At 45.4% G+C, this 142,550-nt stretch overlaps 4 protein-coding genes across 4 annotated transcripts; 2 read left to right on the forward strand and 2 right to left on the reverse strand.

The window, feature by feature from the left end:
* Positions 1 to 3,534: 3,534 nt before the first annotated feature.
* Positions 3,535 to 56,611, forward strand: CDKL2 (cyclin dependent kinase like 2). Its single transcript, XM_090031925.1, has 14 exons — positions 3,535 to 3,806; positions 5,421 to 5,617; positions 29,911 to 30,105; positions 30,988 to 31,166; positions 33,885 to 33,997; positions 34,882 to 35,021; positions 37,102 to 37,190; positions 45,072 to 45,201; positions 50,030 to 50,322; positions 51,097 to 51,190; positions 51,933 to 52,050; positions 52,262 to 52,368; positions 53,138 to 53,233; positions 54,821 to 56,611. The coding sequence occupies exons 2-13, from the start codon at positions 5,450 to 5,452 to the stop codon at positions 53,195 to 53,197; spliced, it is 1,686 nt and encodes a 561-aa protein (XP_089888051.1). The 5' UTR covers positions 3,535 to 3,806; positions 5,421 to 5,449; the 3' UTR covers positions 53,198 to 53,233; positions 54,821 to 56,611.
* A 564-nt stretch (positions 56,612 to 57,175) lies between these two features.
* LOC149870967 (uncharacterized) lies at positions 57,176 to 62,275 on the reverse strand. Its single transcript, XM_090034787.1, has 3 exons — positions 61,787 to 62,275; positions 60,563 to 60,682; positions 57,176 to 58,742 (listed from the first exon to the last, which is right to left on the reverse strand). The coding sequence occupies exons 1-3, from the start codon at positions 61,857 to 61,859 to the stop codon at positions 58,249 to 58,251; spliced, it is 687 nt and encodes a 228-aa protein (XP_089890913.1). The 5' UTR covers positions 61,860 to 62,275; the 3' UTR covers positions 57,176 to 58,248.
* Positions 62,276 to 72,988: 10,713 nt separating this feature from the next.
* Positions 72,989 to 79,684, reverse strand: THAP6 (THAP domain containing 6). Its single transcript, XM_090031927.1, has 4 exons — positions 79,493 to 79,684; positions 76,109 to 76,301; positions 75,267 to 75,392; positions 72,989 to 74,254 (listed from the first exon to the last, which is right to left on the reverse strand). The coding sequence occupies exons 1-4, from the start codon at positions 79,570 to 79,572 to the stop codon at positions 73,991 to 73,993; spliced, it is 663 nt and encodes a 220-aa protein (XP_089888053.1). The 5' UTR covers positions 79,573 to 79,684; the 3' UTR covers positions 72,989 to 73,990.
* A 37-nt stretch (positions 79,685 to 79,721) lies between these two features.
* Positions 79,722 to 93,080, forward strand: RCHY1 (ring finger and CHY zinc finger domain containing 1). Its single transcript, XM_090031926.1, has 9 exons — positions 79,722 to 79,878; positions 80,090 to 80,209; positions 83,963 to 84,078; positions 85,678 to 85,756; positions 86,568 to 86,612; positions 86,786 to 86,844; positions 88,263 to 88,289; positions 88,784 to 88,904; positions 91,296 to 93,080. The coding sequence occupies exons 1-9, from the start codon at positions 79,810 to 79,812 to the stop codon at positions 91,422 to 91,424; spliced, it is 765 nt and encodes a 254-aa protein (XP_089888052.1). The 5' UTR covers positions 79,722 to 79,809; the 3' UTR covers positions 91,425 to 93,080.
* The last annotated feature ends 49,470 nt before the right edge of the window (positions 93,081 to 142,550 follow it).

Consider the following 142,550-nt stretch of genomic DNA (forward strand, 5'->3'; position numbering starts at 1 on the left):
AGGTACATCCAGAGTGATCCTATTCATTAGCCTCTCTAGCATAAGCTACCTTTGCTTTAGAGCAGGGCTGTCCAATATTCATTAGCCCCTCTAGCATAAGCTACCTTTGGTTTAGAGCAGGGCTGTCCAACTGGTGGCCCACAAGGGATTAACACACAACCCCTATGCTCCCACCTGGCTGTCACTTCCCTCCCCCCTAGTCACTGTGGCTGGTTTGTAGGCTCCCTCTTCCTCCCTGCCTTCTACTTGTTGCTCCTGTCCCGTGAGGTGGGGCAGGACAACACAGCACAGTAGTATGGGGGAAGTCCATAACTGGGGTGCTCTAAATAGGAGCTGGGGTGCCTGCTTGGCATAATGCAGGGGGTGATGGTGCTAAAATATGTAGCTGTGGCCTGTGCTGGTGTAGATTGTGTGGTTCCCTCTAGTGTGGCTCCTGGCGGCTTAGCCTGTGTTTAGAGATACCAGAGGAAACCTCTCTGAATGTTCTGTTTAATGACTATTGTCCACAAATTTGTCAAGTCCCTTTTTGAACCTGGCTGCACTGTCTGCCTCTTACAACCTCCTGTAGTAACAAGTTCTGTAAGTTAAGTATGCACCGAGTAAAACTACTTGTCAGCTTTAAACCTGGCTCCTGCTAATTTCAGTGGCTCCCCCTCTAGTTCTAGGGTTGTCTCCTGGTATGATAACTGTTCCATACCCCTGATCATTTTGGTTACCTTTCTCTGATGGGTCTATACCTTGTGTAGAAACATTAGAGTGGAAACACTTTTTCAAGTGGTTATACTGTAGCCACAAACAGCAATGGAGGAGTAAGGTACACGTATAGACATAAGGAATAGAGCAATAAAAGCAGGAAGTGTGAGTGTTGGTTAATGTTTTGCTGTCTCAACAAGGTTGTAGTGTAAAGCCTTGGGTATGTGATAAATATGATCTATACTCAGTGGCAAGAATCTAATTTGTCCTGGCTTGCTGCACTCTAGCTAACTTATAGCAGCTGAAAATAAACTGAAAATTTGTCTTTTTGACAGATTTCAAGATGAAAATACCAAGAGTTACCTTGGCTGTTCTGGAGAATATAAACCACGAAGTTCCAGCTTATTCTGTGGTACTACTCTGTTTTGGAGGGTTCCTGCAGCAGCTCTCTGCAGTTTGGGAGTGCAAGAGTTGATGCTCTTGGCATTGGCCTTGAGGTTTTGGGGTTTTTTTGGTAGCCCTGAGGCAACTAAACACTTCTTACAATGGGTTTCAGATGCATCTCCCATTTCTCCTCCCTTGTGAGCAGTACAATGTTTTTCTATATGTAGTTATACATGTAAAGTTCTTGCATGGTTGCCCTAATACTTAGCTGCCCTGCCCCATTGGTCCAACAATGATGGAAAAGTACTTTAGCTGGTTTGGAAATTACAGTTGTTTAAAAGTGTCCCATTCCCAGTGGGATACTAATTTATAGCTCTGAATTACAGTTTCCAGCTGTCTTTCCCGTGAGCACCAGGAGGATATTGCTGCATCAGTTCCTTGCTGTTGAGGTTTCATTTCACAGTCTTATGACTAGATTTTTTGCAACACAAATTTGCAGCTGGGGATTAATTCTTTCAGATAAACATTGATTGCACTGATAAAATTGGGCTTGCTCCTCACAGGTGTGCTTGGGTTCCAACTTAAACACCTTTGAATAGATGGTGTTTCTTTAATCCTTTAAAAAAATCCAGTATACCTAGCTTCCCTCTCTCTAGTTGTGGGTGGTTTAGATACCTGTTATAGAAGTAAGCCCTATAGTCTCCATTTTGAAGGGAAGGAGCTGTGGGATATGCAGAGGTAGAAATTGGGGTGAAGGTTTAGCTCACCAGTGTCAAACATGACCTCCAGTCTGAATCTACCTACAGGACTGTCCCAGCTGGCCTACTCGTAGTCTGGAGGCTACCAAAAGCTGGTTGGCATGTCCTGTCATAAAATTCAAGGCCCCTGGACCTTGATGGACATGACTGCTAGCAGCAGCATCATGGACCTGTGCTGCCACCTGAATGTGGAGCTGTACTGCTGCATATCCCTGAACATATTTTGCTTTACAAACACAGTTCTCTGCTGCTACATGCCCCCAGACCCATGCTGTTGGTGAATGCCAGTCCTCACTGCCGCACACCCCTGGGTGTGCTGCTGTGTGAACATAGCTCTGCACTGCTGCCTGTCTGTCCCCAGATGCATGCTGTCATGCACCACTGGATATGTACTGTTGCATGATTGTGGCTCTGTGCTGCTGCCCACCCTTAGACCTAGCACCATTTGTTGCACTCACCATGGATCCAGCTTGGGAGGAGCCTCTACAGTCCAGATCTGGACCAGACCTCCATTGCAAGTCTAACATCCCTGGTTTCAACTACTGGAGTAAAAAACTGAAGAAGAAACACAGTTTGGGCAGGGTTTTCATATTTCATGTCCTGTTTTCTCTGGGTTCTAAATGTGTGGTGCCACTTCTGGTTGCCACCAAGAAAAGCCTGTGGTAATGGTTCGGTCTGATGCCTGCTTGAAGAGCTTGCCCTGAACCCAACCAAAAGCAAGGGATGCCACCAGTCTCCTGCAAGTGCTGGCTCTGACTTTCACATAAAGTTAATAAGCGGAGTAATTGGCAGAGGAGCAAACACTGTCTCTAATACCATACAGCCTGTGTCTGCATTTTGGCCTGAGCTCTAAACAATGTCAGAAAAAAACTACATCAAGCTCTAAGCATCCATCTTCAGTCTCTTGCAGCTGCAACTGAGCTTTGCATGTGCCCATGCCTCTTTCAGAAGTGCAGTCTTCCTTGCTTGCTTTCTGCTGCCCCAGGGCCTTGTCCGTGCAAAGGGTACAAGTGCCTAGTGTCCGCGGCCCCTGCTACATGTTACGCAGGGGCATGCAATTGTTTTGGGTGGAGGGCTGCTTACTGAGTTTTGGCAAGCCAATGAGGGCTGCCTGACAGGCTGCTGGGGGCAGATAAATATTAATTTTCTAAAATTTTTAGGCCAGATAAATGGCCTGGTGGCCTCATTGGGCCTGCAGGCCACATTTGGCCCACCCCTATGTTACACACAAGGTGCAATCACCTCATGTGCCACACAGTGCATTGACACCAGCCCCAAGTGCAGAGCCAATAGCACACAACTGGTTAATGGCACAATACCAGTACATAACAAATATTGGGGATCCTGGTTTTCTCCAATTTAAAAAAAATCCCCCATTTTTGGTTTAAAAAAAACAAACCCTAAACCCACATTTTTCCATGATTAAAATGAAATACCACTCTATCTCTATATTAGTAGTGTTTCATTTAAATCGTGGGAAAACGTGGGTTGGGGACTACTTTGTTTAAACCGAAAATGGGGTTGTTGTTTTTTTTTTAAATCACGGAAAACCAGGCTCGTGATCAAAATGAGGATGGGGGTATGAAGCACTGCCACCCGGGCACTACGGGCGGTTGGGAACGGCTGAGGGCGCAGCAGCAGGCAGCCAGCTGCTGATTCCCGGTGGGGCGGGGCCGAGTGCAGCTAGGAGCGGCGCGCATGCGCGGCGGGGCCCGCTCGACCTGCGCCGCCGTCCCCCTCCGGGACGCCGGGCTCTGGCGGGCGCAGGGCCTGGGGAGCCGCTGGCGGGCCCGAGTGTGGAGGCGGGCGCGCGGCAGGAGGAGGGGCCCGGTGGGGCGGGGCCGCTGGCGTCCGGGAGGCGGGTGCCCCGGGCAGCGCCACGCGCCGCCGCCTGTTGCCGCGGTGACCGCTGGCGCCCTGTGGGGGGCGGGGCCGCCGCCGCAGCCGCCGAGCGAGGCCGGGCTCCGCCAGGTGAGTGCGCGGCCGCAGGGCTGGCTCCGCTCCGCCGCCCTGGGGCCGCGCTCTTCCCGCCGCGGCGGGGAGCGCGGGCCGCCCTGGGAAGCTGCGGGGCCAGCTGCTGCTCGCCTGCTACAGGCACCTTCTGGGCTCTGCTGCTTGCTCCCGCCCCCCTTTTCTGCGGCATGTCTCGTGGGCCGTTTGACTCTAATAGGGGGCATCGCGTAGGGGCTGCAGCCAAGCCTGGAGTGCACCAATGCGCCTGCCGGGACCAAAGGTGGAAGGTCTTGCCCCTCCGCTCAGGGTCAGATCATTGGCCATACCTGGGGGCAGGAGGGAATCTTTCCCTATGGTCAGGGTAGGAGACCTAGGGGGGGTCTTGCTTTCCTCTGAAGCAGGGGGCATGGCCTCCAACCAGGGCCTATTGAGGTCTATATATATATATAAATACTGACAGCATTTCATGGAAGTGGGAGCCACTTGCTGCAGTTCCCCTTCTTCATCTGTGGCAGGTCTGGGTGTTAGGTCTGTGTTGTGTCAGGCTTGTGTAGAGTTGAGATGATGGTTTGTATGGGGTAGTTTGGATAAGGATCATCCTTCCCCCACAGGGGGTTGAATCAGGTGATGACCTCAGGAGGCCTTTTCCAGCCCTACTTCTTTATGATTCCCCTACATCTCTATGATGGTGTTTAAAAAAAAAAAAAAAAGGAAAAGGAGTGAACACAAAGCAAATCCATTCATCAGAGTAACTTACTAGAATTCAGCAATTCCAAGAAAAAAAATAGCAGTAAAAATGTACTGCTTAAGTTACCCTGGGGTAGGAGCTGTAGGTTATCTGGGGGTAGCCTTTTGCTGTTCTCAGATAAACTCCCAATATACTGTACTAGCATCATTGGGGTAGCAACCCTGGGGTAACTGGTGTTCCTGATGTAAACAAGCTGTAAGCAGGGAAAAAAAACAAAAATGGGAGTAGGATACCCTCCTGAAAATATCCTGGGTACATCAAAGAGAGAAAACTCTAGTGGGCAGAACGGTGCCAGTTTAAAAGCCAAACAAAAAAGAGCGAATTATCACATGAAGATTGAACTGTGTTTCCTCCTCCCTACTGTTCTTATGCAGTAGGGGTGACTGAAATGGATAGTAAGTTTAGGAAGAAAAAATTATTTTCCAATGGAGGATAACTAATGCAAAGCAGTGCTTTTTAATGGGTTTTTGTACGTGCTGTTGCAATAATTTATTCACTGTTTTAGCTAAGATCATAACTGCTTTTTGCCATAAAAATATACAGCACAAGTTTTTATTTAAATATAATATTTTGCTAAGTTTTCCTGCTGCCTTTTTAACTTCAGTTAGGACTTCTTGCCTTGTCCTACAGACACCCTTTGGTTAAAAATGTACTGAGCCATCCAGCAACAAGCAAACCTTTAGTATGCCTCATTGTCTTTTATTTACAAATTTTGTGAAAACTCCTGGGAGGCCACAGAACCCTGCTGGAGAAGGTTCTAGTTAAGCATGTATGAGGGAGAAAATGGCTAATCACTACAGTAGCAAAGAATTTATTAGAAATATGGGTTTAGCAAAGGAAAATCCCTGTCCTCATGCCTACTAATCCCGGTTTCTGGCTTTCAGCATAAAGATATTTCTGTTTCTGAGTTAAAATGGAAAAGTATGAGACCCTCGGGCTTGTTGGAGAAGGAAGCTATGGGATGGTGATGAAGTGTAGAAACAAAGACAGCGGAAGAATTGTCGCCATCAAAAAATTTCTGGAGAGTGAGGATGATAAGATGGTTAAAAAAATTGCCATGCGAGAAATCAAGCTACTCAAGGTAAGCTGTGTTGTAGCATAGCATGCAGCAGCAACATCACGAGTGTTGCAGTAACTTATAGCATGTGTCCTTCTGTGTAGGACTCCAATATTAGCTGAGGCTGTTCAATATTTGAGCAATTACATTAGAAAAAAAATTGGATCTAACTACTTTGTCTGCATGTATAGAAATGATCCAGATGAATATGGATATGGTTGACTGCTGTTTTCTTCCTTTCTTTCTTTGAAATACTTTGGAAGATTTGGTTTGTAATTTGCTCAGCTCATGTGGGAGTTGCTTTTCTGTTTGGTTGGGTGCTGGTCTTAATTGGGTGCTGGTCACCTGGCTGGCACTGAGTTTGTTAGAAATGTTTGTGTGCCCCACTATTCATGAGGGAAGAGAGAAAGGAAATGAGACGCAAATGAAGCCGCGCCCTTGATTTCCCCGGGACTGCAATTAGGAGCGATTTGTTGATAGAACCATTCCCCTCTTGTACCAGATGGAAGTATATTGGTACTGTTAATTCACTGAGAAGGGGACAGAACATGGGAAGGAAAAGCATCAAAGTAAGAGCTGATAATAGCAGCAAGTTTTCCAGTGTCTGGTACTATGGGCAAACGCACCTGAATTTGCCTATACAGTTGGAGTGTTGCTCCACCTAGTGTAGTATTCTCTCTCCAGCTATGGCCAACTCCTGGGGAATAATTTATCCAAAAGAAGTAGTTTTTTCTGTCCAGAAGCAAGAAATTTAAATAGTAACAAGAGAGATATAGGTTAGATATTAGGAATAATTTTCACATTTAGAGAGCAGTTAAGATCAGGAAGAGTCCGCCTAGAGAGGTTTTGGAAATCCTTCATTAGGAGTTTTCAATTCAGGTTAGACAGACACTTGTATGGGATGCTTTTGCCAGGGATGATCATTCCCTGAGCAGGGGGTTCACTGAGATGATCTCCTGAGGTCCCTTCCAGCCCTGTTTTTCGTCGTTTCATGATTTTTATCCCAAGCCCCCTCCCAGCATAAGGCATGCTGAGAATGTCCAGTTTCCAAAAGGTTCATGTTTCTTACTGGTGGTGTGGATTAAAAGTAAAGAAGTGTTTCCTAATTAAGTAGGAATGGCAACAAGTACAGAACATAGAGCATGGGTATAACGTACTAGCACAAGTCTGCCCAGTGCAGAATACAGGCAGTCGGTGGTCTCTACTAGCTGGACTTCATCAGATGTCTTCAAGGACAGAGCTAGGCGAAGAATTCTGCTATGCACAGAGCATTTTCATGGGGAATATGGAGGGAGTGGGGGAGAAACCTAGTATTTGGTGCTTCACCCACATACGTTAGAATAAGGAGCCATTTACACTGGATTGTGGAACAGAGTGGGGCTTATCTCAGTTCTGTACCATTTTCAATCTGCCATGCATCAGTGTCACCAATTAAGCCTTAGGTTCAACACTCCTATGAACTGAATAGATTCAGCTCATACCTATGCCAGGATTGTTATTTTAGCCTTGTCTGTTGTCTCTGACTAAATCTGCAGACATTTTAGTCTTCATGAAATGAAGTCAGCTACCATGTGGAGGAAGACAAGCTGTGTGGAGTAGAGGAAGAACGGGTTAAGGATTACTTAGAGGAGTTCAAATCAGGGCTGGATGGTATACATGTTAGAGTTCTGAAAGAATTAGCTGAGGTAATTTAAGCTATCCTTGTTGTGAAATCATGGAGGTGAGATGAAGTCCCAGTCAATTAGTGCCCAGCTTCAGGAAAAGGAAGGAGGGGGATCTGGGAAATTACAGACCAGTCTGAGCTTTATAGCTGGAAAAGTTGTAGAGCAGGTCCTTAAGGAATCTATTTCAAAGCATCTACAGGAGAACAAGTTCAGCAGGAACATCCAGCAGGGATTCACCAGGAGCAAGAGATGCCTGAACAGCTGTTTCCTTGTTTGAGGTGACAGGCTCTGTGGATGGAGGAAGAAGGGGAAGCAGTAGACATGATCTGCCTTGATACACTTATTCATAAGCTAATGAAATACAGACTAAGTGAAAGTACTATAAGGTGGATGGATATACAACTAGTTGGATTGCAGCCCTCAGTGTGTAGTTGGGAAGAGCTATCAAGTGGGGTTCTTCAGGAGTTTACCCTGGGCCTGATATTGTTTAGCATCTTCATTAATTATTTGGACCATGGGATTAAGTGCATGCTTACAAATTTGCAGATGACACCAAGTTGGATGCAGGTGCAGATGCTTTGAAGGATAGGGCTAGGGCCCAGAATGACCTGGATAGACTGGAAAAATGGTCCATAATCAACCAAAGGAAATGCAACAACGACTAATGGAATAATTGCATGCATAAATACAGACTAGGGAATGATTGATTAGGCTGCTGTACTGTAGAGAGAAACATGGGAATTACAATGGATCATAAACTGAATATGAATTAACCATGTGTTAACCTGTTGCAAAAAAGGGCCAAAAATGCAGTGGTTTGTATTAACAGGAGTGCCTCTTGTAAACCAGGGGAAGCAATTCTGCTGTATTTGATACTGGTGAGGCCTTACTTGGAGTACTGTGTTCCATTATGGACCCCACATTTCAAGCAGGGTGTGGACAGATTGGAGAGAGTCTAGCAGAGAGCAACAAATATTGAGAGACCTGGGAAACATGATTTGTAAGGAAAGGCTGAAAGAACTAGGATTATTTTAATTTAGGAAAGAAGATTGGGAAGGAATTTAATGGCAGTCTTCAAATACCTGGAAGGAGATTATAGAACAGGGGTGGGCAGAATATGGCCTACGGTGCCCTGCAACAACTGTGCCCTGCCCAGCCATTCTGCCCACAAGGGTGGGAGCGAGGCACCTACACCCACGTCAACATATCCTGTTATGTCTTGCTCCCACCTTTGTGGGCAGAAGGGCTGGCCCGGCTAGTATGGGGCAGGGCTGCTGCTGCAGGTTTCCCCGGCCTTCCCTTCCTTCCGGGCAGCAGGTAGGAAAACGGGGGTGGGGATGCAGCTGGGCAGGAGTGCAGAGTGTGCAGTTGAGACTGGCTGTAGTGGAGCCCCTGCCCAGGGGGGCAGGGGCAGCATGAAGCTAGGCTGGGCGGGGGGAGGGATACGGGGACTCCTCCCATTCTCTCTCCCATTGTGCGCAGCCCTGGTAGGCATCAGGGTGCGCTCTGCTTGGTGCTGGTGCCTGGCTCGGGTCAAGGCTGCAAGGACCACAGCCCCCATCAAGCTGTTTGTTTCCCCAGTGCTGCCTGCACTCACTGGGCACAGGAGGGAAGCCTTAGGCACTGGAGCGGGTTGGGGCAGGGAAAGCAGTGGCTCCAGTACCTGGGGCTTCTCTTCTGTGCCCCATGAGTGCAGGGAGTACCAGGGAAATAAAGTACTCGGTGGGATCTGCGCTCCTCACTGCAACATGCAGCCCTGGCCAGAGCCAGGCACCAGTGCTCCCACCTGCTGCTGTCATGGAGGGCACGCACGCACACGCGCACATGCACGTACGCAGACTTCTGGTGGCAAAGGTCAGGGGTTAGGGGTGGGACTTCTGATCCCAATATGGTAACCAGGGGGAAGGGTACCTGTTAAGGGGCAAGGCTACTCCTGCAGCCCTCAACAGCTCACCAAACCTTGTTAAGCAGCCCTCCACCCAAAATAATTGCCCACCCCTGATATAGAGAGAAAGGAGACATATTTTTCTGTGTGACTACAGGGTGCAGAATGAAAGCAGTGGTCTTAAACTGCATCAGAGTAATTTTAGGCTCAAGATTAGGAGGAACTTTCTAACTATGAGGGTAGTTAAAGCATTGGCACAGGCTACCTAGACAAGCTTTGGGATCACCATCCTTAGAAGTCTTTAACAGCAGGTTAGACAGACACTTCAGTCAGGGACGATCCTGCCTTGAGCAGGGGGTTGGACTGAACGATCTGTGAAGTTCCGTCCAGACATACTTTTCTATGACCTATCACTAAACGTTCATTTCATATCTTGGTCTTCACAGCCATAAGAAAAGGAGCACTTTAAACAAAGGAGTATTTTAAATGTAAACGGAGGCATTCAGTATTTAGCCAAGAAAGCAAATTCTGACTCCTCCAGTTGTTCTAAGCTAAACCTGCTTTTATCTGGTCTGTTGCAGTCATACTTTGTACTATCACATCCCAGTACACTCCAGCTTGCAGGTATATTAGAAATTTATTTTTGTCTCTGCATGAAAGGGAACTTGGCAAACAGAATGTTTTCCTATTAAGATACCACAGTTAAGTGATTTTAGCTTCTTTCCATGTGGATAAAAGTCAGGAGACTTAATCCTCTTAAGGTTCTTAGGCTGTACATTCCACATGGTTGGATTCCAGTTTCTTTTATAGTCAAGGAATTTTCTGCAAGCTTTAGTTCTAATTAAAAAATATCAAAATCTTCAGTTTGTATGGCTGCAAAACTTTTCTCACCCCAGCTATGTATAAACCTGTGCTTAAATCTGCAAATAGTCTGAGGCAATAGCTGCAAGATGGGTGCAGACTGCAGTTCTGTATTGAAGAATGTTCAGTCTGAAATGTAACAACAGCAAGTTAAATACAAATATTGACTACTTTGCTGTTGACAGTTTTGACATCGGTGGTCCTCATGCGTGCTTGCTGTATCAGGTTTGGAGCTAAAGCCCCAAAATCTGACACCTCCTGGTGGTCAGCTGTACCTACTAGGTCCTCTGGCCTGTTGGTTACCTTCCATCTTTGATCCTCCTGCCTGCCAGATCTTTCATGTTAAGTTGTTGTTATAATTTTGGAGACTCCCCTCAGCCACTAGAGTGGCACCTTAAGTGTCCTCTCTGCCCTTTTCATCATAAGGCTGCTAGTCTAGCTTGATCCACACTTTGATTTGTGGAACCCTGCTAGCAGCTGCCTGCCAGTCTCCCAGGTTTGCTGTACTCTTGCTGTCCAGGACCTGTTTAGACTCAACTGAACTTTGGCCCTCTTAGCCTGTAACTGAGTCCCAATTGCTATTCTTAAGCCATCCCCACAGTTTTAGGGTCTTGACAAGCTCATGTAACCACACTCTGTCTCAGGGCTTCTTGCTCATTATCAGCATCTGTCTCGGGGCTTTTGCCCCAGTTAGATCCTTCAGGCTTCCTGTTTTGAAGCCATCTTTCTGGGCCTACTTGTCTGCCTTCTGCTCACTTTCGGCAGGCTGCTTCCCAAGCTCTGAACTGCCTCATCCACAGGTCCACTCTGCTGTGCACCCAGCTCTGGCATGACGCTTCGCCCCGGCCATGCTTGTCCACTCTGCACGCTGGATGTGCTTGCCTACACTGCCTGTCCCGGACAGGCCATCCTATCCAAAGTGCCCTCTAGAGCAGTGCAGGTTCAACTTGGGCTCAGTCGTGTTGTTTGCTCTATCCCAGACACAGTACTTAACGTACTAATCCTAGGCACGCCTAGTGTCTTCACAGGGGTGGTATCTTCTGCAAAATAATTAATAGCAACCTCTCAAGGCTCTCTTTAGGAGTTTCTCAGGGCTACTGTCTCAGTTATCATAACCAACACAGTGCCCTTTGCTGGGTGCCTTTAGAGCAGGAGTGGAAAATTATTTCAGCTGGAGAGCTGCTTAATGAGTTTTGGTGAGCTGGGGGCCAAAATAATAGCCCGTCCCTTGACAGGTGCTCTGCCCCCTAGTTGCCATTTTGGGACCAGAAGTCTTGCCCCACGACCCCTGACCTTTGCCATTGGAAGCCATCCTCTTGCTCCCAGGAGTATTTCTTTGGGGGCGGGGGGGCAGTGCCATCTTAGAACCAGGAAAAAAAACCCAAATCTTATACTAAAAGTCAAACATCTACTATAGTATATTTTAAAATTATTTCAAAAAATATTTTGACCTCATTTGTGTGTGTTTGTTTAGTGTATATAGAGGTGATCTCACAATAGCTCAAAAATAAAGTCTTACTCTTGCATATTGTGCGTGGGGGGGTATGCGGTGTGGTTAAGGGGTTGGGGGTGTGTGTGGGGCTTGTGAGGAGGTGTGGCTCTGTGTTGGGGTATGCGTATATGTTGGGGGTTGGAAGGCCTGGGCAGAGTATGGGTGAGGGTATTTGGGGCTTGTGGGGTGTGAGGGAGGGTAGGGGCCTCCCCTTTTGTTTCCCTATGAACCTATAATGGGTTTTATCCCAGGCAAGGAGACCACAGTTGTCCTAAACTAAAAGCAAGTTTATTGAACCCTAACAGATACAATTCTAAGTAAAATTGAAGTAGCAGTAGAAGTTTAAAAATTTGAGGTTTGTAGCTAGTTAAAGCAGATGCTTGCCACTCTGAGATGTTGAGAATGCAACTTCACTGGTTGATCAGGCTGTGAAGTCTTGTCCGGGGGACTTCTGGCTCCCATGCCTGATGTCGAGACAGGATCTTGGATTGGTGACGGGATTTCTTCAGGCTTTCATCAGGAATGTTCCAAGGAGGGGTTCCAACTCTTGTTCTTATATACCTTATCATTACTGTGTTCTCATTAATACATTAGCATAAGCTCTTCCCTATAATGCATATTAATGAGCCTATTTCCACTTGCCATATATAATTATCTGTCACTGGAATTTTTCAGTAGCTAAAAGCAAGTTTATTTTTAGGTAGGGGTTAGTTTTGCTTTTAATAATTTCCCTTTTCTTCCCAACCAAATTTCATATTTTGGTTGGCCTAATTCCTATTTTGACTTTGGTCATCTGACCAGGGTACTCCCAGACTTCTTCTTTTCCTTTGCCAGGGACAGGTCATGGCTGGGGTGACCTTTCTGTCAAATTTCTGCTGGGTTGCAGCTAAGAATAAACGTGCAGCGAACACAGACATCAGTTACTTGCCAAGCACCAGTACTATCAAGCTGGGTGCAGAGGCCTCTGAGTCCCAGCACCCCATACCCAACCTGCCATGGTGCACAGCCCCCGCTGCCTATGGCAGGGGGCAGGCTCTTGGGGTGCTTGTGGCACATGCAGGCACAACCACCTGGCGGCGCATGGCTTCAGCCAGTACCAGGAGCTGCACATGGCAGCAAGGAGCAGAGCCAGGCCAACTTTCCTCTATCACATGGGTCTCAGGTGCAGCTCATGGGACTTGTGTACCACCAGGGGAAAGCCCTGGGCAATGGAGATGGCTGCTTGCCTTCCCCGCTCCCTGCTTTTGATGGCAGGGAAGGCAGCCTGTTCCATAGTGTGGGGCTTTCCCCCCAGTGGCACATGAGTCCTGCAGTCTGCACACGAGCCCTGCATAACAGAAGCAGGCAGGCCTGGCTCCACTCCTTGCTGCCATGTGCAGCTCCCAGAACTGGCTGGAGCTGTGTCCCACCAGGCAACTGAGCATGCACAGGTCATGAATACCCTGAGGGCCCACTACCTGCAGCTGCCAGCAGCAAGGACTGTGTGCTGTGGGGGGGGCATGGGAAGGGGGTTCCCACATACCCCCACCCGCCTTCACACCCCCACACCTGTGAGAGAGTGCTTATGCTAAGCAAGGCCTAGCATTAAAAAAAAAAAAAATGCACTAAAACTCCCAGAATGCTTCAAGGAGGTTGAGGAGTCAGCGATTGACATTCTGGTAATCACTTTCTGACCCTTAGATGAAAATACTGAACTTCTGACCTTTAAACAAATGATAAAAATAGCAGACATGCCGCTTACATTGTTAAGAATAGGAAACTGCATGGCTAAACCGCAATGACGAAAAAACAACCACATATTATGTCAGTTTTGACATTTTAACCCTGCAAAACCCAGCAAAACATATAGATGAATAATGTATTTAGGTTATAGAAAATTAGCATAAGAAATATAAAGGTCATTAAGAATTAACATAAGAAGCATAATGATTATAATACAAAGCGTATCACCTGATAATATAATATAGATAAGTTAACTAAATAACCAATAGAAGTAAGAATTAGAAATGCATATGTATAAGTGTTATCATATATAACTAATAGTAAAGTTATGTTAGATGCCTCACTTCCATGGGGACAGTTTTGTATCTTTTGCCTAAAAAAAGATAAGGGACTCCTTTTAAATGAGCTGTTGACCAGTTCTGAGACTACCGAATCAGGCAGCCACACCTAGCCTCCGGGTTAGAGAGCCAGGGCTTGATTTGGGAACCTCGTGAACCAACAGACCTCCTTTAGTTTATGACTTTGTGAAACAATAAAAGTTTTAAATTGAACAGGTCTGAGCCTGTGCTTAATTCAGTCCTGTATAATTCAGCATCGAGCTCCCACAACACCCTGTCCACCTGAGCTCTGCACTGTCACCGCCCCACTGAGCACAGACCCTGGGCCCCACACTCCTGCCCAGCTGCAGCTTTCCTACCTGCTGCCCAGAGCAAGCACTGCAGCAGGGACAGAAGGAATAGCCACTGGAGTCCAGGGAAGCCGAACAGGTCCCCCAGTGGCTGGGGCCCTCCCGCACACAAGGATGGGAGTGAAGTGCACAGGCTAGGCGGGATACAATTAATTGGTGGGTGCTCGTGGGCTGGATGGAATTGCCCCTGGGCTGTACTTTGCCTGCCCCTGCTTTAGTGGCCTCTGTGCTTTCCTTCTAGCCATTCCCATGCCTCATGGCTTATATAAACAAAACCAACACTCAGCTGAACTAACTACACCTCTCTGGATACCTTTCCCCCAGGAAAATCCCCCTCCTCCATTAGTTAGTTCCCACCAGCTCCTCAGGGCACCTTGCTACCTGTAGTTCTTTAAGACTGCAGCCTGTTGCCACAGAAGCTTTACCTCCTCTGTACCAGACTGCCTTCCTTAGCCGAGGAGCCAGGTTTATGTGGCTCCAAGCTCCACCCCCTTCCTGTCACATGATCTCCAGTTCTGGTAACTGGGCATAGGAGTCTCTCATTAGCTGAATGGGCAGCTGTTTTGCTGCAGTATACAGCTTGCATCAACTCCGCAGTTTTCAGTTCCCCTCAACTGCCTACTCCTCCCAGCTTGCAGAGCTCAGCTGCCTGCAACTGTTTGCAGCTGTATAATGCTGCCTTCTCTTTCCCATGTTGGTTATGTGCAGTGACAAGAGGTGGGGCCTGCAGTCTTGATGCTGCTGGCTACTGATACAGATTCCTTGGGGAGAGACCATTTGTGCTCCCAATTCCCCAGACAGCAAAACACTTTTCCCCATTGCCTACTCCACCTTTCTCGTAACAGCTGAAGAGGGATAGTGCAGGTTCCCAGGGCCCAATCCTAGCATGTAGGGGCCAGGCAGAGTCAGTGCAGGGCCTCAAGGCCTGATCCAGACTGACAGAAGCAGGACAGGGCCCCCACTGCCCTTACTCCGCCAGGATTTGGGCTTCAGGGACCCCATACCCCCTCCACCTGACCTGCACTTACTGAAATTGGGCCCAGCAACACCCCCCATCCAGCCAGGATCAGGCTCTGGGGGCCATGTGTTGTGCCCCACAATCTAGTGTACAGGGCTACAGCCCATGGGGTTCCCCATAGCCTGGATGATGCAGCAGTGGGGACTGGATTGGGCCTGTGGGCCTGGTGGTTAATTATCCCTGCAGTAACTCATGGCACTTGAGCCTAACTGGATTTGTGGAGCCTTTCAACATTGTCCACATGTCATTTTCTGTGTGACAGTAAGGCATGTGCAGTTCAGGTCACTACTGGGTTTGCATTGCATGCAGGCTTTGTGGTGGACTAGATATATTTATATAGATAGGTTATAATACAGATTAAAATAAATTTAAAATATAGATTTAAAATGTACAGATTAAAAAACTTAAAAATCACCTTACACTATGCTTACATTTTTATACACACAAATTTGCATTAGATTTTAAATTTAAGCATAGTGTGAGATGATTTTTCTATTTATAATTTGATATAATTATAGTTCTGTAGGTACAACCCCTTATGTAGACACACTTGTACCAACATAAAGGGGCCTTACACCACTATGGCTCATTTCCCTTCCTAATTAGAGATAAAGTACTCAGGAATAAGCATGTTCGTTCTAGGAGAACATCAGGCACACTCAACAGGGAGAGATTGTATCAGTTTGCCTGTGATAATTAAAGCAGTGCAGCTTACACAGATAAAGCTTTAAATGCATATATTTTTATGCAGGGTTGACCAGAGGATGAATATGAGCCATCACTGTGATGAAGTTGCCAACCGAGCAAATAGAACTCTGGCATGCATCAGCTCATGTGTTGCCAATAGATTGGAGGCAGGCAATTATTTCGGGCAGAGGGCTGCTTACCAAGTTCTGGCAAGCTGCTGAGGGCTGCATGGATAGCCCCACCCCTTGACAGGTGCCCCACACTCTGGTCGCCATCTTGGAACTCAAAGTCCTGCCTTCTAATCCCTGACCTTTGCAACCGGAAGTCCCTCCCCTTGCCCCCACAAGTACTCCTTTCAGCAAGGGTTTTTGCCATCTTGGAGCCAGAAAAATACCAAATTATATTCTAAAAAGCAAACAACTAAAACATTCATTAGTTTGTTTTCAAAAAATATTTTTGCCCTAGTTTACATGTGGTTGTGTAGGGTACAGAGGTGACTGCACAATATCTTAAAATGGAGTCTTACACTTGTATATTGCCAGGAGTAGGTATAGGCTTGTGGGAGGCTGTACGTATGGGGGGTGAGGGAGCATGTGGTTGTGTGTGGGTATGTGTGTTGTGGCTGTGTATGGGGTGTGTGACAGGGGTGTGGGTGACTGCATGTATGGAAGTGAGGGGGGGTGTGGGTACATGTGTATGGTGGAGTGTGTGTGTGTGTGTGTGGGACTCGCCCTACCATCACACACACACTGCCCCTGCCTGCATGCGCACACACACACCCTCCTGTACTGGTGGTGTCCTGTGCTCCCCGGTTCGGTCCATGTAGCCAGGAGTCAAGTGGTACTGGAGCAGGGCAGGAGCAGGGAAATAGCTGGGGGTGGGCAAGGCTGGGCTCCTGCTGCTGGCTCTCCCTGGGTCCTGCTGCCCCTGGCTCCTGTTGTCTTTGACAGGCAGCCAAGAGCAGATAAATATTTTCTAAATTATTAAGGGTCCCATGTGCCAGATAGAATGGCCGGTTGGGTTGGATGCAGCCCGCAGGCTGTATTTTGCAGGCTGCCCCTGCAGTAGAGCCAGAGAGATGCTACTCCCCCTCTACTCGGCATTGGTAAGACCATAGCTGGAGTGCCGTGTCCAGTTCTGGGCACTGCAGTTCAAGAAGGATGTGGATAAACTCAAAAGAGTACAGAAAAGAGCCACCCTTATGGGGCCTATCCTCTAGGCCCTTTATCATAAGGAGAGACTTTGGGATCTAGGTTTGTTTAGTCTGAGTAAAAAAAGGAAGAGGAGTGACTTGATGGCCACCTGCAAGTATGTCAGGGTTAAACACCAGGATCTAGGGGAGCAACCCTTCATAAAGGCACCCCCTGGGAGGATGAGGTCCAATGGGCACAAGTTAGTCGAGGAAAAGTTTAGAGTAGATGTAAGGAAAAACTTCTTCTCTGTCCAAGTAACTAGAATCTGGAACACATTCCCAGCAGAGTGGTGCAGTCACCATCCCTGGTGGTGTTTAAGAGGAGGCTGGACAGGTTCCTCATTAAGCTTATTTGAGCCCAGTTACCTCTGCATGGTAGGGGACTGGACTTGATATTACAGGTCCCTTCCAGTCCTTCTAGTCTATGATTCTATGATTTTCATTTAGCACTGTGGATTTTTCTTCATTTAATGTACAGATTATAAATAGGTTTTTCAAATTATCATATTTTAGAGAGCAAATCTGATATTTTCAGAATCTGCTAATAAAATAACAAGGACTTGCAAATCTTTTGCACTTTTGACTGACCTTTTCCTAATCTCTTTTTCTGTGTCCTTTTCCCTTTGACGTGTTACTTTTTAACCTGAACATACCAGGTAAGTCATAGTTTAATGAAAGCTGTTTAATTGTTAACCAGATTTTAGGGAATAATGCTGGAGTTTGAACTTTTTATTTGTCTTTTAACTTATCTATTTTGTCTATTTTAAGTTATCTATTTAATTTGTTTATTTGTCTAATTTGTCTATTTTAAATGCTTCATAGCATTTATTATTCATCACAAATACTTATATTACAGTAATGCGCAATGGTATTGTTCTGGGCACTTTAGTAACAGAGACCCCTTTAAAGGGCTGCATTTAATAACAAAGATGGGGAATCGGGTGGAATATACCTACACATCTGGTGGACATTTGACCCAGCTTTTTAAAATATGTGAATTGCAGGGTAAAAAGGGGAGAAGGAAAAGAAAGGGAAGAGGAGAGGAATCGCATGATTTTTTGTAGGAAAGGAAAAGATGAGTGCCTGTTTTGGGCTGCAGAGAGGATTGAGGGTAAAGTCCCTTTGCTGTGTTTGTAGCTGCCTCTGACATGTTCCTACTTTAAGTGTCTGCTGAAAGCAAGGACTACAGAGTGATAGTCTCTGCCAAGGACTTTTGCAGGGAAGCAGGTGGGGTTGGACAGGTCAGTAGCAAATGAGCTTGAGGAGTGCTGAACTTGGCAAAAACAAGCACATTAACTATTTGCGGGTGATGCCATGGGTCGAACATAATGTCTCCACCATCATCTGGATGACATTAAACGTGATTGTTTCCACCTATACTGACACAAAGCTTGTGTTCAACATCCTGCAAGTTCTTGTGATTCCTCAAGGACATCTTCTAACATGTCTGATATTTCTAGTAAGCCTAGCACATTTCTCATTTCCAATATAGGCAGAACTCTTGAGGGTCATCTGGTTAGCTTCTGCAATGGAAGGGTTCCTTGTCACAGATGGGTCATGAGGGAACCAAGTTACTTAAGTACATGCTTTGCTTTATGAACTGTGATCATCACCGTGCATAAACATAAGTTTGCATGCACCGGTACAGTCAGGCATAACATCTGCAATGTTTTGAAGTGTAACGCGCTTGGAAATGAGTCCAAGCAACCAGGGGGCCAGCGAACAGGAAGACGCAAACAAGACAGTTTGCAAACAGTTCACTAGTCAGTTTGCAGGTTATTTTGCCACCCCTGTCTTTGAAGGGGAGCCTGAAAGGTAAGATTTTTTTTTTTTATATGAAATTAGAACTGGCTAACTATGTAGTTTTATTTTAGCAGCTAAAACTCAGCAGCTAGACCAAGACTTAAGCACCTTGTTTAACTAGAGTCCAGAATGAGGGAAAGTTTGCTTGGAAATTCTCTCTTATATTATTTCACTGCTGCTCAAGTTGCAGCAAGGAAGATTTAAGTGGGATATTAGGAAAAACTTTCTCACTAGGAGGGTGGTGAAGTGCTGGAACAGGTTACTGTGGCGGAATGCCGGGCTAGCGGTTCCGGCACCGCTTAGGGGAGCCGCGGGCTTTGCAGAGCTGTGCGAGCGCGCGGCTTGTGGGGCGGGATTGGAGGTAGCTTTATAGCCGCCCTCGAGGTTCGCCGAGTTGGCACAAGTAGATGACTTAGAGTAAGTTGTTAGTTTTCTTATTCTATAGGATGTCCGTTGGTTCACGAGGTTCCAGAGCCAGCCCTTGCGTTCCAACAGTGGAGCTAGTCCAAAGCTAGGTGCGGCTGCCGGCTCTTTAAGTCCCAGAACTGGTCAACGGCTCATTGATATGGGTTGTTAGTAGAAGTTATTACAGAGTAGATATAGAGTAAAACAAAAAGATTTTATTCACTCACCTGGCCTCACCCTCTTATGAATAAGAGGGGAGGCTGGTTGGAACGAAGCTGCAGTAAATACAAGTATAGCGAGCGTAGATATGCTGTCTAAGCCACGATGAGAGGCAGTCGAGGAGTGGAGTCTCCGATGTTTCTTCAGTTACAGCATGCTGGATACAAAGGGGGTCTGTTGGTTCACGGGGTTCCAGAGCCAGCCCTTGCATTCCAACAGTGGAGCTAGTCCAAAGCTAGGTGCAGCTGCCGGCTCCGTAGTCCCAGAACTGGTCAACAGCTCATGAATGGGATATACAGTACAAAACTGTAACACGGTGAATCGTTGTCAGTTGTCGGATTTTCAAGGCCTTTGTCTTCTCTGGGGTACGCCCAGACGGAGAGGCTGAGAACTGGTCTATAGGGTGATCGGGCCTATAGAGTTTTCCGGTCGTCGTCTCTGCTGTTTTCTGTTTCTTTGCCTCTTTATAGATGTTGGTTGGACTGCCTCTGTGACACTAACTATGATATAAGCTGAGCATACAGGGATAGGATAGTTTCTTTTACATAGTAATTGCTAGGCAGACTTTTTACATAAGTTTCATTTCTGCAAAAATAACACTTCTAGATAAGAAATAAAATCTACAAAATGCTCATGTTAATGCCAACAGAAAAATACAAAGCGCTCATTTAGCTTACTAGTTAAGACTTCAAGGTTACATAAATGTGAGAGTGCCACGCGGCAGTTATACAGAAGAAAAAAAAATAAAACAGTTACAGTTACCTAGGGGATGGTGGAATCTCCATCCTTGGATGTTTTTAAGGCCAGGCTTTTGACTGATCTCTGGCTGAAATGATCTAGATGGTCATGCTTTGAGCAGGAGGTTGGACTAGATCTCCTGAGGTCCCTTCCAAACCTAATTTTCTATGATTCTGTTTGTAACAAATGTAGGGTTTCAGCCACTGGACATGCATTTAGACCCTGGCTGGTGTCTCCCTAGGTGCAGGCAGTTGTGTGCTCTTCAGTCATGGGTTGCTGCAGCCCTCAATATCATTCAGTGGCTTTGACCCCCAACCCAGAAGGAGCAAGGGGAGAATGGACCTAAGGTCAACGGGTGCCCTCTTCCTGCTTTGCCCCTCCTCTCCCTCAGCACCTCTATGGCTGGCTCTGGGACATGGGTGACCCAGTCTCTGCTGGTGGAACAGGAGAGTTAAGGGGATTGGGGGCTGGAGAGTTGGCTTGCTAGTTCCAGTAACAAGGAGGGCAATGGTGGGGGTTGCAAAGCTCTTGTGGCAGCATTGGAGGTAGACTGCTGTAATGATTTTAGAGAGTCCAGAGGCCAGTGACATACTGAAAAGGGGGTTGGACAGCAAGCCAGATAAGGAAAGGCTGAGAGAGCTTAGTACCAAGAAAAGGAAATTAAGGGGTTGGGGGGGGCATATGATGGCAGCTTCTCAACACTGGAAAGGCTATCATAAGGAAGAGGGAGAATATCAGTTCTCCCTTGGTGCACAAAGCTGGACACACAGCAATGTTTTTATATTCCAGCAAAGCAGATTAAGATTAGGCCTTCAAACAAAGTACCTTACTGTTAGAACTGTCAGATAATCAGGGTATTCCCTTGCTTATACTGTTGTTCATTTCTGAGGAAAGGAGACCGATTTCCCCATCCTTGAGATTTGCAACCTAAACCAGTTATCAAAACAGACAATATTAAAAAACAAACAAACCCTAGTATTGTGACTAGGAGTAGTAGCCACCTCTTTAAGGAAGTCTACCATGCGTTTCCTGGGGTGTGCACATTGTGTTGTATTAAACTTATCACCATTAATCTGAAGATATACTTATCACCTTTAAATTGGAGACAGACCAGGCACATACTTGATGCATAACCTTCTTGGCATTTCCTTATGTGGTCATTTCCATCAAGGGACACTTCTTGTTGAGTGTGGTGGTCGTACATGGACAAAACCTATCTGCTTAGTCGGTTGCAGTCTGAAGCTCCTATATAAAAAGATCCACACTCCAGGCTTCTTACCCAAGCAGATGGCTATGGACCAGGGTGGTATGTGCCTGGTGCTGAGAGCTCAACAGCCATGAAGACCTCTTACAGAACTGGCAGGCAATGGAGGCAATACGTGTAGAAGTAGGAGCTGACAAAGTTGGGAACAAGGAGTAGGTTGCAAGGGTTGAAAAAGAATATAGGGCAAAAGCAAAGACATAGCTGGACAAAAAAACAGATAAGGTACTCTTGGAGGAGCAGCAGGGGGTGCTTGGTCTCCTGGTTTTGGAGCAGAAGCAGTGTGGACACAGGGATATCTGAGTCTTGCAGAAGCAGAAATGACAGTGGCTCTCTTGAGATGTCTTCTCTCCTGTGCAGTCATCACTTCTCTGCTTTCTGCAACTGTTGCAGTCGAGATGGAAGAATCCTTCTACACAAGTCCTCATTAATGATCTCCCGTGATGCAAGGAACCTACTACCATTTGAAAAAAAGCGTAATATTTTACTTGGTGCTTTATGTTAAATAAAGAATTGAACTGGCATTACCAGTTGTCACTGGCTCTTTGCATTTCACCTGTTTTCTTTTATTGGTTTGGATAGGATAGTGTTGCTGCCTTACCCTGACACTTAAAGGTTGGACCAGATTGGAGCCACAGAAGTTCTTCCCTCCGTAACAAGGAGGAAAAGGAAGCTTGCCACTCCCCTTCGGAAATGCACAGCTCTTTGTTGTGTTTATCCCTGTATTTTCTTAGATGCCACATTGTGCCATGACAAGGTCCCTAATTATGCATTAGCTTAGAAGTTGGCCAAGTATCTCTTGGCCTGTCTGAGGGAGCTGCTTTGTCCAGGTATGGTAATACCTCAGGAAAAGGGCTTTGTGATGATAGTACACAAGAGATTCTGTCTGGTTTGACTCAAGTGAAGTTGCAAGTGTCTGGACTGATGGACCTCACGTTAGCTGGAGTAATGCCGAATGACAGGCCCTTGTGAGGTAATAGCCTGGGCTGACTTCACAACAGAAGAATCTGTGAGGTGGCTTCTTCAGGTGTAATGGATATTTGGCCATTTCTAATGTGGAAGAAGAAAATTAAATCACAGTGGGGGCTCAGGAGGGCTTAGCTTGCTGGATTGATTTCAAGGCAGAAGCCTTTGGGCATACTTCCCTAGCCCTGAACTCTAGTAGACTGACAGCAGTTCTTAGGTCTCTGTGAAGTCCACAATTCAGCATGCAGATTGTATTTTAAGACTCATTGCATGCTCAGCCTGTGTGCTGAAGTGATGAAAGGATCCATGTCAGAATGGCAGGAGGCTTCAAGTGGGGCTTCCACAGGCATCTGTCCAATGCTCTTAGGCATTTAAAATGACCAGGATACTGGAATGGAGAGCTTCCTGATCACATGTGCAGGTCACATGAACCCAAGGATGACTGCAAGCACTTTGGAAACCTACTTCTCTTCCAGAAAATCTTAATAGGTTGGAGAGCTAGGCCAAAGACCAGCATAAAGTCCAACGCAGACAAAAGTGAGCAGAAATAACCAAATTCACTGCTTATTTCTAAGCAGGAATAATCAAATGCAGTTACAGAAGGGAAGATAATTAGCTTGGCAGTAGCACTGCTGAGAGGTCTGGCAGGGTTGTGAGTGGGGACGGTTGCATGGATCCCAGACTTGGAACAAGCCAGTGATGCGGTGCAGTCACCCAAAAGCAAATATAATGTTGGTATGCTTCATTGGGCATGTTAGGTATAAAACACAGCAGATCATACCACCCTTGGTGCTGGGGCTTTCTAGTCTCCCAGTTCCCCGAAATGTCTCATTTCTCCATCTCACCAGAGCAGAGAGGTACAAAGGGTTTTGTGGCTGAAGAGCCACAATCCTTGCTTTGATCCATGAAAAAGGACATGGGGATGTTAGAAAGGGTCCAGAGGCCAGCAAAAAAGATAAAGGGCTTGGAAACCAAGGCATCTGAAGAGAGATTGATGTAAATAGATATGTTCAGCACTTAAGAGGGAGCATAATAGCAAATTTCAGATACTTGAAGGGGTGCCATAAAGAAAACATCTTTTTGAACTAATGGCTTGCCATTGCAACAAAGCAAGCTTAGATTGGATATTAGGAAAAACTTCTTAACAATTAGAACAATGAGACTGTGGAATAGACTGCCCAGGAAAGCTGTGGGATCTCCATCACTGGAATCATTCAAGAAGATGGTGGATAAGCATTTGTCAGGGATGATCTAGCAGTTCTACAATGATTTGTTTCTACAATGCAATGTTTCCTATGTTTCTGGGCTTTGCTGCTTTCAGCCACATGGGGCTGGAAAGCAAATCCTGCCTCTGCCTTCCCCCTCTTGCTCCTACATATTGAGGGGAGAGGGAGGTGGGACTCGCCTTCCTCAGAAGTTCTGGGGGTTGGCAGCAGCCAAGACTAGGGATTTTGACTAAGTTGGGCAAATGGTTCTGCTGGGAGTTAAACACAGAGCTAGAAGGTTTTGCACCTCTGCCCAGAGTCAGATCAGTTCACCATATTTGTGGTCAAGAAAGAATTTTACTCTATGGGTCAGATTGGTATGGACTGTAGAGGTTTTTTGCTTTCCCCTGTGCTGGGGTCCATGGCCCTTCTTAATTCTTTCTAGCATCTTTCATAGAATGATAGAAAATTAGGGTTGGAAGGAACCTCAGGAGGCCATCTAGTTCAACCCAGTGCTAAAAGCAGGAGCATCCACAACTAAATCATCCTAGCCAAGGCTTTCTCTCCCCAGGTCTTAAAAACCTCCAAGGATGGAGATTCCTTACGTTCTCTGGGTAACGTGTTCCAGTGCTTTACTACCCTCCCCATGAGAGAATTTTTCCTAATGTCCATCCTAAACTTCCCTCGCTGCAACTTGAGATCATTGCTCTTTGTTCTTTCTTTTGCCACCGCTGAGAATAGTCTAGAGTATTTCCCATGCTTCTGGGCTTTGCTGGTTGCCCTCCTCCTCTTCCCTCTCCCCCCCGCCTTTCTGCTATAGGAAGAACCTTCACCATACCTACACAATAGGTGGTGGTCTATTGGCTGATACCACATCTGAAAGGGACCTGGGGCTGACAATTGACCAGAGGATGAGGATGAGCTAACAGTGCAATGAAGTCACCAACAGGGCAAACAGAACTCTGGCATATGTCAACCAGTGTATTGCCAATAGATACAGAGGTGCTCCTCTCCCTCTACTCGGTGTTGTTAAGACCACAGCTGGAGTACTGTGTCTAGTTCTGGGCACCACACTTCAAGAAGGATGTGGATAAGCTCAAAAAGGTACAGAAAGGGGTCACCCGCATGATCAAAGGCCTGGGGATAAGCCCTGTGAAGAGAGATACTGGGAACTGGGTTTGTTCAGCCTGCGTAAGGAAAGACTGAGAGGTGACCTAATAGCTGCCTACAGATATATCAGGGGTGAACACCAAGATCATGGGGAGAAATTTCAGAAAGGCACCCCTAGGGAGCTTTTGTCAGATGGACAAAAGCTAGTTGGGGAAAAATTTAGGCTGGACATAAGGAAAAACTTTTTTTCTGTAAGGGTATCTAGAATCTGGAACACTCCCAGCAGAGGTGGCACAGTCACCATTCCTGGAGGTGTGTTCGAGAAAAGGCTGGACAGGGACCTTGTTGAGCTAGTTTGAGCCCATGGCAGGGGACCAGACTCAATCTTACAGGTCCCTTCCAGTCCTTCTATTCTATGGTTCTATATATGTCAAGGTGTTGTTTAACCCTTCCCAAAGGCATTGGGTATTGGCCACAGCCAAGGCTGGGGCTTTTGAGTGGGGTATGTCAGTGCTTCTGCTGGGACCCAAGATGGACATTCCTAGCCAGAGGGTCTTGCCCCTCTGCTCAGGATCAGACCAGTGGCCATATTGGGTCAGGAAGGAATTTTCCCCCCTTGGTTAGATAAATTGATAAGGACTCAGGAGTGCCTTCCTCTGCAGCAGGGGGCCTGGCTGTCTACCTGGGATCTCTTGAGCATATATTGTTAAAATTTTACAGAAGCAGGACATTAGCTGTCATTGTTCCTCTGCTTTACCTCAGGCAGGTTTGGGTGCTAGGTCTGTGTTGTGTCAGGGTTGATGGCAGGGTTATGTAGAGTTGAAATTATGGTTTGTACAGGATGGTTTGGATAGGGTTGATCCTGCCTTAGGCAGGGGTTGGACTAGATGACCTCTGGAGGTCCCTTCCAGCCCTGCTTCTCTATGACTGTGACAAATATAGGATGATATACCTGGGGGAAAATAACCTCAATCACATGGTACAGAATGTTGGGTTCTGACTTAACTGTTACAACTCAGGAAAGAAACCTTGGAGTCACTGTAGACAGTTGTCAAAAATATCAGTTCAGTGTCCAGCAGTGACCAAAAATCCAGTAAAATGTTGGGCATCGTTAACAAGGGAATTGAAAACAAAACGGAGAGCATCATCATGCTACTATACAAATCTATGGTGCACCCTCATCTTGAATGTTGTGGGGTCCCCACATCTGAAAAAGGATGTAGTCAAATTAGAAAAGGTACAGAAAAGGGCAACCAAAGTGATCAGGGATCTGGAGCAGTTGCCATACCAGGTGAGACTAAAATAACTACCAGTCTTCAGTTTGGAAAAGAAAGGGCTGTTGTAGGGTAGGGGGTGAGAGATATTATAATGGTCTGTAAAATTATGAAAGGTGTGGACCAAGTCAACAGAGAACTGTTGTTCACCAAGTCCCAAAAAGCTAGAATGAGGAGGCACCCGTTGAAATTAGTAGGTAACAGGCTTAAACCTAATGAGACCTTTTTTTTATGCAATGCATAGTTAATTTGTGGAACTCATTGCCACAGGAGGCAGGTAACATAGCCAGGTTCAAAAAGGGACTGGATAAATTTATGAATGATAGACCTATTAATGGTTATTGAACAGAATGGTTGGAAATGTTTCCTCTGGGATCTCTAACCCAAAAATGGTGGATGCCAGTGAGGATATTGAATAAGGGATAGATCGCTAGAGATATCTGGTTCAGTGCTGTCTTTCCACAGAATCCCTTTCTGCCACAGAGACAGAATACTGGGCTTGGTGGATCATAGACCATTGTTTCAGTATGGCACTTATGTTCTTATGTACTTGTCTGGCTTTGTGACTGTGTGTCAGAGTTGACTGTTTAGTTTTACTAATAAGTTAGACAACAGCTTTCAACAGGATGGCTTCGATAGGGGTGAACCAGCCTGTGATGAAGGATGAGGTTGAACAAGATGACTTATAAAGATTCCTTTCAGCCCTACTTTTCAATGATTCCATCAGAGGCTGGGGTACTGGCATCACCCTAGGTGCTGGGAGCCCCAGGACTCCAGGCACTGCTGTTTTTGGTACTCTGGGATGCAGGGTAGCGGCACCGGCCAGTGTACTGGGACCCAGCACACCTCTCTCTCTCCCTATGTGCCCTATGGGGGAAGGGAAGGGAGAGCAGAGCACTGTGGATAGAGATGTAAAATTTCCAGAAACTTTGAAGCCATGGGGAAAAAAAAACATTTTTCCTGTTTTTTTCAGAGACAAACAGAAGTTTTGGGGAAAAATTGAAATATATGCAATATGTATTTTCTTAGCACCTTTAGAGATCTAAATTCACTTTGCTACTGTAAGAACATAAAATGTATTATATATAACTTGGCTTGTTCATAAAATTATCATGTTTGGTATATTTATTAAATTTAAAAGTATAGTTTATTCAGATAAATTACAAATTTACTAATTGAATTTACTTTTAAAATTTTTTAATTTTTGTTACAAATGGAGCTGGTGTGGGGGGTTTGGGCTGTGGGTGGGGGGCAAGAGGTACAAGCAAGGCAGGGGAGCTGTTGTGGGGAGTGTGAAGGGCACCAACAGGGTTGGGGGGAAGTAAGGGGCACCAGCAGGGCGGGGGGGGCTTTGGAGGGGAGTGAGGGGCCCTAGCAAGGTTGGGGGGGGCTTTGGGGGAAAGGAGGGGCCCCAGTGGGGGGGGCTATGTTGGGCCTTTTATTTTAATCACAGGTTTTGGGGGGTTATCAGAGAATTTGAAATTTTTTATCAGAGAATGTGCAGTTTTTTTATCGGAGAAAACCAGGATCCCTGCTAATTAGTCTTATTTTCTGAGCTATCACTATCAACAGTTTCTGATCCTTCATTTTTATCTTTTTCACGGACTTCTGAAAACTGAAGGTATGCCAGGATTGAGACAAGCTTCTCTACTCTTTCACATGTTAGTTTATTTCTTGATTTGGTGTGAGTATTTCCAAACCTAGACCAGTTTCTTTTGCATGCTATAGAAGGCAAAGGAATTTGAAGCAGGTGAGAAGCACAGAGTCAGAGGCTGTATTGTTCAAAGGCCATGTCACCATGTTGCAGGAGGGATATGCTTGGCAGAGTCCCAGATTGCATTCCTGGACCAAATATCTGAAGGTGTTCTGTATTCTGCAACATTTGAAAGTACCTTTCCAACATCAAGTCCTAAGTGTGTTGCTTGTTTTGTAATCCAGTCAAATGCAGTAGCAGTTAGCATCACTAACATTTCTGCTTTTGAATGTTGGATCCAAGAGATTTGCAGCAGCATGTATTGATTGGCAACAAAATTCTTCTCATCTGTTTAATAAAGTCTTTCACTTTTCTTTCTTCTGTACTTGTAAGCAGAGATGCACTTAAATTCTCAAAAACAGTTGGTTTTATCTGGGCCATTTGGTAAGGAATGTCTAACAGAAGTGCATAGTCTGATTCAGATGCAGTGATTGCTGAAGAAATTGGGTTTAGAATCTTCTGGGAGTTCTGCAGCTGAACCCAGAAGACATCCTCATCAAGTACAGTTTCCTTACACTTTTGGGTACTTTCAGATCCTCAGTTATTACTGTTTCTTGAAGAGTTTCTTTGTTTTTTAGTAAATTCTCAAATGAGATCACCACTCCAGCCCATCTAGTTTTACTACAGTTTGAGTATCACTATTTGATTCTTTGCATTTTTTTCTTGCTGCTTGTCAAAGACTGCAGCTACAATATGAGTAGCTTTTACATGTTTTATAACTTCTTTTGCTCTTCTGTAGATCTTTTGCAAAGTGTCCAACTTCATGATGTCATTAAGAAGCAAGTTTAGCCCATGGGATACATATCCACATATTACTGCAATAGGATGTGCATCCATTATGATCTCCCATGCTGCTTTCATGTTGCTTGCATTGTCAGTCAGCAAAGCAAATACTTTACTACTCGCAATCTTCTGTAGGACTTTACATATTTTACTACTGATATACTCTGCAGTATGCCTGTTCTCTCTTGTTTCAATGGTTCTGTAAAAAACTGGTTGAAGTGGTGTTATCACAAAGTTTATGATTCCTTCTCCCCACACATTTGCCCATCCATAAGTACTGAAAAACACAGTGCTTCGTTGATTTTTTCCTTGCACAGATTGCGTTACGTGTTCATATTCTGACTCTAAAAGAGGCTTGCCCAAAGAATGTCTGCTGGGCAAATGGTATGATGGTCTTAGTAATGTAAAAGCTTCCTGCCAGTATGCAATGAATGGATGCTGCTGCCAGTGTCCACTCCCAGTCTTTTGAGGCCTAGTCAGGAGGACAGGAGCAGATTCATCAACCCCTAGATCAAAAGTCAACAATAGAGGAAGTCCACCAGCAAAGAAGGCACTGAATCCTCCTTTCTCTTGTGAAAATGGCAGTGCCCCCTGGGGGCAGAAATGCATCTTGCTCTTGCATTTGAGAGTTGTACTGTACTGCTTGTCCTCGGTGTACAGGAATTGTAATGATCTGATACTGTAGATCGTTTTACATAAGTCTTCCTATTACATAGTTATTTTAAACATTTTTGGGGATTAAAGGGCAGCAATATATGAACACCTAGTCTTAAACATTTTATTCATCATTCAAAAGAAAATATTTCATAAGAGGGTTTTTTTTTTTACTTTTTCCAAAAGTTTTCGATTTTTCCAATTTTGGGGGTAAAAACAAGAAAACATTTTTTTCCCCACGGGCTATTTTCCCCGAATTTTTCTTTTCTTTTCTTTTTTTTCCTGGGTGCATCTCTAACTGTGATTCTGGAGGGATCCCTTGTTCCTGTGCAGGTATAACAGGAAGTGAGGCACTTCAAAAGAGCATAAGTCATTTTAAGAGCATTTTGGATGTTTTTGGAATCCTTCAGATGGCAGGTACATCAGTACAGCTGTCCCTTTTAAGTATTTCAAAGGCATTTGAAAATGTTCAAATGTTATGTTTGTCCACAGCCTAAGTCTCTGCAGCACTAGGGGTTATGTTAATGTCAGTGCCTTTGAGTATTCTTAAGCATGGCACATGACCTGTAGAGATTTCAGTCCCTTTTCTGTGAACTCTTTGGCAAAGAGGGGAGATGGAGTTTGGGAAAACAATACAGAGATGACCACTTTAAGCTAAATAAGGATATATATTCACAGGGGTTTTTTTGTTTAGTCTTCCCTGACTGCAGTAAAATGTATTCTGTGCTCTTGCTCTGTTTTGACTTAACGGAAATAAGATTGTTTTATTTGGGAAACCCAACGATCCAATTTTAAACGTGAGTGTGGGAGGGCCATGTTAACCAAAGAATGCCTGGGAGACCACCTACTTTGCAGTTTAGTTTTCAGGCTCTGTGTCTCTATTATACTGTTAAATGTTGAAGTAGCCTCACAGAATGTTTTTGTTGTTTGATAACAGCAACTAAGGCATGAGAACCTGGTGAACCTGCTGGAAGTGTGTAAAAAGAAAAAGCGGTGGTATTTGGTATTTGAATTTGTGGATCACACAATCCTGGATGACCTTGAGCTGTTTCCCAATGGGCTTGATTACAGCAGAGTTCGGAAATACTTATTTCAGATTATAAAAGGAATAGGATTTTGTCACAGTCACAATGTAAGTATGCCAGAGGTTCTCTCGCTCTTCTGCTTACTCCTCCATTTTGTGCTCACATTCTCTCTCTAAATATAACATGAGTAGTTGGATTTTAGCTGCTAAGATGCGTATTTTAAGTAGAGCCTTAGCTAGAAAGAAATGTAATTAGGGCACAAACATAACAGCATGGTCTTAGCAGCATAGAGCAGCTCATGTGGCAATTAAAAATTCCCCCCCCTCCATGAGGGGTGGCTGGTTAATCTAGCCTGTTTCAACCATGGGTGGTGCTTTATTAGTAGAAGTCTTGAAATTGACTAGGTCCTCTCATTTCTAAGGCAGCTTTTAGAGAGAAAGGCTCTGAGTTACCGGTGTAACAAGCCTTAAGAAGATGTGAAGATCAGCTCTGACTAACAAGGTAAGGAGCATTAATTAAGTGTGAAGACTCAGAGCAGGTGGATCCCACACAAATTAGTAGGCATGCCTGAATCAATATTGCCTTCATATTGAAACTTAATGAGATTTAGTAAACAGCTGTTACCATTTCCACTATATAAATGTCTCAGCCCTCTACTTTCAACTTCTTTCCCCTAAATGTGTGGAAAGGGTCAGATGTTCAAAAACAGAGAGGTAACTTGTGGTAATGAAATTTTTGTGGTGGGTAAGTGCTTGTTTAAAATCTACAGTTGGGTGCACATATACTTTTCTAATGAAAATATACAATTTAGAATTCACACACGTTCATGCTTTGTGCAGTGCTTCTGGGGACACAGAATGTGCAAATCTCTATCCTCCCATACATGCCAAAGAGCTGGATTTTTTTCAGTGAGTCAGTCAGTAGAACATAAATCACCATATGATGCAGAAATATAACATTTGTCCTCCTGTTTTTTGCTTTCTTTTCAGATCATACACAGAGACATTAAACCAGAAAATATATTGGTTTCCCAGTCAGGAGTTGTAAAACTCTGTGATTTTGGCTTTGCTCGCACACTGGCAGCTCCTGGAGAAGCTTACACAGACTATGTGGCTACGCGGTGGTACAGAGCTCCAGAACTGTTAGTTGGAGATCTCAAGTATGGCAAGTAAGAAAGTGCAGAGAAGAGTTTGTAGATGTTTCCCTGTACTTGTGTCACGGGTGGGGCCTAGGAGCAGCCGTGAGCTCACTAGCACCCCCTGCCATGTCAGTCAGGCAATCCAGCACCCTCTACTCGCCCGCCATATCTTTGATGTTTATAAGGTTCAATATGGGAGGCTGCCTCTTAATCGCCCTGGACACCGCGTTAATACTATTCCAGGTTCCAAGTGGGGTGCCTCCATGCACCCCTGCCTTATGGGCAATGCGTGCCTCCTACCTCCCCTTCAGCACGCCCCAAGCCTCGCAGCTCTTCCTGGACGTTATCTGGTCCTTAACCTTCTGCGCCCTACCTGGTGCCCCTGGGCTTGGCCCGCAACCAGCGCCCTTCTCTGGCGCCCCTGGGCTTGGCCCACAATCTGAATTAGTTATTTGTATCCATTGGGCTCAGGTGGCCTGAGCCTTACCTGGCCCCTTCTGAGTCCTGTCAATTATGATCGTCAAATTAGGCTCAGGCGACCTAAGCCTTACCTGGCCCCTCTAGGCCAACTGGGTCTCGTCGATCACATGAGTCCAGTTAGGCTCAGGCGGCCGGAGCCTTACCTGGCCCCTCTGGTTCCTTGGGCTTCTTTTTGCTGCGGAAGCCCTCTGGAATACCCTTTAGACCGCACCCGTCTTGGGGTGTCTGACAATAATACATGCCGCCCCCCTTGGGGTGGCTTTATACTGTACGTGCCCCGCCTAGGACCTCTTGCCCCTCTCTGGGCTTCCTCGCCCCCTCGGGCTGGGGCCTGTGCCGCGCTTCCTCGCCCCCTCGGGCTGGGGCCTCAACCCCCACACGCCAAGCGCCTCTCCGGCGCTTGCCCGCCGTGCCCACTGTGGCACTTAACGCTGTGCCGCCTTGACACCGCTCTCTGTGCCCTTGCTGGGCACCGGGAACCCCCACGCAGCTGGGGAGATCCTGTGAGGCCTCCTCAGGCCCCTACAGCCTCACCGGGTCCTCCGGTTTTAACCATAACTAAATCAGGAGCCAAACGGCTATAACCCAAACACAAGAAGCTTCCTGGCTTGTAACCCAAAGTCCGCACTCACTTGGCTCTTAGTCATGGCCCCTTCTAGGGTTCGTTCTCTCTCCCTCTCCCTATGGAGCCAGTCAGGCTGCAACCATCCCCTCAGCCTGCTCAGCTCTCCCACAGAGCTCCTGCTTCTGCGGCCGCCAGAAGGGAACTGCTCCCTGGGCTCCGGCCTGGGCTGCTCATAAAGGCCCGGCCCTGCCCCCTTCCGGTCACATGGCCCGCCCGGTTGCCGCAGCAACCGGCACCTGAGCTGCCCCTGGAGATTGGCAGCTCCACTGCTTAGGAACAGGGCACCTCAGTGCTCCTGTGACAACCTGTCAGACAAATAATAGAATCATAGAGAAATAGAGAGATGACCTCTTGAGATTCAGCCAGTCCAATCCCCTGCTCAAGGCAGGATCGTTCCTTGTCCAAACAATCTCATTCAAGTGTTTGTCTAACTTGCTGTTGAAAACTTCCAAGGAAAATGATTCCATAATCTCTCTAGGTAATCTATTCCAATGCTTAATCACCCAGTGAGACAGTGGTTTCCAATATCCAACCTAAATTTCCCTTGTTGCAGTTTGAAACTAACTTGTTCTGTTTCTGGTGAGAGTATATTACTGTCCTCTTTGTAACCACTCTCCAGGTATTTGAAAGCCGTTATCATATCCCCCTTCCATCTTCTGTTCTTCAGACTACATAATCCCAGTTCTTCCAAACTCTTCTTGTAAATCATATTTCTTAGACCACCAACATATGGCCTAGATCCAGACTCTGCAGCCACTGGATCTGGCTCACAGAGCAGGAAGGCTTTATTGCTGCCTATGCCTCTTCTGGTGCTGGGCAATGAGGAACTGCATTGGGACTGGATAGCTGGAAGCTGAGCCTGTATTGCCACCATTTCTCTCCCACCCCCTGCCTGCAGTGCAGGTACAGCTTTCTGCCAGTGGAGAACTAAGCCAGGGCTACACCCACACTGGATTGTTTTTCTAGTTCATCAAGGTCATTCTGAATCCTAATCCTACCTTTATATTATGTTATTTGCAAATTTGCACTGTGCACTCCATCCCATCCTGCATATCATAAGGGGCAGACATCAGTGGGACAGACTCCTGAGGAAGCACGGTTGATATGTTTTCCCACTTAGATTACTCTTTGAGCACTCTTTTAGCATTGTTAGTCAGATATATCACATCCACAGTGAAGCCTTTTCACCATAATTAGAATGACAGTTTCAACATGCCTACCAGGATAAACAGCTACCCTAAGTAGGGCTTCCATAGCCTGTTCATTAGCATCTGATGAAATAGTCTGTTGCCTACAAAAACTTATGTATTTCTGAACAAGATAATCTCTAAGGCACCAACCATCCTGCCCTTTCTTTTGCCTGATAAGGGTAGAAATAGACTTATGTTATCTTACATTAACGTAATTGGCATCTTTCATGAACCTAAGGTTAAGATCAAGTAAATGGTCACTTTTCAGTGCTTGCTTAAAAATATTTGATATCAGACCTGAAAATGACCATCTGCAAAACCACTGCCTTGTCTTGTTCACTGATGCTTTCTGCTGGCATCCTGCACTGGCCTTTAGTTCAAGCAGAATGACAAAGGTACACCAAGATGATTGTACTGGATTTGACAGTTCCACTCACAGCATTTTTCTTTCAGGGCTGTTGATGTGTGGGCCATTGGCTGTCTGGTAACAGAAATGCTTACAGGAGAGCCTCTGTTCCCTGGTGACTCGGATATCGACCAGCTGTATCATATTATGAAGTGCCTGGGTAAGGGTGCATGCCATTTTGCTGTATTTAGCTGACAGGTTTAAATGGTAGTTTTGGACAGCAAGTAAAGCCTGGTGCTTGGAAGAGCATAGGCAAACAGCAGGAACTTCCCATGGCTTCAGTCTGAGTGAAGCATTGATTCCCACCCAGCACACCCATTTTGGCTGCAGCAAGAAGGCTCATTCTGCCAAGATAAGGTGTAGCACAGAAAGGAAAAGGAGAGGCTACCTCATGCAGGGACCTTGCATATTGCATGCACTGAACAGTCAGGGTCGAGTGTGACATGGCTGCAGCCCCTGTGAAAGGGCTTCTAGCAGTGCTGGGACAACACTGTCTGTTCTCTCCACTGAGTGAGAATCATCATCTCTGCACTACTGGCTGTCCTTTATAAGTCCAGAGCTGAACTCCTGGGATTAAATGCAGTTGCTAGAGCTGAAAGGAGCTGGGGGCTCAGTTAAGTCTTACTGGAGTGTTGCAACAGATGTATTTTCAGATCCCTAGTTCCTTTGCAGTCTTCAGAAACAGGTTACTTGTAGACATAAATTGTATCAATGTATTTATAAAGTTGTATCCTCAAAGGGTCTGGTTAAGAGTCTTGGACCCTTAGGTTACTCTGGGCCAAAAGGAGGATTACCTCTTCTGTGCCAAAGCTCTTTGGTTAAGGGTTTCCCTCCCAGAGCAGACTTCTCAGTTCACCTTGACTACCTAGTAGACTTCAAATACAGAATATCTGACTTAATCACTCTGCTGAGCTTGGCAAGTACAAAACAATGGCACCATTCACAGGTTCTGGTACTTTGACAGCTGACATTAAATGCAGGTTAGTTCTGAGCTTTCTGGGTGTGTGTTTCTTGTCTCAGCCTCAATATATCTCATGATTCTAGGTAATTTAACCCTAAGGCATCAAGAGCTGTTCTATAAAAATCCACTGTTTGCTGGAGTGAGGCTGCCTGAAGTCAAGGAGGTTGAACCTCTCGCAAGACGTTATCCCAAGCTCTCCACTGCCATTTTAGATTTAGCAAAGGTAACTGATTATTTTGAAAATGCATTGTTTGCCTTTTAGTTTTCCTCTTTTTTACCTGTCTTTGCACTCAGAGGTATGTGATTCAGAGTTTGAGAGACAGGGCTCAGTAGTAGAAGGAAGGAAGCTGTCACTGGCTTTTTTGTAAGCACCAAGTCAAAGTAACAAGCAGCTGCTTTCTCACCATGTGAAGGCCTTTTGACAGCTGCCATCAAAACTGACACTGGGAATCAAACTGGGTAGCTCCTGAGCAAAAAGTGGGTATCAATACATGAAGCAGAAGTTTTCACAAGGCCTTCAGAGCAGGGTGTGTATCACATACTGACCCATGGATTCCAGATGCAACATTGTGTCTAAAAGTACATAGAATACATATATGCAGACAATGATCTTTGGGGAAATCTGATATCTTTTATTAGATCAATTAAAATAGTTGGAAAAACCCTTCTTTGCAAGCTTTTAGGTACAAATACTCTTCAGGCAGGCGGAGCATTCCTCTGCCTGGAATGTTTGTACCCAAAAGCTTGCAAAGAAGGATTTTCCAGCTATTTTAGTTGGTCTAATAAAAGATATCAGATATACCCAAAGAACCTTGTTTGCCTATGTCCTTAGACCAACACAGCTACAACCAACACCTCAGAATACACACATTCTCTATTACACGATAATGCCTTTCGCCTTTAGGTGTTGTGTGACAGTGCAGGTTTTTCTCCCTAGACCTAGCTATGTTCAGGATGCATACTCAGCAGGCCATATATGTACCTCTCTAACTCCAAGAGTCCCTATAGAAAAAAGAAGCAAGAAGCAACTAGGCCTGTCCATTGGAGGTGGGTGAGAGTAGATGAGAGACAACCCCTCATTTTCATCTTTAAACGGTTTGTTTCTCTTACAAGAACACCTAGAAAAATCTTCCTTTTTGTTTGTGCCTATTTAGACTTCTAGTTTTGGGGAACTATACAGTGAACATTGCTGATTCTTTTCCTGTAGAGCATAATCTTTTGTTGGTCAAATAGTGCAGCACATTTGGTTTTGAAACTTGTTCTAAAATGTTTAGCATTGTATATAATGTAAAGATTTCACCAAAAAGCTCAAATGAAAGCTAGTGTTACAATTTGGGATAAAGGTAATTGATGTCTGTCAGTACATTCTCATGGACAAAGGGTGAAGTGTCTGGGAAAAATTGTTAATTGCTTCCAGTCTCCTTTTTGGGTCATATCCCTGAACCATAGTTTCATAGTTAGGGTCGGAAGGGACCTGAAACGACCCCAGCAAGGTGATTGTCTAGCCTCCTCTTAAAGACCCCCAAGGTATGAGCCAGCACCACTTCTCTTGGAAGTTGGTTTCAGTTCCTAGCCACCCTAACAGTGAAGTAGTGCCCCCTGATGTCTAATCTGAATCTACCCTCTGCGAGCTTGTGACCATTATTTCCAGTCACTCCTGGCAGTGCTCGGGGGAACAGGGACTCCCCCAGTGCCTGGTGGTCCCCTCTGACTAGCTTGTAACAGGCCACTAGATTTCCCGTCCCCCCCAGCCTTCTCTTGTGGAGGCTGAACAGGTTCGGGTCCCATAGCCTCTCCTCATAGGGCCTGCCCTGCTGCCCCCTGATCATGTGAGTGGCCCTCCTCTGGACCCTCCCCATGTTGTCCACATCCCTCTTGAAGTATGCCCAGAACTAGATGCAGTACTCCAGCTGCGGCCTGACCAGTGCTGCATAGAGGGGGAGGATCACCTCCTTGGACCTGCTTGAGATGCATCTGTGGATGCGTGACAAGGTGCAGTTGGCCTTCTTGACTGCATCCCCATACTGCCGGTCTATGTTCATCTTGGCATCAGTGATATCTGCAAGATCCTTTTCTGCCTCTGCACTGACGAGAAGGGAGTTCCCCAGCCTGTAGGTATGCTACTGGTTCTTCCTCCCTCTAAAAGCATGTTCTAGAAGTGGGTCCTCCTTTAATTTTTGGCCTTTTGTTTTCCCTTATTTTTTTCCCCCCTTAATCGCTCTTTTTAATAACTTTGTTTAGACATTCAAAGATCTTTCCTTTTAGCTTTTATTGTATATTAACTTATTAAAATGGTCTTTTAGAAATGTTTGCAGATTGATCCAGACAAACGACCATCCTGTGCTGAGCTGCTGCAGTGTGATTTTTTTAACAAAGATGGATTTGCTGAGAGGTAAATTGTTTGTGTGTTTCTTGCTCAAAATAGCCATACATGAGAACGAAATAATGCAGTGGTGTGTTATGTTTATGACACATCCTAGTCCTGAGTGAAGGCAAGGGTGCATTTTGAGAGATACTCCCAGGGTGTTCTCACATGTTCAGGGTGCCTTTCTGCATCAAGCCCCTCTCTGCTGTCTGCTACTTGACTGCTAAGAATGGACTTAGATGATCCAGAAGTTACCTCCCTGAGCTAGGATGCCTCAGCTTTACATGCTTCACCCAGGTTTTACCAGCTCTTAACAGAGGGGATTTTGCCAGGTAAAAGTCACGCCCATGTCAGGCCATGCACTCAAAAAAGATGAATCCATCTTCTGCAGATGAGGCCTGACTGTATGGTCAGAGGCTCTGAAATCACACCTACCATAACAATAAATAAGTTATAAAAGAAAAAATGTATTTATTATTAAAATAAAAGCAAACATAAGAGATCAGTCACCATATACTGAGATCCAGAAATATAAGAACAAATAAACAAAAGGAAATAATCAGAACAATAACCTGTTCTTGCCCCACCTCAAATCCAAGAATGCAATTTCTACTCAGTGTATATATATAATATATATTTTATAATACAATCCCATATAATATTATAGCAGGAGGCCCCACCTTCCCATTTAGTCAAAATTAGTTAATTTTATATGTATATAAAAAATACCCCAGTTCATATACACATAAGGAAGATAAGGCTGAACACAGCTTGTTGAGACCATGCATGCCATATCAGGAAAACATACCCAAGAAACCCCCATGAATACTGCAAATTATAGTGGAATACATGACGTGGAGATCCCATGCTGAGTTTGCAAGGCTGGCAGTAGGGGCAAAAAACCCTCTTACCTATAAACTAGATATGTTTGATATCATCTTTACTGAAAAAAATTCACATAATGCATGCTCCAATGTAATCTTTACTGAGTCACTTTTCAGACTCGCATTACTCTTTCAAAAGAAAACTCAGCCTTCGTTAGGTTTAGCATTAGAAACTCAGGAAAAATTATGTACTGTATTTACAGTGTACAAGGTAAAGTTTTTTTTTTTCCCCTCAAAATTAGCACTGGAAAAAAAAGCCCCTTGTCTTAACATTCACATACATGGAAATCTTATTAAATACACTGTCTATGATGTATGCGCTCAATAGCTGAAACCAGTTATGAAAGTTGATTAAATGCAGCCAACACTCAGCATGACTAAAACACATGGCCCATATTTGGCAAACAGGGTGATATTTTTTTTTTGTTTACAAATTTATTTAAAACAGACCTATCACCCTATACTACAAAGGGTAGACCTATCACACTTATCCTTGTTTTACCAATACTTTATTGCACGGAAAGAACTACATATCAAAAACATACAGCTACATATATTAAACCCTTAAACAACACAGATCAACTTCCCACAGAAACCAAGCCATTACAGAAATCTTCCTACAGAACCTACCTAATGAAAAAATTGTTACCTCAGTAACCACCTGAAACTCTCCGCCCTCCCATCAGTCCTCTCTGTTGGTTTAGTGAAACAAGCATCTCTAGTCTTTTTTTTCCTCCACTTCTCCACCTCTTCCTCTCCAATCTCTTCCTTGTCCCAATAAATGCAGTATTTCAGTTCTTGCAGTTCCAGCTTCTGGTACTCTGTCATTGAAAGCCAATCCCTTAAAGATCCAGAGGTGTCTTACTTTCCGTAAACTAGTTTAAGCACATGCTAATAAAATCCTTATTAAAGTTTTCTCCAGTCCCTTTTGCCATGAGTCTGTAGGGTACCATCTCCCACTAATAACAGGTTTATTTTGGTGATACTCAGAAAGCAGCAGACCCTTTCCTATACCTGCTTTGCATATGTATATTCCCAAAACACATATGCAACTGTTTCTTCTTCCCTGCACCTCTCCCTTGGGCACCTTGATTAGTTCATCAGGTCCCATCTGTGTTGCACTTCTCTCACCGGTAAGATAGCACGGATGGTTGTACAAAGTAAGTCAACATGTTTGCCTTTTTGTTGCTTACCTGCCACCTCTCCCCATAACTTCACATAAGGACAAGGAAAGAAGGTTCCAACTGGTGCCATCCTGTCTCCCTGCTTTCATCAATTTCTTATGATCCTTCAGGACCTCCAGCCCTACCTTCCCTATTGTATACTACTGCACAAATCCTTCCATCCTGATGTAGCGAATTGGTGGTTGCCACAGCCATGAACTCTTCAAAGAGGCCTGATATACTCCCCATTTCCTCAAAATGACAGCTGTGGGAAATCAGGCGACATGCTTTGCTTTCCCTACTTCCCTCCATTGCTGCCTTGCATATTGCACGTACATATTTTGCAGATGAACAATTTGCAAGTCTGGGGGCTCCTATTCCCCCATCTCTCTTGCTTTGTACAGTTCAGATCTAGCCAACCTTACTCTTTTGGCATTCCAGAAGAACACACATATTTCTCTCTGTACTTTTGCTGTCTGGTACTGTGTCGGTGGGAGTACAATTCCTGTGTGTAGAATAATCAACAGTGGCACAGCTTTGAATGCTGCCACTTTTCCAGCAAAGGGCAGCGTCCTTCTGGACCGTAACCTAAGTATTAGCTGTAGCCTTGCCATCACCTTTTCCTGTGCTGTCCCTTCAGATCTCTACTCCCATTATGGAGCTTTTAAATATATTTAGTTTAGCCCCTGTTGCTTCTCTAAACTCTGATGTATGCTTTAGCACCCTTTCCATTAAGAGTCTCTACTACATTTATCTCATGCAGGTATAATACACATTTTACCTTTCCTTCTGATATTTTTACTCTGCTTATGACCTTGTTTTTTCTTATTTTTTGTGCTAACAGTTCCATGCCTTACACAAATAGTAGTGGTGACAGGGACCTCCCAGCCATTTCTTGCCTCCTGGTCTCCACTCCAGGCTGGAGCCCAGAGGTATTAGTAGCAGGAAACTCCAGCTCTTCCTCTGATTCTCCTCCCTTATTACCAGGTTTCTTCTTCCTGGGTCTTCCTCTTAACCCCATCTCTACTTCTGTGGTCTGTAGGGTGTTGTCTTTCTTCCCCACCCCACATCCATGTCTGAGCAGTTTGCTGTTCCCTCCTTCCCTTCCACTCCATCTCCTGTTTCCTCATGCACTGCCTGTCACAGAAATTTCACCCCCTTATTCTCTGTTTACCTTCCTCCAGGGTTTCTTCCATCATTTCCACCTCAGTGTCCATTCCCTCGTCTCTTCTGCTCTCTTCCTCCAGATTCTGCTGTTCCTTAGGGGTCTGACTGTACTTGCAAAGTGTCCTTCTCCCTTACAAATAGTGCATTTTAGGAACTCCTGGCCCTCTGCTGCTCTATGCCCCATCCTTTCACAGCAGTAGCACATTGTGAGGGGACAGTGTGCAGACAAGTGTCCCACCCATCTGCATTTGCTGTACCATACTGGTTGCCCATGGCACATTTTAAAACCCCGGTGTGCCCATTCATTTGGTTTTAACATTACTCATGCCCTCCAAAACCCCATCCAGGGGTTTCCCTTAATTTCTCTACTAATGTGATCTTTTGGACATAGTTTTCCATCTGTCTTTCTGTATCTTCTGCCTCAAATAAATCCATGTATATTTGAACTATAATCACTCTCTTGATTTTTCCCACCTCCCTGCTGTGTATATTGTCCTTCTTAATTCCTCCATCCCAAGTTTCTCTGTATATTTCTTCCAAAAGTTCTCATACCCTTCTCCATCCCAAGTCAGTTCCCAAGTTTTTCAGTTTGAGAAAGCAGGCTGGTGAGATGCTCCACCTTCACTTTGAAAATCACCAACAGTACTTTTCCAAGGAAATCGTATCTGTTCATCATCAATCCCATCTGCCTCCCTTCACCAGTTAAAGTTGTCTTTATCCACAGCCTCTGCTTCTCTCTAGCTTATCTCAGGGTCTTTTCCACATTTTCCTCCTGTGCCACTTCCAGTGGGCCATCCTGCCATTATTCTCGTGCCATCCTCTGCATCTCACCTGATGTGCCATCTCCTGCTGCTCCAGCTCTGTCTCCTGGTCTTCTCTGCTCCCATCTTCACTTTACTATTGCTCCTGCTGTCACCTTCTGTCTTCCTTTCTTCTCCCCCCTTGTCCACTCTCCATCTGCCTCCAGACCTTCATTTCTGTTCTTCAGCTCGCTTTCCACCTCATGCTTACTTGCCACTACTGCCATTGTTTGGAGCTTTGGGTCTCCCTTCTCCATTACTTACCCACCAATGCTCTGTTAATCCCTTTCTCTGCTTTTAAGGCATAGATCAGGCACAGCTGAACTGCACCATTCTTTTCTATTTCCAGTGATTTCTTTTTCTTCACCAGCCTTAAATGTATGGTAAACATCGCTAAATGGCACCCTCAGCAGCTCACCCAGAATTCTTCTGTCGCTCTGTATCTCAACCTGTCACATATTAATGTGGCCCTGCCATCTATGGAGGGAAACCAGACCAGGTTTTTCTGTGCTTCATCTGCAAATACGTTTCTGGAGCATCCCAGGGGTCATGGCAAGAACACCCAGTTCCAGTCATGAGTGGGGGCAAATTAGCACATGGATCCTTTGTGGGGATCTGGAGTACATACACACATACTGAGCAATGGTAAAGCTGTGGGATCACCCTGCTTAAAATGCTGTTGACTCTGCTAGGGCCCAGCCCAATTAATTGCATAGTAAATCATAAGCCCTTTGGATTGATATCATGAATAGTTTGTACTGTGTATAAAGCAGGTGCTAAAGTGCTGCTTAAAAATGTGTTTATGGACTATCCGTGCTAAAACTTGCAGTAGTTTCAAAAAATGTAACATGCATTGATTCTGGATGAGCGATGTCTATGTGTGCAATATGCAAATTACTACAGCTGTGTTTAATTTCAAGGTCAGTGTTTTCAAATATGATCTTCACTTTCATGTGCTTAGGGAGAGCAGTGTCTAACAGTAAGGAGGGTAGAAAGGAGCTGTAGGAGGAAGATGTAGTAAGGAGGCAGAGGGCAAGGGGGCTGCCTGAACCTCCAGATTTATTTTCCCTGCCGTAGCAGTGGGAAGGAAACGGATTCAAGGCAAACTTCCAGTAATTAGATTCTATACCTTGAAAGTTATAACATCTATAAATTTTCCATATATAAGCTCTAATTATAGGAGCTGTTATCTTATAACCAGAGTCATCTTATATTCAAGTAAATATGATAATTGCCCATTAAATATAAAGTTGCTGCCATAAGAAACGCACATCAAATGTATTGGAAATAGGTGGATGAGGTCTTTGGTCAGCTACGTTTAATTTTCTAACAGCATCAGTGAAAGAATTCCAGAGGAGTAAATAATAAAACAGACTTATAACTAATGTTGTTGAATTGCTGCAAAATAGTATAAGCATGGCAAGTTAGAGTTTGAGTGAACTAGTTTACTTAAACCCTGGGAAAACATTCAGAGCTCCTTCCCACAGTCTAAATCAATAGAATGCTTCATTTGGCTTTGACTCAGGCCAGTACAGTATATGCTTATTACACTAAGTTATTGTTTTAGTTGTCTTGTAACAAACTAAGGCAAATCCCCAATTAAGTTATCTGGGTAGCTGGTCACAATTAAACTTGTATGTCGTCTTGCATTTTTTTGCAGACTGGTTTTAAAATGGGGAGCATTGAGGACTCCTAAATTATTATGTAGAAATTATTTGCATGCTTCAAGTGACTTCATTTTCTGAAGTGTGTGAAATTGGTGTTAATGTCCCTTTAACAGGGCCAGGCCCCAGGGGTGGCCATGACGCCCCTGGTGACTGTATGGCTCCTGTCCAAATCGTTCTCCAAGGTACTTTCCTTCGATTCCTTGCCTGCCAGGCCTCTTGTTCTTATGATGAAACTAAAGAAAGGCTGCCTATGGGTCTTAGAGCGAGCCCTAGTCAAGTCTATCCACCCTGCTGGTCTCTGGTCTGCCCATTAGCTAAGCAGGTCCTTTTGGTCCATCCATACCCCCAGGACACCTGTAGCCTTAATGGCTAATTACTTGACTCCCACCTCCCCATACACCACGCCCCACAACTCACAGATGTCACTGTCCAATTAATCCAGTCAGTCTTCCTTGGAGGTGTTGTGACCTTGTTGGTCTCTGCCCCTTTGCTGTTGCTGGGGCTTTTAACTCAGGCCCACAGCATTGGACTTGTCTGTTGGACTCCAGCCTCCGCCCTACTCCGAGGCCCTGTCTCTGCCCTGCTCCCGTGCACTGGGCCCACTGGCTTTGGCTGTGGCTCTGCCATGGCCCTGGGCACTGAGCCCACTCTGGCTCTCTAGGCCCTCTGGCCTCAGGTTTTGCACCTCTGGGCTACTTCCGCCTTGCTCAGGCTCTGGACCCTTTGGCCCCAAGCTTGGCTTTTCCCTGGGCTCCAGGCCCTCTGGCCTCAAGCTCCCAAGCCTATCAGGCTTCTAGGCTCCTTTGCCCGGTCTGTACCTTCCCAGGCTCCAGCCTTCCTCCCAGGCCTCTAATCCATCTGCTATGTTCCCAGGCATCGGCCCTATTCCTGGGCCTGCTAGGACCTCCAAAACCATCCCTTACAGTCCCTACCGCAAACCACCAGCCAAAACTATAAATTATACTGCTGCCTTGCAGCAAGCCTTTGCCTTACTCAGGCTTGTGCTCTTTCATGAGGCACCAGTGTTGTTCTGGCAGTCCTCAGAGTGGCTCTGGGATCAGCCTGGCATTCCCGTTGGCTTCCTAGCCCAGGAGCTCTTTATCCTGCAGCTTGCAGGGCTAGACTCCCCGGCTTGACTCCGCCCCAGGTTTTATGCCATTTCCAGGCATAGCATGCTTGCAGTCCCTCTTCATCAGGCAGCCCCTCTGCAGGGTTCCTTTCCCTTCAGCCTCAAGAGCAGGACTGTTCTCTGGCCAGGGCTTTTATGCCTGGAGCCCTACCTCCTTTCTGTTGTGCAACTTCCCAGCAGCCTGCAGGTGCTTTGCACCTGCCTTGACTACCAGCCTGCAGGTTGGCCTGTAGCAGCAGAGCTACCCTGCAGTTGTTCTGTTGTTGCTTCCTTAGGTTCCTCTACTGCTATGCTGTTGCTGAGCTACTTGCACAGCAGTAGGCACTTCTCCTTTTAAAGGGTTCTTGCTGCCTATTGTGCTAGGGCTGGCCCTCCTCCTAACTAAGTATAGCTAGTCTCCCTTTTGCCTATGGTTCCTGTTACACTCCCTTTAAGAAGGGCTGGTTTCTGCTCTCATCGGGCACCTATACACATGCCAGGCATCTGTTCTGATGCATGCTGGTTAGCCAATTAATTAGATTAATCAGTCTGCTGGAGCATGCTAATTAGGAAAAAATGACAACACCAAGGGGTTCTCATGATGTCTCAGAAAGCAAGAGCAAAGTTGCCTTACTTGTACTGTTTTGGGCCTTTGGCTGCATTAATATTGATCCATAAAATGGAAAGCATTTGCCAGTACATCATTAATTGTTTGTTCGGCAGAGAGAATCACTGGCCTTGAACACAAAGTGTGTTTCCCACCATAATAACAGATGCTGTACCCTTGACTCAGGGTTTATTTATCAGCAAGTGTCCAGCTTTGTATTTTGTTGGATAATATCTCCCTATGGACGATGCATTAACAACCTATTGTGTTTCAGCATCAGTGTCTAAGCCTGTGATTTGTATTGATTGGTTTGTCTGTGATGGTAAATGAGTATTTTCTTTAAGGAACACTTAATCATGTGACTTTCAGTTCAGCCAGTTTCTCATTTGTTTGTTTGACTACTTATTTACCAGTGATTTAGTCTAGTTAGCCTTAGAGGTATAGTAAGTTACGCAGCTTTATGCTAATTGACACTGATTTATGGTTTGTCTTTTTTCATAACTGGAATGCAGATTTGCTCAGGAACTTAAATTAAAGATTCAGAAAGATGCCAGAGACCATCAACTGCAAAAAAAATCAAAATTCATCAAAAAAGACAAAGATGAATCTTTGGGAGAAGAAAGAAAAATGCTTGTTATTCAGGTTAGTTCAGTGGTGCCCAGCTTATTTGCTCTGTGGGCTGGATGATTGGAGTGGGTGGGTCTGAATTTGATCTGCTCAGGTCCCTTCCGACCCTAGAAACTATGAATTTGCAGTGTGGGCCCAATCCCAGTGCATGCTTAATTAGACCCCGTCCTGCATATGATATGGTGGCTGCAGCCACAGTCTCGTGAAGGATCAGATCCCATCGCCCCAGCTCCACCACCCGCAAGTTCTGGATCAGGCTCTGCCACCCACTCCTAGTCTGAGACGCTCAGGATTGGGCCATGCCATCCAGTCTCCAGCCCTTCATGCTCAGGATTCCTGTTCCCTGCCCCAAGCCTGGCACTCTCAGGATCAGGCCAAGCTGCCCCACGTGCTCCAGATTGGGGCCCCCACAACAGGATTGCTCCTTATCTGCCAGGATTGCTCAGTCCAGTGCAGTCAGGATCATAATCCATCTCCTCCCCTGCATGCTTCAGATGAGGCCAAACCACCTCTGCACGTGCAGGATCGGGCCCTGCCACTTGCCTCCATCTGTACTTAGGTAGGATCTAGGCCTCCTTTCCCCCTCCCCTTTTCCCTCCTCCACTAAGCCTGGCAGGCACTGGATCAGACCCACCACCATGGGTCCATGCATGCCCAGTGGAGCCCCATCACCCACCCCTCTATGTGCAGGCCGGATCCCACATGCAGGGCCATGTCATGTGGCCTGTGAGGCTTGAAAATGTGGCAGTGAAGGAGCAGTGGCAGCATTAATTGCTACTGCTCTTTTACCAAATTTACAAACCTTTGGGGAGCCTGCGGGATGGATCACACAACTCTGTGGCTGGCGGTCTGAACACCCCTGGGTTAGTTGATTATGTGTTCCTTAGTTATATTAATTTCCTCTCTTAAAAATTACTGCATGGCTATGCACTATATCTTTAAGTATCCAGGAAAAAATATCTGTATATTTTAACATTCCACTATGAAAAAGCACCAGCCTTCTTCACGTTCTGGTAACTTCTGTAACACTGTTGACAATATACTTCTGTGACCTAGAATTGCTTACGTCTTTCTTTCATCATCTTTTTTAGGAAAGCTGATGTTTATCATCTCCCCAGATTTCCCTCACCTTCCCCCCCCCCAAAAAAAAATACTTGTAATTTATCAGATTTAACTTTCTGACAAACTCTGCATATTGGGTTTTGTATTTAATTGCTTTGACAGCTAACATGCATTTGGAAAAAAATGTCTTTTAAAGTAGAAAAACCTTGTTATTAAAAACTATCCTCTTAAAATGTAGTTGAAACAAACCTCAAAAAAGACTAGAAATAACTGGCTAGTTTTATAAATTAGTGGAAACTAGCTTTTCCCTTCCATCCATCTATATTTTTTTATATCTCAAATGGATCACTGTGCTGTGCAAGACAAAGCTACGTTTACAGACCACTGAAGGAATCACATGGTGCAAAAGGTCTTCATGCACCAGTTCTGCATTAGTATCCATAGAGAGCATACTGAATCTTTTCTCTAGCAACTCAACTTCTGGGTGCAGTACAACATGGCAGTTTTGACGTGCAAAATGCTTGATGTTGGTCCTACCTGTCAGCCTTGTCTGTTTCCATGAGCTAGGTCAGGGGTGAGAAAAATGCAGCCTGCCAGGCCATTCTATCCAACCCACGGGGCCCCTAAAAAATTTAGAAAATTAATATTAATCTGCCCTGAGCTGCCTGCCTGTCATGCGGTCCTTGATGGCTTGCCAAAACTCAGTAAGCGGCCCTCTACCCAAAATAATTGCCTGCCTCTGGGCTAGGTTCATTAGTCCTTGTGGAAATATTCCCCCCTCTCTGCCTGTACTTGGGCTAACCTGGGTGACCCCTCTATCTCCTGGCTTTCTTCTTGATACAGGCTGGTCAATCAGGTGACCTGTCCAGATAAATTCCTATGGGGAGGGGAGAGCGTCCTCTTCCAGCAGGCATTTTGAAACCATCAACCAAAGACCTCAGGCTGCTGCCTGAAGATTTTCTGTAAATAAAAACCTGGAAACTAGCCTGGAGTTAGGAATTATGTATAGGCCAGTCGCATCTTAAAGGATCATTGCGTCCAATTTCTGTAATGACTCACATGCTTATGTTTTCTCAAAGTGTATTCTGACCTCCTTGTACTACCCTCCCTTTCCTCCCTCTGATCAATAAAGGTGTCCGGTTACAGTCTGCCTTGCTGTGTTACACTGTGGTGGGAGAGAGAAAAGAGGCCTTTTGCCCCTTTGCTTGACCAGAAAAGTTTGGCTTTTTATTTTCCCTTGGTTACCTGATGCTATCTTCGGATGCTTTGGGCTGAAAGAAGCATCCAGAAATATTACTGTGGGCAAAGCACCCCCAAGGTTTGCAGGGTCTGTGTGCCCTGGGCTGCACAGAGCCCTGTCAGAGACCAGTACCTGGGTGGTGGCTGCGTTACTTCAGGCTTATGGGTGTTTTCCAGAAAGCAGGGCAACTGGCTGTAGGCTCCCTGAGAGAGACTCCCAAAGTGTGGTTTTGGGCCTGGCACACTGAGGCAAGTGGCTCTGCATAATAGCATCCCCTACTGTGCTGCCACAGTCCTTGGGTATAATTCACTGGAGACAGATGACATGGTATCACAGTGGAAGAGCTTGCCAAGATTTTCTGGTGTTTGGTGACTGAGTATCAATTCCTGTTTGTATAGGAAATTTATTTTCAGAATATGGGTACTTGGTACATTCAGCTATCCCAACAAATTTATTCTTAGTGTAGATGCTGCAGGAAAATCATGTCATTTTACAATTGGGCATTATCTTACAGTTTTCATATGTTTAAATCTGAAACTTTGTATCTGTAAATATTATTACCCATAAAGTTTATACTATGAGGTAATTTCAAAGCCTGTAAATGAATCTTTTAGTAACATTGAGAAAATACAGCTGAACTAAAATCTATCTCACTGGCTATTTGTTTTTTTTAGTTTAGAAACAAAGGCATCTGTGTATTACTGAAGAATATTAAAACTGCATGGATTTTTATTTCAGGAAGTGTTTAATCTAAAGCATTTTAAATTAATGTTCTAAAAACAAGAAATGATTCTGACCACTTTCATTTCTAGAGCTAACTATTATTTTGATTAATGGCTGGGCATGCTTGTTTTTATGGTGCTTTTTGCGTGTGTGGGGGGTGCAGATTGAGGGCCCTGCAGTGAGGAAGGGAGTGGAGCTCGGGGAGGGGCAGGCACTGCCCACCTGGGTCAGGGCACAGCACAGAGCTGTGAGCAGCTCGTCTGGGGGAGGGGGGATGTGAGGAGTGGGGGACAGCCCCCACTGCTACGTTCACCTCAGGGTGGAAGTGGGCATGTGGTGAGAGGGAGGGCTACGGCAAATTTTGGGATGGCTGTAGCCCCCTCCCAGCACCACTGCCACCTGCCCCACCTCACCCTCTCTGAGTGCAGCCCTGGCCCAGCCCCTGCCAGGACAAAACCAGTGCACCCCCAGCCCCGAGTGTGCAACAGAGAGCCCACCCTTGTGCTGTGCACAGATGTGGGGGCACATGCCTCCCTATACCTCCCCTGGGGTGCACGCAGCAGTGGGAGCTGCCCCCATGTGCCCCCTGAATGGGCCGCCCGTGGCTCTGGCTTGCCCCAGCTGGGCAACTCCTGCCCCAGCCCCACTCCCTCCCTCACTGCGGAGGCCTTGATCTGCCCCCCCACCCCACTTCTTCCCTCCCCCTGCCTTTGCTCCCCCCCCAACAGACTTACCCATTGCTGGGCAGCATATTGGCAATCAGATTGGTATTGGCCAATATGACTCATTAATAATAGCTATTGGCCCCAAAAATCTTTATCAGTTCCCCCCCACTAGTTTCCAGCCTGTAAAATAGGATGAGACTGATTATTTGCCAACCAGCCAGAATGGTAGTGAGGAGTCACTAAAGTATGTAAATGAACTGAGCATGCAAAACAGAACATTGACTTGCTGCTTGGTTGGAATAAATTCCTATCCCAAACACTGAGACAATTCAACTGTAAATTCCATTAGATGGAGGGTTCAATCTTGAGTTGACCTCGGGCGCATTTCGTAGTCAGGTTCTTTGGAAGCACCTAAGAATATCTCTGTTCTTTCTTAACTGCCTCCAGCTTAACCTTCTGTTCAAAGCACCAATGAGTGCACCTTCTAACCCAGAACCAGCCCTCAGTTTAGCATCTCAAGTGATCATGCCTCACTCTACAAATGTGTGAGCAATTGCTGTCTCAGAATACCAATGAGTGAATATTGTTTCAGGCCTATGGTTGGTACTCCAGATTCCTTTGGTCTGGGCAGTTTTTGGGGATGGAAATGCTCCTGGAGTTTGGTGTCAAGCAAAAATCAGAATAAACTAACATTTTCAAAAAAAAAAGCCTCAAATACCCTTTTTTTTAGACCTGGCTGCTCATTTCAAACATAAACATGTTGCATCCACTAGGTAAGGGTACGATAGAGGCTTGTGCATGTACCTTGCCCTGGTTGAAAGAGAGGAGTGCCCAGATGCTTTTGTTGTGTGTATGCCATGTTGCTAGGGGCTGGGCATGACTTTTTAAGTTTCTTACATGTTTCAGGAACTGATCCAAATTTTTTGTCCTTTACTTCTGCATTTCTCACATTTTGTGTGGAGTGGCACCTGTGAATTGTGATTGCTCCCTTTTCTCAATGTTTTCTTCAGAAGATTAAGCCTTTTTTTCCCAGACCGGCCCAGACTCCAAAGTATCTATCTTGTGTTCCCTTTTGCACATGCTGCAATAAGCTAATTTTAAGTGTAGCTGTATTGTACCCAATAAGTGGAGTGACACTTCTATTCTTAAACAGGACTTCAACATTGATCCAAAAAACAGAGACTCTAAGCTGTTCAAAGTGAAACTGTCCAAAGTGGACATGGAGAAACCTGACAGATCTTCCAATGTGAGCTGCCTGTATGACAGTGGAACGAGTCAGTTCAAATCGGTTCCTCCGATGAGCTTGAAAGATTCCAGCAGCAGCCTAGACTACACTAAGAATCCCAGCATGGTTATTCCCCCCATTCTGCAGAACCTGTCCACCATCACACCCAGCATTGGGGTAAACTCTGGGATGGGGTCCATTTCTGGAAGCCATAGTTACAGGTATGAAGATTTGTTCTTTGTGGTGCAAGATATGCTTGGGTGGGTGGGTTGGTTGGTTGGGGGAAAACTTGTCTGTCCTTCAGGAGGTACTGTGGGAAGGCCACTTTGAATACTTGAGTAATTTTTTTTTCCCGCTTCATCCTCACTGCAAAGTGAGTACAGTCCACCCTGAGTTAAAGTGGAGACTGTGCTTCAACCTACACAAACTAGCATGTAGCTAACACCATGGTTGAAGTATCTCCAAGCCCAGACAGAGATTTATCTTTGTGGTCAGCACAGGGTAATTTGGTCTAAAAGCAGGGCAAAGTGTTCGGTGAAGACATACGTGTAATGGCTAGATGTGCTCTGGATCTGAAGTTCTGAGATGCCACCAGTGAACAAGAATGATGGGATTTTAGTCTGAGTGGCTAATACAAACCCTACAGGGAGTGCACTTTGTTAGTAAGAGTCTTCTTGGATACCAGTGTTAGGGGACAGATTTTTGAAAATGAATCCCAGCAAATGCCATATCTTGGCATCTCTGTTAGACAGGAGATTGATGTTGGCTGGTAGGGCTTATTTCACTGATCCAGGACTAGAATAGCAGAACTGTGCATACTATATACTAATAGCTTGACTGTGGGTATGTGCTAGAGCCACATCTCAAAATGCATTGTCTTTTATATAATCTGTGTCTTCTAGATATCTTTATATAAAGTTTCTTTTATATTAAAATGTATTTAACTCTGTTTTATCTAATTCTGATTGAAATGTTCTATTGTTATTTGTTTATAGGGCTGAGGAGAAGACTAAAAAATACTTAAACCCTTTAATAAAACAAGGGAAACATTCTCCAGCAGGCCATTACAATGTAAATTTGGCCTCCTCGGTAAGCTTTCTCTTACTCCTGTAGATAATCCAGTGCTTTCTTAACTAAAGATTTTCCTCAGTGTCATTAATGCTTTTTTTTATTTCAACCTTCTCTGCATGTCTGGTTTTCAAGTTATTGAAGGCAATCTTCCTTCTGTTGTTTTTGGGCTCTCATGCATAATCCTTTGTTATATAAAGCATATGCTCTATCTAGAATGTTAGTGAAATTGGCTGTCTGAGGAGCAGAGCTATACACATATGGTCTTCTAGACCTGGTACAAATACAACTTCCTGCTCTAGTAGGCAAAAGCTTGAAGTGTTTGCTGTGGTGAGTAGGTCTACTATCGGGTTCACATTTAGGATGGATGGTCTGTGGCATATATGGTCAGATTGGAAAAGTGATAACATTTTTTATGAAAACAAGTGGCCTCAAAGATCATTTACTTTTAAGACATAGGGCTGTTGTTAACAACAAAAATCCTCCTTGTGTAAGCAGAAGAAGTGCCTTGAATAAAGCATAATCAGGACCCATCTCTTGGTTTGTCAAATTGCTGGCACCTTCTTTAAATGTTTCAGTTTTTGAAAATATGGGCTATGGTCCCCTGAACAGAATAGTTTTTGAAGGGAGCAAAGGACTTTTTTTTTTTTTCCTGGTACTCTGACCCTGGTATAAGTCCCACATAGCACAGCATCTCCTACTTGTTTTGAAAAGTAAAACTGAAGTCACACATGACTCATGCAAATCAATCCCTTGGAAACAGGTCTCAAATGAAAAGAACGTCCTTCAAGCAAATAAGAAAAGATGGGAATTCTCAAAGGTAGATGTGCGTTTGCCAGAGCTAAACTACAGTCATCTCCCTGAACTCAAAGGAGCGGATGGTACGCGCTTCAATTTCCTCTCAATTAAAGATGAATTATAAATCAGTGAGTGGAAGCAATCCGAGTTATAAGCAGCTATGTTTTTTTTATCGTGCTAGCATGAGACAGTTTCTTCCCATGAGGGAAATATTAACTTTGTTTGTTTAAGCTAACAAAAAAAAAATCCATAGCAGTCAGTGCATGAGTTTTGTTATTACTTTTCTTTCTGCAGCTCGAAATTCTAGATTGGTCAAAAAGGAAAACAAAATAGTCTCAGAGTCCCGCATCCCATCCCTTGCCACCATTGATCTTCATAACCCCAGCCTGGCATTGCAGCAGGTGAGGAAAAAACAAAATGCTTTGTGCTGCTCTTGGTCCTTTCTTTCAAGGGTTTCAAAGGATGTTAGAAGTAGTGAGATGCAAAAAGTTCTGGCTGGCCTCACTGCTGCAAGCCTGTTGCATACTGGAATGTCCAAAGCCATCAGCAGGAGAACCTGTGGGGGCCTAATGTTTTAAACTCGCTCAGGAGTTGGTTATGGGGTCCAACAGGAATAAAGGTCTTGGAATTATCTTTAGGCAATCCTGCACCAAACTTGGGGTTCACAGTGAAGCCCCAAATCATGGGAGTGAGTTTTCACCTATTTTCCAGAACTGTTTGGCACAGTCCTACACAGTATGCTGCTTCCAAAAATGTGAACTGAAATTGAGTGGTCATACAGTCAGTCAGGAAGATGAACCAGGGAGTTCTGGATAGTTTTAGCAGAAATGGTGTGGACATTTTAGACGAAGAAAAAGAGGAGGAGGAGCAGTGGGACGTGGTTAGGGGGAATGAGTCACAGACAGGGTTTTTTTGCAATTTTTTAGTAATAGCAATGCCTTCAAGCATGCAAATGAAACTTGAAACGGTTCTGCCAAGCATTTCTAGGAGACTAGTAATTTTTGACAGTGTGGTAGGTGTCTAAAAACGTGCATAGCTCAGGTATGTTGATTGCTTTTTGCGCAAAAATCTTTCTGTGAGGATTGCACATGTGTCCTAAAGAGGTTTTGGTAATTGATTTTACACTGCAATAACACCACCAGGAATTACTGCTCCTTTCCTGATCCACAGATATCAGGAACATCACTGACAGATGCTTCAGAAGCCAACTTCCCCAGGGTAGAACACTAACCTAGAAGACAATGGGATGCTGTTAACTTTTGGCAGGTATGTAGTACTGGGTGTTTCTACATGAGATGTTGGCTGCTGAGTTGCCTAATTAGCTCCTCATCAAGTGTCTCAGTGTCTACATGTGTTCCTATTAGGCTGGAGTAAACTAATTTACTCCACAGCAGGATAGTACTTGTAAATACAAGTTCTATCCTGCTGTGGAGTTTTTTTGTGTACAGCAACGCACATGTAGATGCTGACATGGCTGGCTAGAGCATGAGGGTCCTTCAGCACAGAGGTTGCCTGCTGGGTAGCCCTGCACTGAAATACCTTCTTGTCCCAGCCAGCCCCTCCGCAGTGCATTGAGCCGGGTTGGAGCAACCCTAAGCTGGCAGACTGACCTCCTGGGCCTTTTATCAGCCAGAGCTGCTCTAACATGGCTTAGCATGTTGCAGTTCTGGGTGCATGTGTAAATGTGGCACCTGGAAGCAATGAACTCTGGAGAGTATTGCAATAAACTCTTGTGTGATACACTCCAGAGTTTGCTTCACTTTTATATGCGCATGTAGATGGGTCCAGTGTCTGGAGCTCAGCTTCCTGTTGCCTTTCAGACAGGTTACTTTGCAAGAAATGGTCCTGTTTGTGGTTTTGCTGGAGAAACATCACTACTTTACATTCAGTCAAGGGGCACCCATGTTTGGAACATGTCCTACTGTCCTAGTGCCACGTGTGTCTGTGAATAGGCCCCTCACCCTGTGGCATGCTCCAACATTCCATGTACACTGTCACCCTAAGTGTATTTTTGTGCAACTGAGCCAAGGTATTGGGCATTATAGGGGAAGAAGAAATGAATGGAATGCATACCTCTCTTGGAAAGATAGTTACCATACCCAACAGCAAAATGCATTGGCTTATTATGTTATCCCCTGACTGTGCTTATGTTTGTAAGAGCTGTGGCACATTCCTGTTTCATTAATGTCTCTTCTTATTACATACTTATAATCGATTATGAGCCCCATGCTGTTAGTGACATAACTTGGGGTTACCTGGTCTGTCTGAAAGTATACTGCTGTTTGTTCTTTCTTTACCTAAGTATAAAGTCTTTGCCCTCACAAGCAAGCTTTGGAGGTTTTGAAGGGAGACTCATGACAAGTACACATATTTGGGGGGAGGGGTGAAAGGGTTAATCACTTTTGAATATAAATAGTCATGAGGATGCTGTCATGCCATTGTTTTACTTTGTTTTCTCTGTCCTCATTTGTATTGTTACAGTTCTTGGTCTCTCATGCCCTTTTCCTTTTTGAGGAACAGTGGCTGTCTTCATAAAGTGCTTTAACCGTGTGTTATGGGGTACCTGGCTTCATAAAGTGTCTCCCACGGCTAAGATGGTTTCTTTACTTCTGCTATTTAAATAAGAAATTATGTTTTTGTTACAGTTGGACTCCCAAACATTACTAATGGGAATGTCTTGGTAGTAATTTACATTTACACAATCAGCCATAGCTCACAGAAAACAGAATGAAAAAAAGATGTAGAGCATCAAATGTGGCAAAGAATGAAATTGGAGAAAAATATAAATGAGAAATATGTTCACTGAGTAACTGTACTGTGCTCATGTATTCTGTCTCTTCTTTCTCCGTGCAGGTGCCTAAAATAATGGGAGTTCTCCATGTGCATCTCCATATATGAATGATGCACAGTCTCTTTGCTGAAGGGAGGTGAGTCCCTAATCATCCTGCTTACCCTGCCACTAACTCAGCCGTTTGCAAGCACTCTTGGGCACAGCTTGGATCCAGTTCCATACAACATTTGACAAATGGGCCTTCTGTTCTGGTTGACCACTAAGTGGAAGACAGCATTGCAGCTGGGTCTTAAGCTGGTGCCTTTGCTGGCACAGGACAAGATCTTGACTTGGGTTCTTCAGATGGTAAAAGGCAGCTGTTGATGGATAATAGGGGAAAGAGGTGGAACTTGGAGTTCAGAGAAATACAGCTGCTTTGTCTAACTGACCTCTGCTAAGGGCAGAAATGCAAGTTCTTGAGTGGTTAAGTACTGACATGGCCGAGATACTGAACACTTCATATGTGCAGCTGAGCAGTGACCTCTGCCTTGACCTAAGCCCTCCCCTTGTCAGAAATGCCTACAGCATTTTTTTGTCTACTCAGGAAGCAGAAGTTCCTATATAAGATGGTCTAAGGATGTAGGCAGACAAGGTTCTTTGGGTAAATCAGATATCTTTTATTAAACCAACTAAAATAGTTGGGAAAATTCTTCTTTGCAAGCTTTTGTGTACAAACACCCTTCTTCAGGCAGAGGAAGCATCTGCAGTTGTTTTGTGCTCTTCCTGGGTGGAACAGAATAGAAGCCAGAGGCCAGCATGCAAGAATGCCAGCCAGTGAAAATGCAGATTTGCTTACAAAGAAGAGTTTCCCCAACTATTTTAGTTGGTCTAATAAAGATATCTGATTTACCCAAAGAACTGTATCTGCCTATATAAGATGTATAGATTGATCTAACTATTCTGCATTCTCCCTGGAGGCCTAGTCAGCATTTAACAGTATGTGTTTGGTCATTTGTTCTGCTGCTTCTCCTCAACTGTGGATGACTGTCTTGGGGGCTAAACCGAGCCTATTAAAATTATTTGGCTCTGAGGGAACATGCGACTCATGCTAAGGGAATACCTTAAGTGTAAAACTTACAGCTTTGTGGCAAGTGCCAGGTGAATAACTAAGTTCAAGATGAGGAGGAAGCAAATCAGTTTAACTCACCTACTTTGTATTTGATAGCATCTCACACTACATACACTTGAACTGCTCCCATTAGTCTTTGCATGGATTACCCATACAGCTACAGATAGAATAATGCAACAGTAAGATCATAAAGATGGGGAAGGGACACAGAAGTAAGGGCATTAGAGTCCGAAACAGCTTTTGCTTTTTTTAAGGCTGAATGTCCCATTGGTGTCTCTGTCAAGAAAGGGTGGGTATGCATTAAAGAAAATGGTCTCTGTTAGCTGTTTTAAGTCAAGGTGTGTTTAACCTCCTGGATGTTTAGTTTTGCCTGCAGAAGAGGCAGATGTATGTGAGAATAGCAGTACTGGGGTGTAGAGCAGAAATATTTGTTAACTCCCAGTGCTGACCGTTCTGTGCTTGAGGTATGGCTTCCTTCATCTCTGAGCTGTTCTGCTCAATGTAGAATCAGTTCCCCTTCTCCTGGGAATTGCACACTTTTGGTGTCCCCCTTGAATGTCTTTTTACAACTTAATTTGCTCAAGCACCTGTCTGCCTCTTCAAGGTAGTACCATTTCTTTCAGAAGGTTACTGCAAAATAGGGTATTAATGTCACCACTTTGACTTTTTCTTTTAAAGCATTGTGCCTATGCACTATTTAAACATGTACATTTTAATTTTTGTAAATAAAAGGATCTCCAAAGTCCATTCTGGTTATCAGCTTATTTTTGTAAACGTGTATTTTACATGAGAAGGGGATTTGATAAGTCTTTACTTAAAAAAGGGTTGTTGGAAAAATTACAGTTCTTTGTCTCCAGTGGGACACGATGAGAAATAATAGACTGAAACTGCGGAACAGGATATTTGGGTTGGCTACTAGAAAAAACTTTGACTCTGTGGGTGGTTTAGCATTACTGAGAGAGGCTGTGCAATTTCTGTCGCTGGAAGTTTTTAAGAGCAGGGGAGACCAACACTTGGTGGGAAGTTTTAGATGGGGAGGATCCTGTTTGGAGAAAAGGGGTGAACTAGATGAGTTCCTGAGAGGTCTTCCAGCCCTATTTTTCTAACATTTCTTGATTCTATCCTAAGCCCTGTCCACTCGTGGATAGCTGATGGCCTGGAATAGGGTACTGTGTGTCCTTTGCCATTGATTCAGTGTTCCATTGATCCTCACACATTCAGTACATTTAACAACAGTAATATTTTTATTAGCATTATCAAGTATTATCACCAATGATGAAGACTAGGAGGAAAGGAGTGTCACCTGTCATATATGCATTTAAATCCAAATCCAATAGTTACAAGATTCTGGAGGAGATCACTGTGGAGGCTTATTGAAGGAACAATTGCAAAAAAACAATGCTGGATTTTTTTGGCTGCAATATCTGAGTTCCCATGAATGCCTGCCATGCTTTCTGCATTTTCAGTTAGCTTCACGTTTTATTACAGATTAATTTAAACTACTGCAAAGTGATTCCAGCCTTAATCCTGCAATTACCTCTGCAGATCTTTAATTTCAAGCCAAGGAGCAGTCCTGTTGACTGAAATAAGTTTATTCATGAGCTTAAAGAAAAGAATGTGCTTAAGAAGTTGCAAAGGCGGGGTCTTATTTATGTAGTGGCTTCAGAGCAGAAGGTGGGGGGTTGTATTTGTAGCGCTGTCTTTCCACAACTGGTTATGGCAATGCCTGTACATGACCTACTACAATTACAACATACCATTTCAGTAGCAGCACACAAGACTGCATTATAAAACTATTTCTCTAAAACAGATTTCAGCTGAAGGGAAGTGTCATCGTAAATCTCTCTCAATTAACTGGTGAACATGAAGATTTCATCGACTAGCCAGCCCCTTGCCCCACCTCCGTCTCCTATTCCCAAGATATTTCACTGTGCATTAGTATAGTTTCAGACTGACACAGAACAGAGCTTGGAAGTGTTGCACAAAGGCCACAGTGCTCCCAAGTACTGTGCGATGTTTAATTGCCGCTAGTGCACAGGTGTCAGTAATGACTACTCTGTTTTGTAAAGTGAGTATCATCTGTACAAGCAACAGATTGACTGAGTGGTTCACCCTAACAGCTTTGCTTCCTATTTCATCTCTATTTTTGCTGCCATTCCTGAGGCTGTCCAAGTCAGTCAGGTCATATTCAGAGGAGAAATTCCCTGCTGGCCACAGGTGTCATGTAACTAGCTATGAGCAAGGGCAACCAGCTGTGCTCCCCTAGAGCTGCCTCTACCATCATACAAGAAGCTAATATTTAAAATACCTTAGGAATTGTCATGTTACATCAAACGTTCATTCATCTCTACAGCAGTAGACAATGCTGTTCCTGGTCCTTTTTCAATTGGTGCCTTCAACCTCGAGGTTAGTAGGTGCTATGTGCTTGAGAGAGTGGACGTACAAAGCAGAATCTGGTTTTTGCTTGGGGTCCTTCATCAACCCTTCCTTTCCAAGTATTATAGGAGCCTCCCTCTTCCTCCTCCATTCTTCAGATGAGCCAGCCCTTTGTGATTTGACAGGTGAAATATATTTGTAACTATAGGGTCCTCGTTTAACTGGGACATAACTTCTGGAATACAAAGGGACCTGAAAGGGGGCATAAAAGATGTATCTTCCATATGAGGGATTGGGAATGATGTAGAAGAGCCTGGGTCCTGTCCCTGGAACCACTGGTAGTCTCTGAGGTGCCTTGATAACAGCTTTGATTGTGGCTTCTGTTGGAGAAACTGACTTGGGTGGGGTCACTGCAGGAGTTATTGGAATAATCTCACAGTCACCTTCCCGGGGATCGTAGCCAGTAAGACCTGGGTCATATGGGCTGGCTCGCTTTAGCTCTGAGGGAAGGTAGATTTTAAAACCTCTGTTAATGAACTGAAATGTATATGCAAACTGACAAAAACCAACACCACTTGCTAAGCCACTTCTGACTGAGAATGAGGATAAATGAAAGTTCAAGACTCTTGGATATGTTTCAGTGAGGAGCACCATAGGAAATAGTGCAAGGCAGTTAACTTTGCCTTCAAATCGAGCTTTGCTTGGACTACAGCATGCCAGGGCTGAAACCACACGTTGAATGAACAAAAAGAAAACAAGAGCTGGGAAGGTGCTGGCATTCCTCAACTCCAGGGTGATTGACTTTGCACCCTGAATGTTCTTTAGTGCTGTGTGCGCCAAGTTGCCTAAATACCCCATTCTGGCCTATGCTGCACAGCAGGGAGTCTCTCACCTCCAGCAGCCCACAGGAGGGACAGGAGCTCTAGTCTGGTGTTAGGAGGCATTCAAGGATGGAGTTTCTTTCCTGATAGACTCCTGAAATGTGTCCGGCCAGGGTTTGGTGGCAGGCAGGTGTGGCCCCAAGGAGATTATCTCCTCTCTAGAGCTGCAAGGTTGCTAACCAACAATTCCCCTTTTTGCAGGTTTGCTAAGAGTTGCAGGGAACTGGATTCCTTCTGCTGCCCTAGGTCATTTGCTATAGAGACTCCCTGCCAGCCAGTGGAAGACTTCAGGGGCAAGAAGGAGCCAGGATGATCTGGAGGCACTGCCCCTTCCTGCCTCCCTTGCAAACCCACTTTAATTTTGAATACCCCCCTCAGGTTTCCAGAACTCCCATTACCCCCAAAGTACCCTCATGTCTGTGCCTCACTCCAAGTTCATTAGATCCAGTCCTGCTTTGCCCCTCAGTATATCAGCAGGAGCAGCGTCTGCAGCAGAGTCCCAGAATCCACAGGTGCAGCCCTGGGATATCCTTCCCCTTCCCCCTAGCTGCTTCACTGACCCCCTCCCATCCCTGTAGTCCATCATGTTTTGCAGGTTTGCAGTGACTGTCATCCCACCCCCACCTTTGCATGCACTCCTTAAGGGAGGAGCAAATACGGGATTTCTTCCTGCAGGGGCTTTGCACCCTACTGGGTGTTCATAGGTAAGGGAAGATGAACTGCTCTTTCCTGCTAACTTCCAGGGCTCTTCAAGAGTCCTGTGGTGCCCAGGACCTGACCTCCCAGTGCTGAGCATGTGATCTGTCCCATCAGGAAGAGGCTGAAGCTGAACTGGGCATTTGAGCCTAAGTGTTTCCATTTGGACTGGGTAATCCTTGGTGATGCTGAGCAGCTGGGGAAGGGGAGGAGTCAGGCTTCATGGGCAAGGCTCTTTTCTTGCTGTTCACCAGAGCTAAAACCTTCCAGAAGCCCAGCTTAAGTCCTCTCTCCCCTGCCCTTCCACAAGAAACAGGCAGGGGAGGGAGGAACACTCCAGCTAAATTGTAACCATAGGAGGACGCCTCCCTGTTGCAGTCATAGATGGGTGACTGATTTTATTAGCCTAGCCTGGTATTTGCTGTTGTCACCCTAAGCACTCCATAAAGCTGAGCTACAGCCATGAACTGGACTGGCCCGCTGGGTAGCAGGGGCAGGGATAAAAACCCACTGATCCACCAAAGAGGGCTGTATAGCACGGGGTGCATGTAGCTTGGGCATGAGTGTTCCTTGGCTCCTCTTTCCCTGCTCCCCCTGCACCTCCCTCTATGCCAAGGTGCCTTTGTGACTTTGGTAGCCCCTTCCCTCGTGACACCTATCCCAGTGGGCAGCCTCTGCAGGTTCCAGGTCCTCTGTAACTGGGCACTTGATCCAGCAGGAAATGGCCAGTGTCTTATACTTACTCCTGATGTTGCATCTGGCTAGAGTGGGTCTTGGAGCTGTGACATGCTCTGAGGCTCCTTGCGCTGGTGTCACAAGTGCACCTCTACTCTGCCGGCCAAGGACAGAGCTTGGTTTGGCACCTGAAAGAGAGGAAGGCCAGAAATTAGAGTTTCCCAGGACAAAAACGTTAGCTTGATGTTAAGCGGGCTTGGGCTTCAGCATCCATAAGGTGCCTTTGAGGAGATCACATTACTGGATGCTGTTAAGTGAGAGCAGAGGACAAAATGTGCCTCAACCTGCCAGGCCTACAACCATGCAGCTGCCCATGGATAGAGAGGGCAGCGCACCCTGGGAGTCCCCAAGCCCAGAGCAAGAAGTTTGTCTTGACTGAGTATCTGTGTGGGAAAGAAGGGAGGCAGTTCCTGAGCTGGAGTAGTCACAGCTTGCACACTCCTCCCTCTTGAATGCCAACCTGGTGCAAAGGGTACAAAGACAGATTTTGTTGGCTGGGTGTAACCTACTGTTTAATCACCCCTTCAGACAAAGTCTCATAATTATGTGGGTTTACAGCATGTGTTTAAATCAATTCCAGCATCTACTTCATCCTGATTTGCAATAACCAGTTCAACTAAAAAACTGCATGTGAAAACTTTGACTGGCTTGTGTTTGTCTGGCTCCTGTAGTAATTTCAGGTTTTAAAACACCCATCATTTTAGCTTGGTGATATGGAATCTGTTGGGTAGGTTTTGCATGGTGCTAGGACACTAATTTACAGGTCTGTTAGAGGCGAGTCAGACTTTACCTAGTGAATGGAAAGAGCTGTTCGGAGAGGACAAAAATCCAGAGCTTTTTAAAATCAATGTTTAAAAGCACATCAGAGCTCATAAAACAGGTCTTAAAATGGAAGAATGGTAACTGAGGAAGAGAAACTTTGTGTATGTTAAGATTTCAAGAGATACCCTGCCTCAGTGAATCATGGTTTATGCTCCATGTGCAGTCAGTGGCACCCCTGATGGCTTGGGGCACTTCTCCATATGAACAAGGCTCTCCCAACCTACCCCAGAGATAGAAGTCCTCCCATCTGTCACCCACACATGAACACCAACACTCTCTAAAGTCTAGGTACATTTGAAATTTATTACTTCTGGGGTCTTACCACTGGCTGCAGCCCTGTTACATTTGGACACGCTTCCTCCCTCACCCTGTCTTGGACCAGTGCCCAATGAAGCATGCGAAAGCCTTACCTTGGGCTGTAGTTGCCGCCAGGTAGAAAGTCAGCCAACTCCAGCAGAAAGAAGCAGATACTTTGAGAGTCATTGTTCCCAGGCTAGGCTGTATGGACACTGAAGTAAGTGCTGCGTTAAAAAAGAGCTGGTGAGTCAGAACCCAGCCTTTGTGGTCATGATATTTGCATGAAAGACCACAAGGGAGAGAGGGAAGACAGAGGGTTGCGGAATGGCATCCAAGGCTGGCTTATCCTTCCTTTTGAATCAGATGTTGAAGGGGCTGCCTCAAAGTTATGTTCACAAGATCAAGCTATATGGTTTCTTTGACTGGCCTTATACTGGTACAGAAAAGCAGCAGAGAAATGAAAAACCCATTTCCCATCTTTACTCCTTCCAGATGTAATCCATACTGATTATTAATCAGCCAAAGCAAGAGGGATGCTGGCCCTTCCTAAAGCCTAGCAGTGCAATTTCAAGGGCAGTCCCTGAGGGTCAGTGAAGAGGAGGGCACAGAAGCTTTCTGCATAGAGGACTTTAACTCACTGAGTGCTTGTGTCTCTCCTTGAAATAGGAGGGAGTTCAATGGTTGGAGGTGAAGTCCCTACACACTCTGCAGGACTGCTTAGCTTCCACAGGTGGTAGCAGATGATCTATAGTGAGGAACCCCAACTCAGAGCTTTCAGGGGGTAGTAGCAGCCACTGGGGCAAATGTCAGTCTTTTTGGGGAGCTGCAGGTGCCAGTCTTTGTGCTCACTTGGGAAGATTACCTGAGGCTTCATCTGAACTGGCCTCAATGCCAGGGAAAAGGCAGCTTGGGTTGCCATGGAACTGGGTCACTGCTGATGCAGTCAAAGCAAGTCTGCCTGCAGGAGCCTTGTCTGTACTAGTGCTGGCCAACATGTTTGGCAGGTGTGCCACAAATCAGCCCCACATCCTCTGAGTGCCACTTCCATACCCTTTCCCTGCTCAGTTTGCTACTCCTGCTTTCTGCTTCCTCCCCTATCCAGCCCAATGGTTCCCCATCTCCCTCCTGATCTGCCACATGACACACACAGAAGTTGCCCATGACACTTGTGGTGTATATGCAGCAGGCTGGCCATCCCTGGTCTTCACCAAGATTTCCCTGGTTCTAACACCACCCAGATCAGCTGTTGAGGAGGCCTTGACAATCTTCCCTTATGCAAACAGAGCTGTTCAGGAGCTGTCTTCTGGAAGGCATAGGTTTTACCCCAGGGTTGTGCTCCAGGGGGCAGACAGCTGGGAAGTAGCAGGCAGTGGCAGGCTGTAATGCAGTCATGAAGAGACCCCAGATAGAACAGCAGCTACTTACTGTGTTGTTCAGATCTGCCAGCCCCAATATACCATATTTACTCAAATATATGATGAGGATTTTCCCCCCAGTCAGCATGGAGAGAACTGCATACAAGAAAACCTCATTAAATACATAGTCTATTGTTAAACTGCTGCCAAAAGCAGGAGGTGTTCAGTAGTAGAAACCAGCTATGAATTTAATTAAATGCAACTAATGTTGAACATGACTATAAAACACATGCCCCATATTGGACAAACAAGCTAATGGGAACCCTTTTTTTATGGTCCTTAAAAGAAAACAGGCAGGTTTTCTCTCAGGGAACTGGCACTGGGGCTGGAGGTACTACAATCTCAGGCCAGGACCAGAAAGGCCAGAGCCAACCCTAACACCCAGCCCTTGATGCCAAAAATTCTACTACAATTGATCTTAGCCAAAAAGGCTGAGACTTTGTTTTTGCAAAAAAAAAAAAAATGTTTATAGATAGGTATGCTACAACCCTATCAGTCTTCAAATACATACAGAGTTACAGAAACACATACCAATTACTATAAATGCACCCACATATCTGTTGCAACTTTCATACCCATGCTCCCATCTGCATTCCCTTCACTGTTACAATTGTGCTGTTCATCTCTTAGTCTCTATTCTTTATTCTTTAGTTTTAATCCATTTTGCTGTCACTTAATGTTGCTGTCACTGTTGTTGTCTCTGTCAATCATTGCTGTCACCACTCAATCCACTTTATTCTTCACTGTCCTCATTTTCTTCCTCATCCTCACTGTCCTTTTCCCTGGGGGGGGGCAGGCAGGGGAGGAGGGGCAGGAGTCCTTCAACAGTCTTTGCCAGGGGCTCCTCTTTCAGATATTTGCTACCTCTTCTCCATCTTCCCCTACTGTCTTCTGGTAGTAGGTCTGCACCTCACTCAGCCCCATCTTAACATTCCTTGACTGAGAGCTTTGTATGCCAGAACAGCAGGAGGTTCCTGGTCCTCCACTGGGGACTTCTGATGCAGGAGATGAACTGATCAAAGTGGGCTGACGGGGACCTCTATTGTTTGGTCAGGTGTCCGTACAGTGCCACCTCCAGTCATAATCCTGACCCTCCCATCACCACCTAGTGGAGCCAGTTTATCTTCCTCCACACCTCTTAGGCATATGAGCAGAACCACAGGGAGTGGTTGATGGTCTTGGCTCTGCCTTGGCATGTTTCCCTGGGACAGTTGGGCTGGTTTCTCTGTTCCTCCCTGTGCCTTAGCTTCCACACAGGCAGTGCCCAGTGGGCTGCTAGTCAGTTCAAGTCCCTGTGTTTTTGCCATAGGCCCTTATGGAAGGTTTTTTCCCACACAGCCTGGCAGCTGTCACCACAGAGCAGGCCCACAGTTGTCAGCCTACTGCATCTTCTGGTGGTTGGTTATGGTTGCATGGGTCTTCTTTGAGTGGGTTGTATTTGTTTTAAGAACAAATCTAGGACCTTGTACAGCCACATCTGCACCGTGGTCCATGGTCTCCCGTTGGGCAGTATGTATACCTGTCACTGTCTCAGCAGATGCCCTGCATAGTCGCTGACAAAGCAGGCTGTTTTCATCTCTGGTCTAATCAGCAGCTTGCAGATCCAGCTCATGTGCGTGGCCCTGAGGAACATACAAGATATTTGGCATTCCTATGCCCCCAGTCTGCTTGGTTTTGCATTGCATCTCCCTCACCACCTTCTCCCATTTAGACCCCATCTCAGCCAAAAAGGCTGAAGTTTTTTTTCATTTGTTTGTTTGTTTTAAGGAAAATTTTTCATGTCTCAGGTGAAATTAGCCAGATCAGATCCAAATCCATTTGAATTAAGCAAGAACCATGTGTGGCCCTACTACTGGCAAGTATTCTCCACCCCAGCCTGGGGCTTGAGATGCTTCCAAATCCTTTGGCAGGGATCCTAAGTGCACGCCAAGGCCTGGAGACTTGGGGTTTGGATGCCCCCGAGTTTCACTTGCCCTCAGCCATATGGCTGCAGTAGCAAGCCAGGAAAAAGTCTCCCATTTCCATAAAGTCAGTGTGTAGCCAAGATCCTCTCATGAGGCTGTGGTAGAGAGTCCTGCCCACAAGTTGACAAGGATGCAACTCTCCACTACACAGTGCCATTTTAATTGCATTACCTTGGTCAGGGTATTTCCCTTGCCAGGTAAGTTTTTTTTAAAGAAATTTGTCATGTTCCAAGGCAAATCAGCCAAATCAAGATCAAATCCATGAGTCAGTCCAGAACTTACAACTGGCAAACATCCTCCACCCCCACCAGGGGCTTCAGATATTTTCGAAGTCTTTTAGCAGGCATCCTACATGCAGGCCCAACCCTAGAGGCTTGGGATTTGGATGCCCCTAAGTTTCGTCTGCCCTCAGCCATATGGCCACAGAAGCAGGTTAGGGAGGAGCCTCCCCTTTCCATAAAGTGGACTTTAAGCCCCAACACCTCGGCAAGTAATAAACCACGCCAGAAGAACAGTTATCCCCCAGGGGCTTAAGGAAAACTGCCTTCATGGACCCAGATACATGGTGTTTCCCTGGTAAGTATGAAGTGCTACCACAAGACTGGGTCAGTGCCAACCATCTGAATACAATATATGATAATGTCCATTAAGTGCAGTCTCCCTCCATGCCAGCTTTTTTTCCAAGTCATGGTAAGCCACTATATTGCATACATTTTGACTTCTTCACTCCCATAGCTGAGCACAAAATGGGGCCCCAAAGAGTTCACCCAGAATCTCTCTGTTGCCCCTTCTCTCAACTAACATGATTGCTGTGGCCCTGCCCTCCGTGAGTGAAGCCATAGCAGGTTACTCTGCACCTTATTTGCATACACATTTTTGGAGGATCCCAGGACTCATGACAAGAACACCTGATTGGAGTCATGGGAGGGGGACCAATAGATATTTTCGGGGAGGTATCTGGAATACCCACATGTACTGAGTAGTGCTGAGCTGTGGGATCATGATGGTTTGAAATGCTGTTGACTCCTGGGGCCCAGCCCAATGAACTGCATGTTAAACCGTGAGTCAGGTATCCAAGTTGTGGCTGTATTGGTCTACAGGAAAAAGCAACCAGGACTCATGGTAGAGGTGATATCTTTTATTAGACCAACCAGATTTTTGCAGAAGAAATTCTTTAATTGCAAGCTTTTGAACACAAATGCCCGTCATCAGGCATCAGAGAAAAAATTATAAAAGTTTTCCTGGGTACACCTGACGATGTGGCATCCTCCAGCATACTTGAAAGGATTTCTAAGCACCTTAGCATGTCACAGCTCCCTGGCTGAGAATCAGTCCTTTAGTGTTCAGATTGTTTTTATCATATATTATGCTTTTTGAACACTGGCATGTTTTTTTGTAACTATGATGCTGATGGAGTCTAGAAAGTTAGTCACCAGCATAAAGGTGACCTCATCAGAAATGTCTGCAAAGGCAGTGCTGCTTCTAAATAGAGCACTTCTGAGTGCTTTGTTTTTCAGCTATAGTAGTGCAGTAAGATTTGTTTGTATTTAATTTTCTTGGCATTTTGAAAGGAAGAAGGAACGGCCTCATGTTTTATGGCAAAGAGGGGAAAACTACCCAAAGGATAACTTGTATCTGTTTATATTTCTAAATACAGACTTCCATACTTGTCCCTTTTAGATCAAAATTTAAAGGCTTAGGGCATGAAAGATAAGAGATTTACACCACTGTAACTGGCATTACACCAGCCTGCAAAAGTAGCGGACAAACAACACAAACCCCTAAACTAAGATAACTTTGCCCAATCCAGTGAGGACTTACCTTGGAAAGAATCAGAAGTAAAACCTTGTCATGCAAATCCGTTTTGTAGGTGCTCACAATTTTACCTTAAAAACTTTAATTTGTTAAATTTCCCACCATTTTCTGTTTTTTGCCAGTAGTGTTCTCCACTCCTCTAGTTCAAAACTTTTTTCATTTAAGAAAAATAACCAATATCCTTTCATATTCTGTCATTCAGAATTTCAGCCTCAATGACAATAGACAAAATTGCAGTATTCTGAATAAATATACTGTGAGTGTAGCTGCAGCTAATACAAGCACAACCTGCCTCATTTGCTTAGTCAAGAATGACTAAACTGTTTGTCACAAGGATATAGCTGCCTGTGGTCCAAAAGATGTTTCATGAACTTGCTGTTCTGTGTAAGCTCTTATGCAACCTCTGCCTGCATCTTGTCTTAGGTAGGAAGATCCTTAAGGCTACCCTAAAGCATTTCATTTGATGACTGTAGCCACATGAGGGCCAAATGTCTTGTTATGTGACTCCCCAAATAGAATGTATTCCCCGAATCCGGCTCCTGTTTATCTAAAGAGGGGGGAAAGCTGTGAAAGTTCATGCTGCTTTAATAGGAAGTAAACATTTACATAGAGAGTGTAGTTAGGTCATGGCAGCTAAACCATATGATTATGTAGATAAATGGCTGTCTGGTCCGCATGCTACAGCATCTGCTGATTTTATTCTGCCAGCTACACAGATGAGTAAACACATTAATGGGACAATAAGTTCCCACAAGATCATGGGTAGACACTTAGCTATTATGCTAATAGGGCCATCTAAGCACCTAAGTAGATGGGTGTGAAATAGGCTGAGTGTTGCCAATATGTAAGTCTTAGCCTTGCTACTCTGAAGCTCCAATGCAGAGTGCTGCTGAAGGCAAACTTTAGTGTTGTCAGGGACTGGAGATTCATAGATTCATAGACATTTGGGCTGAAAGGGACCCCGGAGGATCATCGAGTCCAGCCCCCTACCCCAGGGGCAGGAAGTTAGCAGGGATCATAGGATCCCAGCAACATAAGCATCCAAATGTGTCTTGAAGGCGTTCAAAGTGGGTGCTTGAACTGCCTCCGGCGGCAGTCTAGTCCAGACCTTGGGGGCTCGGACAGTAAAGAAGTTCTTTCTTATGTTCAGCCTGAATCAGTCACAGCGGAGTTTGTGCACAGCTTGTTGTGGGGAACATTTCCTTTGGCATCTCTAAACCAATGAATAGTGGGTGCTGGGGAGGGGGTGGTATTGAATAGTGGAGAGATCACTCTAGAGATACCCTGTTCAGTGCTCTCCTTCTATAGGAGTGGTTCCCAACACCAGGTCACGACCCAAATGAGGGTCTTGGGGGCAATGCTGGCAGTGCCACACACAAGAAATGAGCCACACCCAGTGCCAGAAGCTCCTCTGCCCCTGGGCCGCTGCTGCACTCTGCTTCCAGCAACGCGTTTTGGAAAAAAAATGGTTGGGAACCACTGCTCTGTAGTGTCCACTCCTGCCACTACTGGAGGTACAGGATACTTGTTCAGACCTGTAAGGCACTTCTTATGTTCTCGTGTGTCAGCCCTCCCTACAGCAGGGTTCTGACCCAAATGAAGGTGCAAGAAGTACTGCTTGCTACTGATCCAGAGACTGAGATGCCATAGGGAATAAGCAGAGGTGTAATTGGGCAGAGGCCCTTCATGGGGTGAGGGTAGCAGCTCACAGAGGCACAATGGGGCAAAGTGTTGCTGAAGGGGTTAATGTTGAAGCCGCCACCAAACTGTTGCAAGCAGTGATTTAAAAGGCAAAATTCTGTGCCAAAAAGAAGGGGAAAGGGTTAACCAACACCTCCTCATACAGCAGCAGGTTTCTCTGGGAGCAAATCTGCTGGCCTGCAGCATCCCTGCAGCTGTGGCCCCATCCTCCCTGCCCATCTCAGGCCCAGCATGGCACCTGGCTGCCAGGGCTGCTGCATGGATGGTGCAGGGTGGGAGTGGGAGGATGAGGCGCTCCCCTGGCTACATTCTGTCTCTCTCCGCCTTCGCCCCCCAGCAGTTCTCCCTTTTTCTGCTGCCCTAGGAGTGCTTCCTGCTGCCTTCTGTGTTTCCTTATGTACTGAGAGCACTCCCAGTATACATCTCTTTGGTGCTTTACCTGGTCTCTTTCAACTCCTCCTGAGGGCTCTTTTCTACTAGGCTGCCTGTAAGAAACAGCTCACAGCTAACAGAGGGATGGACAACCAATCAAGAACTATCATTTCTGGCAAGTACAGAAGTGTAACCTGTTTCCTGTATTCCTATTTCTTCATTCCACCTTGGTTTTGGTTGCATTAGATCTTATTAGATCTCGTGTTGGATTGCAACATCCTCTGGGCTGTAACATATTCTGACTGTATGGAGCATGCAGCATAATGGGACCTTGATCCTGGTAGCTTAGAAATTGAGGAAATGCCTAAACATTAGTAATGTTTGTGGTGTTCACAGGCGTTCACCATTTCTTAAACAGAAAATGTTAAAGAGGGGTTTTATTGTTAAACCCCACCCCCCAGCTTTTTCTTAATATTTTGTATTAGTGGTCTGACTTCTAATCCTGAACATCTAACAAGCAGCAATGAAAAATGCCTGTTTTTTCTAGTCTGGATCTGTATGTGGTATTTAACTTTATGACTCAGCCTGGTTCTGCTAAGCTGGCAGATTGGGCAGTACCCTTGTGTAGCAAGTGGTTGTTAGTACTGGGAAAACATTTAGCGATTGCTTTTGGCACTGATGTTGACAAGAAGAAAGGGTTGAACATGTTCTGCTGTGCCTCACATCAATGCTGTCATCCCTTCTCATAGCTAAAATGAGTGCAAATATCCTGGAGACTCTGTCATATTAGACAATATTGACCCAGGGGACTCTCTCTCAGGAGAGAGGTTGTGGTCTTCAGGGCCTTCTGTCACTTCTTCACTTTCACTCTGGGTGAATAAAGTATATGCTATGCCCCCCAAAACAAATAATGATTTTATTGCCTGTTTTTATAAGCTCAGCTAAAGAGCTAAATTTTAAGTCCAACCATCAGAGCAGTGAGAGGTAGTTATCTGTGTTAGTCTGAAATTAAACAGAAGGCAGGGCAGTGGCACCTTACAGTCTAACACTCTCGGGCATGAGTTTTTATAGGCTACAGCCTACTTCGTCAGATGCTATGAATGAACTTGCACAACGAGAGGGAGGAAGACAAACAACCTACCTAGTTTTCAGATGGACCTGTAGCAGTTTATAAACAAGATCAGTAGATATCCATGATACACCGGTCTGGGCTTTGGCCTAAGGTCCCTTCCAATCTGACATTCTACACAGACCCAAATCTTATTGATCTAGGGGCACTGCTTGACACCAAGATGCTTCAGATCATAAGCAATGGTTTGAGGCTGGCCAATACTTGGCCAAGTCAGTGGTAAACTCTGCATGTTTAGTGTAGTGTGTTCAGGAAATATGCTAGTCATTCACTAGATGGTACTCTCTTTTGAGTCCTTATGGTCGAATCACCCTGCCTGCTGCCAGGATATACAATGTTGTTGGAAGTGTCATCAACACCCCTGCCATTTTCACTTAATCCTGCAGAGGCCTTCAGATCCTGCAGAAGTCCTGGAAGCAGGCACCTAAGAACCTGATCTTGATACAGAAAGATTCCTTGCCTCTGCCAGTTAACTGCCCCACAGCAGATTCACATCCAGCATTGCTTATGGTGAGCACAAGGCCTCCATGTCCAGTATCTGTGCTAGGGATGGCTTTGTTGGAAATGTTTTTAATTGCAGTTAGTTTTATCTTCATGTCCTGCAGAGAATCAGCAAAATGTACCTTTGTATGTCAGTTCTGCGTAGCTCTTGCCAGCCTCCCAGTGTGCTCTCCCTCTGGCTGCATTTCTGGATACTATGATCTATAAGGTGCCACCCTGCCCTGCTTTCTTTTAAATCCAGTTAGCCAGGCAGTCCCAAGGCACACAGCATTTGCTTACCATTTACACTGAGAATCCTTTGAGGTTTTTCCCAAAATTTCCATTTGTAGTGGATACTTTTATGTCCATCATCACAGTTGCATCTGCATACTTCTCATCTTTACTTTATCCTTGCATCACTCGAGGTAGGGAAGGGCTATTACCAATGTACAGATGGGGAACTGAAGCACAGAGGGGTGAAGGAGCTTGCCTAAGGTTGCACAGGAAATTTGAGAGCGCAAAGAATTGAACCCAAGTTGCCCAGATCCACCCTAATCCTAAGCCTTTGCATGCTTTGCTCTGAATCCTATCATATTCATGGAGTGCATTATTGTTGGCTTTTACTTAGATTACAAGATTTGCAATAGTCTGTCACATTTTGGGCTAGCCTGGGCCAATAAAAGCTTGCCTGCACAGACAAGTTAACTTCTAAGCAAACATCATCTGTCTCTAGTTTGTTGAACATTGTCCAGATCATTAGTGGCAATCCTGGTTTAGTATTCTTTAGTCTTGTACAGTCTTGCTATTGGTGGATCTATTTTTAACGTAATGTGTAAGTCAGAGGATTCAGTTGTCACTTATGTTTTAATGATGTGGACCTTCCTGACTTTGGAGTGATTTATCTGGCGTGCTCTTTGCTTGGAACTCCTGTTCAGTTACCGGACAGAAAGCAAAGCATCTGGGGAATATATATACAGGCAGTCCTCAGGCTTACGACACAATTGGTTCCTAAAAACCACATAAGTCAAAACGTTGCAACTCGGAACCAATTTTTTCATAAGAAACAGTGTTATAAATGGGGGATTGGATCCTGAACCAAGGTCCGATATCCTATTTTCACCAAAAATACCCCAAAATTTGGTACTCGATCAATTATACATGAGTAATATAGCTACATTAATGTGTTTATATTGTAAATAGCAATCATATTGATTTGGAAGGACTTTTTTGAGGTGACTTTACTTGACTTTTTGAAAGGCTCTTGGTTGGACTTTTTGAAGGGTTCTTGGCTGTAGGATCTTCTTGTGTCTTGTCTGCTTTCTTAAAGAAAGTATCCAAGGAAGTTTGGACAGATGTTCTTCAGGGTGATGCGCCAGACAGCAAACTTGTTCGCTGGCATGACATCGCACCAGATCAAGCATTGTAAAGTCGAAACTGGCGTCATAAAATTGAAACATGGTGTCAATTTATAAACGCTGTAAGTCAAGGACTGCCTGTATATGTATGTGTACACGTGTGTGTGTGTATGTGTGTGTGTGAGAGAGAGAGACAAAGCTGGAAAAAAGTAGGTAGTTATTTATTTAGAGTTGGTAAGAAAGTTATGTGAAAATGATCTCAGGACACAAATATTGCTGATGCTTATTGGAAAATGTTCAGTGGGGTACAGGAAGAGCGATGATAATGCTCATCTGCCTTGCTTTTATCTATGGCATGCTATGGAGTGTTTTGGATATTGCTGCTTGTAGTTGTGGGTAAGGATTGGAAAAGACAATTTTGAGGATTTTTTAACAACTGTCTGCAAGTGCAAGGTACTGGACACATTGGCCTAGGAAACCTGTTCCAGTCCTACGTTGTTTTTGAGATCTTCATTTGCCATTCCTCACCACTACTTCTTCCTATCTTCTGGAGATACCTGAACCATCTGCTCCCCATAACCCATCATTGCAGAACAGAAGCTGTGTGCACACACACATGTACAGAATATGCTCCACCAACCACTTTCCTTTAGACAAATCCATGTTGGGAACAAGGACTGCCATGAAGCAAAGGGAATATTTAGTGTTTTCAACTCCAGGCCAGCTGTTGTGAAGCCTTCTGAAAGAAACTGCAAGGGCTCAGAGCTGTCCTCTCCTTTCTGCCCCTTTCTTTTTTGGTTAAAACCTTCCAAACTCATCAGTGTTGTTGAGTGGCCCAACAAAATAAAGGTCAGTTTGATGCCCCGACTGTTCTGTTTAGCCATGCAGAGAGTGAAAGCCTGGGGTCTGGGACTCCAGTATGGACCTCAGCCCATAGCTGCTATGAAGAGTGGGTAGAGAGGTGTCTGAAGGATCCATGCCAGGTATATATGTTCCAGTTCTAATATTGTAGATGGTTTTAATACTGTAAGGCAATGTGGTGGGTGACAATGATAAGAGAAAAACCCAAGTCCCCCCATAAGAATATCTTTCCATTGTTTTACTGTCCCTCGATATCACAATAAATAGATCACTGTATTACAAACATAGAAAGGTATCTTCTGGATTAAATAAAACACTTTTGTTTGAAAATTATTTGAGAAAGCCATAAGACATCATCATCTCTCTTCCTGCTCTCCATTTAAAGGAAGTTTTTACTTACCTCTTAAGAATAAAAGATTCTAAATGGCCTAGGGTATAAACCTAGAAAGTCAAAACTAAACTAGTACAGGAGAAAAGACACTAGCACTGTTAATGTGTAATGCCTGTACTTTGTACAGCTGAAAGCAATAAAAGGCTTACTCTGTAAAACAGTGACTCCTACTCTTGCATTTACTCTGATCTTAGACTGCAAATTATTTGCTATAGAAGCTGAAACTGCAAAACTATTTAGTGTCTTCTCTGATAAGCATGCTATGCCTTTTTTTTTAGCTAGCTTTGCACTCTTCTATTCTGTAAGAACAAGCACGCCCAATCTTTCCCCTTTTTTCCTACCTACACCAATAGGAGGATGCTGGACTTCTTGCCATAAGGTGCTCACTAAATATGCCCTCTTCCCTTCTAAACTCAAAATCAATGGCTTGCAGTACCCTCCTGTTAAACTTGATTTATAGCATTAGGGCATTATTATTTTTCCAAACTATCAATCTAAACTCAAGGTGCCTTAACATGTCGACAATCCCAGCAGTGGAGCTTTCCACTCTACTAACCCAAAAATTATTTGGAAATTACATTGTTTTTTACATGCACAACCTCCTGACCAGTAAAGCAAATTCTCAAAGACCAAAATGCCATGAGGCAGAGGAGCTCCTCCTATCTTGGGTAAGGCAGCTGTGACCCAGGAGTGAGAATCTTGTACAGATAGTATCTTTGGACAAACTTTTGGCTACTTCAGAGATCAACTTGATCCTCTTCACTGCAGGTTGATGATACTCTGTCTAAAAGACTCTAACAAGGAACGCTGCGCCTGAGAAAAGGTTATGGCTATTCAGTTAATTCCACAGACAGTCTTCTCCTGAATGCCCTCCTTATACCACTCCCAGCAGTAAGTGTCCAGTTTACAGGCTACATCAGGGCCGATTAGACCTTTATCTTCCAGGTCTTTGATCACTGCCTTCAGTGATTCTCTGCGTTGTCGATCCCTGTCTAAAGCAGTCCTCAGACTCTCCTTGGCATCTTCAAGCTCACTGATTACCTGATCTAATTTACATTTCAGTTTCCTTGGACTGTCCATTATGCTGTAACTGTGCTCCTGGAAACAAAATTAAAGAGCATTTTAGACACTGTCATCTTTTCCCAATGCACTTGCTCACATCTTTACACTTAGCAAGTTTAGGTAGTGCTGCTTATTCTTAGGTTGTTCTGATCTAGTTAACAATACTTATTTAGGTATCTATTTTAACTTGTATGGTTAGAAAAATAAATATTTTTTGTGTTATACTAAACCTATCTCCCATGATGCTCAAGCATTTATATTAAGAGGTTTAGCTAAACTTGTATAACCTTTAAGTTTGGAATGTAGTTTTAACATTTATTTGGTAAGGGGTTTTCTCCCCCTTTATACCAGCCATAAAGAATGTACACATTTTGCACTTTTATGTTAGCACCTTTCAAAACTGGCAAACAAATGGCAGTAATAATTTGTATGTCTGGCCCTTTTTGATATTTTTGCATTTCTGCTTTTAAAATAAGTAGATGGGACTTAGCTAAATCCATATAGTTTATATGTTGTAAACAAACCAGTATAAATAAACATGTGTAAAACAAACTGTTCAATTTACTCCAATGTAATTACTGCAGCAGCACGGCAGACCAAAAATGTGTTAAGGTACACATTTTGTGTTGTATCTTGCTAATTGGTTATGGGCTTTTTAGTTCTACTCAGACTTTACGCTTTGTTAAATCAATCTTCCAGGCTTTCCTCTGCATTAAAAAACAATTATTAGTCAACAGCTAGAAGAGTTAAAAATGATTAGAAAGCCAATCCACTACTTATTTCACAAGGAAAACAGCGGTGAGTGTTGCTTGCGTGCTAGCTACTGAATCACATCCCGAACACTGGAACAACCTTTAAAAAGCCCTTCTTTCTGACAAAAAATAAAATGGAGGCAGAACATCTGTTACCATAATACAAATAAAAACAAAGGCACTAGTCAAAATGCACTGTTGGCCTAGAAGCTTCCAAGTCCTTCAAGTTACTCCAGCAGTTAGCACAATCCACTGTCTTCCCTACTTGGCTGTTTCAAACAAGTCACTTTACCTACCAACACAAGCTGAGATTGAAATCCCCCTGTACAAGCAGCATCATCCACAAGCTGGTGGTTGTGAATTGTCACTGGCAAAGTTTTCAGGGGAGAATGTCTTCTGCCATGACTTCTTTCACCTTTACTCTGTGAGAAATATACATGTCAGATCTAAGTGAATGAGAAAGTTGTATCACAGAGAATTTGGGATTTTGCAAGCTAAAGGACTGCAACGTGTCCATGAAGGGAAGGAACCAGTAAGGAACGAGTCTCACAATGAATCAACAGGCCTTAAAGCATTCATTCAGCAGGAAACTTCTGGTAATGACATCTTGGTCTCTTCAGGGGTGGAAAATTTTACCGAGTCCCATCTATAAGTGTGGTTTCCTGGCTCTCACTTATTTGTATGTTATTTAACTTTGGTCTGTATTGCAGTTGTCCCCAAACAAGGCCCTCAGTATACTAAGCAAAAACAGTCCCTGACTTGTATTTAGCTGGAATTGAAGTGATCAGCTTCACCTTTTTTTTCTTACCTCTTTTTTTAAAAAGGTACTTGGTCTGTTCCTTATTTGGATCCCTAGTTGTTATTGCTTTCAAAGACATGATCCTACACTCTTGTAATTCAGGCAAAACTCTTACTGAAATGGAGTTAATGGAAATTCTGTTTGAATAAAGGAAGAAGGAATAAGCCTAAATGGAAGCTGATATTTCTTGACCCTTTTTCCTCCTAACACACAATGATAATCTAGACAGAGGAAACATCATCTGAGTTTTATGTAAATCATGGGGAAAATGCCCATCAGCGCTTGCTGAAACAGCAGGGTAAGTGAAACAGTATATATGGATTGCAAAGACAGACCTACCTGTAAGAGAGAAGGAAATTCAAAAATAGAAGGCACAACTCCAGGCTTAAGTTTGATATTGGGACCTCTTGTATCAAAGTCAGATTTCTTGAAATGGCGTGAACATAGCACATCTGCTTTTTTAGGCTCCCAAATGCCTGGCCTCTTCACTGCCAGCACCCACTTTCTTTTGGTCTCCACATCAGTAGGGAATCTAGGGTAACAGACATATGGAAGATCAAGTTGAATACAAGTGTCAGTCAGAGAGTAATGCCTCCTATTTTTTTCCTCAAACAGATATTATTGAAAAAATATTAAACTTGCATGGAAAACATGTACAGCACTGCTGAACACCACTATTTTTCAACATATCTCCTTCCTCATTAATGACCTTTTCCCATCGGTGAATGAGGGCATGTATCCCAGCATTGTAAAAGTCCTTGTTGCAAAGCCAGTGTCAGTCTCCATTGTTTCACTGTCACCCCAAAACTTTCACCCTCGAAGTCTCTTGGTCCAACTGTATGATGAGGTGGTACCACCTATCTAAATGATGAGACTACCTCTATGGTGACCAAGCTGGTATATGGGCCAGCATTGCTGTGCAGAAGCAGCACCTCAGGATAGTCTCTTTACATGCAATGTTTCAGTTTCTTCATGGTCGTGACACAGACTCTGAGTTTACCATGGGTCCCTTATACAAGAAATCAACAAGAATACTACTGTCCACGTCCCAGAACGTAAGTATTGCAAGGCATTGCTGACCCTTGTATATAGCTATGCTACTCTGGATTGTCCCTGGCTTTAGATAAATCTCCCTAATGCACAACTGAAAAAGAACACATCTGCATGTAATATTGAGATTTCTCCTTTAGAACATGCATAGCCTGCGTGGAGTCTGACATCCAAACTGTTATTCAGTCCCCTCTCCAGCCCTTTTTGAAGCTGGTTCTCCAAAAAAGGCGATATGTGGGTCTCATTTTCATAGTAGTTTGGGGTCAGAAGGGACCTGAACAGATCATCTAGTCTGACCCCCAAACTACTATGGATCCAAGAGAAAGAGCCCAAGATTGGGAGTGTGTGGCTCAGCGGAGCTGATGCTACCCTGAATGGGAGAGGGCCCTGGGTTCTAGGTTGAATCCTTCCTCCCAGGGGGAAGAAACTTCTCCAATGTATTGCTCTCCATCCATTCTTTCCACTGACTGATAGAAGCAACGGATGGTGCCTCAGTTTCAAATGGAGTGGAAGCAGAAAGGCCTTGATAATATCTAACCTGTAACATGGTGGTTATAACTCCATACTAGGTGAAAAACTGGGATAACACATATAAGGAATTCATCTCATACCTTTCACCTTCAGCACCTACACTTAACAATACTGAATTCAATCCTAATGCATTAATAGGCATCTTTAATAACTGGGAACATATTGGTATTGTAAATTTTGAAGTATTCAAAGAAAACATATTTATATCTTTTGAAGAAATACAGTGTATATTAGGTGACATTAAAATCCCATTTTTCCAATGCCTGCAATTGGGAGACTTTTCAGCACATGCCCAAAGAAAGGTAAACCTCAGTAGAAATTTGACGGAATTTGGGAAAATACTGATCACAACTATGAAACACACAGGCCTAGTCTCTTATACAAAATAATTTTAAATATCCATATAAGTAAAAGCACTGTTTATGACGAAGTGGGATATTAACACTGGATCACAAATTAGTACTGAACCAATACCATCTGGATACCATCTGGAACAATGGTCCTCACACATCCATTTTAACTAAATAAAAGAAAATTATTTAAAAAAAACTTATATCAATGATATCTCACCTCACTTAAAATTAAAGAGTCTTTATGGTACAGTAACAGGCTAGCATAGGAGGCAGTCCAGTCAGTTAAGAGGACTCTACATGTGGTGCACGTATCCCAGAATCAAACTGTTCTCGAAGAAGGTTGGAGGTATGGCGAGGGAAATAACAGGATGCCAGCTACTAGGTCCTACCTTTCAGAGGACTCGTATCATATCAGTCATGAGGAATTGATCACCTGTCTTCTAGTGGCTACAAGAATTACAGCTGCAAAAGCCTGGAAGAGAAGTAACACCCCCTAAAACCACTGACTGGTTTCAAAGTGTTTGGGTAGTTTTAGTAACAGAAAAGTTGTCCTATCAAGTCAGTGTTCTGCAGGGGAGAAGAAATGAGATGTTTATTTAGAAATTTGGTGGAAATTCTTGGAATTTACTTTTTTAAAAAAATCTGGCTTTAAACCAGAAAGTTTGAGAAATGTTGTTTAACACCAAAGGCAAGGGGAAGATCTCTGAATAAATTTGGAATCAATTTTAAATTTAGAAGCAGAGGTGAGTACAAGTCCAAGTCCTAAGTCAAACTACTCAGTCTGAGACTTGCTTATGGACAGAATTCATAAGCCCTCAAGGAACTGGCCTGGGGAGTACAAGAGTGCCAATGGTTATTTCAGTCCCTCAGCCAACAGTCATGTTAGACTATTAGTAGGGATTATATCTATACAAATTCCCATTTCAGAGACGACGTCAAACACTTCAGATTTCATAACAGATTGGACTAATTTCCCCAACTTCAACTTTGGCTGCCCTAGAAGGGATTTGTATACACACAAATATTTCTTGCTCAGAGAATATGAAAACGATCTCGCAATTCTCATGAAAGGAAGGTGCATATTCCTTCTGAGTATCCAGTTTAGCCAATGCAAAACAGAATCAGTGCAAAATGAGGCTTTTCAGATTTCCAAAGCCACAGATCTGCACCCAAATCTGAATTACCTGGGCTTGGTCACCAATATCAGTATAGTTTGTGGCTATGCTGCTTAGATGATGACTTTATCTGTGTCTAGGGTAAGCCTTGGGATACTTTTTAGGCTACACAACTGGTAACTGACTCCTACCTAATTTTGACAAACTCTCTTCGTTTCTAAGATGTTAAACAATGTGGCAGGCACCGAAGTTTGGAAAGAGCTAAAAACAGTATATAGCTAATGGCAAGCAGCAGCCATCCTAAATCACTGACTTTATAAATGAGATAAGATGTATGAGCAAATGGAAGAAAGAAGGTGCTGGAGAGGGGGCAGGCAATGGGGAGTCAAATCGCCTGACCCTGACCTCCATTGTTTGCTGCCCTCCCTCTTGCCCTCTCCCTGCCATCCTCCTCCCCTGGCACGCTCCAGCCGTGTCCGAGCCTGGGGCGTGGGGCCAGCGTTTACTCCAGCCCAGCAGCTGGAGCCACTGCCACTGCCACAGCTGTTACCAGGCTGGGCTGGAGCCAGAGCAACCCGCATGCTACGGGGCTGGGGCCGGCGGCGGATGGCGTGCAGAGGGAGCAAGGCCCAGAGCCGCGACCGCGCCCCGCCACAGCCCGGCCCGGCCCTTACACGTGGAAGGTGAGGCCTCGCCGCTTGGAGCGCGGCAGGCACCGGGAGGCGCAGCCCGCCGCGCTGCAGCTCTTCACCATGGCGCGAGCGCCACATCCCAGGCTGGGACGAGGCGGCAGGGGCAGAATGAGACGCTGCAGGTACTAGGGGCAGCGACGCTTCCGCCCCGTTTCCTGAGCCGGAAGTATATCGCCCTGCGGGGGATGCGTGTGCAGCTCGGAGGCCGGAAGTGAGTCTTTTTCCCGCCATAGAGAGGAGGCGGTAGGGAGAGAAGGGGTAGCCTCTCTGGCCCAGCTTTTCCTCGGTGGTTGGGAGCCATGGCGGCAGCGGCAGGCAAGGGCGGCGGGGCGGGCTGTGAGCACTATCGCCGCGGCTGCCTGCTCAAGGTAAGGCGGGGCTGGTGGGCTCCGCTGGGAGGCCGAGGCTCCCTGGGGATGGGAGTGGAGTGGAGTAGCGGTTGCTTGGCACCGACTCGAGCGCGGTGGGGCGGGTCCCTGCCCTTCCCCCCCTTGTAGCCGGGTCCTGTTTGCGCTTGCGCGGAAACGGCGCCGGGCGCCTGCTATCTGCGGTGGGCGGGCTGACAGTTGTGCCCCGTAGGCGCCGTGCTGCGCGAAGCTGTACGCGTGCCGGCTGTGCCACGACAGCGGCGAAGACCACCAGATGAACCGCTTCCAAGTGAAGGAGGTGCAGTGCAGCCGGTGCCAGAGGATCCAGCAGGTGCGGCACATGGGTCTCGCCCTCCGCCTCAGGCGCGGGCTCCCTCGAAGGTCCCAACGGCGCGGGGAGAGTGGGGTGCTTTTCCGTGGCTTTGCCCGGCAAGGCGGGGAGGGGGCAGGTGGGGGTGCTGTCGGTAAAAGTTTCAGACCTCTTGTGCTGCACCCGTCCCATTAACAAGTGAGGTGGTTGCTCAGAGCCCCTGGTCCAGCTTATGTACACACTTTGCACAGATGATAAAACTGTAGGAGAGTAGAGTTGGCAGTCACCTCGGGAGCACCTCTAGTCCTGCCTACTGCTCACGGCAGGACCACCTCTATCTAAACCAGTGGTTCTCAACCTTCTTAGACCCAAGGCACTCCTTGGAAAACTCTAGTGCTTCATTCTGCTTTTAATTTTTGACTACAGAAAAAGTATAGTGCAATTCTTTTGTTGCAAACAAGTTGGGACAACCCCAACAGATTGGAGTGCTTTTAGCACTGTGGAGTCCCATTTGAAATCTCTGGGTTTGTCTTGTTTGCCCGTCTAACAGTGCTAATGTTGCATGGCACCCTTGAAAGGATCTTGATCTTGAAAGCCCATGATACCGTGGCTGAGAATTGCTGATCTAAGCCATCCTAGACAAGTGTGCATCTAACCTCTTCTTAAAATTGCATGAACCATTCTCTTGCACAACTACAGGCATAATGTCCTCTTCCCCTTCTCCCCACCCCCAAAATAAAACAAACAAACAAACCAAACCACCAGCAAAATTAACAGTACCACACACTGTAACTGGAAAGCCAGATCTTCCTGCTCCATCATCCTATCCCCTCCATAAATTTGTTCCTGCTCTTTAGTTCTTGTTTCATAATCTAGCTAGTTGTGAAGCTCTGCTTTTATTTTCCTGCTGCCAAGCATAGTCCTTTCCAATTTCTACTGGCTCTGGGCTTCAGAGCACTTATGCACCACTTTCAGATCACATGTGGGGGTCTTCTGGCCTTTCAATAGTTGCTCTTCATATTGCACTGTAGGCATTACTACTCCTAGATTGTCTGCGTCCAGTGTTTTATACAATCTCTTGAAAGCCTCCAATGAAGGAGATTCCACAACTTGATTCCACAACTTGTTTAGGCAGTCACTTCCGCTCTCGCTGTTTTAACAGTGAAGATTTTCCTGATGTTGAATCATGGGCTAAAACTGCTGTAACCAGAATCTAGATCTGCAGAGATCTAATGAGCCCAAGTCTAAAACCAGGATTTTCCAAATCCTCTGTTGGCTGCTGAGTGGCTCTTAGTTATCCAGTGTTTGGATAACACAGAAATATCCCAGATTTTAGTATTTGAATTCCCCTAGCCCCATAACTTTTGTTTTGGGGGTACACGCATAACCTTCTGTACCTGAGGCTTCCTGAACAGCCAGGCATCTAACTAGTACTTAACTCCATCACCGTCCACAAACTAGGGATTTTCCTGTCTGAGTTGCCCCAGAGGCTTAACCTATGATGCTTACTTCTGTTTTCTTTCAAACGATGGCTGTAACAGTAAGTGGTGCTGCTTGTTCTCCCCTCTTCATCTCCTTTCTAAAATAGGTAGTTAAAGCATGTGCCCAGTAAGTTGGAGACCTACATGCATTTTCTTCGTCTTTCTCAGAGAATTCAAACTGATACCTCCCAGGAGAGTGGTGTGAACCCCAGACAGTAAGAAGTTCTGGTATGGGAGCACTGTCACTTCCCCTTCTTGAAGCTTTTCCTTTGATCGGAAAGCACCAGCAGAACTCATACTCTAGGGGCTGCACCAGGGTGAGCTACAGGCCTTCTGGGTAATATGCTGTGTAGATGCCCTCCCTACTGTACAGCACATCCATATGGGCACTCCCCTACCCACTGCACCACGACTGCTTGCATATGTTAAAAACAAATACAAAAATCTGCTTTATTGGAAGAAGTAGCATGTTGCATCAACCCAGCTCTGCTGCATCTGTATAGATTCGGTGTTTCAGTGGGACTTTTTGGGTGCTTTTATCAAAGACTGATTCAATCAGCTATTAGATGAAAGTGCCAAAAAAAGACCCACTAAATTGGCTGATCTATACAAATGTTGGGCAAGCCAGGTCCAGCTAAGGTGCTGCCTTTTTCAGGCATGCATGGGGCTTGGCATTGGAAAATGCTGAGTTTAAAGACAGCACCTTCTGAGTTTTGTTTTGTTTTTGTTGTTGTTTGTTTTTTTTTAAGTGTCTGCAAGCAGCCTGTGTGTCTGTAGTCCCGGCCTCACATTCTGTTTCCTGCATAGTACTGCACTGCCCCATTTCTTGGGAGAGCAGCAGATGAAGGAGGGTAGGAAAGCCAGTAGTCTCCGACTGCAGTTGCAGCTGGACTGACGTGGGTCAGGGGAGGAGCAGTTGGGCAGAACCACTGGGTCTCGGCTTACCCTATGCAGCCCATGGGGGATTATGTGGGCCACCAGTTGGACAGCCCTGCTGTATAAAATGCTGTAATAGTCATTGGAATGGGAACCCTGCCTCCCCCCTTTTCTCTACTACTTATAATAATTTTTACTTTCTTCTTACCTATCCACTCAGTATTTTTTAAATTAAATCAGCAAGAAGGATGGAGAATGCCCTTACCCCAGCCTAGTCTGCAGCCTGGTGACTAGAGCACTGTCCTGAGACATAGGGGAGAGAGATTTTATTTGAATTTAGGTCTCCTACGTCCTACATCCTGGTTGAGTAACCTAACCACTGAGTTATTAGGTAAAAGGGGGACAAATGTCCTTTCTATCTCCTGTGTGTTGAAAGAGAGAATGGGATTTAGGGTTAGGATTTTAAAAGAGAGGACTTGGGCAGTTTGTCTTCAGAGGATTTCTGAGCTATGGATTCCAAGTGGAGGAAGGCGTTTCACTGTAGCATGCCATGGCCCCAGAAAGGCAGAGTTTGATGTGGCCCTATGGTTAGATGGTTCCCTGCCAAAAAATGTTAGTGGGTGACTTCCATTCTGAGGTACAGAAGTCCTCTTCTTTCCCCCCCCCTTCCTCCCCCCCATTCACTGCATAGGGAGACTGTGCTGAGTGCAGGCCTAATGGGTCACAATTTATTTGTGCATTCAGCCTAAGTCCATTGGTTCTTGTATTTATAATATAGGTGAGACCTTTGTGTCTCTTCTGTAGCTTCCAGGCACTTCACGTGTTCCTGAGTATAGAGCTCTCACCTAATACCATGGGGTCCTTTGCAAAATCACAATAGATGCTAAAACCAGGCTTTGTCTTTGTTCTTCTGCTGCTTGCACTTCTGGAGTAGTGCCATGAGAAGGTGCTTATGTTTGATTCCCCTTTTTTAGGTTGCTGCCTCTGTAGTAAGAATACAGGAGGGGAAAGTGTGGACTCAGACATGTGACCTCCTGTCTTGTGCCCAGTCAAAGCTCAATTGCCTGACCAGGCATGGCAAACCTTATGTACTTTTTTTTTGGGGGGGGGGTTGCACTGTGAGTTAGAGTTAAAAGACTAGTTCCCAAACTGTATGTAGCAGGTCTAAATGCAGACTTATTTTAATACTGATAGTCTAGATTCTGAACCTCTATACAAGTATTTTTTCTGTGGACAATGGTGAGGCAGGTTGGAAAACCATGTAAAATCTACATGACCAGTCCTATACTTTGAAGGATAATAGTCCATACTCACCAGTTCACTCGCAGTGAAAGCAGCTCAGTACTGGACAGAACTAAAATAATTCAATTCTGAGCCTAATGGTTAGAGTTTTTATTACTTGCATGTTTACTTGTAGGCTCAACAAAGTTGTGAAGACTGCAAGAATTTGTTTGGAGAATATTACTGCAGCATATGCCACCTATTTGACAAAGACAAGAAACAGTATCACTGTGAGAAGTGTGGAATTTGTAGGTACTGTATTTAAAATAATTCATAATTTTATCCACTGTTCCTCAGAAATGCCTCCAGGCCTCTCTAGCAATTCTGCTTGGAGTACCTTTAAATGATAGCAACCTGGACACTTGCAGCATTTGAAGTGGACGTTATAAAGGAATGGTGTATAAGAATTCAGCGTGCTAGCAGGCAGCTCTGAGTAAAGAGCATCTTCCTTAGAGACACCTGTGTGATTCTCATTATTCATATGTAATTTTTTCCCCCCTGAATGTATCATGTACACCCAGGTAAACATGAGTGACCTCTTATAGCATTTTCTGATTGCAGACTTATTTAAAAGCATACTGCTGTTTTTAAACATGCAGTTAAAATGTTTTTTGTTATAGGTCATTAACCATCAAAAGACAATCACAATGTTTAAGTTAGCTTTCTTATATTAATAATGTGCAGGTGGCTTAGGAGTACAGGGGAGGAGAATCCTTTCTGCTGAACCATCTGTACAATGTGCTTTTTCATATTTTGCATTTGTGTCACGTGAAGAACTCCAGTAAACAGAATAGAGCTCCCTGCTATGAGTCTCAGATCTCTCGTTGCTGCAGGAAAATGTCTTTAATTTTCCACTGTTGTAATTGTTATTTAAAACTCTCACACATCTTAATTTTGTTAAATCAGCCTCTTTAGTATTCTGCTCTGATTCCTGGCAGCACATCAGTTCTCTTTTAATATTAAGCAGTGGTATAGAGCAGTTAGAGGAATATGCTGCCGCAATATGTGGCAAATTTGGACTCTGATTTCTGTCATTAGATGAGAAGTGTTGATGTGCCTTCTTACTTCAAGGACTAGAACATTAGCATAATTCCTTGGAGTCTCTTTCCAGAAATGGGGTTTAGATTAAGTGCTACTTAAATGCAGAATTTTGAAGAAGTTAAACTATGTTCTTGTAATAGGAACGTGTATCTAAAATTGAATCCCTAGTCTTAAATCCTGTTAATTAAGGGTACATAGGCCTGATTTTTCTAGGAAATGCTTGGGGTAAATTCTGTGGCTATGGGTGATGCCTTTAGTAAGGCTTCTTTTCAGTCTGCATTCCTAACACTGCCCCTATTGTAAATGTGTGGTCCTGTTACATGCCAAAGAGAGTGAAAAGTTGGTGGGCCTTGTTAAACAAGGTAGCGCCACCATGAACTTGCTTTAAAGCTTTGCTAATTATGATTACAAATACAGACTAGACTAGAAGGACTTTTGACAGCACTTTGTGTAATTAGTTCCATTTTCTTAGTGAGGCAAATGTCTGTTTGCTAGGCTATATTACCTCTTAATGTTAAGACATTTTCGTCTTTCCTGGATGCACACCCTTAAGAACCTCCCAGACGACATCAGAAAGTATCTTTCAGTCTGTTACCTCCTTTCAACAGTTATCGGTAGCAAAGGTGTACTATTTTATTTGGGATGAGAATCTTTTGTGTTATACTCTTTGCTAAGTTCCAACCCTTTTAAAAATATAAAACTTTCTTGATTGTGAAAGGTGAAGTATTTTTTAATTAAAATGTTATTGTGGGAAACAAAATACAGTTGTAGGGAAAGTGATAAGCCATTTTTCATTCACTGTCTCCTTAGGATTGGGCCAAAAGAAGACTTTTTCCATTGTTCAAAATGTAATTTATGTCTAGCCTTGAATCTCCAAGGAAATCATAAGGTATGAGTGTAACAAAATATAGCTTGACTTAAAGCTTTGCTTTTATGACAGTGAGAGCTGATAGGGATTAGCTCAGCCTGTGTGTCATGAAAACAAGTGCTACACAAACTGTCCTGCTTCCAGTTCATCTGTTCTGAATATTAGTATAAGTTATTTCTGGATTTCTGCATTAATGTCACAGTTTGTCATGGTGGATTATTTAGTATGATTAAATACTCAAAGCTGTGAACAACTCACCTTGAAATGTTCTAAGAAATGTTGTTGGTAGAACAGTGAGCGTTTTAGGAGTCCTGTAAACCAGCAGTTCTCGACCTTTTTGATGCCACGGTTCACCTCTGGCTGCACACCCTGCCTACCTCTGGTAGTCCTTCCCCCCCAACAGTCCTTCCCCACCAACAGTCTGAAGGTCCTGCTGGTTCTCGCACCCCATAGCTCCAGCACAGGAAACAGCAAGGTTGTATTAGTGCTGCTTAACAGAGCTAAGTAGCCTGCCCACATTCTAAGGTGGCTTGGCTGTGCTGGAGCTAGCATACATAGAGTAACCTAATGCTGGAAATGTTTTGGGAGGCAGTATAGCTGGGCTGATCCACCTGCAGCAGTTTTGTTGCCTGCTGCTCAAGATAACTGCCATAACCATTTTTACACATTTAGTTAAAAAATTTAGTAGTACAGACCACACTTTAATGGGCAGAATTCTAAATAGTATGTGGCAGCAAGATTTCACACACCTGTTAGCATATTCTGGTCAAGTTCTAGATCCATGTATTATTATGCAAGTATCTACATTTCTCTCTTCTATTTCTTTACCAAGTGCATTGAAAATGTCTCCAGGCAGGACTGTCCAATATGTTTGGAGGTAAGTGCTGTGCATTTAAAAATGTCTCATCTGCTAGAATTTTGCTAGAAAATAAATTACATATTTTAATTGTGCATGTTTTAAAGTTCTTCTCCATTGGCTTTGGCTTTCTGTACATTGTTGGTGCTTGTAGGGAAAATTTTAAATGCTGATGGCTGTGTCTTTTTAAATAGGACATTCACACATCACGTGTTGGAGCCCATGTTCTGCCATGTGGACATCTTCTCCATAGGTAAGGTCATTCACAGAATCAAAACCATTAGAGATGGAAATATCTACCAGATCATCCAATCCATTCCCTGGCGCTAATGTAAGTCTGTCCTCTGCTGTTCCCCAATGACTGAGTTCTTAATGTTCCAAGTGATGAGGGTTTTAGCTCTTCTCTCAGGAGATGCCTTCTTGTCAGTATTTTCATGCTCATCGTAAAATTTTCTCTTATAAAATTTCTTACATCCTCGTGTATTGCCTTAAGTAACCCTGAACAATGAGTGATTTGTATCACCCTGATGCTACAGTGAGGTCAGTGAAGTAAGGTATTTAAAAAAAAAAAAAAAAAAAAAAAAGAATAAAGGATGTATCCTCTAGCAAACCAATCATAGCAGGTGCTGGGGAATATATGACAGGATAGATCACTAGCTATGCTACACCCTGTTCATCTATTCTTCTTCCAAAGCATCCACTACTACCACTATCTAAAATAGGATACTGGCTTAAATGGGCAATGTGTGGGGTGGATGGCTGTGTGGGGTTGGGGAATTTGGCATGGGGCAGGGGGGGAGAGAGGAGGGGGTGGGGATGGCAGTATTAATTGACACTGCTCCTCTACTGCCAAATTTCTGGACCTGTGGGAAGCCCTGCAAGCTGGATGCCATGGGTCCGTGAGACAGATTTGGTCCATGGGCTGGAGGTTGAGCAGCCCTGTCTTGGAGGCATAGGAGTCCCTTCAAGGAGTTTATTGCATGGTGGGAGCCTTGTTGTCACTTAACTAGCATATATGTTTTTAAGTCTAAGTTTTTTGCCTTTTTTGTTGTTGAAAGCTATGCAGACTTTTTTTGCTTAAAAATATTCACAGATCTTGTAATGGTAATACAGAGTACTAACTAAATGCAGTGCTTCGGGTATGTATGTAGTAACAGAGTGCTATATCACTCCTCCGTACCCTTCTATATATGCAGTCCAAAATATCATTCTCTTTTGACCTGCTATGTCACTGGAGACATCTTTTAAATTTTTATCATCTATTGGTCTCTTTCAGTCTTGCTCGTTCCCAGCATGTTGCATCTGTTTTTTACGCTAGTTTCCTCCGTATAGTATCATGAAGCTTTCTGAACTCAGTTTTGCTTTGTGTTATGCTGGCTTTAAATCCCACTGTAGTATATCTGTCTTTTTTGTTTACAGTAACATGTTAGCTCCCTAATGACAGTTTTTTTTTAAAGCAGATATCCAGTTTCCTAGCAGCCCCCTAAACACTAAGCATTTTTCCAAGATGCCTCCCCATCTCTTTTTCAGTGCCAGTTACTGCTTTAACTCTAGGTGTTTGAATAGATGTCCACCTTCCCCAGTTAAGTCCAGCTTTTTCTTATCCACAGAATTTACAGGGCTTCACTTTCCTCACGTAAATACTGAAGTCCTCTTGTGTTTCCTTTTCAGAACTTGTTATGAAGACATGCTAAAAGAGTGAGTATTCTGAACCCACTACTTTTCAAGTATTGTAGCAGTGTAGATTCCTTGGTTTGAGAGATTTGGCAACCATTGATTCTTCCAGGTCATGGTGTATGCATGAGAGGTCACCTAGACTTTTGATGCATATGTGTAGACATGAGTGGAGGCTGCCCAGACCATCCATTCCCCCTCTAGGGCAGAATCCAAAACCAGGCTGAGTCAGATGTTTGGTGTCTCCATGGTTGTAGTTGTTGTATAAGAATCTGGGAACTGAACCTGGGTCTTGCGTCTGGCAAGCAGGGGTTTTATCGCTGACCCACAGGGGACTCCAGTTTGAAAAAAGAGTGAGTGGGATGACAGTCCAGTGCTCTTGTTGCTTGTGCAGTGTTTGTAAACAGCTCATTTCTTGTCGACTAATACAGCAGGAATTTCTTCTTTTTCAACCTGACTCTGGCAACAGCTTGCCTGCACCACTGTCTTCCTTACTAAGGCTTTTTTCTTCTTGCCAGAGGTTACAGATGTCCTTTGTGCATGCATTCTGCCTTGGATATGACTCGGTATTGGCGACAGTTGGATGATGAAGTAGCACAGACTCCTATGCCTACAGAATATCAGAACATGATGGTGGAGGTGAGTAGTCAGTCTTTTGCGTAAGTTTGTACACTCCCTTCTAGTCTCTCCCCATTCTTGGCCACTCTAACATCTTGTCTCTGATCCTTCTATATGTCAGAGTGAGCATGCTTCTTTCTGCAAAACATTCAAACGTTTATATTCGTAACTGGCAAATTGAGAACGTTGCTTTTCTCTGAGGGTAACTTGGTTCTATGCTACCTCTTTGGGCCTGGGTTCTGCATGCTAGGAAAACTGAAATTACGTGACTGATCAGATCTTGGTGTTCCATTTAGTGTCTACAAAACTGGCACAGACAGTCCATTCTGCCTAGTATTCTTTGGAGTTAGGGCAGGGTTTATTTATTTATTTAAGTGGGCTTTAAAAGAGACTGTATTTGATCAGACATGCTGTCTGGAGTTTTTTTGCAGCAGTCAGATTGGTTACCCACATCACCATTGTTAACTAATGTTTCGTTCCAGTTCTGTCTGCTACAATGGGAAGTAGATTTTGTAGGAAGGATTGGGAGAGACTAGGAGACGGCATAGGCCAAAAACCATGTTTGACTTTTACTCCAGTAATGGGTCCCACTGACTTCAGCTAAACATTACTTGAGTGCCTAAGGTGCTTCTTCATGGTTCTAAATCAGGCCCGGGCAATTATTTTGGGCAGAGAGTTGCTTGCCCAGTTTTGGCAGGCTGTTGAGGGCCACGTGGGTAGCCCCACTCCTTGACAGATGCCCTGCCCCCTGGTCATCATCTTGGGACCAACATCCCAAAGTCTTGGGACCAGTGTCCCAGGGCCAGCATCGGTGGGGCCTAGAGCGGGGCACAGGCTGGTAGGAGTCTGGAGCTGGGCTGGGCTGCACCAGCAGGGAGAGGGGGGAGCTGGCCCCACTCCATAGAGTCCCTGCTGGCTGGGACCCTGTGCTCCTGCCACCCTGCTCTGGACCCCACCGGGACTGGCCCCAGGACACTGGTGCAAGCCCTGTGCTCCTGCTGGCTCCCCGCCAGCTCACACCCAGTGCCCCCGCAGCCCCATGATACAGGCAGGGGGTAGTGCACAACTCTGACCCCCTGCTTGCCAGCAGGGAAGAAGCTGGTGCTGAGTGTGGGGGAAAAGTGGCCCCTCGCCTGCCTCATGGTTGGTACTCCCTGCTGCAGGTGCTCACAGCCCATGCAGGGCTGTCTGGAGCAGGCACAGGCAGCCTCATGAGGGCTGCAGGTGGCTGCAGTGCAGGGTGCTGGTCATGGGGCAGGCGAGGGGCCACTTTTCCCCACGCTCAGCACCAGCTTGTAACCTGCCCCACTGCCAGCCCCTCCCTACCCGGTGCCCCGTCCTGCAGCCACTTGCAGCCTGCCTGGGGCTGCCTGTGCCTGCTTTAGACAGCCCCTTGTGGGCTGCAAGCACCTGCAGTGCAGGGCACTGGCCATGGGGTGGGTGAGGAGCCACTTTTTTCCATGCAGGGAAGGAGCCCGGGGAAAAACTGTGTGGGGTGGGGAGCGGCCCTTCCTCCACCCCATGGCTGGTGCCCCGTGCTGCAGGCACTCGCAGCCTGCATCAGCTGCCTAGCGGGCACAGGCAGCTCCACACCGGCTTGGGGCACCAGGTGGGGAGGGGCTGCTTCCCCCCCGGCCAGTGCTTCTTCCCTGCCTGGTCCCGTTTTCCCCCCTACCACTTACCTAAGCTTCTGCCAGGGCAGCCATGTGCTCCCAGCCCAGAAACCCCAGCTGGGGGGTGGAGCGGAGCCGGCCATTGTTGTGGGTGCTTGTGAGGCTTCCCCTGGGTCCTACTGCCCTTGGTTCCTGTCATTTTTGACTTTGACTTTTTGTCATTTTTGACAGGAACCAAGGGCAGAAAAATACTAATTTTCTACATTTTTTAGGGGCCCCACGGGCCAGATAGAATGGCCACGCAGGCTGAATCCAGCCTGCAGGCCGTATTTTGCCCACCCCCTTTTAAATCAAAGGGTTAAACCATTGTGCTGCCATTCCTTATCTTGAGTCTTGGCAGTGATGCAGACATAGGTGACTGGTAGGGGGTGGACATAGGTGCACTTGTCCTCCCTGATGGGGCCAGTGCCCCCCTTACCCCCCACCCTGATGGCTGACACTGGTGCTGTTGGTAGGGCTAGTGCCACCCCCCTAAGAGGGTCAGCAGCTTCTGCGGGTACCCCCCGCCCCTGATTCAGGAGGCACCAGTCACTCATGGATGCAGAGGTATGGCTGAGTTATGTTTTCTTTATCTGAAAAGAAATTTATCCTCCTAGTCTTGTGTGCTTTGTCTTGGTGGTAAGCAGATTTCAGTGTCTTATTTTGTAGCACACATGCATGGTATGTGCATCATAGCTGCAGCACTTTATGAAGCCTCCTGTCTGTGTTAAGGCTGATCTCTTCTTTATCTTTAATACAGATCCTTTGCAATGACTGCAGTGCCCGATCCATGGTCCAGTTCCATATTTTAGGCATGAAGTGTACAAGCTGTGAATCGTACAATACTGCTCAGGATGGAGGTTGCAGGATGACTTTGGAGCAGCAGTGACTGAGGAAGGCTTCATGTACTTCTAGACAAGGAAAGATCAACTCTGTGTGATGCTGATTTTAAAAAAAGACACTCCCCTTGGAACAAGGTGTACCACAGACTTCTCAATTAATCAGGAAATTTCTTAGTGTCGTGTCACAAAATCCTAATTCCTGGCCCTGCATTCTGGTTTCCTAAGATATCATGACTCATAGAGTGTTGTGTGATTTCCCCTCCCCACAGTGGCTGTTGAGGTGGAGATCCATGGTGTTAGAAAGAGCATGGTATCTAATCCATCTGGCTGCTGTAGTGCCGCTCCCTGGAGAATGTTTCGGTTCACAGAACTTCCCCTTGTGGTGCTATGAATCTCATGGTATTCAGTGTACAAGAAAGTCACAGTCTTTTAAAGAACAGCAGAGCTAACTTTTTTTTTTTTTATCATGCTGTGAAGAAGATGCATGTTTTTAATAAGATAAAAATGACAGTTGTGGGAGCAAGTGAATTCCAGGGCTGCTGAAGACCTGATTCATGGAGGCAGTGGCACCCAGGAAACAAGGGCAGGAAGGATGAGCATTTTGTTCTAAATGAAAATGGGTTGGGAAATTTGGTAGCTTTGAGACCTGTGTTTTTACAAGTGAAGCTTTAGGTCTTTAAGGGTTTCAGTAAGTAGGTGGTTTTTTGTTTCCTTTTTTTGTAAAAAGATGCCTGTTTGTTGGCAGTTGGAGTCCAGAGCTTCAAGTGAAGATGATCAGAAGAAGTGGTTGGGTAGAATTGTTCTTCATCCTCTACAACTCCCAGATACAGTCTGTGTATAAAAGATGCATCTAAAACGAAGCTACTGTAGATCTTAATAAGTGAGTGTAAGAAGGACTTAGACCTGCCACTTGTCCCCACTGATTTCCAGGGTGAGCTGTTTTCTCCATCTGCTTCTGTTTGCCTGCTGTAATTGCACTATCCATTGGTTGCTTTGCCCACCCAATATGTTTTAACTTACAGAGCTGCTGATTCTCTAAAGGCTCATGTACATGCATAACTTTAACATATCGGTGAGACTGTCTTAACTGGAAAGGACCAGTACACAATATTCACATATATTTGTCTTTGCAGAATTAAGATCAAACTGCTAACTCTGCTTAGTTTGAGATTTTTGCCAAAATTGCTGCAGTTAATAAAGGGACATTCTCAGGTGGTTTAGGGCCAGTGTTTGCTTTGTTTTAGAATACCTGGTTTCTTGTAGTGTGTTTTTCTTTTTTTTAAAAGGGTGTTTCTCTCTTCCTACCCTGTCCACTCCCCAAGTTTTGGACGCCTAAGAGTTCCACAGGGGCTCTAGTTTGTCGGTCACAATATGAAAATAACTTGGGTGTGTGAAAAAACAGTCGTTTTTTTTTCTATGTCCAACCAGAGTGAAATGTAGAAGTCAGTAAATACTGCACATCATTGTAGAACTACATTAAGTTGCTGTAGCTATCTAGTTCATCACTAGAGACTTATTTTGAATCTGACAGTGTCCTTTTATGCTTGAAATGCTGAGATTCCAATGGCTGTGGTAGTGTAAGTGTATCCTCTCACAGAAACCTACCCATATCTATGTGTAAGCACTTTTCCCCCCCAAAGCACTTTTCTCAATGCCACAAATTAATGTAAAGTGTTATCTCTATTAAAACAGAGTATACTAAACTTAATGTCTTTAGCAGATGTTTTTGGGAAGTGTCAGCTGAATTCAATTTGGGATACAGTAAGACAGTTAATTTCAGTGGTTCTGACTAATGTTTTGCTTCTAGATGCTGGTGATAGAATTCAACTATACCTGAAATACTACCATATTTCCTTGCATACACACACCATTGATGGAAATCAGGATGCATGTTTTAAGCAATGAAAATATGGTAAAAGCAGCTTCTGCAACATAAGCCTCTGTGGGGAGCAGAAAGTAATACTGCATGTGCTGCATCGGGCAGGCCATTGAGTGCCCAGCTCCATAGCTGCTGAGTTTTTGGACACTCCCACAGCAGAGGCTTGTGGTGCAGTAGCTGCTACTGACTTACCAGAAGCCTTTGCCCAGGCACCTGGGGTTTGGCATCACTATTTCTAAAATGGAGCTGAGCCTCAGGTGCCAGGGCAGAGGCTCCTGCTGAATCAGCTGGGTGAGCCTTCAGCTGACTCGGCAGTGCTGCTGGCTAGGATCAGGCTCTCGGCTGACCTGGCAGGTTCTGCTGGCTGCCAACCCAGCTCAGCTCAAGGAGAGAAGAGCATCTGGGCAGCTTTGCTCAGGCAAGAGCACCTGCAGCCTCCTACAGCTAGGAAGCTAACAGAGCAACCACAATGTTTTGCTTCCCCTTACTTCAGCTGCCTGTGTCTTTTTTTTCCTGGGAAAAATACTGCAATTACCAGCATTTTCATTTTTTTTCCTTCTATCTTTCAAAAACAAGGTTTGTATCTTATTTGGAGGTGTGGCATATGTGAGAAATTCCATCACTTAGCTCTGCCTTAGCCATGCTGTGCTTCTTGACCCCCATGGGTCTTCACACTGAAAATATTTTTGCTGCTGCTGCTGCTTAGTCTTTCCTTGGAGGTTCTTTTGTTGGCATCAATTCCATGAATGTCTCTTGCCATGTACTTAGCTGGTAGAAAAATCACAACTGAAACAGGAAGAAGTATTTGATGATTACTGGGATTCAGTGTTGTAATATTTTATAGTCAGAATATAGTAAGGTAAGCACAGGGACTTAAAAGGTCCTAAACCTACCTTTTCACTGATAGCACAATGACTTGCCACTGCTGGCAAATATGCATTGTTTCTGTGTACCATTTTTTAAAAATATTTAAGCAGTGTTAGGAATGTTTTTGAAACATAGAGGAGTAATATGGTTGCTCTGGATATGGGTTTGCCACTAATGGAATGGACTGATGTTTTATACAGTCAGTTTTGCATTCTTTCTCTGTTGGATTAAATTCAAAGACCTCAAATTGACAGTTGCCCCTGTAGTAGTTTGAATCACTAAATACAAATGGCTGTTTTTCCCTTTGCCTTACTGGAATTGCTGAATTGTTTGGATGGCAGCTAACAAAGCAAGTATTCATATGCTTTGCTGTTATTTTAACAAGTTGGATGCTGTTTCATATGTAGAATAATTGAAGTTTTCTAGGCTTCAGGTCTCTTTTAAAAACAACAGTAAAGTGAACAGTCTCAGCCACATGAAATAAGATGTATTTAACATTAGAAAAGTATTGGGTTACCTGACTTTTCTATGGCTAGACTTACGGATACCTTGGCTTGGTTTTTCTGTTGTTGTGAGTTGAAAGTATTTGTATTAGTGTGCTTTCTCTGTTGCTTTGATAGATGATCTTTAAACTTCTTTCTATGGAGATTCTTTGCTTCATATACCACAGTTTTGCTGCCAGTTGCAGGAGCTAAACAGAAAGAAGGAAAGTTTCCCTACAATGTATCTCTGCCTCAGAGGCAGATGCACATCACTTCTGATTGGCTTGGTATTGTTTTGAGAAGTGGCAAAACTGGTATTTGTGCAGAAACCAACAGATGCCCTTACTAACAAAGGGAAGCACTGCATAGTGGTACAATGGAGATGGTGCCATGCTGAGGCACCCCAGGGTAGGTCTGTGTTGACTTCAGCCACAGTGGTGCACTGTTTGATACAATCTTGCTTCATTCGAACACCTTCTCAGCAGTGGTGCTATCTTCTGCACAGGACTACACTAATGTGGCTACTGCTGTTTTGAGAGCTAGTGTGTACAGCACTAACATGACCTGTTGCAGTCTCCACATAGTGCTGCTGCCAGCTTCTTGCAATGATATAAGCCCAGGCATATGATATTGCAGACTAGTCTAGTAGACGAATCGGGAGGAATGTAGGAGGTCAACAGATGCAGAAGGGGTGTTGACCTTCTAAATTATAGCACTGTACTTATGATTCAATGAAAACAAGCAACTGCCAGAAAATGGATATTAATTGCACCACTGAAAACATGTTTGCCAGTCTTAAAATGATACTGTTTGTGTCTGCCCAGCAACAGCTACATTCATTTCTAACTGGCAGTGCTGTGAGTAGAAAGAGGGAAATGCTATTTCACTCTCCAATAACAATAATTATTTACATCAGATCCAATTGTCAGGACACTGCATATTGCTTTGCAGATACCTTGGCTACTCTAAGCCAGCACCGCATCTTTTAAAACTTTCTGGAAGGCTTTAGTTTTAGTTTAATAATGGGATTTTTAAATTTATTTAAGAGCCAATAACCTGAAAAATTTGAAGAAGAAAAATTCCAAAAACTGAGAATCTCTTAGAAGGATCCTGGAGCAAGGGATATCATGCATACATTTTTGGCTCAAAACTAAAATTATCATGTTGGTTAATGGCATTTTGAGTGGCTGAAGATGGGGCTTCTCATGTAAGTAGCAAAGCTGTATGAATTATCAGTTAATGGCAACCATGAAGATTGCTTTTGAGGCTATACAGGTAGTTAAGGGAGCCACAGGTTTGGGGGAAAAAAAGCAGACATTATGACTATTGGCAGTTTGGAAGCCAGGTTTCTGTGAGATTTGATTTTGTGTTGGTTAAAAGCATGCAGAACTGTGGTGCTACAGGAGTGAGACTGGCTAAGACTAGGCTTTCAGACAGGGCAGGAAGAGTGAGCACGTTGTTACACCAAATGAGACATTTCACTGTGTAAGAGCTGTGCAACTGGTGGCCTATGGTCTGTATGGCCCCCTTTTTGAGAAGCTAACAGACTGCCCTGTAGGCTCCCACATGTGTGTTACTTCTCCCATTGCTCCTGCTGTGGTGGTTGCTTAAGTCTCCAGGCTCCCCCTTTCTCCAGCTTCTGCATCTGGCCCCCACCCCTGGGGGTAGAGGGTGTCTGTGCTGCTTGTGTGGTAGAAGGAGGGGGCCACAGTAAGGCTTCCCCTGTGATGTGTAGCCCTGAGCTGCTTAGTTAGCCATTCCTGCTGTATGTAAAGAGGTCAAACCTTCAGGAATTGTTTAATGAAACAGCCAGAAGTGTCTGTCTGCCCTGTCTTAAGTCCAGGGATAAATATGAATTGATAGGTTCACCTGGCTACTGGAGGAAGAAAAATACTCCAAGCTCCTACACCGTACATTTTTTAAAGTATTATGAAAACATTAACTATTCCTCATGCCAGCCTTCTCATTCATGATGGGCAGTCTACCATCTTTTTTTCAGTTTGGTGTCAAATGCTGTGTCAAACAAACAGTTCATGCTGTGCAGGGGGCAATGAGAACCCTTCTAAATGTGTTGCATCATGAGCACTGAGGCTATGATCATCCAACATCAACTTTTCTGGGCAGCCTGCATCATCCAGTTGTCTGACTCCACAATCCGGAAGCAAGTTTTATTCAGTACTTTGAAACCTCATGACAACAACAGGAAATGGAAGAGCGAGAGTAGCAGAAACAGCAAGTGGGGGACCAAATCAAGAATCCAGAGGCACCCACCCAACACCGGAACACATGCCTCAGTTGCAATAGAATCTGTTGATCCTGGATTGGCCTTGTCAGCCATCTTCAGACCCACAGATAAGGCAATCAAGGGGTTGCCAATGGTGATGAGAGCTCCCGATGGAAAGCAGGGTTTACATGTAGTGAGAGAGACCGACACTACCTTCTGCAAAGGTTTCACATGCTGTTGAATTTTATAACTTGAAATTGCTCATGTGTTTAGATTTTTAGATAGTTTCCATAACTTTGCTTGCATAATCCAAAGGCTGTCAGAAAGCCAAGACCATTTAACAGTACATTACAAAAGTAGAATGCTGATATTCCTCTCCCTCCCTTCCTTTTGTAAGTAAAGTTCATAGTATGGCTGTCAAACATACAGGTCCTAGGACAGATCCACTGCCTGATGCATATCAAATGGCCTTTCCTTTGCACATCTGGATTCTCTAGGATCTGAATAAAACAAAACTGCTTCTAGCCTTGTGCAGTGTTGTCTTGCTATTGACATCTGCATTTGAAGTTGCTACACAGGGGGAACAGGGTGAGCACAGACTAGAACAGACGGGCAGAATAGAAGGATAAAGGTATTGAGCTGTGCTCCACAATGTGTGGAGTTAAATGCAGCTGATACACTAAGAGAGACAAATAGGAATGAGGGACTATATTTCTAGTAGAGATTTGGAATGAGGTGAAGACAGTGAAACAAGGAGACTGGAAGGGGACAGTGAAGCACTGTTCGGCATGGAGATAATGGGGTTATGTGCCAGGACTGGCTTGTTGCACCTTTAGCAAGTTTGTGGATGACATTAAGCTGGTGTGGGAACGTAGCAAATACACTGGAGGGCTGGGTGAGGATTCAAAGTGACCTAGACAAATTGAGGAATTGAGCCAAAATAAATCTCTTGAGGTTCAACAGGGGCAAGTGCAAAGTCCTGCACTTAGGATGGGAGACTCCCGTGCACTGCTACAGCCTGGGGCCTGGCTAAGCAGTAGCTCTGCAGAAAAGGACCTGAGGGTTACGGTGGACAATAAGGTGGGTACGAGTCAGCAGTGTGCCCTTGTTGCCAAAAAGGCTAACAGCATACTGGACTGCACTAGTAGGAACATTGCCAGCAGATCGAGGGAAGTGATTACTCTGCACTGGTGAGGCCACACCTAAAGTACTGTGCAGTTTTCTGCCTACTGCTATAGAAAGGGTGTGGTCAGATTGGAGACAGTCCAGCAGGTAGCAATGAAAATGGTTTGAGGATTGGGTCACATGACTTCTGAGGAGAGGCTGAGGGATCTAGGTCTATTTAGTTTGGAGAAAAGAAAACAGGATTTGAAGTGGGGTTCCAAAGAGGCTGGAGCTAGACTGTTCGCAGTGGTGGCGGATGACAGAACAAGGAGCAACAGTCTCAAGTTGCCGCAAGGGAGGTTTAAGTTGGATATTAGGAAAGCCATTCTCACTAGGAGGGTCATGAAGCACTGGAATAGGTTACCTAGAGAGGTAATCTAACCTGCATACTTGGAGGTTTTTAAGGCCTGGCTGGACAAAGCCCTGACTGAAATGATCTAGTTGGGGATAGTGCTGCTTTGAGCACGGGGTTGGGCTAGATGACCTCCTGAGGTCCCGTCCAACCCTAATTTTCTATGGTTTTATGACTGCAACCAGAGGGGGCTTAGCACTTGGGAACTAGGACTTGGGCTGGGCCTTAATCTGGGCCTTAAAGTTAGGAAGTAATTCAGGAATCAGAAGAGCCCAGAGTAAGGTGTCCAGGGTCAGAAGCTAGGCTAGGAGGCTGAACCTAGTGCATAGGAGAGACACCAGGGACTAGGACAGGTGTACAGGGTGAAGTATCCCTAGCTCCTGCTATGATTAGATTTGGAAGCTGAATAAAAATGAAGCTACATGTATTAGAGCCCTGAGCACCCAAAACCCTGAAAATGTTGGACGTATTTGCCAAGGCCTCATTTACTGCACCCAGTCAAGTAAATGGGCACAGCTGGACCCACTAAGGTGGTTCCTGCCTCTGCTAGGAAGCTGGTGCCAACAGGCTATAAGGCCCTGGTTGCTGTAGCTTTGAACAGGAGGTATACTGTAAACTCATGGGTCTATGTGGATGATTAATGGAGACCTCTGAACCCTTCTTAAGGGAGCTATGTGATCTAATCTGCAGATTACAATGGCATTGGGCTCCCAGCTGGGTTTGCCTCACAGAAGATCTCAGGGGTATTTGTTTGCAGAGGTGCAGAAACTAAGATCAACCTTTCCCAATCCTTAAAAAACAGTTTTGAGGAATGGAGAAAAGAGTTTCTCTTTGTGTTTTGGAACTATGAGGGTTAAATAGCTGGGGGAGGCAACATTGATTATGGTAGGTAGGGTTTACCTGCCAGTTACGGGGTGATGGCAAGGGTAGTTTCTGTCCTCTGCTCCCTGTTCCTCATTGCTTTCCATAGAAAGTGGGGAAAGCTCAGGGTAGCTGCCGGAGTGGCTCAGAGATGAATTTGGAAAGTGTGTTTTGGTAAGTAACTATGCTTTGGTAAGTACTATCCTTCTTCACGCGTCCTGTTGGTGGCTGAGTCTAACTGGCCTGTTCCTGAGCGGTAACAGTGAGTCACAGTTACAGGGTTAGTTCTTCCTGCTGTAGTCTCTCAAGGTTCACCTCCCTGATGTCAGGCCTTGTGCCTTTTCCTCCTGGGAGTGCAATCATGCAGCTCTACTTTGTTACCTGCACCTTTTGGTATCAGACTATCCTGTGGGAGTACTTGAGCTCCTCATCTGCAGTCCTTATCAGTTGACCAGCCTTCTAAAACCAGAGAATTGCTTGTTTTACCACTTTGAGCAAAGGATTATAAAAACAAAACCAGTCTTTGTGTACATATCTTTTCTCATGTTTTCTACTTTCTCCCCTGGATTCTAGTTGGCAAGAGCCTTGCCAGACACCACACAGCCAGTGACTGCTATTGTCCCAAAGTGGTTCTCAAGTATTTGCTGATGGCTTGTTTGCTTTAAGTTGTTTTTTCCCTCTGTCTTCTTTCCTGTTTGCTTCCCTTACAGCCTGCCATTCATTCAACCCTCACTATGCCCCCACATCACAAGGTAGCAGCATGGGGATGGTACTTTAGGCCATTGGGTTCCAGACCTCCATGCTCCTGGGGTTCTGTCCTCGAGTCGTCATTCAGCAGAGACAGGTGGGATGGTAAACAGCTTTGTCTTTATTAGGAAGCAGGATTCAGCAACACACACGTTCACAGCTTGCAGGGAGAACCACCAGCCACCACCAAACCAGGCATCCGGGGGAAACTGGATCGTTCCACCGCAGGCCCCTTAAAGGTACATTCTGTATATCACAACCTGCATGTGCGGCAGATGAGTCTGCAACACCACATACCACACATCTACTATCACCTGGACATGGCCTTTGAGATCCACTTTGTGTCATTTGGTGATGGTCTTTAGCACAGATACAGGCAACAATGACCGTCTCACATGGCCTGTGGGAGGCTCCACGTAGCTCTTCCTTGCAGTTCTTATTAAAGAGAAGCAAAAAGGGCAGAACATAATTGCATCTGAAACATGGATCTCTGTGACCCATGCTTCGGCGCCATAACTCAGCATCACCAGTTTCCTTATCTGAGCATAAGTTTTTTACTTCAGAGATATCTCCTGTGGGGTGCTTGCAGCACTAGCAAAAATTGTTAAGTTGTGCAGGTGACATTAAGTGCTCCTGTTACCCTTGATAAATGTGTAATTGTTATCAAATGTAGCTCAGTGGGGTCCTGTCTTCCATGCTGGGTAGTTAGGGAGAGCAATGTGTGACCTTAGTCTGGGCAGAAATATGATTGATTTGCGCCAGCAGAGGGCGCCCCAGTTTTTTTGTTGAGATTATATATTACCTGTGCACATAGCCCTGCAGGCTGCCTGCATCCTGATGCTGGCTTGCAGGGCATTTGGAGTTTATGCTGCATAGCAATATTCCATGCAGTGGAGTTTCTCCCACCACATTTTTCCAGCCTGTCTATGGTGTTTTGGGATGGCAGGCGCATCCTAGTGTGGCTCAGGAAAGTGGTGCAATCCCATGGATCACTGCTAAGGAAAATGCTGCTCTTCAGGTTAGATTATTTTGGATTCTGAAATACAAGCGAGTGGCCTGTCCTGCTCACCCACGTGTTTTGATTTCTTTGGTGACACCATGGCTCTGAAGGTGGTGTGGTAGTTAATGTGTAAGAGGAGATAGGATCATATCTGGTATCCACGCCTTCCACTAGGTGTCTGCTGGCCCCTTGGGGAAAGACTGTGTGTTTTCCCAGCCTGGATGGTTTCTAGGCAGGGCCTGTCCTATTCAGTTCGTCCTTTTTTATTCCTTTCATTGTATTTCATGTGTCTTTTTGGAGACTTTCTGTTCTTTACCAGCTTCTAAGGCAGTGGTTCTCAACCTTCTTGGGCTTGAGGCGTCCCCTCATTGGACTGGAGGAGCCCCTCCATAACTTACGAATTGAGTAGCACCCATTTTCAAAAATCAATTGATATATTACAATGCTTACCTACTTGTCATAGGGCCAGACAGTGAGGTTTGGGTATTGGCCAGGCAGGGAAAAACCTGAGCCTGACCTTATCTGCTTATCTCCTCACACTTTGCGACACCGTTTAAAGGATTTCATGGCACCCTGGTTGAGGATCAGTTCTAAGCAAACAAGGAGCAAAGGGCCATCAAGTTTATTCTGTTAATAGATGGTGGTACCTGGTGACCACATGTAGCATTACATCTGCATCTCCATGCAATGGAGACGCAGGTCCATCTCATAATGTATGTGGAGGGTGGTAACTCTGTAGGAAAAAAGTGTCCTGGCACTTCCACCTTCAGAATGAAGGAGGTAAGTCCCCTGTTTCTGCACAAGCAATGTCAAAGGTATTTCTTGGCTGGATGCACAGTGAGATAGCACTGGATGGGGACTGAAGGATAAGGTTGGTTTTATTCCTGGCTCTGTAACTACTGGTAACTTGCTCTATAACCCTGGACAGGTCATTTCACGCCTCTACCTGTTTTTCTTCCCAGTCAGTGGCTTGTCTAAGCAGATTACTAGCTCTTCAGGGTGGAGACTCTCTGTACAGCAGCTATCACAATAGGAATTGATGCTAGTCTTCCCCACTATTGTAATACTACCAGAGTACTCCTAGTGTATCCAGTGACAGGCCAGCTAAGGTAGCAGCAGAATCTCTGAAGACTTCTGCCACCAGAGAGTGATGATGTCACGTGCCCTTGAGCAGGAGTGATCTTTCTACTGCTGCTCTAAATAGAGCCGGATGAAGTGTTCACGGTGAGTTGTCAATCTGGCTAGAACACAGTTTGGAAGGACTTAAACCTGAGTTCACCATTTAACTCAGCCCTTAGTTTTAGCTGGAAAAAGTCCAAACCTTTCACTGATGTATTTGAAATGAAATATTTCAACTTTGGCTTAGAGATGACATTCTTTTATTATTTTTAATGCAAGTCAGTTTATCTTAAATAGCCAGAAGACGAAATGTATTGGATTGAATGTGAACTTTTAGGTCAACCCAAGGTACACTGTCTTTTATTTTTTGTTTTGCCGAAAAGAAGAGAAATTGGGTTAGTGTAAAGCACATGTATTTTGAATATATATTTGGTTTTGCTGCTGCATTAAAAATCACTACCGTAGATATTCTTTTCTCAGAAATCTCTTCACATGGAAAAGGAAGCAACGCTTTAGCTTTTTTGAAGGTCTTGAGAAGCAAGTGGAAATGAAGAGAAATGTTTCATTGCTCTTCAGGCAGCACAATGTTGTTGGCAATGGTTAAAATCAAGATGATTTTTTGGAAAGAAAAATGTCCTGTCTTGTCTCAAAGACTTGTTAAACAAGCAGTAGAGATCACAAGAGGTGAGACAGCTTTTGAAATGGATGAGGAAGTTATATAATTGCTCTTCCTCAGGCTGTTAGCAAAGAGCCTTGTTTCAACACATGAAAGGCAGCGATAACACTGATGGATGAACAAGGTACTTCTACCTTTAATGTTGTATAACCAGGTAATAAAACAGTTTTGTTATCTTGGAGTCCCATGTAACATGGACATAACCAGGGTTGTTACATATTCAGCTCGGGGGTTTACAATTTGTGAACTGCCTTGTGGACAGAGTCTCTCTTTCCTCATTCTCACAGTCTCTGCTTACCCATCCTTTTCTTTGGCATGTGGTAGCAGCCCATCAAGGAGTCTGCTTCCCTCTCTGCACCATCCCATGCCCTGGCAATCAGAGTGGGAGAGATTTGAAATAAAGCACCCTTTTAGGAGAGGCAGAGAACACTACAGCTGCTCCTGACAAGACTGCAAGGTGGTGGCATGAAGCTGGGCAGCGAGTGCATCTTCAGTAGTTCTCTTTAATAATGTCCTGTCCTGAGGACGTTGTCTTGTCTGGGGCTGTGCATGGAACCGGGGAGGCTAGAAGGGCAGTGGGCTAGAAGGCATGTGAGAAAAGCTGAAGGGCTGGCCCTATGGCATGGACATGTTCTCCACCAGTGGTGTCAGTCTAGCCTGGATCACAGTGAGCGGTATCTGCCAATGGTACCACAGCCCCATCAGCACCCTGCTCTGTCCTATACAGCTAAGGGTGGCCAAAATACAATCTGCAGGCCAGATCTGGACCACCAAGGGATTTTGTTCGGCTTGCGATTGGTCCCTTGGTCCTAGCCAGGCATGGGGTGTAGCCTGGGCTGTGGCATGTGTCTGATCCCATCGCCCTGGGCACTCAGTGGGGCCAGGGTGGTGCAACAGCTAGACTCATTTTGCAGCCCTGATTCTATTTGGAGTTTTTAATCAGTCTCCTGGTTTGATTCAGATTCGGAGACTTTGCCACCAAATCGGGCCAAATCTCCCCCAAATCAAATTGGCTACTGAAACTGCACAGCCCTAGTGCCCTCCTACTTGTAGCTGCTACAGTGTGTGTCTACTCTAAGGCCCTTATCTTACCATGAAACCACACAGGCTGGTGCTTGGGCCTTTACGGTGTCCTGCTCTCAGTCGAGTCCATGTGGGTGCATGTGCTTGCTCAGCAAGTGGATGGCAGGACTGAGACTGAAAGAGCTGAGAGTGAATGTTTCTTTAAAAGCTGGCTTAGCGAATCCCAGCTATTTTTAATTATTCCAAGCACTGAAAGTTGAATGCTTAATAAGATTTTTCCCTACTGTGAGAACAAGTCTCGTACCCCATGCTTTCTGACCCTTATGATATACCCAGGTTTGTAGTATTATCGACTTTCATTATTTTGGATCATGTGATATTAGGTGACCTTTCCCCCTCCCCCAGTTGGCTCCTACCTTCCGGACTCTCACTTTTTATTTGCAAATGTTTTGAGCTCTCTCAGAGTTGTAGACACATGATCCTGAAAGGCTCAAGCTGGAATGCAAGTGAAAATTCCCTGGAACTTCTTTTTAGAGAGTCAGTTTCTAGAGTATTTTGGCCCCAACACAAGATGTTTGAATGCTTGGGGCAGGCCATGGAGTTTATTCCCTGCGTGAACTCCTGAGTCCCAGTGGAGCGCCGATGGAGAGCACTCCATGTAGCAACAGCTATTGCAGAGGAATTCTCAGAGCTGGGTTTGCAGGCACAGCACTAACAGGGCTGGGGTTACAGTATTTGGATCCAAAATTCCCTTTGATTATGTTTTTGACTCTCACCTAGGCTGAAGCTAGCTTACTGATGACATGTTAGCTGCCCCAAATGGGGCTCTGCTTCTGTACAAGTGACTGTAGAATTCCTACAGCATTGATTAGGGCTACCAAGTTTATTAACGAGTAACCACTAAGTGAGCTTATAAAATGGGTTGTTCTTTAATCTGGGTTGTGGATGTCCTGGAGAGGGTTCAGAGGAGGGCCACTCATCTGGTTAAAGGCCTACAGAAAAATCCCTACGTGGACCAATTGGGAGACCTGAACCTCTTCAGCTGAGGAGCTGAGAGGTGATCTCATGGCCACCTACAAACTCACTGGGGGGCCAGCAAGAAATAGGGGATACAATGTTTACTAGGGTGCCTGTTGGGGTAATTAGAAACAATGGCCACAAACTGGAAGAAATCAAATTCAGATTGGACATCAGGAAAAAATTCTTTACAGTGAGAGTTGCCAAAATATGGAATATGCTTCCAAGGGAGATGGTGCTGTCCCCTTCCCTGGAAGTATTTAAAAGGAGATTGGACAGACACCTGACTGGGGTCATCTGACCCCAGCACTCATTCCTGCCCACGGCAGGGGGTTGGAGTCAATGATCTAATAGGTCCCTTCCGACCCTAACATCCATGAAACGCTGAATGGGCAATATTATCTTGCTGTAAAATCCACAGTGTGATTAAAAACTCCTAAGGTTTTGCTATAATTTCTGAAAGGCTCTATTTAACTTCCTTGGATTTTTAATAACCCTGTTTACTGCAGTAGGGACACTTCACACTCTTGAATGCATTCAACCTTATAACACTCCTGCCAGAGTGGGAAGTAGGGAACTGAGGCAGAGAAAGGCAAAGTATCCGTTTGCCCTTATATTTACTCTGACCCTGGAGAGTCATCCTCAACCTGCCCAAGAAATACGAGTTGCCCCTATCTTAATTTGCAGCCCTTGTCAAAACTCCATGCTATACTACTTGTCCATGAAGTGGAACCCATCTGGGAATTGGTCTGTGTGCCACTTGTCTTTCCATCCAGGGCTGACTATAAGGCTGGACAACAGAGACGAATGTGGGGGGGCAAAAGGCAGGAAGTCAGGAAGAGGGAACCCTGGGGCTGTTGCTGGTTGACTGCTTGTACTGGAGCTGGCACACCCGGACAAACTGTGAACACGGTGCAGGAAGGAGCTGGTGAGGAGGTGACAGGGAGATGGGGTTGACTCGGGACCCTAAATTCCAGCAGATCAGTGGGGGCTGGAATGGGCTGAAGGTAGAGGTCATGCTGAAGGGTTTTCAGTGTGGATGGTTGGGACTGTGCACTTGAAGGCAGCCTAAAGGCTGATGCTAACTTTCAGTATAAGATAAGTGACTTGCCTTTGGATGCACAGGAAGTCTTTGGTGGAGCCAGAGACATGAACCCAAGTCTTAAACTAGTGCTTGAACTACTGGACTATTCTCCTGCTTTATTAATGTCACCCTCTCTTGTCACATAGCCCTTTCTGATCTCTAAAACACCTTTGTTGTATGGGCTCCAATAACTAAGGTTTGGAAGATTTTTGCCTCTTTCAGGAACACAATCATTCGGTTCCCCAGGGCTGAACATGGGCTTTTGCCCTCCCATCCACAAACACTTTGGCACATGCCAGCTTAAGAACACACATGTATTGGATGTCATACATGTGACTCCAGTGTAACATCCCTTCCTCTGTGTTCCTGAGAGGGTTGTGGAGGAATATATGTATTGTGTGTATTCCATTTTGAAGCCTAATTTGGAATGAAGAGGAGGTGACATCTTCATGTGACTACAGTTTTAGCTACATAAAACCCCCCAGGTGCAAATCAAGCAGGGCATTTTTACACACGTGAGCACTTCAGCGCTGGGCACTTTGAAAAGCATGTGGTGCTACGACACTTGCAGTTGTGTAAGCGGTGAAATGCACGTCAGCGCTGAGAAAACGACAGCGGCATGCTTTTGAACTAAAACACCTCGGAGGTGCTTTAGTTCAGAAGTGCACCACAGCCATTTTCTGTGCACTGACGTGCATTTCACTGCTTATACAGCTGCACACAGCGCAGCGCAGTTCGCTTCAGCTTGCATGCAGAGCAGACTCCGAAGCGGCGGATCTCTGGCGCCTCATGGGGAAAAGAAGTATGTGTATAAATGCCCGTAGAGTACACATAATGAGGGGACTTTATAGGCTAGTGCTGAAAGATGTATTGTATATATTGACAGTTATTGGAGAGGGCTGAGAGAAAGCCAGGCTTGTGTGTTACAGAGGTCAATGCTGAATTTAAATGCGTCTTCCAGCAACTGTTCCCAACATATTTTATTCATAACCAGAGACTTTTATCCTGTTTTGCGGGAAAAAATGCTGCTAATTCATTTATCCATCAAATTATATAATTATGGTCTGTAGAGCTGCAGCTCTGAGGAATCTGCAGGAGAATAAAGTGCTAAGTAACCTTCAACTGAGTGTGTTACTAATTCTAAAATCAGGCTGTCAAATTCCAGAACCAAGCACTTTTTATGCTAATTTTATCCTGAAAAGAAATATCCCTCTATGAGCTCCACTCACAGAACTAAGTGCTTAAGGAAAAAATTATAATTCAGCTGAGAAGCAGTTCATTTGAATTTGGAGCAAAGCTTAGTGATTCTGCCAAAGTCCTGTTGTGTAAGGGGTAACTCCCTCACCATATGCCATGCCTCCTCTCCCCCCAACTGAGGCTGAAAATGAAAACTATTTTAAAAAGTCCATCTGACTTTCCACTATGTACATTGCTTGCACTCTCCTTCTCTCAGCTGGGGGAAGGCAGAGACTAAGCAGTTTTGTTTTGTCCCTGGTAAGTTTCAGGTCATTGTTCTCTTACAGCAGCTGCAGCCTTTGGGCAACCAGCATAGGCAAATCTGCCCTCAAATAGTACTGAAATATTGCTAGGGGTTTTATATAGTCAGGTTTGTGATACCTTTTTAAACCATGGAACTTTACATGCTGAAGGCAGGTCTCAGCATCTCCATCTTAAGGTGTTAAATACCTTAGAAGAAATCCTGCTGGGAAGGGAGTGATTCCTTTAAATCTCTGCTGAATGCAGGGTGGTGGTGATTTCTTGCCTCCTATTGGCATCTTCCCCTCACCTCACCCCTCTCCCCTTTCCCCCAAAAAAGGGTGCAACCTGCCTGATGGGGTAAGTGAACTCTCTGGTCTTTGGCAAGCAAGGGGTTAAGATCAGCACAATCTTGCTTTGCTCAGAGTGAAAGACTGCAGGCTGACATCTTGAGCAATGGCAAAGTGCCTTTGGAAAGGTAAGATGTTATGTCTTATACATCCCCTACCAGTTCTTCTCTGTGAGCAGCAGGTCAAAAAGAGCACGGCCCCTAGTTGGCTTCTCCAACACTTGCACCAGGAAGTTGTCCCCAGCACTCTCCAAAAACTTCCTGGATTGCCTGTTCATGGCTATATCACCCTCCCAGCAGACGTCAGGGTGATTGAAGTCCCTCATGAGTTCCAGGGCCTGTGATCTGGAAATGTCTGCTAGCTGTTTGAAGAAAGCCTCATCCACCTCATGCTCCCTTGTTGCTTTCCCCTCTAACCCAGGGGCTTTCAACAAGCCTGTCTGGAGCACTGAGCAATCATACAGGTCTTTTATATAAAGAGCAACTCCTTCTCCTCTTCTCCCTCATCTGCCCTTTCTGAACAGTTTATACCCATCCATAACTTTATTCCAATCATGGGAGCTATCCCACAAAGTCTCTGTTATCCTAGTTCTGTGACTGTGCAAGGACTCTCAGGAACATTCAGGGAATGGTTCATGCATCTGTAGCGAGGCCGCAGTGCAATGACAGTCATGTGGGAAAGCCGCCTTTGGCTAGAACCTCACTACCTGAAGATGCTGGAGCACAGGAAACCTGGTGGCAAATGGACAGAGCTAATCACCAGAGCTCTGCAGGCTTTGCGAGTTCTCATTCTCACTCCACCAGTGTGAATTTCAAGACCCAACTGCACCTTTAGACCAGGGAGAGGGCACTTTCAATAATGACTTATTTTGCCATTTGCTGCCAGCAAGGGCTTCCATCAGCCACCAACATCCCATATCTTCTGATAAACTGGAGCAAATATGGCAGAAGACCAGCTTGGCTTACCAGAGGACCCTTCAGTGAACTTAAGCACAAAAAGGAAGCTTACAAGAAGTGAAAACTTGCACAAATGACTAGGGAGGAGTATAAAAGTATTGCTTGGTCATGCAGGGATAAAATCAGGAAGGCCAAAGCACAATTGGATTTTCAAGTAGCAAGGGACTTGAAAGATAACAAGAAGGGTTTCCTCAAGTATGTTAGCAACAAGAGGAAGGTCAGGGAAAGTATGGGCCCCTTGCTGAATGGGGAAGGTAACCTAGTGACAGATGATGTGGAAAAGGCTAAAGTACTCGATGCTTTTTATACCTCAGTCTTCATAGGTAAGGTCAGCTTCCAGACCACTGCACCTGGCAGCACAGTTTGGGGTGGAGGTAGGAGATGTCAGTGAGACAAGAACAGGTTGGAGACTTTTTAGAAAAGTTGGATGTGTACAAGGCCATGGGGTCAGATGTAATGCACTTAAGGGTGCTGAGGAAGCTGACCTAATTGAAGAGCCACTCATCATGATCTTTGAAAACTTATGGCAATTGGGAGAGGTCCCGCACAATTGGAAAAGGGCAAATATAGTGCCCATCTTAACAAAAGGGAAGAAGGAGGATCTGGGGAACTACAGACAAGTCAGCCTTGCCTCAATCTCTGGAAACATCATGGAGCAGTTCTTTAAGGAATCCATTTCTATGCACTTGGAGGAGAAGATGGCAATTAGGACCAGTCGGCATGGATTCACCAAGGGCAAGGCACACCTGACCAACCTGATTGCATTCTGTGATGAGATGACCTGGCTCTTTCAATGTAGGGAGAACAGTGGACATGGTATATCTCAACTTGAGCAAGGTTTTTGATAAGGTCTCACAACGTTCTTGCAAGCAAGCTAAGAAAGTATGGGTTGGATGAAGGGACTGTAAGGTAGATAGAAAATTGGCTGGATCATTTGGCTTAAAGGATAGTAATCAATGGGTCAATGTCTAGTTGGCAGCCAGTATAAAGTGGAGTGCCTCAGGGATCAGTCCTGGGGCCAATTTTGTTCAATGATCCAGGAGATATGGTTGACTGCACCCTCAGCAAGTTTGTGAGTGACACCAAGCTGGGTGGAGTACTAGATGCTCTGGAGAGTAGGGCTAGGATTCAGAGAAACTTTGACAAATTGGAGGATTGGACTAAAAGAAATCTCATTAGGTTTAATAAGGGCAAGTGCAAAATCCTGCATGTAGGATGGAACAGTCCCATACATTGGTACCGGCTAGGAACTGACTGGCTAAGTAGCAGCTCTGAAGAAAAGGAATCGGGGATTACAGTGGACAAGAAGCTGAATATGATCCAACAGTTTGCCCTTGTTGTGAAGAAGGCTGATGGCATACTAGGCTGCATTAATTGAAGTGTTGCCAGCATACTGAGGAAAGTGATTCTTCCCCTCTATTCAGCACTGGTGAGGCCAGATCTGGAGTACTGTGTCCACTTTTGGGCCCTCCACTTCATAAAGGATGTGGACAAATTGGACAGTTCAGCGGAAGGCAACTAAAATGTTTAGGGGGCTGGGGCACATGACCTATGAAGAGAGGCTGAAGGAACTGGGTTTATTTAGTCTGTAGAAGAGAAGACTGAGGGGATTTAAGAGCAGTTGTCATCTACCTGAAGGGGGTTCCAAAGAGGATAGAGCTCAACTATTCTCAGTGGTGGCAGATGACAGAAGAAGGAGTAATGGTCTCAAGTTGTAGCAAGGGAAGTTTAGGTTAGATATTAGGAAAAACTTTCTCATGAGGAAGGTAGTAAAACATTGGAACAGATTACCCAGAAGGTTTGTGGACTTTCCATTCTTGGAGGTTTTTAAGACCTGGCTAGACAAAGCCTTGGCTGGGATGAAATAGCTGTGGATTGTCCTGCTTTGAGGAGGGGGTTGGATTAGAGATGACCCTCCTGAGATCCCTTCAAACTCTATTTTTTCTGATTCTACTATATCAAGGTCACTGCTGTTCTCATTGTTAATGGTTGCAGGCCCACCCTATGTGCTGAATATGACCCAGCTGATGCTGGGAGAAGGAAGATGGCAATCTAGTAGACTTGATTGAAAGTCAGGCTGAATAGAGAACCTGTCCATTGAAAAATATGTTGCACCTTCCCGCTCATTAGCTTCCTTTTTCATTAAGTAGATATGGTATGCCCTAGCTAGTGATGTAAGCCTATCTAAGCTTGAACTTATGGTCATATCTAGTAACCTGCACTTATGGGAATTCATTTAATTTGTTCCATTTTAGGCAGGGTCAGAAGCTGGGGTCAGGTGTGGATTTGCCTATTATGTGTGGGAGTGTTGGGAAAGAGAAGGTCAGTAATAAGGAGCTGCCTACTTTTGTTTTTCAATTCCTTTGCTACAGATCAGCTTGTAGTGCTGTTGAGAATTTCAAAACTTAGAATGAATGAAAGTGCGGCTGGCAGAAACCTAAGAACCATGAACTCCTTTCTACCCTGATTATGGTGCCAGCTTCCAGACAATGCTTAAAGTCTATGAGAAACCATGCTGTATATGAAAATGCATGAGAAAAGCCCCAATGTAACTCAAGTACTGGGCCCCACATTAGCTCAAACCAGCTTCTGAAGATGGAATCTCAAGTTCCAAAGTTGGAATCTCATCACCTTAATCTGAAGCCTACCCGTAGTGGGAAAACGTTGCCCCCAACAGGTGGAAGTAGGCTGTTGGGTTCTGAACTTCACTGCTTCCCTTCTTTTGGGAAGTGGTCATGGTTTCAGGTGCTAGTTGATTTCTAACAGCCTGGCTAATATTTTAGGTCCCAGCTAGAGGGTTAATTGCTTGCCCTCTTCTGCTGCTGCTCAGCTATGCCCTAGACTCTGCCACAGGGCTCTCCTGAGTGTGAGTGCTGGGTAGAGAAGGGTTCTATCAAGTTATCTCCACTCAAACAGCGCCAAAATCTAAGTTTCATGGTCCACTTCAAAGAAATGTGCTACTTATTGAGTTTATCTGAACCCTGCTCCAGATTTGGGGGGAAACACTCTGGGGTACCCTTCACTCTCACTGCTTATCTAATCCAGGCACTGCAGGGGGTAGTGTAGGGCTGTTTACACTGACCCTATGTTACCCCTGTGCTGATGTATCTGAGGGGCCAAATGAACCAGCTTTACAATTACTGAGTCTCCTTAAAATGCTCCAGTGGAGCCTGAAGCTGGGTCTGTAACCAAAGAATCAGTGAGCTGCTTCTAGGCCTGTATCTAGACTAGCTACATCCAGGTGCAGGATTCACTGTCACTGCATCTTCAAGTGGCATGGACAGGGGGGAGTCCAAAGCAAATGATGCAATGGTGGGGAAGGCCCTTTGCCATGACAGATGCTTTATTTAAAGCCTTCAGTAGGATGTGACACGGGACACGTCTACACGTGCATGTTAATGTGATGGAATAAACTCCAGCACTTATTGTGCCAGGGTTTATTGCTCCCATGCACTGTGTCTTCACGTGCACCTGAGACCACTGCACATTGAGCTGGGTTTGAGCAGTCCTGGCTGGCAGGGAGTCCAGGAGCCAGCTGTGTAGTGGTTGGCTGGGGCATGAAGGTGCTCCAGTGCTGGGCTAGCCAGCAGGCAGCCCCCACACTGGAGCACCCTCATGTCTCAGCCAGCTGTGTCAGCATCTACACATGCACTGCTGTGGAGTAAAAAACTCTGCAGCGGGTAGTACTTGTATTTATAGGTACTACCCTGCTGTGGAGTTAATTAGTTTACTCTAGCCTAATAGCCCTGTGCATGTAGATGCTGAGACATTTACTGCAGAGCTAATTAGTCTACTCCACAGGAAACATCTTGTGTAGACAAGCCCAGGGTGATTACCCAGATAGGAAGGCAAGGCAGAGGTTGGGTGGGTGGGGGAATGTGGATTTGGAGACCATGAGGAAGTGGTGGGGGTGGGGTTGGAATGAACAGATGCACAAACACAGGGAAGAGTATCTGGTGTGAAAACAGCATCATGGTCTGATGTTTTGTCTCTGCCTGAATTGCTCTTGCACCTGCTCTACTGGCTTCAGTATCTGGCTGGCTCCTCCCAGGATTGGTGGAGGGCGGGTCGCTTCAGAGGTCTAAAAGTCCTTACAGTGGAAGTCTCTTCTCTTCTATACAGTTCTGTGTCTAGAGCAGTGGTTCCCAGCCCCGGGCCATGACTCAAATGAGGGTCATGGGGGCAATGTTGGTGGTGCCACACACAAAAGACAAACTGCGCCGTGTGCCAGGAGCCCCACATCCCCAGGTCACTGCCACCACCACACTCTCCTCCCAACAGCAGGTTGTGGAAAAAGAAGGTTGGGAACCACTGATTTAGAGGCTGCTTTCATAGAAATCACTGGGTATCTGGACAAATTCTGGGTAGATAAAAGAGCCCTGTGGTAGATGAATAGCTTCAGAGCTGCTAATACAGGGCAGTTCTAGTATGGCAACTGGTGGCAGTGCTAGCACCACTGTCCACCAGATAGTGCTTAGGAACCATTAAAGCACAATTAACCCATAAATGCAGTGTGAAACATGAACACGGATAACTCGGCATCCTAAAATCAAAGTCTAACTTTATTAGTACAATAAGTATTATCTTAGCAGTGTCTATATTGGGGGCGGGCAATTATTTTGGGTTGAGGCCACTTACTAAGTTTTGGCAAACTGTCTAGAGTTACATGGGTAGCCCCACCCCTTGGCAGATGGCCTGCCCCCTGGTTGCCAGCTTGGGACCAGAAGTCCTGCTCCCTGACCCCCGATCTTTGCCACCAGAAGCCCTCCCCTTGCCTCCAGAAATACTTCTTTCAGCAAGGGGTTTTGCCATCTCAGAACTAGAAAAATACCAAATTATATTTTAAAAATCAAACATCTAAAACATTCATTAATTTGATTTAAAAGAATATTGGTGTCCTGATTTACAGGTGTTTGTGTAGTGTGCATAGAGGTGATTGTACAATAGCTTAAAATGAAGTCTTGCTCTTGTATATTGTGGGGGGCATTAAGGGGTGGGTATAGGTTTGTGGGAGATTTTGGGGGGATGGGGTAGGGGTGTGGTTGTGGGTTAAGGGAGAAATGGGTGTGTGTATGGATGTGTGCGGGTGGGTGGGTATGGGGTTTGTGGCAGCAGGGTAACTGAGGTGTGTAAGGGGGTGTGGGTGTGGGGGTCTGCATGTATGGCAAGGAGGATGTGGGTGCATTTTTATGGTGGTGTGTGCATGTGGGACTCACCCTGCGAACGCACACACTTCCCTCTCCCTCCCTCATTACACACGCGCGCACACTCTTGCTCCTAGCCCCAGGGTACCTGCCCAGTCCCCATGCTCCTGTGTTTCAGCCATGCAGCTGAGGGCCACGTGGTGCTGGAATAGCCACATGCAGGGAAAGCAGCTGGGCTGGCCTTTCTTCTGACTTCTGCCATCTTCCCCTGGGTCCTACTACCCCTGGATCCTATCATCTTTGACAGCCAGCCAGGATCAGATAAATATTCATTTTCTAAACTTTTTAGATGCCCCACGGGGTGGACAGAATGCCCTGGCAGGCCAGATCCAGCCTTGTGGGCCATATTTTGTCTGCCCCTGTTCTATATTCAGAGAGAAAAAAAGATCCCTACAATAATCTCACCCAGTCCCAGACGTTACTTTGCTCAACAAAAGATGGTCACTTTGTTCCTGGAAGCCAAGGGTCTGTCATGGGCTGGGACAGTCCAGAGAGATGTTGAAGGCTGGATGTATGATCATGATGATGACTAATTTTCTTGCTACTCCATTTTATGCCATTTTTCAACTTCAGTCTTTTGATGACTCTTTGCTTTTGGATTGGTCTCTCTGAGGTCAGCACACTGTTTGTCTTTTATCTTGTCAACGTATTCCTTTGTTCAACAAACCTATCACAAGCACACCTCTTAATTTGGCCTTTTTCCGGTGTCTTACTTTGAACATTATCCATTGTCCTCCCTTATCACCTTTCATTAATATATCCAATCCTTTCATCTCTCCAATTCAGCCAGTTAGTGCCAAGTTCAGTTAATTGCAGCTGGTAATAAGGCCATTGCTATCTTATGTTAAAAGAACTTCTCATGGTGATAAAAAAGAACAGATATACAGGCAGTCCTAAGACTTATGACACAACTGGTTCCTGAAAACTGTGTCTTAAGTCGAAAAGTTGTAACTTGGAACCAATTTTCCCATAGGAACAATGTTATAAATGGGTGACTGGTTCCTTTACTACGCTCGATACTGTTGCATCCAGCTAGTAAATCTGTTGTGGTGGAAGGGGAGGGGGGAGGGGAGGGGAGGGGAGGGGCATGGGGTGGGGGGCGATCAAGATCCCTGCACTGAATATGGAATTGGGACAGGGGCTGGGGCTGGCACAAGCAGCGCCCAGCTGGGGCAGGGGTGTGTGTGAGACAAAGGCGTGGCTCATCCGGATGGGGAGGGGAGGCTCCTGCCACTGTGCACCGCTGGTCTGGGAGCTGCTCATCTGGTGACTCCTGCTGCTCATCCAGGAGGGCATAGGAGTGAGGGGGTGTGCCCCTGGATTTGCGAAGGGCAGGCAGGGCTGGGTCTGCACCATGCTGTGCTCTGGGTAGGCAGTGAGGGCTATGGTGAATTTTTGGGTGACTGCAGCCCTGCTCTGCCACCTGCCCCGCCCTGTCCTGCCCCACCCCACCTTGATCTGGGGGCACACCCCCCTACTATGCCTCCCACCACTTGTTCAGCCAGGGCGGGGTGGGCGTGCGACAGAGCCGTGAATCATCTGGGGGAGGAGGGACAGTTCCAGCTGCTGCATGCTGCTGGTTCAGAGACCATGCAGCGGCTCCATCCTGTGCCCGCCCTGCCCCCTCCCTCTATGCCCTCCTAGGCAAGTGGCAAGAGCTGCCAGATGAGCAGCTCCCAGACCAGCAGCGTGCAGTGATGGGAGCTGACCCACCCCCTCCACATGCCCCCTGGAGAAGCTGTGCATTTGTCCCGCACTCTCCACTCTGGCTGGGCATTGCTCCCCACCCCCGCCCCTTCCCCACCCCACAACACACTTACCTGCTGGGGGCTGCACATGTCTGTGTCTGTGCATGTCTGTGTCTGTGCCTCTGTGTGTGGGGCTGGAGGCTGTTGGGTGATCGAGGGGCATGAGGAGGGCTGCGAGGCTGTTGTGGGGAGAGAAAGCGGCACCAGCAGGGAAGGAGGAAGCCTTTAATTTTAATCTTAATCTTATTATTTAATTTTATTTTGGGATTTTTATCAGAGAATTTGCAATTTTTTTTTTCGGGGAAAACCAGGTTCCCTGGTGATCTCCTAAGAACTCTCTTTGGTAGGTCACCTTTAGCCTGAGTGCAGGTCAGTTTTGCATCCAGAGCCAGTAAAATTAAATGGCTGCCAACAAGGTGGACTTTGGCCACTATCTCTGAGATTAAAATGCAGAGTATGCTTGGTACTTGGCAGTGTGTGCAGCTCCTGGGAAGTAATGCAGGTATAGGAACAGAAAGGTGCCTGTGCTCTGGAAGATGAATAATAACTTTAATAGCTCCCTGATACACCCATTCCATCTCTTAGCTGCAGGAGCAGAGCTGCCTTAGCGTCTCAGCTCCCCTCCAGAACAGGCAAGATCAACTGAGATCCAGAGACAGCTGCAGCAATATCCCCAGTCTCTTCTCTGTTTGCATGGCAGTCTGGTTAGCTGGATGGTCATTGAGTGCTCCTGTCATGAACATTTCTGGGCCATAGATCCCAACCTACCATTCCCTGAATTTGAGTTGATTGTTTTTCTTGTGCTTGTTCTGCTCCTTTGTTCTATTAGAACCATGAACTCAATGTGGTTTGTATTTCTCACCCAAGGTATGTGTAAAGACTGTAGTGGATGCATACAGAAGGAAGAGCCTGGCAAGAACAGTCTCTGAACCAACAACAATTGCACTGGAACACACAGGGAGGCTGAGGGAGGTTTCCAAAGGACTGGAGAAGGGTAAACATAGCATTTATCCTTTTTTCAACATAAAAAAGAACAGAGAAGAACCCAGGGAATTATAGATCTACCTCAATACTCAGAAAAATGCGTGAAAAAATCATTAAACAGTCCATTTCAAAGCACCCGGAGGTTAAAATGGTGATAAGAAACCACTAGTATGGATTGTTAAAAACATATCCTGTCAAAACAATTTAATTTTGAATTTAGATGGGCAACTGGTTTAGTCAATAAAAAAGAAAGAGGTTATAGAGAAACCTTGACCTCAGTAAAGATTTTAATGCTATCCCATGTGACATCCTCTTACGTGAATTTGGGAAGGGGATGCTTTAGATGAAATTACATAAGGAGCGCACTGGCAGATGAAAAGTTGCACTCAAAGCCTAGTTCTTATAGTTCACCATCACACTCAGAGGGCATTCCAAGAGGTATCCTCTAAGTATTTTAGTTGCATTTTATTTCCTATTTTCATTAATGACTTGTATGATGAAATAGAAAGAACACTTATAAAGTTGGTGTATGACACCAAGCAAAGAGAGGTTTGCAGGCACTTTGGAGAGCTGGGGCCAGAATTCAAAATAATCTTGAAAAAAAAATGGAGAAATTGTCCAGAATCAGCAAGATAAAATTCAGTAAAGGCAAGCTTAATGTGCTGCATTAAGGAAGGAGACATCACATACACAAATAAACAATGAGGGATATCTAGTTTAGACAGCAGAACTGCTAAAGTGGATGCTATGATAGACCACAAGTTGAATGAGTCATCAAAATGGTACTGCTACAAAAAGGGCAGATATCATCTGGGATGAATTAACAGGGGGGTTGAACACTATGTTACATATATAGACAGACTGGAGAGAGTCTAGGAAGGAGCTACAAGCCTGATAAAAGGTTTAGAAAACACAAGCCTTCAAGAGACAAATGAGAATTAAGTTTGTTTAGACTGAAAAAGAAAAGATTGAATATGAGCACAGGTCTTCCAATATAGGTAAGGTTGGAAATAGGATAGCAGTCAATTGTTTCCCAAGTTGTTTGGGAAAAGATGACCTCTGCGAGGTTCAGCTTGCTCTGCTATGGCTCCTTTCACAGCTAATACATATTTGGACTTTGTGCAAGATGGAGTTTGATCTAGGCAATGCACAAACTCTTAGCGAATGAGGCAGCTCATATGGTCTAGGTCAAGGTAAACAACTTTTTCTAGCTGTGGGCCTGAATGACACACTCCAAGTCAGAGGTGAAGAGATGGGTGGGCAGGCACTAGGACCTTACTGGCACTGTCAGTGCTGCTTGTCTTTTTGGTGGCAAGGGGAGTGTGCTTGCAGCTGAAATGCCCCCTACCAAATGTCACTGAAGCCCTGTGTCTGCAGACCAGATTCAATGGTTCTGTTAGCTGGATCCAGCCCATGGGTCATAGGTTGCCAATCCCTGGTCTAAGGAAAGCCTGAACAAAGCCTGAACTTTGATACCAGAACTAAGTTTACTGAGGGCCCTGGATAGATCCTTCTTGAGAAAGTACTGAGGGATTTTAAACTTCCTCTTGGACATACCCCAGTGATAGACAGAAGGGCCCACTGACTTCACTGCCCCTTAACGTCAATTTAGTTTTAAAGCAGTAGTAGACAAAAATGTTACTTCCCATAGTAGAGGAGAAGAAGGGATATTTCCCTTTCATGCTATTTATCTAGTACTTGAATATTTATATTTGTTCAGGTCAAAATTCCTCCTCAGTCAAGATGGGGGACAGATAATCTACTAATCAGTCCCTGATTAAGTCAAAACTGGTCTGAAGATGAAAGAAAAGAGATGGTATACTAAGACTGCTTTATTTTTAATTTTATATCTCTAATAACTTCACAGCTGGAATTCTACTTTTGAGCCAGGAGAGCCTTCTGAAAAGCAGCCCTATTTCTTCCACTTTCAGACTGGAGTCAATATTACTTCTTTGAACCCAAGGAGCTAGTCAAAAAGTTGAGATCTTGTGAGATATTACATCTTAGACAGTGGAGTAAGGTGGTTTTTTTGTGCAGAAACTGTACAAAGATCTCCTTCTATCCATACAAGAGAAATCCAGCAAGCAGAGAAGGTTCCCCTCTCAGCCAGTGCCCAGTCCAAAAACCTGCACAGGCTTTTTCTCAGGGCATGATCCTAGGCTGTCCCTGTGTTCATGTGCTGAGCTCCCTTGCCTTTCTCTGCTCCTCCTACAGATGCATGTGAGAATACACACACACTCTTTCTCCCATTTTCTCCAAATAGCCAGCAGACACTTCTGTGCAGTCATGAGCCTTGTGTGTGGTTTTTGTTGTTGTTTCCCGCCCCCATTAGTGATATGGGCCTGTTTGGCACAGAGGCTGCTGTTATTTCATAAAAGATCTTGACTACTTCTAACAACTGTTGTTAATGAAGAATGGTAAGTGTGCCCTTCCAGTGAGAACCTATCCACTATCCATACTAGATGACCAAAATCAGTTCCATTAATTCTTGTTTTTATATGTGATTTTAGTTGCATGTGTGCCATTTCAGTGAAGTCTAAACATCTTAAGCTTTTTTAGCATAGACCATATTGCAGTGGTGAGATTCCCTTTGTCACACCCCCTCCCAGTCCAAGAGCTCTGTACTGTGGCCACTACTGCAATTCTTCCACAGGAAAGTGGAAAAGCATATAGTCACAGATGAGAGGAAAGGAACAGCCAAGAGCATTACACAGTACCTCTGAGCAAGGTCTCTGTGGGCTGTCAGCATAATCAGCATCTCTAGAGCAAAGTGAATTATAGCCAATGCAGCTAAAACTCCTCCTGCCAGTGTCTGAGTAGCACTTGTGCCTGTGAAAAATCCTGTAGAAGTCAATGGGCAAGTACTACCAGGTGTAAGCTAGGATTTGTGGAATACAGCTCTGGACGCATACATGGGTATACTGTGTTGATCCTCAAGGAATTCCAGGTTTCAGTGCTTTCCCTCTTGATTTACAGCCATTTTCCTTTAACTGGCTGTGCCCAACTCCTTGTGTGCCTCATCTGGTGAATAGAGCCATCCTAGGTGGTGCCATCTCCTATTCTAAGACATCTTGACTGGAGACCTGTTGCCTTCAGAGTTCAGTGTTTGCTCCAGTGTATCTGGGCTTAACCTTCCTTCATTAATATTTTTGTTCCTCCTAGCTCTAGTCTTCCTCTCTCTTACCTCGTTTCCTGCGGCTCTTCTGTATAGTAGTAGTCCTTCTTGCTTAAAATACATTTTTGATTTAAGCCTAACTTTGATCTTGCCCTCAAAAGATTAGCCCTCCCTAATGCAGTAGTTTGGCTCCTCAGATGTCTTAGGGCATGCTTGGGTGGAGGACAAGAACATGCATTCAGATTCCCTTTTGCCCACAAGCTATAATATACACCGAAACCTCTGGATGCCCAAAGCTGATTTCAGTGATGTGTAACTCTTTATCTTGCAATATGCTTATGAGAGAGGCACCTTCTAAAGCCTGAGACTGTTTCTCAACTATATCATTTCTTCCTACTAGCAAGGATTCCAGACTTGCTCCTGCTTCAGTAACATATCTCCAACAAGTTACTAAATAAGTTGCTCTAAAAGTGGTTCAGGAAGAAAGGCTGGTAGGTAACCATGTAAATTGTGCATGCACGCCATTTTCTGTTTGGCTTAATGCCATTCAGTTACCAGGGAAATACAACAACATTGCACAGCAGAAAAATAAGCAGTCTGTACAGTTCTCCGTTCCAGATTTAGACAACCAGATAGAGGTGAGTTGCTTAGAAAGGAAAGGCAAAGAAATACAATGAAACATAAGGCCCGTTTTCTTGGAGATTTTGGACATGATTTCCCTTTCCCTTCTCTGGGAGTATCAACCAGTTCATTCTAAGGGGTCAGTAAAAAAAGAATAAATGATCTTTTAGTACTGAGTACACAAGAAGAACCTGCTAAATCTATCTTCCTCCTGAGCAAGGGCTGATCTTACTTTGAACAAACTGACTTCCAGCAAAAGTGCACTGGGCTACCACTAAGTAAGCATGTACAAGGTGCATGAGGAGGGTAGACAAGGTACCTGAAATATCTGATCAAAGGAAGGCTTCTAGCTAGCAGCTTATGGCTGGTAGTCACTGTAAACACCAGTAAGAGCTGCGCCACCAATGAGGCTGTGTCATCTCATGGGTACAGTACTGGATTGAAACTTAGGTCCTTGGTGAGCTTGGGCAAATTGCTTCATTTTACTGGGGCTTTCTTTTTCCCCATCTCTACAATAGATGTAGCATTGATGTCCGAGATACTCATAATGGGTGTGTCCAGATGAGTGTGCACATGCCTATTGCGGCATCTCAAAGCAATCTGAGACCCTGCAAGAGGCACACTGGGAAACAAAATAGGTTCCTGGGCTCTAAATTTAATACCTGGAAATCCAGGTATCCAAAAAAAAAAAGAAAGAAAGAAAGAAATCTGCAGAAAAAATCAGGGCAGAGCACAGTTTTGCAGCATGCCCCGAGGCAACTGGAGGCTGAGTCCTCCAGAGAGATGCTTTGGCATCTGGCCAGAATGTGTCTGTGGTGCCCCTGCTACCCGAGCATGCTGCCTCAGTGTGCTAGGACGAATAGGAGCAGGACAAGGCTGCAGCGTGACCTAGACCCAGGCGCTGTCCCTGGTAAGTATGGGGGTGGGGGAGACTGTGTGGTTTCTGGTGGGGTTTGGAGGTGTGGGGTTTCTAGTAGTGTTTTAAGGAGGGGCCACCACACACCTTCCCCCTCCCACCTCCTGTGGTGCACAGCCCCCAGTGCTGGCAGCAGCAACCAGCCAGTGCCTGTGCAGCACAGCCCTGTGGGGTGCAGCACCACCTGACCTGTGGCCCAATCTGGCCTGCCCCAACCCAGCCTGCACCGCTAGTGCGCCTTTGGACAGGACTGAGATGGGTCCTGCCACCACCCATGCTAACGGGGCAGGCCAGGCCAGGTGAGGCCCATGGGTCAGGTGGCACTGCACCCCACAGGGCTGTGCTGCAGCGGGCATGGCCTGGTTGGCTGTGTGCCACAGGGATGGGGAGGAGGTGGGGGGTGACAACAAATCCCACACCCATTCACATACCCTACATCCCCCCACCCACCTCACCAAACACCCCACCCTCTCACATACCCTACACCCCCTATACCTACCCCCTCCCACATCCTACCACCCTCCTGCAAACCCCACATGTCACCCAGATGCTAGCCAGGATGAGACCTGCTGACAGGAGCTGTTCCCACACCCTGGTTTGGGAAGGGGTTAGGTCTGACTTTTCTATGAAAAAAAACCCAAAAGCAAATGCTGAAGCAAATAGATGCTTAGAATTTATTTTATTATGAGCTAGAGGCACTGGTAAGCTTCCATATTGCTTTAAAATTGTAAATATATCAATAAAACATTACCCAAGTGATCAATCTCTCTCTCTCTCTGTCTTCCCCCTCTCTCTCTAATGGTGTTTCATTTTAATTGTGGAAGAACACAAATTTTGGGGTATTTTAAAGAGTGAATTTGGGTTTGTTTTTTTATCAGAGAATTTGCAGTTTTTAAACAGGGAACACCAGGATCCCTGCTGGCGAGGCAAATGGCAGGCAAACAAGGTGGCTGACCTCCTGGCCATTTGGGGTCAGGAGGATGTGCTTTGACAGCTCAAAGCAGGCTGCAACACTAAGCACATCTTCCAGGTGATAGCTGCCCAGATGGCAGGGTGGGGGCATACATGGCAGCAGTGCCACATGAAGGCCAATTGTGCAGCCACAACCCCCTAGCAGCTGGCCCAGAGGTGCAGACAGTTCTGCTGCAGTGCCCATGCCACAGCCTAGGTCCCTGTCCAGGTCTGGCAGGCAAGCGGCCATGGGGTTGCAGGTCCAAGAGGGTGGATGCTGTCTCACGTAGCAGCAGGTCACAGCCAGGCAGCATCCCCTGCTGCTATGTGGTGCAGGGTCTGCTCTAGGTCAGGCCCCAGGTGCTGGACCCAGCCTTCAGCTCCTGCTGGCTGCAGATTTGGGAGGAGCTGGGCAGGGTCAGTTTGCCCCAAGTGGTACAACTTGCCCCTTACCAAAGTACATGTTCAGGCACATGTGCTGAGGTACAAGTCTCTGGCATAAATTTGTGCCACTGCTATTTGAGCAGCTGCAAGCGCACATGCCTGCATATATGGGCATGTCCAATGAGATCTAATCTTCTGTGAACCTAAGGGAGTGGAGAAGCTCTAAGCCTATGCTGTGTTCTGTGCTATATAGGCAAAATGTTGAGTTTGGCTTACAACCACTCTTCCACTTATGGGGTGGAATCCTGTTCACAGGTGCTAAATAATGACGACTGGGGTCTAAGCTGGGAAAGGCAGAAGGGAGTTAGCTCTGGTAGCCATTGTTTACCCACGCAGCATTTCTTCACTTTTGTTTAATTTGGTCTGCCATATAATGTATGCAAGATTCTTGCCCTGTGGGAAGTGTTGTCTTGTGCATGGAGAGGTAGGACAGAGTCAGGAGAGAACTCCTGGGCTTTGAGCTCCCGAGGGAGCCTTGCAATGCCATGTTACAGTGGCCTCTGTGCAGATGACTCTGGGTCTATTGAGATCCATGCTTTTCAAAGCCAGATTTGCTGCTTTTCTTGGAATAGGGTTGGAAGACTTGCAAGTTCTGCTTCTCTCACCCTAGCAATTGTGGTCAGGAACAGCTTTTAGGTCCCGCTTCTGGTCTCCATTACACAAATAACCTGCTAAGGGAAGCACTTAGCCTGTGGCTTTCCTCATGGAAGCAAAACAAGGTGTTCGGACAACATTAGACATATGCAAATGGTCAGTTTTGATTCATTACTTAGGACAATAGGAGCTGAGCTGCTAAGTGCAGACATCAGTTCCTTGTAACACCGTCCTTCTGGAAATCCAACCTGCCTGACTAAAGATCAAGATTCTGAGATCAAGATAGCTGAGTTTGTTGGGGTGCTGTACACTGGGGGTGTAGCACAGTAGCAAATGTTTGATGAGTGCAGTAGCGTAGTAAAGGAATGACTGAGCTAATACTGATCTGGTCCCTGATCACCAGCAAGTCTGTTCCTTTTCCCTTGCCTCCATGCTCAAGTCCACTCTCATTAAAGGGAGGTCCTTTCTTGTCACGTGTAAGAATGTAAAGCTGACTATTCTAAAGCATATAGGCCAGGTTCCATAAATGGTATAAACTGGTGTGGTTCTCTTCTAGGAAATAGAATAGTAAAGAACATTAAGTTGGGAAAGTTTATGGTTAAAGCACAGCATTTGACCTTAACTCTGGCCCATGCATACATCCGTTACAGAAGGCCATGAATTGTTTCATAATGGGGAATATCTAACCTCACCCCCGCATGGCAGAACCTTCTGGGCTGAGACTGCAGAATCTTCTCCTTTTGACAGAAGAAGCACAGAGGATTTCTGCCTGCAATGGACCAATCCACAGTGGAACTTATCAGGCCTCCTGAATGGTAGCAATGTGCTGGGTGAAGCCCACTGGGACCATTTAGATATGCTAGCTTTTAGCTATCATTTGGGCTAATCCCAGGGAGCATTCAACATTAAGCAGCTTCTCGTGATCTCTCATGACTGTGCAAAACTTTTCTTGTGTGAAATCATTACAGCCTGCCAAGTCCTTGCCGTCCCAAAGGTGACAAGAAATGGTATCAGGTTACATTTGAGATTTATTGTAGGGAGAGTGGACTATGATCTCGACTATGCTAAAATAGAATATGATGCAGCACAATATAACCCAATATTGGTTGAGGTTGAGTTCCTTGGTTGAATGTTGACGCCTTGTGTATTGGGGGGGGAAAGGGGTTCTAGCTTTCAGATCACATCTGCTGCATTATCTGAAGCCATTGCAGTGATTGGCAGCCTAGTGAACAGTCAGTTCCTGGCTGTATCCATTCAAGGGCTGATTGCATGCTGACAGCATTTGAATAGAGCAGTGCAATCTTGGTCTCAGATTAGTGGGAAGGTGGTAATAAACTTTAGGGACTGCTTTCACATGTTGGAATGATCCTAGATACCAGGTCAATCAGTGAGAATGAAGCCTGCTGCACACTGTCATAAAACAGGATTTCCCCTTCGGCGTTCTTCAGTATGTTGCAAAATTAGGAACAGATGGGTAGGTTGTGGGAAACTACTTTAAATTTCAGTCAACTAAAGGCATTTAGAAACAAACAGGGACAGCGTAGCTATTAATAAAGTAAACATGTTATCGAAAAATTTGAAACCAGGGAAGATGACTTAAGTCAACAAACAGCTGTATAAAAGTACACAGTGTGCAGAGTCCAGCAAAGACCCATGCTGTCCCTTGAGGAGTTTGGTCTAAAAGCCAATGCCACACAGCATGATTACACAGGCCAGGAGTGAGCTAGAGGTTAGCAACAGACTAGATAAAGCCATCATTTCCACCTGCTATTTTGTCCAGTGTTTCATCTTGTTAAAACAAAGCAGATAAAGTTGGTCTAATTCTAGAAAGGGAGTAACATCAGTACCATGAGATTCTATAATGGCCACCCTGTAGGAGAACTGGGAGTAAAAATAAAGAAAAAGAAACCCTAATTGTGCCTGTGGATGGAGCTTGTTCCATTTATGACTGGTCTTAGTGTGGTTACCTTTGGTATCAGAGGACTGCAGCTGATGTCCCTTTCAGTCATAGAATTATAGAATCATAGAAAATTAGGGTGGGAAGGGGCCTTAGGAGGTCATCTAGTCCAACTCCCTGCTCAAAGCAGGACCATTGCCAACTATATCAACCCAGGCAAGGCTTTGTCTAGCCAGGTCTTAAAAATCTCCAAAGATGAAGATTCCACAACCTTTTGGGTAACCTGGTGCAGTGTTTTACTACCCTTCTAGTGAGAAAATTTTTCCTAATATCTAACCTAAACTTCCCTTGGGGCAACTTGAGACCATTGCTCTTTGTTCTGTCATCTGCCTCCACTGAGAACAGTCGAGCTCCATCCTCTTTGGGACCCCCTTCGGGAAGTTGAAGGCTGCTGTTAAAACCCTTCTTGGTCTTCTCTTCCCAGATTATGGAACAGTGTTTTATTTTATTTTATTTTAATGTGGGGTGTGTTTGTAACTATTATTGAACCTCCTGAGTTTGCTTTCCTTTTTGCATTTCCCATACTAACGGGTTTCCACAGTCTATCACAAAGGTGGCTACATTTCCATTGGTGCCCGTTTCTGTTTTGTGAGGGGCTTTGGTATGAAACATTGTTTTTTGTAATGATAGAAACACATTAGTAACTGCGTCTAAAATGTTTTTATTTTGGTAGTGCTCAACAGCAAATATTTGGGGCTTATCTGTTTTTTGGGGATAGCATGGGAAAAAAATCTTTCAACCCTCAAAAAATAAATTCGGGAGCAATTTGTTTGTGTCCTCTGCCTGCATATAGATTTCTCTGTATTCAAATTTGTTTCACATTTGGAGATGCTTTGTGTATGAATGAGAGCTGAGTATGAAATGGTGTGTGTGGGGAGAGGGGATATTAGCTCTAAAGTGCTTACCTGTCATTGCTTCACAAGAATCCAGCACAAGTTGCTTTGATGCTCTCACTTAAAAAATGAGTAGTGCCTTTTACATGAAATAAGGAAATGTACTTAGGGCTTAGTGAGGCCGGTGTATGGCCTGGATACTTGCTATCCTATTTATGATCCCAGTAGCAAATACACTGACTGGATGACTCTTCAATACGAAACTTCTGCAGTATTTTTTCACTTTCCACAGCACTTGTTTTTGTCTGAGCAATTTGCCGAGTGCCTCACTACCTGTTCTGGGGGTCCTGAGGTTAGTACCATTATTATTGATGACTGAGGGAGAGTAATGGGAGTGCAGTTACCACTAGGACATTAATGCTTATTTTTTTCCCTAGAAAATTACTCATTAAAACTGGGTTAGCGTCTTGCCAAAATCCATTCAACCAGAGAGCTATTGACCTACAGCCGGGTGCTGCTTGTTTGTCCTTGCAATTACTTGTTCTAGGGAACTAAATTTTCCCTTGACTTAAGCACTTAAGCCTGATAAGCATTTATATTTATTACTAGAACCTGCTGGAAAAATGTTGATGATGATCCACCCTGTCATTGTAATTTGTTGGTTTGGCAACACTGGGATGCATGGTTGGACACAATCAGATTTCAGCCAATGTCTGACAGCTCAGCCAGGTAGGTTGCTGGGGAACACAGGACATCCAGGTTCACACATCTGCAGAATCAGGGACCCTAGTGTTTCTAGGGCCGCAGACTGCCTCAGGGCCATAGCTTACTTTCTTTTTGTGAAGAACTCTGAAGCATTTAGTTTTCCTTTCTAATTGGACAAAGTTGAGCTGTTGTCCTGAGAGGTCTGCTGCTTGCTTGGATCCTGAATCTGAGATATCATGGAAGGATTACTGAGATTTGTCCAACCCTCTGACTACTACCCCACACTACTCATCCATGCGGATGCCAATTATACTTCCAGGGGTGACCCTGAGCAGATCAAGAGTGACTACAGAGATCTGGGTGCAAGGGTGAAGGGTCACAGGTCATGTTCTGAATCCTTCTAGTCAAGGGGAAGAGCCCTGGCAGGAGTGGACACATCAATGCATGGCTGCATAGGTGATGTTGCCAGAAGGGATTTGGCTTCTTCAACCATGGGATGTTATTCCAAGAAGGATTGGTAGGAAGAGACTGGATCCAACTGACGAAGAGAGGGAACATCTTTGCAGACAGGATCACTAATCTAATGAGGAGGGCTTTAAAACTAGATTCACTGGGGGATGGAGAACAAAGCCCTGAGGTAAATGGGGAAGTGGGGGATCTGGAGGAAGCAGAAGCAGAAGCAGAAGGGGGCAACAGGGAAGGTCTCATTCTTCCTGAGAAAATAGGGCAATTGGCTAGTCGCTCAGGTGTCTGTACATGAATGCATGAAGCCTGGGAAATGAGCAGGAAGAATTGGAAGTCCTCACACAGTCAAGGAACTATGACATGATCGGAATAACAGAGACTTGGTGGGACAGGTTGCATGACTGAAGCACTGTGATGGATGGTACAAACTGTTCAGGAAGGACAGGCAGGGGAGAACAGGAAGAGGAGTTGCACTTTATATAAAAGAGCTGTATAATTGCTCAGAGCTCTAGTATGCAACTGTAGATAGGCCTGTTGAAAGTCTCTGGGTTAAGGTTAGGGTGGAGAGCAACAAGGATGATGTTGTGGTGGGTGTCTGCTATATACCACCAGACCAGGAGGATGAGGTAGATGAGCCTTTCTTCAGATAACTAGTGGAAGTTTCCAGATCACAGGCCCTTGATTCTCATGGGGACTTCAAATCACCCTGACATCTGCTGAGAGGGTAATACAGCAGTGAACAGGCAATCCTGGAAGGTTTGGGACAGTGTTGGAGACACCAACTAAGGATCATGCTCTTCTTGACCTACTGCTCACAGAGAAGGATTGGTGGGTAATATAGAAGTGGATGGCAAGCTGGGTAGCAGTGATCACAAAATGATTGAGTTCAGGATCCTGACAAAAGGACTTCAGAAAAGTAGACTTTGATTCCCTCAGGTCATTGATGGGTAGGATCCTCTGGGAGGCCAGTCAGAGGGGGAAAGGAGTCCAGAAGAGCTGTTTGTACTTTAAAGAAACCTTACTGAGGGCACAGGAAGAAACCATCCCAATGGGCAGGAATAATAGCAAATATGGCAGAAGACCAGCTTGGCTTAGCAGAGAACTCTTCAGTAAGCTTAAACACAAAAAAGGAAGCTTACAAGAAGTGGAATCTTGGACAAACAACTTGGGAAGAGTATTAGAATATTTCTTGGGTATGTAGGGATGAAGTCAGGAAGGCCAAAGTACAGTTGGAGTTGCGGCTAACAAGGGAGATGATGGGTAACAAGAAGGGTTTCCTTGAGTATGTTAGCAACAAAAGGAAGGCCAGGGAAAGTGTAGGTCCCTTACTGAATGGGGGAGGCAACCTAGTGACAGATGATGAAGAAAAGTACTCAATGCCTTTTTTACCTCCGTCTTGATAGGCAAGGTCAGGTCCCAGATTACTGTATCAGACAGCAGTTTGGGGAGAAAGTAAGCAGTTCTCAGTGGTAAAAGAACAGGTTAGGGACTAGTTAGAGAAGCTGGATTTGTACAGGTCCATGGGTCCAGATGGCAATGCATCCAAGGGTGCTGAGGGAGTTGGCTGATATGATTACAGAGTTGCTGGCCATTATCTTTGAAAACTCATGGCAATCATGGGAAGACCCAGATGTTTGGAAAAGGACAAATATAGTGCCCCTCTTTAAGAAAGTCTCTGGAAAAATCATGGAGCAGATCCTCAAAAATCTATTTCTAAGCACTTGGAGGAGAAGAATGTGATCAGGAACAGTCAGCATAAATTCACCTAGGGCAAGTCATGCCTGGCCAGCCTGATTGCCTTCTATGATGAGATGACTGGCTCTGTGGATGCGGGAAAAGCAGTGGACGTAACATACCTTGACTGTACAAAGGCTTTTGATACCATCTCCCACAGAATTCTTGCAACCCAGCTGAAGAAATATGGGTTAGATGAATGGATTGTAAGGTAGACAGAAAGCTGGCTGGAGTGTTGGGCTCCACACTCCACAAGTGAGTAGTCATCAATGGCTCAATGTCTAGCTGGCAGTCAGTATCAAGCGAAGTGCCCCAAGGGTCAGTCCTGTGGCTGGTTTTGTTCAATACCTTCACTAACAATCCGGAAGATGGGATGGATTGCATCCTCAGGAAGTTCGTGGATGATACCAAGCTGGAAAGGATGGGGTATAATAGATACACTGGTGGGTAGGGATAGGATTCAGAGTGACCTAAACTAATTGAAGGATTGGGCCAAAAGAAATCTCATGAGGTTCAACAAGGACAAGTGCAGAGTCTTGCATTGAGGATAGAAGAATCCCATGCGCTGCTACAGCCTCAGGCCTGGCTAAGCAGAGGCCCTGCAGAAAAGGACCTAGGGATTACAGTGCACAGTAAACCAGATATGAGTCAACAATGTGCCCTTGTTGCCAAGGAATCTAACAGCATACTAGACTGCATTAGTAGGAACATTGCCAGCAGATTGAGGGAAGTAATTATTCCACTCTATTCTGCACTGGTGAGACCACATCTGGAGTACTGTGTCCAGTTTTAGGCCCCCCACTATAGAAAGGATGTGGGCAAGTTGAAGAGAGTTCAGTGGAGAGCAATGAAAATGGTTTGGGGGGTGGGGCACATGACTTCTGAGGAAAGGCTGAGGGAACTGGGTTTATTTAGTTTGGAGAAGAGAAGACGGTGAGGGGATTTGATAGCAGCCTTTAACTATCTGAAGGGGGGTTCCAAAGAGGATGGAGCTCAGCTGTTCTTCATGTTGACAGAAGACAGAACAAGAAGCAATGGTCTAAGTTGCAGCAAAGGAGATTTAGGTTCAATATTAGGAAAAACCTTTTCATTAGGAGGGTGGTGAAGCACTTGAATGGGTTACCTAGAGAGGTGGTGGAATCTTTGGCGGTTTTTAAGGCCCAGCTTGACAAAGCCCTGGCTGGAATGATCTAGTTGGAGATGGTCCTACTTTGAGCAGTGGGTTGGACAGGATGACCTCCTGAGTTCCCTTCCAACCCTAATTTTCTATGAGTCTATGTAAAGCTCTCTAGAAATCAGAATTGACTTTCTCCTCATATTTACAACTTCTCTGACCAAAAGCAGGGCTGGGGAACAGTATATACCTATACCGGCAATCCCTCACAGTTGAGAATGATAGTCTTCCATGATTGCTTTATCTGTGGGTCCAAAGATGGTTGACAAGCCCATCCAGGATTGACAAACTCTGTTGTAACTCAGGCATGTACTTCTGTGAGGAGTGTGAGGCTCTGGTTTCTTGATTCAGTAGCATATAACTAAGCAGATGAGGGTGGAAGTGGGTGGCTGGACACCAGGCAGAAAGTAGCAGGGAAGGTGGGACTCTTGAGGGGAGACTGGATCAGGAGAGGCTGGGGAGTGGACACAGTTTGCTTCTGGACTCCATGATGTTGGCCATTTGGCAGTGCTGTGCTACCCAGGGGGTGGCCCTGGCCCCTTGGGGATGGCTGAGTTTTGACCCCAGTCCAGGATGCATGACTGGGCCCACCCACAGCAGCAGCCATAAAGAAAAGCTGAGGCCAGACCCCAGAGGCTGAAAAGGGAGATAAATGACATAGATACATAGATGCTAGGGTTGGAAGGGACCTCAACAGATCATCAAGTCCGACCTCCTGCCTCCAGGTCTCCGTTATCCCAGTGACATCATACTTTTTTGCATTTAGCAGGAGAACAAGTTCCTCCTGTTTATTCCCCAGGCTCCTGGCATTTGTGTATAGACATGCAAGTGTCCCCTTGGGGGCCCTTGCCCTGCCTACATTTTGTTCCAGGGTTGGGGCGGGGGTGGGATCCCTTAAGTGCCTTGGCCTGCTGGCTTTGCAAGGGCTGCACAGTGGGCCAGCAGTTTCAGTAGTCCCCCCATCCCCCAGCGGGCTTACTTTAAAGCCCAGTGGAGCAGGTCAGCCAGTCTGGCTGAGAAGAGTCTCCTGCCCGGCAGAGAGAGGTGGAGGCCATCCCTTCCCAGCAGCTCGCTGCCTCTTTCGCCAAAGAACGGACTGTGGTCATGGAAGCCAAAGCTTTCCTGATGACACCAGCACCACAGTCTTTCGTTGACTACCTCGATCCTCCTTTTCCTCCTCAGCCCATACCCTGAGACTGGGAGGATCAAAGAAAATACTACCTGTGCCCCCAGACCCTTCAGCCCTGCTTGCAAATCCTGTAGCACCTCATGATCCAGTTGGGAGCGCTCCAAGCCGTGTCATCGGTGCCCACATTGACGAGGTGCATGGGATAGTGGTCAGTGGGCTGGAGGAGCTTAGGGATCTTCTCCACAATGTCTCAGATGCGGGCTCCTGGCAAGCAGCCAACTTCCCGGGCTAAGGGTTCAGGGCAGCAGATTACCCCCTTATTCCCCCTCAGAATGAAGTCTCCCACGACAAACACTTTGTGTTTGGTCTTAGGGAGAGTGGGGGCGGTAGATACAACTGAGCCTGTGTTGCCTGCGGGAGCTGGAAACTTAGCAGGCTCTGCTGGGGCTGCAAGAGGTTCGTACCTGTTGCTAAGCTCCAATGGGGCAGGGGCCTTGGTGCGGCGGGCCTTGGGGCCCTTCACCACCTTGGTCCAAGCCCTGGGCTGAACAGTAAGGGAGGTTTAGTATAATTTGCAGAGACATCAGTAACCCTTAGAATGAGATGCTGTGTTGATGTCAAATATTACTTTCTCTGGGTTTCTCTGAGTTTGCTGGTAAAACTGTGGTTTGTTTAGTTTTTCACAGAGTTCTTGTGCTCATTGAAAACTATACAGTACCACCTAGCTGAAAAAAAAAGAAAAGAAATGCTCCCAAATGTTTATATTGGAGTTATCAGTGTGAGTGGAATGGGTTGGGAGCCAAGTTGCTTGCTCTTATTCAGGAAGCCTATAGGTTATGGGAGATGAAGAAAGGGGCACCGAGATTCTCCCATTAACCTTTACCACCAACTTTGTGGTGGCCATTTCATTTGTTTTCTGACAGTGTGAGAAAAAGCTTTGACAGATGAGTATAATGCCACAATGGGATTTAGCTGCACACACTGAATTAATCCTGGGAAAGATTTCAAGTTAACTTATTAGGAATGTTTGGCCCTCTGTTATAAATAAATTGTCTTAATTCTTTCTGGTAAATGTATCCTTCATTAGACTTTGGAGTTTTGGGTACATGATGAGCAAAGATGTGATAACCTCTTCAATATATGTCCTTTATTGATCTAATACATTTTTAATATGACACTTCATACAGTGCTTAAAGATTGTAGTCATGAGTGATCTTCTGTTAAGTTCATGGATCCTGAATAAATTGCTGTCTTTCAGGTATAAATTATTTTGTCTAATGAGCTGAGTTAAAAGCTTTATTGTTGCAGGAAAATGAAACCAAAAACTTTCTTCTGCTAATAAACATCACTAATATTTAGTCTACTAATTCTGCCAAAAGTCTGACAGGATGGTGTTGCCACATCTTGATGAGTTAGTATTAGCATATTCACACATTAAAGAAACAAAAGAACCATTAGGAAGACTAGATTAAACAGACTTTGAAATGCTAATAGGATTGTACAAGTTAGATTTCTTAGATCCTATCTAGCAGAGGCAACATATAATATCCTTGGGGAGAACATATCGTATGTGAAGCTGATAGTGCAGTTCATTTTAGCCAAGAGGTCCAGGATGGGTGGTTAGGAATAGAACTGAGTTAAATTTGTGGGGAAAATTGTACAATCCCTGAAAAATGCTATTTTCTTTCTTTCCCAGTTGTCCTAAAACAACCTTTTATTTTATTTTCCAGTTTGGCCACAAAACTGAAGAGATCCACTGTTTGCACAATGTTATGACTACATACACAGGGCAATATGTTGATCACAGGGGACACTTAAAAAAGGAGAGCTATGAAAAGTGCTAGGTGTTTAGGTTTCTTGCATTTCCAGGCCACTGTATGCAACTGAAATGCCTTACTTAAACACTGTGTCTGACAACATCTGCCCCAGTTCCCAACATGTGTTTTTTTAATCTTAGCTGTCAGAAGAAAATGTCTCTGGAAAAAAAAAATCCTTTTTCTTCCCTCTAAAACAGAGGTACACTTCACGGCTGTCAGCAAGGCTGAATAATTAGGAAAAAAATCCCCAGCCAAAGCCCTGTGATTGTGGCACTGCTGGGAGGTGATTCTTTCAGTGTCTGCAGGGAAGAACTGATTGTTTCTAAAAAATAATGAGGTCAAGCAGGCATAGCTCCTGTACTTTACTAGAGCTTTATTTTTCGTGTCGCACAGCATGTTAGATCAGACCTCTCAGCATTTTTGCAGAGGTGTATTTAGAATGTAAACAAGAAAATGTCAGAGGTTTTAAGTAATCAGATTAAACAGTTGGCCACAGCCTCATGCTTGTTATACTACTTAGTGCTTTCTGTTTCAAGGATTGGTAAGGTTTGGTTGGTCTTATAGGGCGCCTATACACGAGCAGCAAGGCTACGCCAATGCACTGTAATTGCAGCATGTCAGCTGGAGTGTAGTACAGCTGGAGCGTAGTAATTGCCATAGTCTAGCAGACTCCAGTGTCTTATGTATCAGCATCCCTGTGGTTAAAGATGGTGGTGGGGGCACTTTAACTACAGCTTGTTCAATGTCACAGGGTCACACAGGTGCCCTGTTCCTATGAAGGAATAAAGGAAGCTGCCAATGACAGGGGGCAGCTCAGGTGATGGTTGCGGGGGCAATCGTGCTGGTCAGGTGACCAGAAGGGGGCAGGGCCGGGCCTTTATAAACAGCCCAGGCCGAAGCCCAGCTGGCAGTTCCCTTCTGGCAGCCGGAGGAGCAAGGGGCTCTGCAGGGGAGCCGAGCCGAGCAGATTGCTAGAATGAGCAGCTGCATCATGGCGCGGGTGGAGAGAACCCTGACTAGGGGGCTTTACTGGAAAGCCAGGTGGGACCTGGACCTTATGTTATAGCCAGAAGGCTTATTGTTATGTTGCAGTCGGTTGGCTCATGGCTTTTGTGTTCCCTGTGTGATATTGTTAAACTGGAGGACCGGGTGAGGCTGTAGGGGTGTGAGGAGGCCTCACGGGAGCTCCCCAGTTGCTTGGGGGTTCCCGGTGCCCTGTGTGGGCAAACGAGTAGTGCCAGGGACAGCACGGTTGTTTGGCGCCAGGTGGCGCAGTGTTGGTGATTACGGAAAGACCAGCAAAAGCAGAAAGAAGCCGCAGGAGCGAGCGGATACTCGAGAGGAGCCCCGGGGGGGGGCACGTTTAGGGAAGCAACCCCAAGAGGGGGGTGGAGTATTGATAGACACCCCAAGAGGGGTGCGACCTAGAAGGCGTTCTGGAGGGTTTCCACTATAACAGGAGCCCCGAGGAACCAAAGGGGCCAGGTAAGGCTTTGGTTGCCTGAGCCTTGTGGTACACATATTATTGACAGGAACCCAGAAAGGCCAGAGAGGCCAGGTCAGGCTTAGGTCGCCTGAGCCTAATTGGACACTTATTATTGACAGGAACCCAGAGGGGCCAGGAAAGGCTTAGGCTGCCGACCCCACTGGGCAAAAGTACCACCAGTAAGCCCGATGGGTCTAATGAGTAGAGGGGTGCCGGTTGCGTGACAAGCCCGGGGGGGGGGCGCCAGAGAAGGGGCGCCGGTTGCGCAACAAGCCCAGGGAGGTGCTAGATAAGGGGCACCGGTTGCGTGACAAGCCCAGGGGCGTCAGGTAGGGCAGAGAAGGTTAAGGACCGGATAATGTCCAGGAAGAGCTGCGAGGCTTCGGGCATGCTAAAGGGGAGGTAGGAGGCAAGCATTGCCCATAAGGCTGGGGTGCACCGAGTCACCTCATACGGAACGGGGGGATAGTTCAGCATAACACTGTGCATTAGGAGATAAAAGGCAGCCTCCCATAGAACCTTATATATACCAGCAAGACGTGGCAGGAGAGATAAGAGGGTGCTGAATTGCCTAATTGACACAGTAGGGGGCACTAGTGGGATCACAACTCAAGTGACAGAGTCAGTAAATAAACAGAGATAGATGCCTCACAAAGTCCTCGCTATGTGCCACAAAAGTGCCCCCGCTGCCATTTTTAAGTGTGGAGATGCTGATACACGAGATGTGGGAGCTCTTTAATTGGAGCAGCCGCTTTCATTAAAGGCACCACTCTCCCCCACCCCCACCGCAACACGTGTAAAAGCACCCTTAGAGGCCACATAAAGCCTTTACAAGGTGAGCTGGATGCTGCACAGCCTGAAAATTTCAGCCTAAGGTTTCTGATTTAGAGCAGTCCTTGGCTCCAATAGCTCATCTCTGTGGAAGTATTTTTCTATTATAAACTTCCTGCTCTATTTGTCAAGTGCTTTTGCTATTTTAGGTGCTTTCACATCTCTGTCTTCCTTGGCACATGATGATACAGACGTAAACATGTCAGCCATGCTCCAGGGCAGTGTATATTGCTTACAGGGTTTGTTTAATTTCCATTGTCACTCAGAGACTATGATAAAACTTTGCCTTTTTTTGAAGACGCACAAAAAAGACAGACTGAGTGTAGTGTGTGCTGGCCAGGACTGCACAGTTAGTTTAGGGTTTGTTTGTTGGGCTGCTGCTGGCAGAGTCTCTGAGTGCAGATGTGCTGCATGGAGACAGAACAGGTTTTTCTGCTGGGTCTATTACACTGCTCCACAAAAGGATACAACTCCCAACAGCAGAATCCAGATGGGGGAATTTTGCCAGCAGAGATGTGTTGGCTGAGAACTGTGATTTTTCTCTCCCCACGTCCCAAACCTTTTTAGCACAAATCAAACCTCAGACACTCAGCATGTGGGAATCTGTCATAACAGCATGAAAATAAGACACTCATGCTGTTTTTTCATGACAGTAGCTTTCTTTGAGGGACAATGCAGTGCTTGACAATGCTAAGACTTAAAAGTAGTAATGAATTAATGTGTAAGGCCCTATGTCATCCAACAACAAGGCATGCTTGTTACATTGAGAGATGGGACCCACTGGTGTATGGCTTTGTGCACAGCCAGCAAAAGAAAATTCTTACAGTTTCCAGTTCTGCCAGTGGAAATATTGTCACCTCTTTGGTGCAACCTGAGGTCATGGCAATGTTCTTAAGTGTGGTGAAATGAGAAGTCCTTCCATGTGTGCTCCTGGAACTCGGTGGTTCTCTCCCATATGAGTGGAGAGGGAAAAGGAGTCTTTGGATACCATGGAATGGAGCGTACTGAATAGGGGACAGATCATCCTGGAGATATCCAGATCAATGTTCTCCATCTATAGCATATATTTCTACCACTGTTGGGGACAGGGTAGATGGATCACTGGTCTGACTCAGTATGGCACTTTTTGGGAGCATCTATACCAGACATCAACTGTGTAGTTGCCTAATTAAGTCCTCAGTAAATGGCTCGGTGTCTATACTTGCAGCCTTATTAAGCTGCAGGAAACTAATAAACTCTGCAGCAGGATGCTACTTGTAAATACAAGTTCTACCCTGCTGCAGAGTTTTTTTACTCCACAGCACCCCATGTATAGACTCTGATGTGGCTGGCTAGGGCATGAGGGTGCTTCAGTGCAGGGACTGCCTGCTGGCTGGCACCACACTGGAGCACCCTCGTGCCCCAGCCAGTGCCTCTGTACCATTTTGAGCCAGGTTGGAGCAGCCCTGGGCTGACCCCTCCCCAGTCCTCCTGCCAGCTGGAGCTGCTCCGACCCAGATCAACATTGCTGCGGTCCCAGGTGCACATTCAAACAGCATGCCCAGGAGTAATAAACTCTAGCGCAGTATGCACAGAGTTTATTGCTCTGCATTAATTGCATGTGTAGATGCACCCTTATGTTCTTAATAAAATATAGCAATTGGAATCTGCTGGTCCTACTCATTCTTCCTGAGCAAGTTTCCTTCTTTTAAATTATCTACCATTTTAAAATCCTGGGTTCATCTTCTGTAATAGCTCTATACAACCTCACTGAATCAAACAACAGTGGAGCGCAGAATTGACATCAGAGATGTGGGACAGAGTGTGGTATTATGATGCCTAATGGGCAAACCTCCTGCAAATGCCTGCTGTAGTGTGATTTCTGATACCATCCTGTAAAGATCCTTGTGTAGAATCAGTCTAGGATGTTGTGTGGGTAAGAGCAGTGGGATAGGAATTGGAAGAACTAAGGTCCGTTCTCTGCTCTGCCTCAGACCTGCTGTGTGGCTTTGGGTACAGCCCATCTCTGTGCCCTCCTTCATCTGTCATGCTTTGACTATAAATTCTTGGCTACAATTGCTGTTTCTGCATCGGGAGCATACAGATACAATGGTGCTGTCAAGGGCTGGGGCCCCATGTACTGTAGACCAGACAGGAGAACCTTGCCCTTGGGATCCATTAATGGTTGTGGGATAGGAAGCACTGGATTTGGCAGGTGGCCTATAAAATCAGATATAACCATTGGTAAATCCTGAGTGTTCCCCAGGCAATACACACACAAGGCCTTGACTATGCCTACAGTATGGCAAGCCACCCAGCAGAACAAAAGCTGCAGTGTTCCCAATAACCACAGCTACAGAACTGCCTTGGTAAACAAGGGGAAATGGAATAATATGAAGACCAGTTATTACCTCTCGTATGCTTCATCACAAAATCAAATTAAAACTCTTACTGGTTGACTTGTTTCTTTTATAGCCCCTTTATAAATGCCTGTAAAATATATACAAAATTAAAGTTAATTGGAGTCAGCAGAGTGCTTGGCAGAGTCTTGGAGAAAGCGCTGGGCTTTACATATGATTAGAGGCAATAACATCTAGTTATTCATTCTTTTCAAAGGCATGAATTTAACATCATTACAAAATGATGGCTGTGTGGGCAGATAACTCTTATAACTCAGTCATTTTTTGTGCCAAGTCGGGAAATCTTTCCATAATATTTATTTGGGTTAATGGGAAAACTTCTGAGAATCCAAAAAACTTTCCTCCAAGTAGCAGAGGTACATAAGGTACATCTTGTTAATGGAATATAAATATTACCTTACATATCTGTTTATACTCATTCACAAGCATGTAGTCTGTATATGTGGGCATATATGTGTTAGAAATGGAATATTGTTAGAAATGCACAGCTTGCATCTTGCACCTGATAAGAAAGAAACACTGCCAAAGACTTTTTTTCCTTGCCCAGCCTTGCCACAGCTTTTCTTATACTAAATCGCAGAGTCTCCCCCAGCTTCTCCCTAGCCTTTCTCATGCAGATTACAGAAGCTGGAATTCAACTGACTGTGTCCTTGAAAGGGGGGGGGGTTTAAACTCTTGGTGACCTATAGTACTCTCTGAGCATGCTTAATTAGCTGATGCATATTTACCTCTCCGCCCTGCATACTTAAGTAGTTAATTATAATATACATGTGATGTATGTAGTGATGTAACCACATGTATGCTTGTATGAAACGGAAGTGAGCTGTAAGAGTTCCTGTTTCTGCACACGTGCCCAGGAGGAAAAAGATAAATACAGCCTGCAAAATTCCTTGATGGGTTCAGAGTAATCTGAGTTTTTGACTCTGCTCTGACCCTATTTGCAAATACACCTTTTGTGCCATCTAATGAGTGTGGGTCTGTGATTTTAGTGGCCTCCAGAGAAACGAACCGCTTTTAAGCATCATATGTGTGGTCACTTCCCTCCCCTCCACGTTTCTGAACTGCTACAAAGAAAAAGACAGAGGGATTTACTAAAGCCCTCATCCCTGGCATGCTTTGGAATCATAATAAATAGGCTGGAAAAGACTTCAGGAGGTCACCTAGTTTGGTTCATTCCCAGAAAAGCATGTTGCTAACCTGCACTTCAGCGCTTCCAGTGATGGAGTTTCCACAACCTCTCTGGGTACTCCACAGTTGCTGGGTACCTGAACTTACTTGCTGTCAGGCTGAGGGAGTAAGAGTGTGCACGCCAAGCACTATAATATTATAAAAGCCTAAGTCTGTCTGTCGGTAGCGCTTTATTCATGCTCTGGGTGGATTACAAACAGCTAATCAGAGTGTGAAGAAGCATTCTGACAGAAGGCAGCCCACCACCATGATGGTGGGGACACAGAGGACAGAGTGGGGGAAAAGCCGGCCCATGCAGTGGGCAGGGGGGTGAGGAACAGCGGGCCTGGCCTGACGCAGCTACAGCAGTGACTGGGGGAGAGAAGGAGAGGGCCTCCTCTTGCCCTTGGGCCTAGGCCCACTCCTCCCCCCCACGTCAGCCCTGAGTCCACTCCTCCTGTCCCCAAGCAAGCCCAACACGGTGGGTGGGGGGGAAGGAGCAGGTGTGCCGTGGCATTGGCAGTGATGCTGGAGCCAGGGGAGGAGTGGGCCTGGGCCCAGCATGGGGTGGGGGGGAGAATGAGCCTGAGCTGGGGAAAAAGATAGCCCGCCACAGCAGTGCAGGGCTGGCCTGGGCCAACATGGCAGCTGCAGGAGGAAGAAAGGAGCAAACCTCCTCCCTGTGTTGGGCTTGGGCCCACTCCTCACTCACCCCCGCTCCTCTGCATCAGCCATGAGCCCACTCCTCTCATCCCCCCACTGCTGCTGGATCAGCCCAGGTCTGCTGTTCCCCCCACCCCTCCACTGCAGTGGCCCAGCTTCTCCCCACCCTCGGGCCTGGTCCTTCCTCACATTGGGCCCTGGCCCGCTTTCCCCTTCCCCGACTGGTGCGGCAGGGAGTGGGGAGAGGGCCCGGACCCCAAGCAGTGGGAAGGATGTGGGATCGGGCCTGGATGGGGGGCCCCGGGGCTCCCTCCCCGCCCGCTCCCTCCCCCCCGTCATTTTTGATGGGCAGTTGGCTAGTTCTAATATAATGAAGGGCTTAGTCCAGCAGCCTGTCTGTCCGTAACCCTCTTGGAGCACTCTGATTGGTTACTGAAACAACCAATCGGAGTGCTTCAAGAGTGTAAAGGACAGGAGGCAGTGGTGCGGCGGAGGGGTGCCATGATGGCGGGGACAGAGTGGGTGAGGCGAGGCCAGCGGCTTTTTTGTTTTTGTTTTTGTTATTCAAAATTCATCCGTCATTCTTGACGGGCAACTTGCTAGTACATAAATAAATGGGTTAGGGGGAAGAAGACTAAGCAGCACAATAACATCAAGTAAATGTGCATGGCCACTTGAAATACACTGACTGATCCATTGAGCTGGTCTGTATATTGACTATCTTGTGTACAGACACACACACGTGTGTGTGTGTGTGTAGTTGCCTTAGAATCAGTGCTAAATCTTCATTACCTTAAGTGAAGTGTTGAGCCCATGTTGAGAACTTTATAATTGGCTACTTTTTAATAGCCAGTTATAGCTATTAATAGCCATAGCTTTTTAATAAATATCGTCTCAGTGGATATATATGTGGTACTTGGATATGTGGATGTGGACTGATCCTAATGTATGTGATCTCAGAATATGGCCCAGTGAAACTCAAGCTGTAACAATGCTTCAGCATGGCACGGACAAAGGACAGAATTTTCTCCTTGTACCAAATGCCTATTCAGGAGGAAAGTAAACAAAAATTCATCCCTCTCTCCAACAGGCCCCTTACTTTTTAACAGGTTAATTGTTAATGGAAATATATGGTCCATGCGTAATTACTAATCAGAATTGGACTCTTGGAACTAATAAGCTCTACTGTCATTGCCAGATCCATATATAGTAATTCCTTTTTTCTCTGTAACTGGTTGGTTTGATATTGTCTTTTTCCAGTCCTAAAACGCTTGCTTTGTCCCTAAAGCTGTACCACTGCCTGAAACGTCACAGTAAGCAGTGGGTTTCAATATGTATGCCGATGTATGTAGTCTAGGGGTGGATCCAGAAGGGGTACAATGGTGCGGTTGCACTCTGCTTTCAGACCATGCTATGGGAGCAGCAGCTGGGGACTTTTTTAACTCCCCAAAGCTAGTAAATATTACCACCCCCGACTTGCCTCCACACTCAGCAATATATCCCCTGCACTCCCCTCCCCTCCCATTTTCCCCCTTACCCCACCAACCACTGCTAATGGCATTGCCCTGGGGGCTGGAGAGCTCCAGATCTGCTCCTGCCCTCCTCCAGGGCAGCCAGCAACAGTAGCAATGGTAGCAGTGCATGGGGTCCCTGACTTGCTAACTACCCCCTCCCCCCCGGTGTTCTTTGCCAGCTTGAGAGTAGGCTCAGGGACGGGTATCCTGCTTGCCATCACCGCTGTTGCTTGCTGAGCCTGGTTCCCTGTGGAACCCAGTTGGAGTGGGGCAGGAGCAGCTCTGGAGCTCCGCCTACCCCTGGATCAGCCAGGGGCAGCAGCAGCAAGCATGGAAAGGGGAGGTGGGGGAAATAGGAGAAGAGGGGACATGCTGCTTGAACATGGCAGGGAAAGGAGGGGGTGCCAGGAACTGGGATTGGGCAGGACTCTTACCTGATCAAGGGCTGCTGCTCCTGCGGTCTGGCCTGCCTGCCATGTTTGGGGAGTGGAGAAGCTGGCTGATTCAGGGTCCCATCACACCTGTATTATTAATTCCCCTTCTATGTCAGCATAAACACTGGGAATTCATAAGTCTTTAACAGGATAGATAAAGCAGTGCGAGTTTCATTTGTAGACAAGGTTTTATTTTGCGTGTATTGTGGAGCAGAGCAGAATGAGGCTGTGGTCTCACTTTGGACATCTGGACACTATTTTATAGAAATAGTTTCCCACATGGTCATTCTTATCGATGATGCAGCAATCCACAGGTGAACTTCCATGCAAATTTGTTTCTGGAGTGTTTTTGTGCTGTTAGAAAAGGAATAAGGTGGAAGACGATACTGTATTTTGTCTAATGGTTTGCAATGCTAGTAATTGTTTCTGTACAAAAGATCTTGCAAATAAGATGGAATATTTTCACAGTCTGATTTCAGTAGGGGATTGTTTTTAATGATAAGAAAGTGCCCAATCTCTTTTGTATTAGCAGTTGGTATCTGCCTGGGGTTAACTGAGGAGAGGACCCAATGCTTTGGGAAAGTACCGTGCAATATAAATAAACTAGCGAATTGCCCATCAAGAATGATGGGGGGGAGGTGGGCAGGGATGGAGTGCAACCACCCACTGCCCCATGCTGCTGCTGCTGCTGCTGCTGCTCCGCATCCAGCCATGCCCCCCTTGTGCCCGGCCCCATGCCTCCCCCTCCACCATTCCACATCCAGCCCTATACCTCCCCCACTACTCCATGTCTGGCCTCGCATCACCAGCCCACTCTGCGTCTAGCTCCACACCACCCTCCCCACCACTCTGCGTCTGGCTCTGTGCCAGTCCCCCACTCCCACTCCCTTTCCAGCCCTGCACCACCCACCTGTCCTCCCCCCAGCTCTGCATCCACCCGGCCCACTCTGCTGGGGTGGAGCCATCACCCTGCCATCACCACTGAGGCCTCCCAGGAGCAGTGGGGAGGAA

The sequence above is a fragment of the Crocodylus siamensis genome, chromosome 2 (genome assembly GCF_052110815.1).
Source record: "Crocodylus siamensis isolate JL-2025a chromosome 2, ASM5211081v1, whole genome shotgun sequence".
Taxonomy (NCBI): domain Eukaryota; kingdom Metazoa; phylum Chordata; order Crocodylia; family Crocodylidae; genus Crocodylus; species Crocodylus siamensis.

Excerpts from the sequence above, each read along its gene's own strand:
- CDKL2 (XM_090031925.1), top strand. The coding sequence starts at position 5,450 with ATGGAAAAGTATGAGACCCTCGGGCTTGTTGGAGAAGGAAGCTATGGG. Across the intron at positions 37,191-45,071 it reads AAAGATGGATTTGCTGAGAG|ATTTGCTCAGGAACTTAAAT; the intron begins GTAAATTGTTTG and ends ACTGGAATGCAG. Across the intron at positions 52,051-52,261 it reads TGAACTCAAAGGAGCGGATG|CTCGAAATTCTAGATTGGTC; the intron begins GTACGCGCTTCA and ends TTCTTTCTGCAG.
- LOC149870967 (XM_090034787.1), bottom strand. The coding sequence starts at position 61,859 with ATGACTCTCAAAGTATCTGCTTCTTTCTGCTGGAGTTGGCTGACTTTC. Across the intron at positions 60,683-61,786 it reads GGCGGCAACTACAGCCCAAG|GTGCCAAACCAAGCTCTGTC; the intron begins GTAAGGCTTTCG and ends CCTCTCTTTCAG. Across the intron at positions 58,743-60,562 it reads AGCCAGATGCAACATCAGGA|AGCTAAAGCGAGCCAGCCCA; the intron begins GTAAGTATAAGA and ends ACCTTCCCTCAG.
- THAP6 (XM_090031927.1), bottom strand. The coding sequence starts at position 79,572 with ATGGTGAAGAGCTGCAGCGCGGCGGGCTGCGCCTCCCGGTGCCTGCCG. Across the intron at positions 76,302-79,492 it reads CGAGGCCTCACCTTCCACGT|ATTCCCTACTGATGTGGAGA; the intron begins GTAAGGGCCGGG and ends CTGTTACCCTAG. Across the intron at positions 74,255-75,266 it reads TTCAATCTCAGCTTGTGTTG|GAGCACAGTTACAGCATAAT; the intron begins GTAGGTAAAGTG and ends TTTTGTTTCCAG.
- RCHY1 (XM_090031926.1), top strand. The coding sequence starts at position 79,810 with ATGGCGGCAGCGGCAGGCAAGGGCGGCGGGGCGGGCTGTGAGCACTAT. Across the intron at positions 84,079-85,677 it reads GAGAAGTGTGGAATTTGTAG|GATTGGGCCAAAAGAAGACT; the intron begins GTACTGTATTTA and ends CTGTCTCCTTAG. Across the intron at positions 86,613-86,785 it reads ACTGTCCAATATGTTTGGAG|GACATTCACACATCACGTGT; the intron begins GTAAGTGCTGTG and ends CTTTTTAAATAG.